The sequence below is a fragment of the Somniosus microcephalus genome, chromosome 22 (assembly GCF_052327205.1).
Source record: "Somniosus microcephalus isolate GS21.2 chromosome 22, FLI_Smic_1.0, whole genome shotgun sequence".
Lineage (NCBI taxonomy): Eukaryota > Metazoa > Chordata > Chondrichthyes > Squaliformes > Somniosidae > Somniosus > Somniosus microcephalus.
In genome coordinates this window covers 42617792-42761970 of record NC_141008.1, presented here as the reverse complement: position 1 = coordinate 42761970, position 144179 = coordinate 42617792, and the positions used below count along the sequence as shown (strand labels likewise).

The 144179-nt window shown below is 41.7% G+C and overlaps 2 protein-coding genes across 8 annotated transcripts; both read right to left on the bottom strand.

Annotated features, from left to right (window-relative positions):
- Nucleotides 1-7259: 7259 nt before the first annotated feature.
- tmem248 (transmembrane protein 248) lies at nucleotides 7260-45642 on the bottom strand. Of its 4 annotated transcripts, none has more exons than XM_085964526.1 (7): nucleotides 45519-45642; nucleotides 25921-26097; nucleotides 22085-22370; nucleotides 19261-19411; nucleotides 13788-13971; nucleotides 10575-10718; nucleotides 9511-10034 (listed from the first exon to the last, which is right to left on the bottom strand). In XM_085964526.1, exons 2-7 carry the CDS (start codon nucleotides 26077-26079, stop codon nucleotides 9909-9911), a joined length of 1050 nt encoding a protein of 349 aa, XP_085820652.1. In that variant the 5' UTR covers nucleotides 26080-26097; nucleotides 45519-45642; the 3' UTR covers nucleotides 9511-9908. The 4 variants fall into 4 exon arrangements, with proteins under 4 accessions (XP_085820649.1, XP_085820650.1, XP_085820652.1 ...); XM_085964525.1 differs by lacking the exon at nucleotides 45519-45642 and adding an exon at nucleotides 44221-44737 and having other exon boundaries at nucleotides 9512-10034; XM_085964523.1 differs by lacking the exons at nucleotides 9511-10034; nucleotides 45519-45642 and adding an exon at nucleotides 7260-9478 and having other exon boundaries at nucleotides 10477-10718.
- A 34550-nt stretch (nucleotides 45643-80192) lies between these two features.
- Nucleotides 80193-136282, bottom strand: rabgef1 (RAB guanine nucleotide exchange factor (GEF) 1). Of its 4 annotated transcripts, none has more exons than XM_085964519.1 (12): nucleotides 135965-136282; nucleotides 120676-120724; nucleotides 119498-119680; nucleotides 118498-118655; nucleotides 113355-113375; nucleotides 110710-110879; nucleotides 101201-101288; nucleotides 98792-98924; nucleotides 95716-95807; nucleotides 88105-88361; nucleotides 85345-87303; nucleotides 80193-80955 (listed from the first exon to the last, which is right to left on the bottom strand). In XM_085964519.1, the coding sequence occupies exons 3-11, from the start codon at nucleotides 119674-119676 to the stop codon at nucleotides 86896-86898; spliced, it is 1506 nt and encodes a 501-aa protein (XP_085820645.1). In that variant the 5' UTR covers nucleotides 119677-119680; nucleotides 120676-120724; nucleotides 135965-136282; the 3' UTR covers nucleotides 80193-80955; nucleotides 85345-86895. The 4 variants fall into 4 exon arrangements, with proteins under 4 accessions (XP_085820645.1, XP_085820647.1, XP_085820646.1 ...); XM_085964521.1 differs by lacking the exon at nucleotides 135965-136282 and adding an exon at nucleotides 121147-121164; XM_085964520.1 differs by lacking the exon at nucleotides 120676-120724.
- Nucleotides 136283-144179: the final 7897 nt, after the last annotated feature.

The following is a 144179-nucleotide window of genomic DNA, read 5'->3' as shown; positions in this document are numbered from 1 at the left end:
TCGGGGGGTTTTTTGTTGATGATCTCAAAATTATCTTCTCTAGTTACTGACTCAATGACCAGTGGAAATAGATTTTCCTTATTTACCTTATTAAAAATCTTCAAAAGTGTGAATAGCTCTATCAAATATCCTCTTAATCTTCATTGTTCTAATAAAAAGAACCTTAGTTTTGGTCTCTCCTCGTAAGTAAAGCCTCTCAACCAATAAATCATCTTCTGTATTTCTCCATGCTTTTGACATCCTACCTAAAATAACATGCCCCAAACAAAATATACTAACTGCAATCTAACCAATACTTTATATAGGTTTAGCATTACTTCTTTGCTTTTATACTCTATATGTGCCTATTTATAAAACCTAGGAACCCATGTTTTTTTTTTTCTTAACAGCTTTATCAACATGTCCTCTCTTTTAAAGATGTGTGTCTAAACCCTTAAGTCTTGCTGCTCCTCTACTCTTTAGTATATCTCCTTTCCTTATTCTACCTCCCAAAATGTATCACCTCTTATTTATCTACTTTAAATTTCACCCGAAATCTATCGACCCAATCCAGAAGCCGATGTCTTCTTGAAGTATTTTACATTTTTCTTCAGTTACCACTCCCTATTTTTGTCATCTGCAAATATTGATATGACTCATTCCCAAATACAGATGTTTTATATATTTACTGAGAAGAGCAATTATCCCAACAATGAACCCCAGTATACATTTATGTAAATAAACAAAAGATTATCTTACATTCCTTAGTTGGAAGAGAAACATTGCAAAAATAATAGAATAAGATCCTGTCCCTCCTCTTTGCAGTAGGGTTACAAATCAGTTCTTAAAAAGTGCAGCCTTCTTTGCAAAGTAAGAAGCTGGAAAATGTATGTTTTGTGTGATTCACATCACTGAGATGTCAAAGTCAGAAAATTCTCAGCATGCCAGAAGAGGCATGTACATACATATACACAATGCATTAAAAAAATGCATATTTATCTAAAAGAAACCAATTCTTCCAAGTTAGCAATTTTAAAATCATGTACTGACCATTCACCTATTTTATGTATTTTATAGCCTGTGATTTAACAAGTCTGCACACAGTAGTCTCCATTCTACTGGCGGCTGTTATCACTTTGAAGACCAAGGTCACAGTGACATCAATGAACAATGAATAATGAAAAGGCAATTTTCCAACACATCTCTTTAGTTTATAATTACTTAGCATTTTAATCTAACAATATAACTAAGTTTTATAGTTTGTGTGCACTAAATGAAGAGGAAGAAAACTGCAAAATAGGATCAGAATCACATCACATAGCTCAAGAATGCAGTTTGACAAGTTAATGGCATTTTATGCAACACAATGGTATTCCTCAGGATATTGGCAACAGTTTACGAGAGCCAAGATGTGATTCATTTTGACAAAAGCAGATAGGGAAAACTTTTATTTAAATTACCATGCTGGTCCAATAAATTGTTACTCCAGAAACTGTAGTTGTAACCTGGTGTTTTTATATTTTGTCCCATTAAAACAATTGGAAGTTTGCTGTTGTTACTCCTTAACTGACTAACATTAATGCTGTTCCATTTTGTTTTATAATCTTTCAAAGTCTGAGAATTTGAAAGCACTGATGCGCAAGTCTGCAAATATTTTTCTTATTTTTTTATATGCCAGTACTGGTTAGAAGCTGGACAGAAAAGCAACATATTGGCATAAGAGCAGTTGTCCAGTTACTGATGTCTTTACTGGAGATGTGCAGGGTCACATGATTCACACCGAGGTGACTTACACGACTAAAGCTCATGTATAGAGCATTTCCTGGCTCTAAGTTACAAGTTGACTCACTGTGAATTGCTTCAGTTGCCATGGGTGATGGGATAACAAAACTCCACCCTGCGATTCATTTTTAAGTTGACAACATAATTACAGATGAGAAAAGCCATTTGGCTCATTTTAGTTCATCCACCAGACTGGACCTCAAGTTCCCCCATTGCAGCATCCAATCTGAACTGATTCTAGGGTTTTTACCTCCACTACTTTTTCTGGAAAATAATCCCATGTTGATCACTCTTGGTGTGAATAAAAACATCCTGATATTAACATTATGCCTTTAAAGGTGTTGCACTTGTTTTTTAATATCAATTAGCCTCCCCCAATCAAATTGTTCCCTCATTTCTTTGAATTTAGCCTTTTTAAACGTAAATGCCCAGCTCCGGGTCTAGGATATCAGATCACTGATATTTTTAATATTTACATTCTTAGTTGTAAATATTAAAATAGATGAGGATAACTTCTTAAACAGAATAAAGAACTTCAAAACAAATCGGTTTTCTGGCTGAAACAACATCCACCCAAGGGTCCATAAAGAGATGGGATGTGTGCTTTATGACTCGTTTGCCCATATTTTAAACAGCTCATTAGAGTCAGGGATTGTGTTCTCAGATTAGAAAGATGATAATGTAGATCCAATTTGTAAAAAGGTTGACAAGGCAGATTTTACTAAGAGATAAGATGCCCAAAGGGATCACGCGATGCGATCTATGATCAGCTAGACAGAGGAGCTATCAGGGGCATTCAACACTGCTTCTGGGAATTAAATTTGATCAGATTTTTTGATGAAGTCACTGGGTTAGTGGGTGAGCGTAACCCAGTAGTATTAGCTACGTGGACTTTCAGGAAGCCTTTGCTAAGGTACCTCACAATAGCTTACTCCAAGAAAGAATCTTGTGGAGCAAGTGGGCAGCTACTACAATGAGTTAAGAGTCGAGATGCCTGTAGGCAGAAAGTGTTGTCAATGGTCGTGGATCTGCTTGGAGATAGGTTACCAGTGGTATCCCACCCCAGGGATCAGTGTTAGGGCCTTTAATGTTCACTATCTTTATTAATGACCTAGATGTAGGTGTTGGTGGAATGATGTGCAAGTTTTCAGACAATACCAAGATATGTACAAGTGTTAACACTGTGAATGAGACCAAACTACTGCAAGCAGATGTTGATATGTTAGGGCAATGGGCCAGTGTTTGACAAATGGTATTTAACTTAGACAAGTGCAGTGTTATGCACGTGGGCAGGAAAAACACAAAATATACATACACCCTACAGGGAACAGAACTGAAGTCAATGGTGGAAGATGATCTGGGTATCATAGTTCATATCTCTTTCAAGTTTCACAACCCATGCAGTGAAGTTAGTTTTAGAATGCAAAGATTGCACATAGCACCAATCCACAGAACTAGGATGAAACATAGAAACATAGAAGATAGGAGCAGGAGTAGGCCGTTCGGCCCCTCGAGCCTGCTCCACCATTCAATGTGATCATGGCTGATCATCAAAATTCAGTACCCGGTCCCTGCTTTCTCCCCATACCCCTTGATCCCTTTAGCCTTGAGAAATATATCCAACTCCTTCTTGAATATATTTAATGAATTGGCCTCTACCGCCTTCTGTGGTAGAGAATTCCACAGGTTCACCACTCTCTGGGTGAAGAAATTCCTCCACATTTCTGTCCTAAATGGCCTACTCCTTATCCTTAGACTGTGACCCCTGGTTCTAGACTCCCCGACCATCGGGAACATTCTTCCTGCATCTAGTCTGTCCAGTCCGGTCAGAATTTTATAAGTTTCAATGAGATCCCCTCTCATTCTTCTAAACTCTAGCAAGTACAAGCCCAATCGACCCAATCTCTCCTCATATGTCATTCCTGCCATCCCAGGTATCAGCCTGGTGAATCTTCGCTGCACTCCTTCCATGGCAAGAACATCCTTCCTCAGATAAGGTGACCAAAACTGCACACAATACTCCAGATGTGGTCTCACCAAGGCCCTGTAAAACTGCAGCAAGACATCCTTGTTCCTGTACTTGAACCCTCTTGCTACAAAGGCCAACATACCATTTGCCTTCTTAACCGCCTGCTGCACCTGCATGCTTACCTTCAGCGACTGGTGCACAAGGGCACCCAGGTCTCGTTGCACTTCCCCTTCCCCCTTCTCCCAATCTATTGCCATTCAGATAATAATCTGCCAAGGCCCTGTACAACTGCACCAGAATTAGAGGACCAAGTGGCACAAGCTGGAATTTAGGACTGGAGGTAGTGAATTTAGAGAAGAGAGGTGAAGTGGAACTGAAGATTGAAGTGGCCAAAGATGCGGCACGCCTCAGTGCAAAGGCACAGGGAAGAAAGAGACAATGGCCCCGATAATAAACTGCGAGGCAGGAAGGGAGCGGGGGTGAGATTTAGCGGCCAGAAGTGCAGGTTTCCCGGAGTTCCTGGCGAATTTAAATGCAGGATCAGGTTAAAATTTTCGAATCGGTTTCCTGACCACAGCCAACCAGATTGAGGGGCTGGCCGGCCGTGGGGCAGGTAGGCAGCCGGGAAGCAGAGCGGAGGCGAGTCAGACATGGGGTGGGGGGTGGCGCGTTTAGACATCATTCACCTGTGGGTGGGGGAGTTGGACATCAGAGGGAGGCAAGTCAGACATCCGGGGTCGAACATGGTGGGGGTGGGGTCCGATCAGAGCAATGGTAGCAGGTAAACGTACTGGGACATGGGGGGGGTGCGGTGGGGGGAGGAGGGCAGGTGTACCTCCTGCTGCTCTTGGCCCACAAGCAGTGCTGGAATGTCACTTACCTGGTTCCATCCAGCCATTCTCAACTCCCTTCAGCTGCCCCACTTCCTGAGGCCCGGGAATCCCAGCTGGCCAGCTTTAAATGTGGGAGATAAGATTTGAGGCACACTACCTCATTAAAATATTTAGCTAATGGGTCTGCCTCTGGAAAGCAGTCGAGTCACCAGACCCCCAACCCACCTGTTAAAACCAGAAGTGGGCATGGTGGAGGCAGATGTCATTTTGAAATTTTAACTACTTTTTGGATTTTCAATTGGAGAAAAGCAATGATGCTGGTCGAAAAACAAGCAGCCGTGTCTGTTGATTATTTTGTTATTCATTCATGGGATGTGGGCGTTTATTGCCCATCCCTAATTGCCCTCGAAGGTGGTGGTGAGCTGCCTTCTTGAACCACTGTAGTCTGTGCGGTGAAGGCACTCCCATAGTGTTGGTAGAGAGGAGGTGCCAGGATTTTGACCGAGCGATGATGAAGGAACGGTGATATATTTACAAGTCAGGATAGTGTGCGACTTGGGAGGGGAACTTGGAGGTGGTGGTGTTCCCATGTGCCTGCTGTCCTTTTCCTTCTAGGTGGCAGAGGTCACGGGTTTGGGAGGTGCGGTCAAAGAAGCCTTGGCAAGTTGCTGCAGTGCATCTTGTAGATGGTACACACTGCAGCCAAGGTGCGCCAGTGAAGGAAGGTGGTGCCATTCAAGCAGGCTGCTTTGTCCTGGATGGTGTGGAGCTCGAGTATTGATGGAGCTGCACTCATCCAGGCAAGTGGAGAGCATTCCATCACACGTCCGACTTGTGCCTCGTAGATGGTAGAAAGGCTTTCGGGAGTCAGGAGGTGAGTCACTTGCCGCAGAACACCCAGCCTCTGACCTGCTCTAACAGTATTTATGTGGCTGGTCCAGTTGAGTTTCTGGTCAATGGTGACCCCCTAGGATGTTGATGGTAGGGGATTTGGTGATGGTAATGCCAATGAATGTCATGGGGCAGTGGTTAGACTTTCTCTTGTTGGAGATAGTCATTGCCTGGTGCTTAAGTGGCAAGTAACACTTACACCACACATCAGCCCAAGCCTGAATGTCGGCAGGTCTTGCTGCATGCGGGCATGGAATGCTTCATTATCTGAGGAGTTGTGAATGGAACTGAACACTACGCAATCATCAGCGAACATCCCCACTTCTGACCTTACGATGGAGGGAACGTCATTGATGAAGCAGCTGAAGATGGTTGGGCCTAGGATATGGCCTTGAGGAACTCCCGCAGTGATGTCCTGGGGTTGAGATGATTGGCCTCCAACAACCACAACCATCTTCCTTTGTATAAACTTGCTGATGCACTGGGGAACAGTTGTGTAATTTAGCCATAAAAACCAAGGTGGTCCCAAGCTACCCCTTTCCTGATTGCTATCTAGCAAACCCTGTCGAAGAGCAGATGTATGAACATCAGAAGAGGACAGGAGTGAGCTCAGCTCTAATGCTCCTATGTCATATAGCTGACCAATTTCCAAGGTTCATGTATTGATAATGGGCACTTGGGTGAGGTAGTCTGACGAGCACCGTGAAATGGCAACCCACCAAAAATTTGACATCTTCAAGAAAGGAAGAAAATGTTAAAAATGAAGTACAAATCTGTATAACAAATAAATCTATTTTCCACAGATGCCAAATTTGCATAGAAGGCAACATTACTACAATGAATATTCTTCTGATTGCTGAAATTTCAAAACTGATCTAATTGTAAAGTTAGGTACTTGCACACAATTGCGCTGTACTAGTGGTGAATGTGGCAAGCATGGATGACTTTGTTTCCTTATTTCCACCTCCGTAAAAATCGCCCATCTCCACCCTTGCCTCAGCTCATCCGCTGCTGAAACCCTCATCCATGCCTTTGTTACCTCTAGACTTGACTATTCCAACACACTCCTGGCTGGCCTCCCACATTCTACCCCACGTAAACTTGAGATCATCCAAAACTCAGCTGCCCGTGTCCTAACTCGCACCAAGTCCTGTTCACCCATCACTCCTGTGCTCGCTGACCTACATTGGTTCCCGATTAAGCAATGCCTCAATTTCAAAATTCTCACCCTTGTTTTCAAATCCCTCCATAGCCTCACCCCTTCCCATCTCTGATCTCCTTCAACCCGACCCCCCCCCCCCCACCCCCGAAGAGATATCTGCACCCCTCTAATTCTGCCCTCGAGCATCCCTGATTATAAATCGCTCAACCATTGATGGCCATGCCTTCTGTTGCCTAGGCCCGAAGCTATGGAATTCCCTGCCTAAACCTCTCCGCCTTGCTATCTCTTTCCTCCTTTAAGGCACTCCTTAAAACCTACCTCTGTCACCTGCCCTAATTTGTCCTTATGTGGCTCGGTGTCAAATTTGTCTTTTAATACTCATGTGAAGCACCTTGGGACGTTTTACTACATTAAAGGTGCTATATAAATACAAGTTGTTGTTGCTGTTAAGCAATGCTCCTGAATTTTTTTAAACAATGTGTCATGTATTTATGAACATAGTCTTTCAAAAGGCACTTATTTTAATTGTCATTAATAGGTGCGAATATATTACATATTCTTATATCCCAAAGTAATGAAATGCAGACAGACGCAGAGGATGTTCAGCACAGATCAACAATTCTAATTAAGACAAATGCAATACTTTGTCATTGGATCCTTTTATTCAGCAAAAGCATATGCAAATCTTACCAAAAAGCACAGAAACTTCAGAAATGAGATCATCATAAAATAATGTACTATAATTACAATCATGCAACAAGACAAGCAACACAAGTCACAAAGTTGTTCCTTCCTAAACAAACTATGGGGCATCCTAACTAGTGCTCAGGCACTTTGCCAATGAACTGAGATTTGAGGCAACATGACTACTGTTAAAAATCACACTTACATAGGCAATCAATCTTGGTTTATGCAATAGCTCTGAATCAACACATCTCCACATTCAAATCAGGAGAAGGCAGTGGAGAATAAGCAACCTCCATAGATGTGCAACACATACGCCATGGAATACTTAACATACCAACCAGAAACTGCAACAAGTTGCAACTCCAATCAGGGCTGGCAGACTTAAATGTATTTTATTTTAAATTCAGCCTAATTTGCGCCTGCATATTTTGCATGCAGTGTGGAGATAGCTTCTAACTAAGGAAGAAATAAAAGCCACCAGGTAACGATTTGATCCCAGCATACTTGAGCACTAATACAACCAACCACATATGCTTGTCTGAAAGTTTGTTTGACAAAACCAACAAATGTTTTCCTTTTCCAAACTAAGCCAACCTCAGAAGTTCCAAGTTGTGTCATGTAGATATCAAAAGAAAGCTTCTTGGGGAAATAAAAGTGTTATGTCCAAAAGTACACAATATTAGAGATTTGTTAACATTCTTTACTGTTTTTCACTACTGACTAGATCCACACAGTTAACAACGTGTGCAGAAAAATTCCATGTGGTTCTGGTTCAGTGCGGTAAATAACTAAGGCTCATTTCAAAACTTACTGAATGAACTGGGAAGGGACGAAGGGTCTGTGAAGAACTCAGAAGAGCAAAATATAAAAATATCAGCAAATAGCTAGCGCTGTTCATCCTCATTTGGCATGTAACTTTACTCTGACAAAATTACAGCCCAAAAGTCAATGCAATGTCTTTGCACTGTAATAGACCAGTTATTCTGCAGAAACCCACAAAATTACATAGTATTAAACTTTTTTTTTAAATTGAGACCTTTGAGACCAATTTCACCAATTTTTTTTAAACTAATATTTAAAGTGTACCAAAGCAACATCCTGGTACTATTAAGATCACATGGGCCACTTTACTCTTTGGGATGGAAAGTGCTGAAACCCACACAGTTGTGAAGCTCTTTGTATAAAGAAAGAAACTCCAAACTGTCACAATCACTACCAACATTATAAGCAATGTGAATTCAACAAAATAAGCTGTGCATCAGAGGGGGATTCATTTCAATGAATTTGCAATGCTTTATATAAAAACAGGAAAATACAAAAAGGCCAATAGAAATATGAAGGTAATTAAGGCAATTTTGTGGACCATTTTGCAGACAATACTACACATGCAAATACACATCTTGACTGGTTGGGCAGGAGGAAATGAGAAAAAAAAAAGTGCACAGTATTCCAGCAAGCCATACACATAATGCAGCCGACGCTGGGCAGTTCGAAGCAAGCAATTATGCTGGGCAGCAGTATTGTAAATTACACATTGAATTCTGTATTCATTTCCTGTAAGCTGAAGCAGTACTGAAATGCACTAGAATATACATTTGTCTTCTTCAAAATTCCAAAAGGTTTGATGCCTTTTCTGTCGAGCATTAACAAGAGATAATAATTGTGCTGAACCACATATACACATCAACTCCAAATACTTAACAGACCATTGGTGTCAGAAATGCAGTATATACCACTACAGCACATTTCCAACACCTTATTTACATATTTGATATAACCTTACTGTTTTTAAAGTATTCTTGCAGCTCAACAAAGCTTCAAAAGGGTTCAAAAAGTTTCAACAGGAAAAAAAAATGCTTCTGAATGCATGGTTAATCTTCATGAACCTCATTTCTATACACCCAGGCTGGTATGGCAGCAAACTTTTTTGTTTTTCTTTTTAAAAAAAAAAGTTAGCATGTGGCACAAGTGCATTGATGGACTTGTTTTGGGTATATCCTTACAAATATGTACAAAGTAAATACAGGCACTTAAAATGTCTTTGGTTGGAATAAACCAACTTTGCAGGATACTGCATTCAAAGCGTCAACACCCATTACTTTGGGCTCAACGTGCAGATGCTACAACCTGTCCACTTCCAGTAATGAAGCTGATTTATGCTTCGGATAGTGCAACCTGAAAAAAGGAAAAAAAAGTATGCAACCATAAAAAGCAAAATCAATTAATCAGTAAACTAGATTAGCAGCAGTCCATAATTAGGCCAGTTTCTTTGTCTGGTTTACTCACTTTAAAGATTGCAGTTATTTTTACAGGGACCTATGAGACTAGCATTTAATTAGACCAACACAGTCAGCAGCCGCCCAGGGTTATGCTGCTGTACACAGATTCCTGGTTGGGAAAAGCAGAGCTCTGGATTCACATGGTAACCAAATTCCAGTAAAGCCAGTAGAACAGTTAAGTTGTGGCAGAGCCACCAAGGGACTCTTATATTAATGTACATAATTATCTGTAACAGAATGAATCTGTACCTGTATTCGTTATACTACATGCAAATAGCGCGGTCTCTAAAGGGTTAAGACCAAACGCGATGACGTCACCACGTGGGTCACGTGACGTCATGTTTCCCGCCGTTGGGAACGTCAGAGGGAGGAGCTCTCTCTCTGTCCTCGAGGAGCCAGCATTGAGCATAGACCCGTTTGTTAGTTCTCCTGCGTTTGATTTTAATACTGTTCTGCAGAAGTAACACTTCGTTTGGTTAACAGACTGACTCGATCTCAGTCTTTTGATTAGGAATCTGACAATTCCTACAAAGTAATACTTAAGGTAGCATTTTCAGTGGAAGCTTAACCAATATTAAAAAATGTGCATTTTAAAAATGAATATAAAATGCTAGGGCATCTAGGTGTTCAATAAGCATATTTAGCAGACATTATATATACACAGACACACTATAAGTACACAAGTAATATTTTGTTAAGAATTTTTTTTTTTTTATAAAGAGTTGAGGCAATTTAAATATAAGCACTAGCTAATACATTTGCACATTTATACTGAATGCAGCATCAATATTTAATTAATGTTGAAAACTAAATTCTAGACAGTAGCAATGATCCAGGTAAATGCTACGAAACCACCATTTTAGATTAGGAAGATGAGAATAAGTTAATACTCACAATTAGGTACTGTATTAGTGTCTGCATTTAACAGGCATCACGATCAGGGTATAATTTTTCTTTAAATCGGGCTGAGTCACAGAAAAAGAAGGAGTTACCTTTTCTGGACAGAATTCACTATTGTTTTGTCGTACTTTCCCAGGTCGTCCTTTGATAACCGCATAGCAGAATATTGTAATCACCATTACAAACAGGAAATAACTGGTATGCATCAAATGTAAGTTAATGAGTGAACGGTCATCCTGTAAATAAGAGATTTTTGGGATACAAATTTTACATCAAAATTAAACAAGCACAAACAGAAAAAAACTACACATCACACACAACCGTATTTGGCATTTTACATGTTTCACCATTTCTATTTTACCCTTAAATTTATACAATCCTCCTCCGTTGGGAGATCCAGTTCAAAAACTTAACTTTGGTTTACGCAATATAGAATCATAGAATGATGCACAGAAGGAAGCCATTCGGCCCATCATGCCTGTGCCGGCTCTTTGAAAGAGCTTTCAAATTAGTCCCACTCCCTTGCTCCTTCCCCAAAGTGGTGTAAAAAAATTTCCCCCTTCAAGTATTTATCAAATTCCCTTTTGAAAGTTACCATTGAATCTGCATCCCCCACCCTTTCAGACAGTGCATTCCAGATCATAACTCACTGCGTAAAAATGATTTTCATGTCGCCTCTGATTCTTTAGCCAATCACCTTAAATCTGTGTCCTCTGGTTACCGACCCTTCTGCCACTGGAAACAGTTTCTCCTTATTTACTCTATCAAAACACTTCATGATTTTGAACACCTATCAAATCTCCTTTTAACCTTCTCTGCTCTCTGGAGAACAATCCCAGCTTCTCTAGTCTCTCCACATAACTGAAGTCCCTCATCTCCAGTACCATCCTAGTAAATTTCATCTGCACCCTCTCCAAGGCCTTGACACCCTTCCTAAAGTGTGGTGCCCAGAATTGAACACAATACTCCAGCTGAGGCCGAAACAGCGTTTTATAAAAGGTATAGCATAACTTACTTGCTTTTTATTCTATGCCTCTATTAATAAAGCCAACGATCCCCTGTGCTTTAACAGCCTTCTCACTTGTCCTTCAAAGACTACCCTTTTACTATTTATAGATATGTTTATAAAAAGGCTTTTGGGTTCCCTTTTATGTTAGCCGCTAATCTATTTTCATATACTTTCGTTGCCCCGGATTCCCTTTTTTGATCTCCTCTGTACTTTCTATATATGGAGCTGCATGGTTGCGCAAACTGAGAGTTAATGCTCTTAAGCAAATTAAGGCATAAGGACAGAGAACCAGTATATTCTCGTGCCGGATGAGATAATCGCCTTGAATTTGCAGTCGGAGGCTTCCCACGGGGAAATGCCTCCGATCCGCAAATAAAATGCCTGCATACCTGGTGGACCGGGAGGCACAGAGACTCGTGGTCCTGGGCCTCACCGGGTACCCACGGACGGAGGCCCACGTATCCCAGGGACGCACACAGTTCGCAAGCGCCCCTGGGATCACGTGGGCCAGGCCAACCAATAAAAGGGAATCTCCATTCATGCTTATGGGGATTCCGAATGTACGGAAACCCCATAAGCATGAATGGGAATACCCCAAAAAATACATCTACACTTCAAATTTTTTTTAAAATTACATAAAATTAATAAAAATGGCATTTAATATTTAAACATATAATTTTTTGAAAAATACATTTACAAGTTTTAATGGTGCTAAAAATAAACTTACCTTATTGCACAGGGTTTTTTAATGTCTAAATGATTAACTCTTTTGCTGGTAAAAGCAGGCCTTACGCCTGCTTTTACCAGGTGCAAGAACTTTACGGGTATTCGCTGGGCAGAAGTTGGGCAAATTGCCCTTTCCCCGGGGATGCAGATGATCTGTCAAGAAAATTCTCAATAGATCGCAAGGTCTGGGTTTTCGCGCATGCCTAAACCTGGAACTTGCACGGCCCTTACACACCTCGTATAGGCCGCAAATTACGGCCCAATGAAACTGATGCACTCCAACCAGGAACCCACCAACTCTGACCAGAGGTTTTCAAGGATTATTGTAGCCACTGGAAGTGTGTGAGTTGCTGCAAAATTGCACAGCTAGGTCAAGAGGTAGCTGACATTCAGATGCTCAGAGATCCCATTCTGTGTACGGAGGAATCTGGTGTCATGCAGGCAGGACCATAAAAGATAAATTTGATTGGTACCCATGGGATTTTGAGCGCCTCAGATTAATATTGGGGTCCTGGAAGGAAGCTGGGATTATTTCCATTAACAGTCCATTCATGGCAATTTTTTGGACAGTGGGCCAGGTAAAAAAAATAGCACGATTTGGGTCATTTTATGCAGTGTAGCACCACTGAGAACAGACCCAACAGCAGCATTACCAACACAATATACACCACATTAAATACAAACAGCAATGTCTGCAGGGAAAAAGAATTAGGGTTGAGCGGACTTTACAAAACAATGAACTTTGATGGGGGAGAGTGAAGTATAAAAACATCCTACTGTAGGAATAGGTGTATTCCTAACAAATAACGGAGCTTGACTCGGAAGAACAATAAACAGGATTTTAATGTTGAAGTACAGCAAACAACGTAGAACGATGCACGAGAGTCGTGGAACAGGTCTTTCCCCAGTGGGAATGCCACGAGGACTGACTAGGCAGTCCGGAGGTTTGCGCGATGACGTCATCGCGTTGCTCGCGTTTCCCGCGCTTGGGGAGTCACGTGACTTGCGACGTGACGTCATCGCGTTTGCCCGCGCTTGGGGCGGTTAGGTGACTCGTGTGATGGCGTTATCACGTTTACCCGGCACCCAGCATTGGAGCTGGCCGTTGTGGCTGAAGTCGCGGGAGCCCGAGCTGGGCCGGCGATTGCCGCGGGAGACCGAGCTGAGCCGGCGATTGCCACGGGAGCAGGAGACCGAGCTGGCTCGGCTCGCGTTCTTAAAGGGGCAACAGCCCGAACAGGTATACATCGTTGAAGAGAATTATGTACAACAGGTAAGAGACATTCAGTAGTGCCACTACACTACCATAATTTGGAGCAACCAAATTTCCACCAGACTGAATGGGTCTTGGCCCATACTAGTCTGGTATGACCAGACAGTATTGTACCAAATAACCATAGCAACCACATGAAGATAGATGAATAAAACCCTTTGATTTGCACATTAATAATGAAAGATAAAGTTAAGAAAGCATATATAACATTATAGGCAATGTTAAGAGGAGAAAAATAATATGGAACAAAGTTAGGTTTGTATTTCACATGCATATAAGCAAGGATACGTTACTTACATCTGGCACAATGACCGTTAGTTTAGGATTGAGTGCATGATAGACTTTCCCAATTGCTCCTTTATAACACCAAAACGGGTTGTATTCCTGCGAGTATTTTGTATTTGCATCTCTAGCTGTGGTGAAGATTTTATACCAAATGGTGGCATTGCTGTAGGTTTCAGGGATGCAATGTGGTGGTTGGCTGGAAAACATAATTTTCTTTTTAATTTATTGTTTCAGATCTGCTTTGTAAGACATAACCCATTGCTCTCATACTGCCTCATTCCTTTTAAGACTATTAGGACTGCTGCCAAAAAATAAAGACAAGAGTTTCAATTATTTAGAAAGCACACACCTATTTAAATTTTGCTTTAAACCAGACAGTTTGCAAATTCGGCATCTTATCGGTCCTAGAGCTGAGCTTCTGACCCCATATCCTCCATCACAAAGATCGCCTACTTCTAGTTCCGTAATATCGCCCGTCTCTGCTCCTGCCTCAGCCCACATCCATGCTCATTACCTCCAGACTCAGCTATTCCAAAGCTAGTCGAGCCAGCGTCCTCCCATCGTCCACCCTCAATAAACACATCCAAACTCGATTGCCCGTATTCTATCCCGCACCAAGTCCCGCTCACCCCCCACCCATGTTCACTGAACTACACTAGCTCCGGGTTCACCAACATCTCAAATTTAAAAATCTAATTCTCGTGTTCACATCCATCCATGGCCTCGCCCCTCCCCCATCTCTAACCTCCACCAGCCCTGCCACCCTTCAAGAACTGCATTCCTCCAACTCTGGCCTCTTGTGCATCCCCCACTTCCTTTGCCTTACCAAGTGGCTGCCATGCCTTCAGCCATTGAGGCCCTAAGCTCTGGAATTCAATCCCTAAACCCCTCTGTCCCTTTCTCCTCCTTTAAGAGGCTCCTTAAACCCTACCTCTTTGACCAAGCTTTTAGTTTCTTTGGCTCAGTCAATTTTTGCCCGATTGCACTCTTGTGAAGCGCCTTGGGACGTTTTACTAAGTTAAAGGCGCTATATAAATGCAAGTTCTTATTAAAATATTTAACACTAAAATGGGCAGAAAATATTTTTCCAGTGTTAAGACAGAAACAAGATGCAATATTTTGACAATCAGAAAGTCGGGGGTATTGGGGGGGGGGGGGGGGGGGGGGGGGGAAGAGGTATAAATAAGAATGTTCCAGTGTAAGACAGACAGGCATCACTGCAAAATCCCTTAAAACATGTAGATCGAGAGTGCATAAAATAGAGGCACACAGATGTCCATAGTTATACCATACAACAAATTGTACAGAGTAGAGCATTTAATAGACTTTCGATAACTGCATTCAGAAAATAAACATTTTTCCAAGGGGTTTATTTACTGGACTAGCACAATGCGTCACACTGGGGGAAAAAGACAACCAAGTTACAGGTTAACATAGCCATTCTACAGGAAACTTTGGTTTATCCGGAGGTTGTATGTCCAGAAACCTCGATCTAACGGCAGAAATCAGCAGCTGTTTTGGTTAGGTTTTTTTCTTCTCCTAGCATTTTTTTTTTAATAAACTGTCAGGCTCTGGAAAGCATCTCTGTAGCTTAGCAACAGCTTCAGAGACACTTCCAAGGTACGGGCCGGGTGTTTACAAGCTGTTGCTAAGCAACAGTGTTTGTTGTCAGATACGGAGATGAAAACCTCCGTATCCTTCAACATTAGCGCTGGTCTATCCGGAAGTTTTGATAGATCGGCAGCAGCTCGGTCCCGTTGGTGCCGGATATCGCGAAGTTTCCTGTAGATAGATGAAACGTCCATGGAGGATGCAATAACTAATAACATTAAGTGAGAAATTCTTTTAAACTACAGAATACCTACATACAAATGTGTTATCCAACTGCAGAATCCATTTGGTGAAGCATCCAATGGTCTTTGCTTCAATGAACAAAGTAAGACCAGTGGAACAATATGGTTTAATTCAATTGGCTCAATTGATCGCATTTTCACCTCAAAGTCAGAAAGTTGTGGGTTCAGCTCCAAGGTTGTGATTTTGCCAGTGCTCAGAGGGCGGGTTCGGAGGCAGGTCCGCTGTCAAAAATTGAAGATTGACAGCAGGTTGGGAACCTGTTCCAAACCCGCCTCCGTGTAAGAACAGACCCGACACCAAGTGGCAGGGGAGGCATTTGAGAGAGAGTTAAATGCTTGTTAAACGCTTGTTAACTACTATTTTGCCAGCCTATTTCACCACTTTTTTTTAAACAAGGTTTATGTCAGGTATGTAGATTGGGTTCTCTGTCTCCCCATTGCTGTAAATAGGTGACAGCTGCAAAAGTGGTATGAAAGCTACCATTTCACAGCTGTTCACTTTCCAACGTCAGAAGCTTGAGCCTTCAGGACTTGGAAGACACTTTACAGCTGTATGCAGTTTGGAAGTGTTTGGAGTAAACTCTCTATCCACTGTCACCTCCTTGGAGCAAGCTCGCTCAACATTGACAGATCGCTTCTGTCATCTCAAATTCAGCTGCCATCTATTCCAGCAACATCGGTGCCCTTGAAAAAATCTCACCTTGGTCCTCTGAATCCCTCCACGATCAGCCCCAACATCACCGGACACACCATCCACTGCACAAACCTTCTCCGCAATCACCTGATGCGTCACAGGACATCAGCACCCGACAACATTGCTGCCCGGGAGGCCAGCGATGGCATCACCATGGCCAGATTTACTTCACTTGACGCTGTACACTCTGGCTGCCACATGATGCGCCAGGTTGACACCACCCCACACCAGAAAAGGATCCCTACAATGTCCAAGCCATTCCTTTCACACATCACAATTGGGGAGGGGGCGTGGGTGGTGAAGAAGTTATGTCTCAACATTCACTGGAACTCACTAAGGCACTTCCAGAAGGTGAGCACAGATCTGTCCAATAAAGGTAAAGTGTTGAAAATATAGATTTCAATGTTTGACAACACATGAACAGAAACTTCACATGAACATTGGCTAAACCACCCAAGTGCCTACCCTTGTGTGTTAGTTCGTATGCTTGCAGCAGGATGAGGGGGAGTGTGAGGGGTGGCTAGTGAGATGGGGAAGTGACGACGTAGACAGAGAGGGATGGGTGGAGGTGCAAGGTAAGTTGGTGTGAATAAAGATGTGTGAGCAGGAATAGGGTAGGGAAGGCAGAGTGATGGGGATGTGATGAGTGGCACAGCAGGATGAGTTGAGTGTGGCTTGGCAGTAACGTTTCGTGATCTGCTCAGATCATTGAAAGGTTTGCACCACTGCAGCCTGGTACTCCTGACGACATCCCTGCTTGTGCCCTCCTGTGCAATGTGCCAACAAGGCTGTGCTGATCTCCTGGGGGGATCTCTTCCGTCAATCAGAAGAGAAGAGAACCTCCCCACGTGCTATGACTCCCTCCGTAAGCATATGGAGGGAGTCATGGGAGAGCCTGGGTGCAGCCGTGCAGGTCAGTGTTTGCAGCACCTCAATGCTGTAGAACACAGACAGAACTGTCAAAATCAATTTGGACATGGTCCCTTTAAGGAAATCGGCTGACGACGCGTTAAATGACGCCATCAGACCTGCTTCCTATTAATTGGCCAGCAACCTCGCAGGGCAGGCTTAACGGGCCCCATTAACGAAAATCACTTGGCGTGTGGGCTGCCGTAGGCAGCGGGCTGGGATCACGACACCGACCCTGGCCACCCCAGTCGGCGAAATCGTGGGCCAAGACTTCAGAACAGTCCAGACTGACAATTCAGTGCAGTACTAAGGGAGTGCTGATTTGTTGGAGCTGTCATCTTTTGAATGATACATTAAATCATGGCTCCACCTGCCAGGTGCTGTTAGTGGGCCCTTAATTTTTTGTGCAAATTGACTGCACCTTTTCCCAACCAACCAAGGCAATGATAACACTTCAAAAGCAGTTCATTGGTTGTGAAGTGTTTGGAATGCCCCGACAATATAAGGTGCGACATAAATACAAGTTGGTTTTTCTTAAAGATAGAATGCCTAGGGAAAGGAATTTGCATTCAACAATGTCTTTTGACACAAGAAATCAGCACACAATTTTGTTTTAATTTATCATGTTCAACATGTGACAACATTTTTTAGCCACGGTCACAAACCCTGTAAGCTGTAGTTATATCAGAAAGGTAATTGAGGATAATCTGATTCATGAAGTTATACATCTCTATAGATGCAAAGACCCAATTCTGAAGAACTAGGTAGGGACACTTGCTTAGGTTAATTTGTTAGAAGTTTTAATTACGCCAACAGATACTTTAGAAATTTTTCTCAATAGATTCTGCTGTATTAATGCAAACAGAACATTTTCAATACAAATGCACTTATCATACAGAAACCAATTCCTCAACTCTTACTACCCACAGAAGAGTATAGAAAAGAACAAAACACTGAAAATGTTAGAAACGCTGAGATCAGTGTGATGATACAAGTCAAATCAAAGTACAGAGACAGGTCAGAAAGGACAAGTTCTCAAAACACCCATCTTATTCACTCTCACCATAAGAAACATGACCGTAAAATATTCTTGGTACTTTAACTGCAGTTCTCTAAACTCATTTTTGATCAGGTGCTTAATGTACATATGTTTTTTTTTTAAACTTCCCTTTCCTCAATTTTCTCTCCTCTCCTGAAGGCATCAGGACTTGTTGATAAATTCAGTTTCATGGATGGCAGACATCTTTAAGTACCTCACCCAAGTGACCATTACTTTTCTGCAAGTCTCAATTGAGTTATTCAACTGGGGGGGGGGGGGGGGGGGGGCGGAAATCACAGCCGAGCCCATTTCGGTTCTCACCATTAGTCCACATATATGCAGGGGTAACTGGATAGTGGTCAGGAATGGAAACCACAGCCAACTTTCCCTCTGTAACCCAGAGCTCACCTATCACAGCCCAGCTGCGATCAGCTAACTCCGCACCAACCAGGGATCTAACTAGGGATGTCTCCTTTTTTGTATGATTCAACTATTCATTGGAAGACCCAATCTCTGGTTATTCTACAATCCATGAGCTGAAAATCACTTAAAAAGTGCTTGATGGCTGCTGAAAGACCTGAAAACTGTACTAACAGGTAATTTAGAAGACTGTCCATTCCAGAAACCGTAGCTCAGCAAACAGTAAACTGAATCTGGACTTCCTCATACAAAAAGGAGAGTTATGAACACCACCATTATATGGGAGCGAGTTGGACAAGCAGACGTATCATAATCACTGGTATTAAATGCAGACAAATTCATTTGTACTGTTCAGAGTCTTATAACATCAAATAAGGGTAAACTCGGCTGTAACATCTAGATTAGCGGTCACTGCAAATTTTCTCAAATTCATACTAAACGATAAATTTATTCACTATTTTGACAGCATGCGGAGTTGATTCCTAGTTCAAAAACTACAGGTAGGTTAGAAAATAAGGTTTCTCTGCATTTCTGTTTGAAAAGCTCCACCAGTTCCAGAATAATACTCACACTGTGACGGGGAAAACATTAGTTGTGGCTGTAATGGTCATGCACGTTGTGTAAACCATCTGCTCACAGTGGCCATGGAGTACACACTCATCTGAATTCCAGGATGTTGGTAGTGTAAATGTAATATTCATTTCTTCATGCGCTTCGTGTCCTACAAAACAGCCACAGTACATTTTTTTTAAACCACCATCCATAAGCATATAAATAACACAAAGCCTCCCAAGTAGCAGTTATTTCCACGAGTGAGATTGTACCGAGTGCAAAAGTCAAAGACACAAACCAACTACGACCTCACAGTTAGAACTAAAAGCTATATATTCCCACAGGGCGATATTCAGTATTTATAAAACTTGATGTGTTTGTTAAAAATGGACATGTTCCTTGAAAGGACCAGGAAACCAGCGTAAAAACTGATCAATGAAGTTACATTAGTGGCAAATATTAGTTGTGTACTTCAGGAGCCGAAAATGTGATAAAGTATGCCACAAGAAATAAGTTTGGTTCAACAATCAAAAATTTGACTGAACAAACTAGTCAGATACATGTATTGCATTATATTCCAATTCACAATTAAATTAAGGAGACTCCCATTTATAGTGAAAGATTGCAGCAAGAATTAGTGACAAAAATTATGGAGTCACTTAAAACATCACCACAGGAGACATGTTAAAAATGCTATGGCACAAACACAATGGATAGCGAATAGAATACAACACAGCCAGCAGCAAGGTATTAAATATTTCCACCGCCAGGACTGGCCATCACTCACTCGCAGTCAGCCTTTTGATAAAATGCACTACAAATACATTTTTATGAGAGCAAACAGGTGAACAGATCAGCAATAGGAAAACTTCAAATATAAGATGCATAGTGTACAAAATAAATATATTCCTATAAAGCAAAAAACAGGTGCGCCAAAGCCTAAAGTTCTGTGGCTAGAGAGATTAATACTAAACTGAATGCTAAAATGGGAGTGTATGATAAAGTTAGGGATAACAATACAAAGATAATGAGAAATGTAAAAAGTGTAGTAGGGAGATAGAGAGATTAGAAGACAAGGAAATATGAAAAAGGACTAACAGTTAATATAAAAAGGACTAACAGTTAGTATAAAAAGAAATACTAAGGGTTTTTATAAGATAAAAATTAAAGAATAGCTAGAGGGTCGGAGCACTCAGGGATGAAGGAGGGAGTCTAATTGTGGAGGATAAGGGTATGGTGGATATTAAATAATGTTTTGCATTTTTTTTTTCAAATGATGGTGGGCGAATGAATAAAAGTGTACTTAATTGATAGAAATAACTGTAGAAATGGAATTGGTTCTGAAACCATTAGCAATAAGTCACTGGGTCCTAATGGCATTCATCTTAGGCTGTTTAAAGAAGTCAGAAGGGGGAACAACAGAGGCTTTGGCCACAACGTTTCCATTGTCAAAGATGTAAATTCTGCCATGGAACTGGACAGTAGCCTATGTAACAATCTTGTTCAAAAAGAGAGCGATTGACACAGCAGGTAATTATATACCAGTTAGTCCAATATCAATTGTAGGCAAACTCTCAGAATCCATAATTCAAGATAAAATTAGTTAGCATTAGAAATTCATGGGTTAATCGAGGACAGCCAGCATGGATTTGTTGAAGGCAAATTGTGCTGGACAAATGTGTTTTTTTTGTGTGACTGATTTTGTCGATAAAGGGAATGTGGTAGATGAAGTGTACGTGGAAAGGACTTTCGACATTATGTCTCACAAAAAGCTCGTTTGAAATAAATTTAAGAGGAAATGTAGCAAAATGGATAGAAAGTTGGTTGACAGTTAAGGTAAATGAGTGTTGTTCAGTCTGGAGAAGGGTTGTAAATGGTGTACCTCAGGGATCAGTGCGCAATTTTCAATGGCCTGAGCAAGCCAAGAAAAATTAGAGGAATCATTGGTGTGGCAGTGGGATTAGTTTTGGATTGTTCTAGCAAAGAGCCAGCAAGGATACAATGGCCAAATGGCCTCCTTGTATGCTATAAATATCTATGGTTCTATAGTTACTAGCCACACTTGTGCAGTTTGCAGAATTTGGCAGCATATATCAAGTTCGGGCTGATGTACATGACATCTTCCCTCATTCTGAGGAATGGAGTTTCTTCAGTTTTTCCAAAAGATTTTGAAATAAAGTGCAGACTGAATTCTTAAAGCTTTATTATATTTATAATAACTGCATCTTTTCTATTATGAACTGCTTAATGTTTTACCTCAGTTAGACATTACCCATGTCTAACAGCACCTGTAATCTCTTGTTGACTTTTAGAAAGCAAAACAAAGTAACTTAGAGAAAGTATTTATCTTCTCATTGGAAACTTTCAAAGAAGATCCCCAGTTTGTTTTTCCAAATGATCTAAACCTAGCAGGAGATGTCATGTCAATCACAAGTCCCTCCTCTGTCAAAATTGTCTCTTCAGAAAGACAGCAAATCATTTTTGGCATCTTAAAAGGTAATTTTTGTAAAAAATCTTGGAAGCAAATGATAAACTATTAGGTGTTTGAGTAATCTTTGTTTGCAGAAATTAATTTCATTGAGGACCAGACAAGTCAACAATTAGATTAATGAACTTGAAAGCAGGAATCACCTGACAACTGGGCAAATAGCAGGAGGGAGAAAGTATTCATGCAAAATTAAAAATGAACGGAATCACATTAAGTATTTTAAATTTAATCTAATTCTAAAATACTTAAATACTACAACACTGAAGTGCAGGAGATGTTTAGGAAAAAAGAGAAATATATGGCACCCAAGGTCATAAATACAGAAACTGATCCCACTTAATTCAGTATCTTTACCTGTCAGTCCGATCTGATGTCCAAAGATAGTTGCACTAAGGTGCGTAATATTGCGCGAGTATCCACCAAAGGGTTTCAGAGGATCCAGTGTGAGCGTTATAGAAACAGAAATATTTATTGGTCCAGGATCTTCTAGAACCGGTGGGGATTGTGTGGAAGATCGCATTTGTCCACTTGTCACTGTGCTCTCTGGGGTTGTGGTTTCATTAATGAGGTGTTTTAAGGTTTCATTCTCAGATATACACAAGTCCAGATCGTTAAACCTCAACAGAAAAGTGTTCCAGTCCTATCAGGAGACAAAAACCATGTTTAAGTTGCAATTATGGTGTTTCCATCTTTTAAAATACACTGCAATAGCAATCTCTACCTTAGCATCAACTAAAGTTTTTTGGCTCTATTTATTAGAGCAATCTTTAACCACTAGCAGAATTACACTTTGAATGTAAAAAGGAGATTTAGATCTGATGTAATTTTTTTTCAAGTCCATTTATTTTTTATCGCATACTGTTCATTTAATGTTAAATTACCTACCATAGTCATTACATGAGCGCGATCAAACACTGAACATAAATGAATAGCCCATCATCCAACAGCAGAAAGAATTTTGACATAGCTTTGCCCCATACACCTTAATTATTTACCTTGTCCTGAGCCACAGTTTAGTTCTAACAGAGATGGTAACACAGAAACAAAGAAACCATGGGAAAACACATGTACATACAGGAGGGCTGCCTGCTGGCTCAGAGCTTATCCAGTAAGAAGCTGAGCTGTATAGACTGGAAACATCCTCGAGTCCCAACTTGAGACACCTCAGCTGATCTAAGGTCTAGGGCAGCACGGTGGCATAGTGGTTAGCACTGTTGCCTCACAGCGCCAGGGACCCGGGTTCGAATCCGGCCTCGGGCGACTGTGTGTGGAGTTTGCACATTCTCCCCGTGTTTGCGTGGGTTTTCTCCGGGTGCTCCGGTTTCCTCCCACAGTCCAAAGATGTGCAGGTTAGGTTGATTGGCTATGATAAATTGGCTATGATAAATTGACCCTTAGTGTTAGGGGGATTAAATACATGGGGTTACGGGGATAGGGTGGGATATGTGTTGGTGTAGGGGTTACGGGGATTGGGTGGGATATGTGTCGGTGCAGGCTCGATGGGCCGAAATGGCCTCTATCTGCACTGTGGGGTTTCTGTGATTCTGTGATCTCAGTCAGAGGAGTGTGAAGGACACGAAATTGGGCAGGCTTCCAATTCCTGGTTACTATCCACGATGTGGACTTTGAGTAAGGTCAGAATTGGGTTCAGAAGGGTGAACCGTGCAACGACGACTTGCATTTACATCGCACCATTCATGTAGAAAAACGTCTCAAGTCGTTTCACAGAAGTGTAATCAGACAAAAATGGACACGAAGCAAGAGGAGGAGATATTAGGAGGAGGACTAAAAGCTTGGTCAAAGAGGTGGGTTTGAAGGAGGATAGGGAGGTGGAGAAGCAGAGGGGTTTAGGGAGGGAATACCAAAATGTACAGCCTTAAAACAACTGAAGACACAGCTGCCAATGGGAGTGGGGGATACACAAGAGAGCAGAGTTGGAGGAATGCAGAGTTCTCAGAGGGTTATAGGGCTGGAGAAGGTTAGAGAGGGGGGTGGGGGGGATCCCCAAACACATTTGAAGTTTTGGGAGACCGGAAGCCAAGTTGGGTCAGCGAGTACAGGGGTGATGAGTGAGCGGAACCTGGTGTGAGCTAAGGTACAGACCGGTGTAGTTTGAGAAGCTGAAGAAGTTTACGGAGGTTGAGGGGCAGGCCAGGGAAGTATTGGAATAGTCAAGTCTATACATAAAGTAATGGATGAGGGTTTCAGTAGATGGGCTGAAGTAGGGGCGCAGACAGGCAGTTACGAGGTCTTTGGGGAAGGAGCAACTTGATAAGATAAAAATAATGCACACAGAATATCGAAGTGCTTCAGAGTTCCAACAGATCATAAAAAGAACTGATAGAGAACTTTGTTGTGCAGGCTAAACATTCAAAGAATTAGGTAGAGATGACTTATGGCAGGTCTAATGCTCCCAGTTCAGCTTTCACATACAAATGAATAATGCCACATAACGCAAAATCTGGAGGTGGGAATTCACACCTAAAATATTACGGTCAGTAGTACAAGTGTGCCAAAGTGTCTGTCGCTTTGCCACATCAAGGCAAAAATGCTTAGTAAACAGCATGCAAGTCACATCAAGCAGCTACCTTGTGGATGTCAAGAGACCCGCTGCATACTGGCCATATGAGGTGGCCACACCACAGCCCTAGTGATCACTGGTCAGCTGAAGAACAATGAGGCGATACCTTATACAACTCAATTTACTAGTCTCTACAGAAATGGAATTAAAATTAAAGTGCCAAGCTATTCAATGGAACCTATTGAGATTAGCTGCACAACATCAAAGCCATGTTCTGCAAACCTTGAATGGTCAGATTGAGGACAGAGAAGCAGTTTTTCCTTTGGTCAGTATTGGTTTCCCCTATACAATCCTGCCTACAGGATATAACCAAAGGAAACTCCCCCCTTTTCAAGAGATTGATGAGCCATTGACAGCTACTGCCAAGTTGTCCACCTGCAACAGGATTTCATAAATTGTCATTCTTTTTCAAGAGATATATACTTCTGGGTAACTCCTGAATCACTGCGTAAGAGTCAATTCAAAAGTTAAACCATCGCCCTGCAAAAAGCAGGCATAGTGACAATACCAAAATACTGCAGATGCTGGAAATCTGAAACAACAAATGCTAGAAACACTGACCTGCCGAGTGTTTCTAGCATTTTCTGATGCAGAGTGACAATCTGCACTTTGCAACATCTTGGAGAGAGAAGACTGTGAGGCTGTTATGGTAGAAGTGAGCTACTGTTTGAGTTGTTTATGAACTGCATAATCACTTATACCAGAACTACTCTTTAAACAGAGGTCATCGACCTGAAATGTTAACTGTTTCCCTCTCCACAGATGCTGCCTGACCTGCTGAGTATTTCCAGCATTTTCTATTTTATCGAAACAGATGCTGTTTGTGGGACCTTGCTGTGCACACATTGGCTGCCACATTTCCTTACATTATAACAGGGGCTAGACTTCAAAAATTCTTCATTGGCTGTGAAGCACTTAGGGACATACTGAGGTGTGAAAGGCACTATATAAATGCAAGTTCATACTTTCTATTTTAAAATGTTTTTCTCCCATTTGTGACTATTCTATTCGTAAACTCAACAGCAGTCATCCAATTTAATGAACAATTGCATGAAGTGTTTAACAGAATCAATGGTTTACACTATGCCAGCACTTACCACAGCCAATCATATCATGCCAGTAGAACAAGACTTGAGTATCAAATTTAGTTTGTGTTTTCATTGACAAAATATAAACTCAAATGATAGTTTAAAATGGGCTGGGGGAGGTGCAAGACTGGTAGGGTTCTGGAATCCAGAATTTGCTATAAGCATAAAAAAGGTTCATATTTTAAAACCTTATATATAATTATTGCTAGAATACTGTAGGTTAACTCTGTAAAGGGAAGGCAGGTATATTTAGCAAACTACACATGCACAAGAGCAGTTTCTTTGTTGATTTGTAGTCACGGAAGTTCGTAAGTTTAGTTCTATTCTTTTCCCTCAGATGAATACATCCTACACATAGATTTTAGAATAAAATTGCCCGTGCACTCACTGTTGGGATCCAGTCGTTAAAAAACACTATGTAAAAGCTGCCAACAGTCTTGTAAAAATCTAGAACTTCATCAGGACAAACTTAGTTTAAAAATATTACTTCCGTGCAATAAAAGGGAGTCAAGAAACTATACCTGTGTCATTCCTGGAGACTTGATTTCCTTTATTTTAAAGAAGTAACCCAATGTCAGGAAAGCTATGGCCATAGCACTGACACTAATCATAAACACCACAAGGGGAGGGCGGCTGCTGACGTATACCTTCAAGTTCTCCAGTGGATGGATAGTAAGCATGGTTCCGGTCAGGTAAACCTATAAAAATAAATGTTTGGTTAAATTTGTCACAAGAACTGATTTCATTATCTACTGATTTGGGGTGGGGGCGTGAAGAGGATAGACAAGATTTCCTAAAATTCATTATTTTGTTCATCTGCATTAAAAAGACACTGACTGTACTGGTCAGAATATTTTGGCACACCAGTAAAATATGAAAGGAGGGAGACAGTGAGATCAAGACGAAAGAAAGATCGTGCTGAATGAAGACCTGGAGGGGGAAAAAACAAACATTAGGTATTAAACTTGAGACAAGAACAGAAATATGAAAATAAATTCAGGTAGCAAAAGAAAAAAATTGAAACTATTTCTGGCGTGCACTTTGGATGTTTGAGTGTTTATAAATATCCAGCTCTAACCACATGATTATAAAAGAACTTATAGTACATGAGGTTCCAATTAACTGCTGTTGTAAAGTTAGGGAGATCAGAACAGCAATAAAGACTACATCTAAAGCGTTCTTAAATTAATGAATACATGAGCATAAAATATCATGCACATTTCCCTCTCGGGCAAAAAATTACTAACCTGCCCCTTGCAGAGGGAGCAATTCTCCATATGCGTATTTTAAAAGGCAAGTCACCAATGAATATTGCCCCCACATTTTCTGATCTGGACGCAACTGCTTTACCCATCATTTAATATCGTGAACACAATGGTTTGTGTTAACCTAGGTTTTATGCAGGGGTAGATTTCTTATCGGAGGTTTTGCTGGTGTTGGCCACGCACTGGGGAAAACATCTCAATTTCCAGGAGGAATCAAGGGCAGCTCAGTGAATCAAAACTGAGTGGAGGAGAAAACTCAGGCTGAGAGCCACAAAAAGTAAACAGGGACTCCAAAACTCAAAAACCAATCAACCTCGAAGCTCCAAGACTTTAAAAAAAAACTGTTAGTTGCAGCTTACCAGAGTCAATTTTACTATCGCTGTGGCAAATGATTTATGATGCACAAAAATCCAGAACACAAACAAGTTCTTGTTCATAATATACAACGATTCAGCAAATCACAATTTTAGCACAAGACACCGGATTCCATATAGCACCACTCATATAGCTAAAATACGGGCAATTAACCTCAAACATTGAGAATATTTCCAGAAAAACATCTAATGTTTGTTTTTACTTGCCAATCGGTCTCATTTCCAGCCTGCCAAACTCTACCTCAGCACCAAGGTCCAACAGACTTAAACGTCACATGGGGAAATGCTTTGAAGTAGCAAACAGTAGCTACACTCCCCATTCAAATCTATTATAGCCAATTATTGCCAGTTCCAATGATGGACAGATGCCCAGTAGACATAACCGTTTTTTTCTTTTGTCAGATGCTGTTTCAACCACTGTATATTTCCAGCAATTTCTGCTTTTCAGATTTTCAGCATTTGTAACTTTTTCCTTTTAGTGACCATTTAAGTTGATTACAGAATGAAGGAGCTCAGAACCAATGTTTACTCACGCACGCAGCTTCAATCAGCTTTTGAACCACAAAACTGAAAAGATTTTTGCACACAAGATTGTTTCTTTAATTCACCCAAAGTAATTTATCCCAGCCATGGGGCAACAGGTGGCCTCCACTTAGTATCCTTCCCTAACTAGATACAAAATGAGGAACTCAAAACAAATGGGGATGCAAAGCCAAGTCATATGTGCCAGCAGTGATAACACGTGGATATTAAAATATATATGCAAAAATGCTACGCATATAGTGCACATTTCCTGTACATATTCACCTCACTTCCTTTTGTCCTCACTTTTCAGCCTGTATTTCCATCATGACTACATTTGTCCACAGTAGTGGTCACATCTGTTTCTCACACTATAAAATCACCTATTTCAAGGTCTGTTACAGCCTTTTTATAACACCATCTGCTCATCAGTATATTCTACCCGTGGCCAAATCCCTTTGTCCTCCAAGGTTCTGTCATGCAACTCCATCCAAATCTACTTTGCTGGCCAAGTGAAAACATCAACTATAAGTCGGCTATATTTGTCATTGTACATACAATATTATAATAGTTATTATATCTTTCAAAGCAATGCTCATGAATTTTTCCCCACTTGTGTAGTCCAGCACAAGTTTGCTCCAATAAAAACAGAACATGCTGGAAATACTCAGCAGTTCAGGTAGCATCTGTGGAGAGAGAAACCGAGTTAACGTTTCAGGTCGATGGCTTTTCGTCAGAACTGGAAGCCATCCTGAACAATCCGTTTCCTCCAGCTGCCCCCTTTCCCACTTGGAGGCCCACTTCTGCTCCCCTTCTTCCAAGTCTATAACTTAGCTTTCCCGCCGCAAAAGAATGACTTGTATTTATACAGCGCCTTTCATGACCACCAAAGCGCTTTACAGCCAATGAAGTACTTTTTTGAAGTGTAGTCACTGTTGTAAAGTGGGAAACGCGGTAGCCAATTTACGCTCAGCAAGCTCCCACAAACAGCAATGACCAGATAATGTTTTTGTTATGTTGATTGAGGGATAAATATTAGCCCCAAGGCACAACTGCTCGCCTTCTGCTGCCACCAGCTTTTATTCAAGTGACTCGACTCCCTGCCAGGTTTCTGGACCCCAATCCATAAATATTTTGAAGTTGATGTTTGGCAGATAGGAAGCCAGTGAAAGTTGGCAAATACAGGCCAAATAAGGAAATAAACATAGTACAGGAAACTTTCGTTTAACCGGAGGTTAAATGTCCGGAAAGCTCTATCTACCGGCAAAATTCAGGAGCCGTTTCCTATAAAGTTTTTTTTAAACTTCTCGTTGCTTTTTTTTCCCCCCAGTCAGGCTCTGCAAGGTCTAGCTAAAGCGGTTGCTTAGCTAGAGACGCTTTTAAGCTGCGGCCGACTGTTTTGAAGTTAAGCAACAGGGTTTGTTGATTCACACGGAGCTCAAAAGCTCAAAAGTTTTAACATTAGCGCTGGTTTCGACGGCAGTTTTGATGGTACGGCACCAGCTCGGTCCCGTCAGTGCCGGATACCAGAAAGTTTCCTGTATCTCATTGTTCATAGGCAGTAGAGTTTTTGACAAGCTGCAATTTGTGAAGTCAGCAAAGAGAAAGAACACTGGAGTAATCAAACTTGGAGCTAATGAAAACAGATAAATGTTTCAGCAACAGCGATAAGGTAGGAGGTGGTAATGTTGGGTAGGTAAAAATTGGTGCTAACTGTGTGGGACCTGAAAGTCAGCTCAGATATGAGTAGGGTCACGAAGGGGTGGAAAGTTTCCGGTAAATTTCCGGAAATTTTCCACGGGAAGTTTAGCTTGGGAATTTTGCCCAAAAAAGCACATGCTAGCATAATAGTTTTTTTTTGTATCTTTCATTTTTTTCCCCCCCCACAGGTCCTCTCAAAATTACTAACAGATGGAATCTTAATTATTAAGGTATTTCTTAATCAATATATGTTTATCTTCTTTCTTGCTTGTTTTAATAATTACAAGTTTTGTGTGTGACTGTGAACAAATGTGTCCTGATTGGTTGGATAAGTGGATAAGCGATTAGCTCCCTCTATTGGTGATGTAGCGTCGTGCGTGCACAGGTCATGCTTCCATCACATGGAGCGTCAGGAAAAATTTACTCACCCTGTTGCAATCGTGCTGATCGACCGCAGTTCGACACAGACGAATGCCCTTTATTTCTCTGCATAGAACAATGCCACGTTTACCGTCGGATGTGTGGAAGCATTTTACCCCAGGCATTAAAGATGGAAAGACTGTGTACACATGCAAACACTGTACAAAGCCATATGTAAAGAATGCCACAAAGATGCAGCAGCATTTATCCAAATGTAACAACTTCACTCAAAGCTCACAGTAGTCAGCCCAGAGTTCCTCTGCTTCCATTCAAGAAGATGATGGTTCACATTCAGCATCAGGCTCCTTATCATCAGCAACTCCTGGCCCACTTGGAAGGTTCTTTGATACAATGGATAACCATAGCCAGAAGAATGCAGATGAGTGCCTTGCTTGAGCTGTATATGCGACAGGCTCACCCCTCATGATCACAGCCAATGTGTACTGGAAGAGATTTTTCTATGTTATTCGCCCTGCATACTGTCCTCCCGCCAGACATGCTTTGTCTACTTATTTGCTGGAGGCTGAGTATAACAGAGTCCAAGGAAAACTCAAAGAAACAATATAGAGATGGCAGACTGTGTTGCAGTTATCTCAGATGGGTGGTCAAATGTACGAGGGGAGAGCATCATAAACTACATCATCTCCACTCCTCTCCCAGTGTTCTTCAAGAGCACAGACACGAAGGACAACAGACACACAGGCACATACATTGCTGATGAGCTGAAAGCGGTCATCAACGATCTTGGATCACAAAAAGGTCTTTGCAGTAGTTACTGACAATGCTGCGAATATGAAGGCTGCTTGGGCTCAAGTGGAGGAGGCCTACCCTCATATTACGTCTATTGGGTGCGCAGCTCATGGGCTCAACCTGCTCCTCAAGGACATCATGGGTTTGAGAACCATGGAAACACTGTACAAGAGAGCCAAGCAAGTTGTTAAGTATGTCAGGGGAAAACAGGTAGTTGCAGCAACCTACAACTCCAAGCAAACGACAGAACAAGAACACCACACTGAAGCTGCCCAGCAATACTAGATGGGGTGGCAGTGTCATAATGTACAACAGCCTTTTGGAGGGGTAAGGAGTCGCTGCAAGAAATGGCAATATCCCAGTCTGGGGATATGGAAACCACCATCAAGAAAATACTGCTGGCTGATGTGTTTTGGGAGAGAGTGGTTAGCAGCCTTAAGCTACTCTCACCAGTAGCATCTGCAATTGCTCAGATTGAAGGAGATGACGCTGTCTTGTCAGATGTTCAGGCTTTTTGCCGATTTAAAAGAACAAATCAGCACTGCCCTACCCACATCCCTGCTGCTCAAAGCAGAGGAGAAGGCAATTGTTCAATTCATATAGACGCGTCAAGAATTTTGTGTTAAGCCGATTCATGCTGCAGTTACTGATTGCCAGTCTGAGAATGAACCATTTATCCCAACTCTCTGCCTTCTGTTAGATAGCCAATCCTCTATCCATGCCAGAATATTACCCCCAATCCCATGATTTTTTTAATCTTAAGCAATAATCTTGTGTGGCACCTTGTCAAATGCCTTTTGGAAGTCTAAATACACTACGTCCACTGGTTCCCCTTTATCCACCCTATATGTTACTTCCTCAAGAACTCCAGCAAATTTGTCAAACATGACTTCCCCTTCATAAAACCATGCTGACTTTGTCCTATTAAATTATGATTATCCAAATGTCCTGTTACTGTCTCCTTAATAATGGACTCCAAAATTTTACCTACCACAGATGTTAGGCTAACCGGTCTATAGTTTCCAGCCTTCTGTCTACTGCCCTTTTTAAATAAGGGTGTTACATTAGCAGTTTTCCAGTCTGCCGGGACCTTTGCTGAGTCCAGGGAGTTTTGGAAAATTACCACCAATGCATCCACAATCCCTACCGCCACTTCCCTCAAGACCCTAGGATGTAAGCCATCAGGTCCAGGTGATTTATCCGCCTTGAGTCCATTATTTTACCGAGTACCACTTCCTTAGTGATTTTGATCGTGTTTAGCTCCTCCCCCCCTATAGCCCCCTGTTTGTCCAGTGTTGGGATATTCTTAGTGTCTTCTACTGTAAAGACTGATACAAAATATTCATTCAGTGTTTTTGCCATCTCCATATTTCCCACCATTAATTTCCCGGTCTCATCCTCTAAGGTACCAACATTTACTTTAGCCACCCTTTTTCTTTTTATATAACTATAAAAACTCTTACACTATGTTTTTATATTTTTTGCTAATTTACTTTCATAATCTATCTTCCCTTTCTTAATCAATCTTTTTGTTATTTTTTGCTGTCTTTTAAAGTTTTCCCAATCCTCTATCCTCCCACTAGATTTGGCTACCTTATATGCCCTTGTTTTTAGTCGAATACTATCCTTAATTTCTTTACTTAGCCACAGATGGCTGTCTTTTCTTCTCAGTGGAATATATATTTTTTGGAAGTTGTAAAATAACTCCTTAAATGTACACCACTGATCATGTATCGTCTTACCCTTTAATCTATTTTCCCAATCCACTCTACTCAATTCCGCTCTCATACCTTCATAGTCTCCTTTATTCAAGCTTAGCACGCTTGTTTGAGATCCAACCTTCTCACCCTCTAATTGAATATGGAATTCAACCATGTTATGGTCACTCATTCCAAGGGGATCCTTCACTAGGACATTTTTAATTAATCCTGTCTCGTTACACAGGACCAGATCGAAGGTTGCTTGCCCCCTGGTCGGTTCAGTTACATACTGCTCAAGAAACCCATCCCTAATACACTCAATGAACTCATCCTCAAGGCAGCCCTGCCCAATTTGATTTGTCCAATTAATATGATAGTTAAAATCCCCCATAATTATAGATGTTCCCTTATTTCAAGCCTCAACTATTTCCTGATTGATACTCCGTCCAACAGAGTTGCAACTGTTCGGAGGCCTATAGACTACGCCCAGTAGTGTTTTTTTCCCCTTATTATTCCTTACCTCCACCCAAACTGTTTCATTATCCTGATCTTTTGACCCAATATCATTTCTCTGTATTACAGTGATTCCTTCCTTTATTAACATAGCCATCCCACCTCCCCTTCCTTCCTGCCTGTCCTTCCTGATCGTTAAATAACCTGGTATGTTTAATTCCCAGGCATTGTCACCCTGCAGCCATGTTTCTGTAATGGCCACAAGATCATACCCATATGTAGTTATTTGTGCCATTAACTCGTCTATTTTGTTACGAATGCTACGTGCATTCAGATAGAGAACTTTCAAATATGTTTTGTGACACTTAGTTCCTGCTTTTGCCCTTTTTATTACTTTACCTTTTACTCCATACCTTCTGCCCCTGCCTGACACGCTCTGGTTTTTAATTTCCCCACTGCTACCTAAGTCTATGACCTTCTCTGTTGTCATTTTTATTATTTGCTCTCTAGGAACCTCCCCCCCCACTAGTTAGTTTACAGCCCTAGTTATATGATCCGCCAGGACTCTAGTCCCAGCACTGGCCAAGTGAAGCCCGTCCCAACGGAACAGCTCCCTCCTGCCCCAGTACTGGTGCCAGTGCCCCAGGAAGCAAAACCCATTTCTCCCACACTAGTCTTTGAGCCACGCATTTAGCGCTCTAATTTTATTTGTACTAGCCAAATTTGCTCGTGGCTCAGGTAATAATCCAGAGATTATTTCCCTTGTGGTTCTGTTTTTTAATTTGACCCCTAGCTGCTCATACTCCTTTAACAGAACCAGCTTCCTAGTCCTATCTACGTCGTTTGTACCAACGTGGACCATGACAACTGGGTCCACCCCCTCCCACTGCAAGTTTCTTTCCAGCCCAGAGGAGATGTCCTTAACCCTGGCACCGGGTAGGCAACACAGCCTTCGGGACTCTCGCTCTCGGCTGCAGAGAACTCTATCTATCCCCCTAATAATACTATCCCCTACCACTACAACATTTCTATTTACTCCCCCCTCTTGAATGGCCCCCTGTTCCACGGTGCTGTGGCCAGGTTGCTCATCCTCCCTGCAGTCCCTGCTCCCGTCCCCACAGTGAGTAAGAACCTCGAACCTGTTGCACAAGAGCAAGGGCTGCGGCTCCTCCAGCTCTACCTCCTGGATCCCCGTACCTGCCTCACTCGTAGTCACACTGTCCTGTCCGTGACCATGGGCTACATCTGAATTAATTAACTTCATAGGTGTGACCACCTCCTGATACACAGAGTCCAGGTACTTCTCCCCCTCCCTGATGTGTCACAGTGTCTGAAGCTCAGGCTCCAGCTCATCAACACGGAGCTGGAGTTCCTGTAGCAGCAGACACTTATCACAGACATAATCACCGTGAGCCTCAATGGGGTTCACCGGCTCCCACATCTCGCAACAGTAACACATCACCTGCTCCATTCTATGTAATTAATAAAAAATGTTAGTTAGTTATGGACACCCTCTGCCCGATTTTAGATGCTAGTATCCCTTTTAATTAATTGGATTTAAATTAAATCAATCCCTCTAGTTACACCAGTTTAATGGTTTACCAACAGTCACTCTGCACCAGAAAGGCCTTATTAACTACAACCCACAGAGTTAAAGTTTGAAAAGAGCACCTAACACCCCACTTACCCAAACTCACAGCACTCTTTGATGACTGACTCTCAGTGCTTGCTCGCACTAGGACTGGTCTTTTTATACTGTTTGTTTGTTTACAGCCAAATGAGTCACCCCTGCTGATTGGTTAGAAAACTGGTTTCCACTGCCTGCTGTGCCAATTTACTCCTACTGCAGTGTAACCTTGTTTTACTCTTCTTAAACCAACAGAATCCCAAATATTTAACTTTTCCCCTTTACTTAAACTGCTTAAGTAATCTTATCAAGAATTATTTAAAGAGAAATAACTGTTGCAAAGTACTGCGGATGCTGGAAATCTGAAATAAAACAGAAAATGCTGGAAATACTCAGGTCAGGCAGCATCTGCAGAGAGAGAAACAGTTAACGTTTCAGATCGATGATCTTTGATCAGAACTGCCAAGTATTTCCAGCATTTTCTGTTTTTATTGTAGGTTAACTGTTCTCCAGTTTATCCTTCTCTCTCCTTTTACCTAGATTTCTCTTGTGTTTAGCGCCAAAAACTACTCCAGTAAACAAGTCCTCCCTCTCTATGTGTGCCTCCATACAGCCAATATCCGATAACATAGCGAGGCAAGGTACTGAAAAGAAACCCGTAGCACTATTTAGCTTACGGGATAGGTCAGGAGCCTTCTCATGATCTCCGAGACTGATGTTTATTGTACTGACTTCAGACAGTAACTTAGGCTATAAATTATGCAACAGGCTTATTAACAGATAAACTGAAGCAAAGACAAATAGAACAGAACATATCTATTCCTCCCTGAATACAAAAAATAAACAGAAGCAACCTTTTGCTAATATTTATTAATACTGGGCCCGAGATGAGTCCCTCAACAATGAGGTTATTTATTTATTCCCCCATGGAATCTCCCACTTTTGGCTAGTTTCAGAATTGGTAAATTGAGGGCACACTACTGGAGATTTACCCTTGGTATATTTTTAAGTTCAACTAGGAACAAAGGAAACCATTTTTTATATATCAAATAAAGCTACCAATAAGAATTGCGCAACCACCAGCAAATTTAAAAGGGACCATGCAGAGAAAATTTTTTTTAGAGGAAACATTGCTCATGTCAGGAGAAATACAAAGGTATATTTTTATATCTCCATTATTTACAATTTACCACAAGACAGCTTCAGCTTGCTGGAGCAACAAAAATTGCCATACTGGATTTGTAATGTAGATTTAAAATGGCGTTTTAATAGATTTTATAACGCATTTTATTAATGTGACGACAAAGTTTTAATCAATGCCAACTTTTAACATTTAAAGGTATAATTCTGAAGTGATTAAGATGCAAGTTTTATCACTCCCTGGATACTTAAAATGAAAGCTTTTTAAAAAAAAAGTTCTCTTAAGCCTTTAGTAACTAATTTATTAACTGTGTTCCAAACTTGCTTTCAGTTTTGTTCAGCTACAGATTACCAAAATATAGCAGGAAACAGGATATTAAAAAAAGACAAGTTTTCTGCAATGTACTGTGGCACAGCTCTCTGCAGTTACACCTTCTGATATTAAAAGAGGGATTCGGCAGATATCCTCAAGTGTCTTCAGTACTTTTCTTTAATCAGTAGCCAAACTTTAAAACAGTTCGTTCTCAGTAACCCCTGAAAACTTGCAGAATGGGGTAACTGGGGTGTCATTTCTGAGAGTGGATATTGCACTGCGCCTGTCAAAACAAAACCAGTTTTGAGATCCAGTATTTCTGGTCTCCCAGTCTTTTGATCCATTTGGACGGTCAAAATCAATACATTATAAATTGGTAAAAAGGTCTTGGGAGTGGCAACAATGAGAATTTTCATTTTAATGGCCCGTAATTTCCGATAGAAGGCTTCCTGCATGCGGGTGCCTCCTATCGGGAAAAAATCAAATCCTTTACCGGAGGGCTCCCGAGGTCCAGCCATTTCCGCTCCTGGACCTCTCCTGGTGTGCGTGCATGCACAGAGGCCCAGGTATCCCAGGGCCACAGGCGGTTCACAAGCGTCCCTGGGATCACGTGGAGATCACTGAAAAAAGACATCAAAACATTCAATAATTTTTTAAGCCATACATTTTTAAAATGAGTTAAAATTACATTAAATTAAATGGGGCTAAAAATAAACTTACCTTTTTTGAATTATGCTGGTAAAAGCAGGCCTTACGCTTGCTTTTACCAGGCCTAAGATTTTTAAGTGTTTTCAGCGGACGGAGGTTCTGCAGGAAGCAGAACTGTCCCCCCCGCAGAGGCCCTTTTCCAGGGTAGGTGTCCGATCAGTCAAGAGGATTCTTGACAGATCGGAAGTGCCGGTTTTCAGCGCATGCGCTTCGCAGCTCATACACACCCGTAGGGATCGAAAATTACAGGCCAATGTTTCTAGAGGAAATGCATTTAATTAAAAATATTTTTCCCAAATGTCTATTCATATTTTTCCTGTTAGACAATTTCAGTTGGGTTCAGGCAGAAAACAAAAAGACCAAGGTTTACATTACATAACTCTTCAGAGAATGTCTTGTAATCATTCCACCCACTGTTTCTATAATCAGCACCACTGGCTTAGTGACTGAATGAGTCAAATTCAATTTTTATTTAATGGGATTTGAAGATTTTTAAAAACATATTGGGAAATCGCATTCCGTTTAATCACTAAATTACTTGAGATCTTAATATATACTAAATTCCTCTTCAGAAAAAGGAAACAAATAAAGATTAAAGAAAAATAATAGAATAAAAAGGAGTTTAAATATCAATTACTTTTTACTTCAGATCTTCATGATAAAGGCCAAGCGTCATAAATACTAAAATATTACATCAGTGAATCTTAACATAAGTACAGGAATGTTGAATAGCAGTGCTGCAATTGGGATTTCAGTTAAACATAACTGAAGGATAGTTAAACGTTCATACTATGCCCACTTGAACAGCATAAATGTTCTGCAGTACCATCATAAATGCCATTTCAAACTTGGGTTGCGTCTGCAGAAAGCAACTTGAACTATAGCATTGGTGGGCACATTTTGTAAATAATGGTGGGAGCAATTTGAGCTGATAAATTGAGCATCACATACAAAGGAACCATATTGTACAACATGGAAGTGTATTTTTGAGACATGATTTTTATTTCCCATAGCATGTTCCTATAGAGACTAAATAACCTTAATGACACTAATTGCAGATTGTTTTCAAACTGCTGCAACATATAACTTGAGACACAACTATCATTGGCATTAATTTTAACTAATTATTGGGAAGACTGAAGCCATTGTCTTTGGACCCCGCCACAAACTCCGTTCCCCGACTACCGTTTCCATCCTCTTCCTGGCAACTGTCTGAAGCTGAGCCGGACCGTTTGCAACCTTGGTGCTGTGCTTGACCCAGAGATGAGCTTCTGACAATATATCCGCTCCATCACCAAGACTGCATACTTCCACCTCCGTATCACCCGACGTCTCAGCTCATCTGTTGATGAAATTCTCATCCATGCCTTTGTTACCTCTAGACTCGACTATTCCAATCCTCTCCTGGCCGGCCTCCCATCTTCCACCCTCCATAAACTTGTGCTCACCCAAAACTCTGCTGCCCGTCTCCTAACTCACACCAAGTCCCACTCTCCCTGTCCTTGCTGACCTACACTGGCTACCTGTCCACCAACACCTCAACTTTAAAATTTTCATCCTTATTTTCAAATCCCTCCATAGCCTCACCCCTCCCCATCTCTAACCTCCTCCAGTCCTACAAGCCTTCGAGATCTCTGCGTTCCTCCAAATCTGGCCTCTTGAGCATCCCCGATTTTAATCACTCCACCAATGGCGCCATGCTTTCAGCTGCCTTGGCCCCAAGCTCTGGAATTCCCTCCCTAAACCTCTCCGCCTCTCTCCTCATTTAAGATTCTCCTTAAAATCTACCTCTTTGACCAAGCTTTTGGTCACCTGCTATCTCCTTCTGTGGCTCTAGCAATTTTTTTTTAATTTTTTATTGATAAGGCTCATGTTAAGCACCTTGGGACGTTTTGCCACATTAAAAGGAGCTATATAAATGCAAGTTGTTGTTGTTAATTAGCCATTCCAAATTGGTAGCTTAGGGTCAGAAACCTTTAGTTACTAGCAGGAAAAGCATGACCTGAAAATGTATGTGCTCAAGTTAAAAACAACTGCAAAAAATCATCCCACTAATATGAATGACAGCATTCTTCACCTTAATTTATATTTTTTGGGAAATGTTTATACTCATTAGCTCAGGAATGCCTATGCGGAGGAACATTTTTCATCTTGGTACTATCAGAGACATTCAGATGCACAGTAAAGCTCTTTCTACTCTTAACCACAGCTTTGACTGATTTAATGGATTTTTGTGAGAAAATCAAGGTGTATGAAGAAAATGCATTGGATATTGTTTGCATGCATGGAATATCAGAAGGCATTTAGTAAGTTAACACAAGGTGCCTGTTCCAAACATTAAGGCACATAGAACTGGAGACTTGCAGTGCATGCACATGAAGGATGGCTAGAGGACAAAAGCAAAAAGAAGTAGTGATGGGATGTTTCTTCAGATTGGTGGGATGTGAGGAATGGTGTGCCCAAGGGATCTGTGTTGTTTTCTATTTATATATAAACAGGCAAAAGGGGAAATGGTGTGAACTTTGCAGATACCAAATTAGTGGGCACAGCAAATCTTCAGAACGAATGCAGGAGATTGCAAACAGATACAATTCAATGCACAGAAAAGTGCTGTACATTTTGGGGAATAAAACAACAAAAGGAAACACAGTATATACTTAAATGGTAAGACTTTAGAGTGGTGAACACCGACATCCAGGGGTGAAAATATATAGATAAAGATGGGAGCGCAGGCAGAAAAGATTATAAAAAGGCAAATGGTATTTTATACATAGAGGTATTGCAGAGTTGAATTTGTGCCAGATATTGGTTAAGCCACAGTTGGAATTCTGTGGACTGTTCTGGGCACTATTATAGAGAGGATATTAGCACCATAGAAAGGATACAATGAAGAATCATTACAATGATATTGGGAATGAGAAGTTAGTTATGAAACGCTTAAAAGAGACTTTTCTCACTGGCATAGAGAAGGATAAAAGGGGGTCATAATAGGAGTTTTCAAAATTCTGAAAGAGGATGAACAGTGAAAGGTTATCTCTGCTGGTTCATGAATCGGTGCGGGGGGGGCGGAAGGCTAAGGATCATCACTAAAAGAACAGAGGAATGTTATAAGATTTTTTTTGCACAGAAAGGATCATTTAAAATTAAATTAGCTAGACATTTGAAAAGCATTACAAAAGGATACATGGAAAAGATAGGGAAACAACTTGCGTGAAATTAGACGGATTTGTACTTTAAACCAGCGCACAGTAATTGTTGGGTCAAAACTTGAACTTATTTCACGCAGTGTCCTTACAGGCAACATAAAGTATAAAACAACTTCAATCCAGCTCATCCACCCTGGCTGCATTTGAACTCACATCCTAGAGAGAACGGTTGGATTTTTTTTTTTAACCATGCACATAACATTATTGCATGAAATTAGAATTGCAAAGGCAAATTTATCAGACCAGACAGACATTTTAGTCTAGATTTAAAAGGAAATGCTCCACCATAAATTAAGCAGACAAGTGGAAATGCACAGAGATAGAGATTAAAAGTTATTAATGTAACCAAATATCAAATCTTTACAAAAAGAATGTTAAGGAAAGCATGAAAACACTAACTGAAGTCTCTTCCCACAAGGTACGATTCCAGCCAGCCTTTTTACACTGCCTGGCTGGAACTTCGAATCTCATGCCCAGAGGAGAGCTCTGCACATAGTGCTCATCTCCCAGTTATTAAAAATGAAAGGTTTAGAGTGTGCAGGTGGCAGCGGCCACACTGCCTAAACATTAAAATTAACTGCAGGCAAGTTTCAAAAGTCTTCAGGGCATCCACAGGATCCCATGGGCACTTTTAAAATCTTGTTTGAGGCCACACTGGAGTTATACTCCATGTGATGGTAAATCAAAAATGATATGAAACCACCCCCTCCTAGATGTCTCCCACTACATCCCTGTAGATTTAGAACAGGTCCTGACTCGTGGTTTATGCTAGAACGTCAGGATCAGTGTATAGCAGAAACAACTTTAACATAAACGTACCCTAAATTTGGTTGGTGGTTATTGAAGTTTGACAGTACCAGTAATGATGCACGAATACTGCACTGCTTTGAACAGCTTGCTGGGGCTCACAAACCATATTCTTGTTTGGGAGGAGCTCACATTAATGTAGCACATTTAAAAAAGCAGGACATCAGCTTAACATCAGCGGTAGGAAAAATAATGGAATCCCTACTAAAGAACATCTAAAATCCAAAAATATAACAATGAATAGTCAGCATGGATTTCAAAAGGGGGAGTCTTGCTTGACCAACCTCACTGAATTTTTTGAAGCGGTAACAGAGAGAGTAGAGTAGACAAGGGTCTTTGGAATCAAAAACACAATTTCTAAATTTGCAGATGACACCAAATTAGGATTGGGGGGGGGGGGGGGGGGGGGGGGAGAAAGAGTCAATACTGAGGAGGACTGCAACAAATTACAAGACGACATTAATAAACTTAAAGAATGGGCATATAATTGGCAAATTAAATTCAACACAGATAAATGTGGGGTATTACATTTTGTAAAGAAAAATAGGGAGGTCACATATTACTTGGAAAATATGAATCTAAGTGGGGTTGAAAGGATTGTTACTAGTCCTAGCCCTTTTCGGGCTACCCCGGATCAGGCGTATTCCCCAGACGTTCAATTTCAACTAAAGTTAGAGGTAGCCGAATCCTAAAGGCGCTTAATTGGGTCTAAAGGTCCAGACTATCTCTTCCTAAAGGAAAGGAACAGCCTGAAGATGTTATTGTCCTCCAGATAGCACTTGTAATAAGTTTAGCTAGACTGTAACCTTCCGGATATTATGAGGGTCCGGAAAACTCCCCCAGAATTCTGCAACTCCTCACCAAAAAGAGTGTACAGAGATTGAGTTTGCGAGTTTGATACAGAAGTACTGAGACAATTCTAAAAAAATATACATTTATTAAAGAACCGACATGTAATTTCAGTAAGTATTTCAATCACAACATTAACAGTTTCAAATATAAAAAGCTTTTACAATCTTATCAGAGATACTTAAATCTTAACTTCGTTACATTTCTTAAGTCTTATTCCAGGATATCCACCAAAATCAAATACAAGTACCTTGATCTCCGAGATACAAAGAGTTGAAGACTTGCAGAGCTTGCCTCTGAAGCCTGAGAATCGCTTTGCCCCTTCACAGCGAATCTATCTTCCCATTTGAAAGTCCAATTTTTTATACCCTTTCTGCAGCGGTATATCCTTTGAAGTTTTCTGCTGATGTAAGCTAATTATCTCTAGTCATTTTTCTGTTGACCCCTTCTATTCTTAGTCAGTTCAGCTGGTAGCAAGCAGACTTGTGTCTCTACCTTTAGATGTTCAAAACTTATGAAAAACAGTTGTAACAGGTGCATCTATTTGATGTCATTCTTATCAAAGTCTCCTGTTTGTATCTTTTGCATTTAGAACACCTCACTTAGGATGATCTATGCAATTCTTAATCACCACAGACTCGTGTCTCCTGTGTTCTAAGTTGAACATAAAAACGATTTGACAGCAGGCGTTTCTTTTTACTTGATGTAATTTTTACAATGGCATATGTTTCTTTAATGTTCTGCGTTTCTTTCCGAAGTGTTGGTTTAGAACACTTTAACTGGGTATGGCTATTGTGTTCTTTCCAAAGCTTCAGACTGTTAAGAACCTCCAACCTTCTTACTTCAATAAGGCTATTGTCTCAGTGTCAACAACTTATCTTATCTCAAAAGCCTGTATGCTGTTCACAGCTTTAGATTGTTGAGGCTTCCAGATTTTCAAACCCAGTATGTCATGTTTTAAAGCCAAAATATTTAATTGAATGGTGTATTTTTCTGAATATGGCATATTCCTTCACAGGGTAGAAGAGCAAAGGGATCTGGGAGTACAAATGCACAAATCAATGAAAGGAGCGACACAAGTTAACAAGGCCATAAAAAAACTAAGCACCAGGGTTTATTTCCAGAGGGATTGAACTGAAAAGTAGAGAAGTTATGCTAAACTTGTATCAAACCTTGATTAGACCACACTTGGGGAGTACTGTGTACAATTCTGGTTGCCATAGTATAAAAAAGGATATAGAGGCACTAGAGAGGGTGCAAAAAACATTTACAAGGATGATACCAGAAATGCGAGGGTACACCGATCAAGAAAGGATGAACAGGCTGGGTCTCTTTTCTCTTAAAAAGAGAAGACTGACCTAATAGAGGTCTTTAAAATTATGAGTAGATACAGAGAGTGCTTCCACTTGTGGGGAAGAGCAAAACTAGAGACCATCAATGTAAGATAGTCACCAAGAAATCAAATGGGGAATTCAGAAGAAACTTCTTTACCCAGAGCGTGGTGAGAATGTGGAACTCACTATCACAGGGAGTGGTTGAAGTGAATAGTAGAGATACTATTTAAGGGGAGGCTAGATAAGCATGAGGGAGAAGGGAATAGAGGGTTCTGCTGATAAGAGATAGATGAGGAAAGACAGGAGGAGGCTAGAGTGGAGCATAAACACCGATATGGATTGGTTGGGTCAAATGGCCTGTTTCTGTGCTGCATATCCTATGACACCAAATATACAAAACAGCATTTACAAATGCCTGCTTATGATAAAGACTACATGAAAATGGCAAGTATTCTGAAAACATCTTTGTATCACTTAAAAACTACCTAGAATGAAGCCACAGAGACAGTATAGCAACTAGGTACTAATGTGCTATTTGGCAGTAATAAAATCATTAACTCCAACAGTTGAAGTGCAGCAACTTGCATTGTTATCAGAACCCCTAAACCACATGCCAACCCATACACCTTTCTACCCACATCTTCCTATATTTTAATATATAATCTGTTAATCAGTTACAAGGCCTGCAGAGTCTATCATAATGGAAGTCAAAAGAACAAGCTTTTGTTTTTCCCTCTAATTGCACTATGATTTCGCAATCATATTGCAGAGGTCATAGATTTAAAATCATTGGCAAAAGATCTAGAGAGAATAGGAGAAAATTTTCCACTCAGTTGTTGGAACACTCAACTTGAAAAGGTGGTGGAAGCTGATTCCGTAAATAAATTTTAAAAGGGAGTTGGAAAGGTACTTGATGAGGAACTTGCAGACAAAAAACAGGGATATGGGACCAAGCATGGCTGCTCTTTCAAAGAGCCAGCACAGGCATGATGGGCCGAATGGCCTCCTTCTGTGCTGTAAGTTTCGATGATTCCATGATGAGGCTTTAACAGAAGTTGTGGTTGAAGGGCTCTATTACATCACATTGTGCAAGAGCATAATTTGAAAAATTGTACCCAGTATGAAACACTGATATTTGTACGACATGGACTGGCAGTTTAATTTACTATTACTGTAACATTATTATAAGTTTACAATATATATTTTAACTAGTAATTTATCAAGTCAATTTTGATAAATTTTGTAATACTTCACAGCAATACAGACAAAATACTAATTTAGAATCTAAAGCAGTGCATTATAATGCGTACCATTTTAAGTGTACATTTGGTTTGAAACAATTGTGAAAACTGCTTAATTCTACTTTTCTCAACATCAAAAAAATTGTGAAACTCCCACATCTATTTTAACCAGAAAACAAGGCAAATGGATACTTAAATGGACCACGGCGGAAGATTTAAAACGAGCTGCTCAAAAAATGAGGTTTGAAACTGAACTGGAGAGAAAAGGACATCACTCTCAAGTTGAACAGAGACAGCGGCCTAGACCCAACTTCACAACAGCGCAGCCTGCGCGTTTCCTAGGGCGTCCCAGACAACACAAATCAGGCGCCCTTCTCCACCCGCACCCAACCCCGGGGAGACTGCACTCACCATCCTGAGACCGCGGCCTCGCCACCGGCTGCTTCCTCTTCCTGCTGTTGGACACAGACTCACCAGGAACTGGGGCTGGGGCGGACTCAGCGCCGTGCGGCAGCCCCGCTGCTCTCAGCACCAGGACAACAAGCGAAGGGAATGAAGGCGGGCGGCGCTGCGAGCCAGCGAGAGAAGGAGGAGGTGGCGGCGGCACTGGGCTGCTCTCGGCATCTCTCTCTCTCCTCACACCGCCGCCATGGATCGCGGGGCGGCGTAGCTCAACATCTCGGCCTACGAGAGCCGCGGTTAAAATCCCGATGGTTTGTTTACGAGGCGAGACGAGTCGGGCGCGGCCTTAGCTAAACACTCTCACTTTCCCCACCCCCCCCGGGTCGAGTGGCTCTGACTGGCTGAGGGAGGGGAAGGGAGGGGAGACGAGACCGCCCGCCGAGCTGCCGCTTCCCCGCTCCGCTTCCACCCCCAGGCCGAGCTGATTCACCCGACAACGGCAGCCCGCCCAGGCCCTCACCGCACACCCGCAAAAAAAAACACAACGCTGCTGTCACAGCATTGCCAATTAATTCTCAAAGAGTGTCCGCCTGCAGACAATTTCGATTTTAAAAATGAAACCGGTGTTTGAACTAAAATCAACGCCTATTTTAAAATGTGTTTTGCAGAACGCTTCACTCTTGCTGGTTCTGAATTACCTGCCAACTCTCAGCTGGACTTGTTTTAGGTTTAATGTACATCATTCTTAAAAAGGAATAATCTGACATTCGTTTAAGTGGGTTTTTATAAACTGCCTCACTTTTAAAAAATCTTCAATTTAACTCCTGTTGAGAGCTTTTGGGTTGTTTTTTTCTGTCATCATTGTTAAGAGAGTCATTTATGATTTTGTTCGTTAAAAGTGAGATACACTGCCCTGCTGTGGGTGTGCATTTCTCAGAGTGAGACATACACTTTAATCTAAACCTCGCTCTAATTGAGTGAGATTTCACAAGATTACTGACAATTATGGATCAGGAAGGCAATTCAGCCCTTTGACTCATCCGTCCAAAGATCCTAAAGCCCTTTCTCCCACCTCACCATTGTAGCACCCAATTGTTTCTTAAATGATTCCAGCGTTTTTTGCCTCCACGACTCTATCTAAAAGTTTATTCTACTTGTTGATCATTGTTTGTGTGAAGCAGAATTTCCTGATATCCTAAAAGTACCCTTCTCTAGTTTGAATTTATGTCCATAGATCAGTTCCTGAAGTTTAATTTAAAGTAATATTCTTAGTTAACGTTTTCTATCCCTTTAAAACTCTTATATACCTCTTTAAGATCTCAGACGGCTCCTGAAAAGCCCAATTTTCTTCAGTCTTTTTTCTCATAACTCATACCCCTGACACTGAGGATTAACCTTGTGGCTCTTCTCTGCACTGCCTCCACTGCTTGAATTTTTCCTCTTGTTTCTTGGCAACCAGGACTGGAGACAGTATTTAAGGTGCAGTCTGACCAGAGCGCTATAAAATTTAATCATTACCTACCCTGATTTATACTCTACTGTTTCTGCGACATAGTTCAACATCCAATTAGTGTTGTTGATAGCTGCTCTGCATTGGTTGGATATGTTTAACATTGAGTCTGCTAAGACACTTAGGGTTTCTTTCAGCTTCATCCTCGGCTATTGAACACCATTTATGGAGTACAGGTGTCATCTATTTTTTCTTCCTATATGTAGCACTTTAAACTTGTCTGCATTAAATTTAATCTGCCATTGTTCTACCCACATCTATCTTGCCCAACTCATTGTGTAATTTATGAACTGACCCTGATGGTTTGGTATCATCTTTAAATTTGACCATTTAGCATATCAGAATGATACAGTACAGAAGATCATTTGGTCCTTTGTGCCTGTGTCGGCTGTTTGAAAGAGCTATCTAATAAGCCCCACTCCCCTGCTCTTTTTCCATACCCCAGCAAATGTTGCCTTTTCAAATATTTATCCAATTCCCTTTTGAAAGTTATTACTGAATCTGCTTCCACCATCCTTTCAGGCAGTGCATTCCAGTTCATAACAACGCACATTAAAAAAATCCTCATGTCGCCTCTAGTTCTTTTGCCAATCACCTTAAATCTGTGTCCTCTGGTCACTGACCCTTCTGCCACTGGTACCATTTCTCCTTATTTACGCTATCAAAACCCTTCAAGATTTTGAACAGCTCGGTCAAATCTCCCCTTAACCTTTTTTGTTCCAAGGAGAATAACCCCAATTTCTCTAGTCTCTCCACGTAACTGAAATCTTTCATTCCTGATACCATTTGAGAAAATTCCTCTGCACTCTCTTTAGGGCCTTGACATCCTTCCTAAAGTTTGGTGCCTAGAATTGAACACAATACTCCAGCTTGAGCCGAACCAGTGCTTTATGAAGGTTTGGCATAACTTCCTTGCTTTTGTACTCTACACCTCGATTTATAGAGCCATGGATGCCTGTTTTACAGCCTTCTCAACTTGTCCTGCTACTTTCAAAGACTTGTGTACGTACACCCTCATGTCTCTCTGTTCCTACACCCACTTTAAAATTGTACCATTTAGTTTATATTGCCTCCTCTCATTCCTCCTACTAAAATTAATCACTTCTCACTTCTTTGTGTTAAATTTCATCTGCCATGTGTCTGTCCATTTCGCCAGTCTGTCTATGTCCTCCTTAAATCTGTTACTATCCTCATCATTGTTTACTAGATTTTCAAGTTTTGTGTCATCTGCAAACTTTGAAATTCTGCCCTGTATACACAAGTCCAAGTCATTAATATATATCAAAAAGAGCAGTGGTCCCAATACCAACCCCAGGGGAACACCATTGTATACTTCCCTCCAGTCTGAAGAACAACCGTTCACCACTACTCTCTGTTTCCTGTGCATTAGCCAATTTCGTATCCATGCAGCCACTGCCCCTTTAATCCCATGGGCTTTAATTTTTCTAACAAGTCTATTATGTGGTACTTTACCAAATGCCTTTTGAAAGTCTATATACACAACATCAACCGCACAACCCTCATCCATCCTCTCCATTACTTCATCAAAGAACTCAATCAAGTTAGGCAAACAAAATCTGCCTTCAATAACTCTGTGCTGGCTTTTATTCCAAATGTCAATTAATTATGTTGAAGTCATTTATGTAAATTAGAAACAGTAGTGGTACTAGCACTGAGCCCCAGAGTAGCCCAAGCAGCCCTTCCAACCCCCAACCCCACTCAACATAAGTCCTCAGACAAACCTATGCTGTTTCCTACCCTTCAATCAGTTTCTTATCCATGCCCAGAATTTACCCTGAATCCTTAATTCATTGCCTTTCATTTGGAACTTTGTCAAAAGCCTTTTGGAAGTAAAGGTACACCACATCATAAAGATATCCACAGTATCCACAGTCCACATGGGTTGTTACTTCCTCAAAGTAGTCGAGGTTGGTCAGGCAGGATCTTTCCCTTCTGAATCCATTCCAACTGATGTTTACTAGATTGCTATTTTACAGATGGTCTTCAGGTTTACTCTTTTATGATCATTGTTGACAGATCATTGAAAATTGACGAGCAAAATAGATTGTATACCATTTAAAATGTGGAGTTCTGTTTATTTGCCGTCAAAAAGGAAGTTTAAATAAAACGTTGTGAATGTCAACGCCTAATGAGCAACATTTGGCAGACCTGTTTCATTGTTTTCCCAAGGGGAGAGGCTACTTGAGAACAGGATCTTTAAAACATACTTATAAGTCATCAGTGTTCTGTGAGGTTATTTTATAGGTCTAAAAAATAATAATTGAACTTGAACTTTTTGGTGAAGTTTCAGCACTAACATATATGAAAGTTTCTTTTTATAATGAAACATTATAAAATACATAAATTCAATTAGAAAATTAAATGCAAATGGAACAGATAAGTTTGAGTATGTGGTATGCTTGAATGAAGATGCGAAAAAGGTAATAATAGTAAACATCTATATTGTTAAAACTGAATGTCTTGATTATCATTTTTGAGCAAGTGTGTTGAAACGGATTTTTTGGTCCTCAATCTGGTTCAGTACAAACACTGAGTCGAATACTGGTTTAGTTCAACAGTTGTTTTATTCTGTCGTCCCGGGAGACTTACTCTGATACAGCACAGTTCTGACTCCAGCAGAGTCTCGACAGGTTCCACCAGAGCAAGCAATCTTTCATACTGTGGGTCACATTATTATACTTTACTTTTGAAAAGACATTAACACATCTTACAGTCTGCACCAATCCCGAGCTGGGCACGTACACATTTAAATTGATTTCCTGGCCTGGCAGTTTGAAATAAAGAAGTCACATTTCATTGAATGGTTTATAATATAGAAAATATGCAGGTAATGGTTTCACGATCACCTAATCATTATGGTAATGCATGGTAATGTGTTTTCGGATCGCCTTTTGTCAGTATACCCTTTGCACTCCACCCTACATTGTTCCACCAGCAAGGTGTGACATCGTGGGTGCCAGCCATATTAGCATTTTACTTCCTGCTGCCTTCAGTTTCTTGAATTAACATGATCATCTCTCACAATATGCAAGTGACTCAGCGATGTCGACATTGCACCACCATTTTAGGCTAACAGGGTCCTCCATTTTAGGTTGGCAGGGTCCTTGGCCATGCGGAGCGAGTTGTTACCTTATTTTTGCATTCTATATTCTCATTCCCCCCTTTTATCATTCCATGATAACCATCTAAGGTACCCTGTGATTCTGGGCTTCATCCTACTGGTTCATCTCTACTTTATTGAGTCTATTATACTCCTCCTCCATTAATTCTTTCTCGACTTGCTCCTTTAACATCTCACTCGCTTCACCCTCTATACTTGGTAGTTCAATTTCCTCTGATGCTGATTTCCTTTTTTAATAGTCCATTACAGAAGTCCCATTTAGTCACGTTCCAGGATCCGAAAGCTTTAAGATTCTTGTCTTTGTACTGGAGAATATCTCTTCGGCACAGCTGGACGGTTTTTCCAGGTGTGATTTTCTTGCATTTCTTCAGTTGATTGAACGCCCCGCCCGCGAGCAGGATAACGCTCAGAAGCAGTAATAAGGTCCTCATCTTGATCCTCCGTGATCAATCAATGCGACTTATTAGTTATTAATCTGGAAAACAAACTGCTTACACAAGATCCAAAGTTAAAAACTTAAAGCTAAAATTTAAAAAATTAAAAATTAGAAATCGTATAATAAGTATAATAAAAGTAGGATTTTGGCAGGCCAAAACAATCCAAACACAACACCAGACCTCGTAAAACTGCAGTCACCTTTATCAAGGCCGAGCGTGAGTTCTGTAGTCTCTTATCAATTAAAATAAAATTAATGATTGTTCGTAAAATCTACTCTATACTGTACTGAAATCTACTGATTATCTCCCCCCCCTTTTGATTGGTTTCTCCAATCAATTTACAATGGTGGAAGTGCACCCATGCGCTTCTTCCCTCGACCTTAGCTGCAGTCGGGGTTGTTAGTAAGACCTGATATGGACCTTCCCACCTTGGATCTAGACTTTTACGAGTCCAGTTCTTAACCATCACATACGAACCTGGTTCAATTTTTAGAGAACCAGATAAGTCAGGAAGTTCACCATATGCAGCACGGACTTGTGAATGCAGCCCACGTAAAACCTTAGTAAGAGCCAAGACATAGGTCGTCATTTCTTCAGTCATATGGTGAAAATGCACCGTTGTAGCAGCATTTTGGTTCCAGGGAGTCTTGAGTGGTTTACCATAGATAATCTCAGCAGGGGTAAGTCGTGCTTTACCCGCGGGTGTGGTGCGGATATGAAAGAGAGCCACAGGAAGCAATTTCAACCAGGTTAAGCCGGTTTCGGCTACCAGTTTAGCAAGTTTGTTCTTCAGAGTCTGATTGGTTCTTTCGACAAGTCCTGCAGCCTGTGGTCGATAAGCACAATGCAATTGCTGATGAATGTTCAACTGGCTACAAAGTTCCTTGTTCACTTTGGCAGTGAAGTGAGGACCGTTGTCAGAACTTAACCGAGTTGGAATACCATACCGAGGTATGATCTCTCTCAGCAATACCTTAACAACAGTAGAGGCTTTATTGTCTGTGGTTGGATATGCCTCGATCCATTTACTAAATACATCTACAATGACAAGTACGTATTTGTAACACTGACATCTTTCCAACTCAATGTAGTCCATTTGCAGGGTCTCAAAGGGACCCTCCGGTAAAGGGGTTTTTCCCCATTCGCAAGACACTCCCTTTCCAGGGTTGTGTTGTTGTGTTGTTGACAAGTCAGGCATCGATCGCTAATGTTCTGTGCTATTGCTTGAAGCCTTGGATGCCACCAAGTACTTAGAAGCACATCACTCACTGCCCTGGCACCACAATGAGTTGCAAAGTGTACACATTCAATAACCCAAAGAGCTAACTCATCAGACATGCAAGTCTGTTCCGCGGGAGTAGTCCAGAGTTTTGATAAAGGGTTATATACACATCCCGATTCTCTCCATAAATGCTTATCACTATCAGGAGCGTCCTCCTGCAACTTAATCACCTCTTGGATGGTTGGCATTAGTTTTTCCGAGGTAGACTGATTCTTGTTGGAATTTTTAGTCTGCCTCATAATTCGGGGCACAATCATTTGGTGACTCCTAGAAGCAATTTTGGCCGCCTCATCAGCGCGGCGGTTTCCTATATCTACCGGGTTTTGGCCAGTGGTATGGGCAGAGCATTTAATCACAGCTATCTGTTTGGGGAGTAAAAGGGCTTGCAGGAGGTCTGAAACTAACTGACGGTGTGAGATCGGACTGCCCGAGGAGGTTAGAAATCCTCTATTTTTCCACAATTGTCCAAAGTCGTGAACTACTCCAAAGGCATATCTAGAGTCTGTATATACATTGATTCGTAATCCTTCTCCCAAAGTACAAGCTCGTATGAGTGCAAACAGTTCGGCTTGCTGGGCAGAAAAAGGGGATTCAAAGGCTGCTGATTCTAAGGTGACACCTTCCTGATTTACAATTGCATAACCAGAAATTCGTTTTCCCATGTCATCAATTGAAGAACTGCCATCCGTATACATGGTAATACCGGGATCCGTAATAGGAGTGTCAAACAAATCAGGTCGGACTGAGGTATCATCCTTAATGAGGTGTAAGCAATCATGGCTTGGTTCATCACTCTCGGAAGGCGGGTTTGCAATGAAACTGGCAGGGTTGATAATGCTACAGTGTTTAAATGTAAGCCTAGGATTGTTCAGTAAGTATATTTCATACTTATTTTGCCTGGCGGTAGTCAGGTGTTGGGTCTGCAATTGCCCCAGTAACGCAGTGACTGAGTGACAGCTATACACAGTAATATCCTGCTGAAGTGTCATGTTAGCGGCTGACTGTAGACTGTTGTAGACGGCTGTAAGGATCTGGGTGCAATAGGGATGTCCTAAAGCTACCGGATCCATTTTTGATGAATAATAAGCTACCGGTCGATGCTTATCTCCATGCTTCTGGGTCAGGACTGCTGTTGAGCAATCGTTTATTACTGTGCAGTATAACTGGAATGGTCTATCGTACAGGGGTCGTCCCAGGGCTGGTGCTTGGACCAGATCCTGTTTTAATTCCTCAAATGCCTGCTGTGCCTCTAGTTCCAGCTCAAACTCTCCCTCTTTAGCCGTGTAGGGAGTCAGATGTTTGGTTAATACTGCAATATTAGGTATCCACTGTCGACAATAATTAACCATTCCCAGCCACTGTCTGACTTGTTTGGCCGTTTTAGGGGCTGGTGTCTCGCATATTGGCTGTATTCTACTGGTTTCCAGACTGCGGTTCTCTGCTGATAACATAACTCCAAGAAATTTAACTGTCTTCTTAGCCACTAGTACTTTAGCTGGAGATACCACATATCCCAATTCTGAGAGATAGTTCAACAACTGAATAGTGTCCTCTCTGTTACTTAGCTCATCAGGGCTGGCAATGAGAAGGTCATCCACATACTGGATCAGATTAGAGCCACGATTTAATGTCAGTGTCTGTAATTGCTGTTGAAGGCACCGCGAAAACAGGGTGGGTGAATTCACAAAGCCCTGGGGTAATCGAGTCCACGTATACTGCTGGCCATTGTACGTGAAGGCAAAAAGGTATTGGCTAGTAGCGGCCAGTGGCAGGGAGAAAAAGGCATGCTGGAGGTCGACTACCGCAAAAACTTTAGCATCAGCAGGTATCGAGGCCAAGATGTGTGCTGGATTAGGTACCAGTGCATGAAGTGGCTGAACAATTGCATTTATTGTTCGTAAATCCTGCACTAGGCGATACTGGTCAGGCTTACCAGTTTTCGGAACAGCTAGGATGGGTGTATTACAACTGGATTGGCATGTTACCAAAATTCCCTGCTCCAACAATCCCTTAATGAGTCTATCTATACTCGGAATAGCTTGCTGCTTCAAAGGGTATTGTCGTACCGTTGGCAAGGTCACATTTTCCTTCACTGGGATCTCAATGGGTTGTATGCCGGTTAGACCTACATGCGTTGGGTCTTCGGCCCATACCTGGGGATTCACATACTCCAGTATATCTTTCCCTACATGACGGTGCACCACTGTCAGGCTAGGCTCAGGGTTTTGGTAAAATTGGACCATCAGACCTCCGGGTAACTGTTGCGGCTGGTGGCATTCAGGGTTTGCCTGATCGATTGCTCGTTTTACCATGGGCCCCAAATCTTTGGCGTGGAAAGACTGGTTAACTTCCCGCGTGATATGAGGGGCCACCGTCGAAGGCTGCTTCCACAAGTGTAAGGGGACCTGCACAAACTCTGCTTTTCCCTCAGGTCCAGTTACTACAGCCTTGAGGTAGATTGTCCATTCCGTACCTTCCAGATTTTTAAAATACTCCTCAAGGGTCCTATCCTTTCCACTTCGATCATATGCCAGTGTCACATGATAGGAGGATGCATTGAGGTCGAGTGACCACCATTGAGGTGTAGTCGAAACATAACATTGCCTTTTATTTGCCCAATGTCCGATTGCTATTCCTTCATCACCACAATCAAGTTTGAGTTGGAATGCACATAGTAAGTCTCTGGCCATTAAATTGCAGTCCAAGCCGGTAGTGATTACAAATTGGTGGGTTGCAGATTGATTTTTGTAGGTCACCTGAACTGGTTCTGACATAGCATACTTGGTCCTTTGACCTTGGAAGCCTGATAATTCCTGGGTCTTGTTGGATCGGGGAAGTTTAAGGTCCGATTGGACAGAGGACATGGCGGCTCCAGTGTCTACTAAAAAGGGGTACCATTGATCCTGGATTTGCAACATTAATAAGGGTTCTCGGTCCGAATGTAAAGTGCTGACCACTAGATTAGCTAGTCAATTCTGTGGGAATGGATTGTTCTGGGAGAAATTGGTATATCCTCCCCTGCCTCTAGGTCCTCCTCCGTTTCTTCTCCATCCTCCCCTGCCTCTCCTAGGTGGGTCTCCAGAGGCTAAGGATGGGCAGTCTCTGACCCAATGTCCATCCTTTCCACAGTTATAACACTGCCCTTGTCTTTGACCTTGGTATCCCCGTCCTTGTCCTCTACCCCTTCCTCTACCTCCGTAATTCTGTTGTGGAGTGGCGTAGGGTTGGCCGTATGCAGTAGCATTGAAGCCGTTTGGATGAGGGTAATATCCATAATTCTGAGAGTCTACCCCTCCAGGGTTACAGTATTGAGGTTCCATCTGATACCCTGTCTTGTCTATCATGTGTGGTTGAATTGGGACTTCCTTCACGACATATTCTGTTTTGACTGTCTTCTGGGGTTGGTTCCCCGAACCTTTACTCTCTTTCCAATGATACTTTACGGCTCTAGCCATTTGAGTTGGAGTATTTTCTGCCCAGTTCATATTATTGGTTTTAACGGCTGTCGCCACAGCAGCCGGGAGACAGTTCATCAGAATGGCGCAGAATTGGGGTGAATTGGCTCCTGCTTGGTAATTGGTGTCCCCTGACTGTCCCTGATAAACCTCACAGAATCTTTCCAAAAATTCCTCAGGTCCCTCATCTTTCTTTGGCTTAGTATCTAGGACATTAGATATATTGATAGGTTTTTGGAGTGTAGCATTGAGTGCTGCAAACATGCGTCGCTCCCTATCAGCTGTGAGGGCGTGGGCGGCCTCTAAAGCGGCATGATTAGGGTGAGTCAGGCGTTCCAAAAATCTAGTGTGTTCGGAAGGAGTTAAAACTTGTTGAATCAAAGCCCATAGATCTCGGGAGTCTGCATTGTACACCTGTATCGTGGTTCGAAGAAAGTCCACAAACCTAGCCGGCGCCTTTTTCCTGTCTGGCATACCGGTTAGGATAGCCATTATCTCATTAGGTTTCCAAGGGAAAAATACATCTATGGTGGGGTTGGCTGCGGCAGCCGCTGCATTCGGGTTTGGCATTGTTCTTACCGGCAGATTTCTGGGCGTTCGTCTTGGTTTAGTAAGGCTAATTTCGGGTTCTGAGTCGGAACTGTTTAAGGGTGAAAGGTTGTCTTCAGAATCAGTAAGGTCACTACATGAGTCAGTGTCATCTGCTTTTGCTGGTTTATGTTGTACTAATTGTCTGGGTCTACGTTTCTTCTTCTGCCAATTCAGACTAGGGGTATTCCCCGGTTTCACGTCTTTCTTGGGATTTGTTGGATCTTTCGATCGGGTTCGACAAGCAACAGGGTCTATATAAACATCAGAAATCGGCGTGATTGGGGAGTGACTTGGGACAGTAAGGGAGGGTGTCGGTGGACTGGTAACGGACGTAATAGGGATCAAGCCAGTCTGATTTGTAAGAGGTTGGTCGGGATAAATGTTATTATATTGGGGTGGCTGAGGAGGTGGCGCGGTAGGAGTTCTAATTGTCCAATTGTTTAAGTCCTCATCTGTTCCGTCTCCCTCTTTCAACCTAAGGCCAACCATTGAACTACGTAGTTCATTTTTATCCTTTTTATCTGGTGCCATTTCAGATTTAGACCTTTTCTCATGTGCACATTCTTTCTTAAGTATTTCAATGGGTTTAGGATTCCCTCCTTCAGTTAGCTTTATTCCTAACTTAACAGCATTCTCTTGCCAGCTGGCTAATAGGGAACTGTCTTTAATTTCTTGGCAATACTGTCGCCAGAGTCCAATTAATTTCTTAGTCTTACTTCCCATATTCTTTTTCCAAATCACTTCTTGAGCTTGTTTAACCGTTTCTAAGCTTTTGGGACCCCCTAGTGGCCATTGTTCGCTGCCTAACTTTTTATTTAAACCCCCTGAGAGTTGTCTCAATTGTTGGGCTTTGTCCGGGTATTTGTCACATAAGGTTTGTAAGGCACTGCCCTCATCACTTGTGGTATCTAGGTAATTACCCATGGTTCTCTTACACTAAGGGTTCTTTTTCAGGATTCGAGTTACTTTTTGCACGTGTCTTATATATTTCACGGATACCGGCACACAAAATGAAACGCAACACTACAATACTTACAATACTTAGACTTAACAAAAACACAGTACAACACTTAGACTTAACAAAAACACAGTGAGTCGTCTATAGTCAAATAGTAATTTTAGCCTCTGTCACCGCCTGGTACAGGTATTCTTAGCCTAATTATTCAAATCGTAAATTTAGCCTCTGTCACCGCCTGGTACAGGTATTCTTAGCCTCTGTCACCACCTGGTACAGGTATTCTTAGCCTAATTATTCTACTTATACGACCCTTATCTTGCACTCCCCGAGTACAAGTTGCTATAGCTCTAGAGTCCCCGACTCTCTCTTTTTACTTTCTTTCAAGTATTCCTTTTCTCTTTCTTTAAAATCACTTATCTACTTTTTAGTCCAATCGGAGCCTGAGCGGGCCAAGTGAAATACGAGGCCGGCGCTTTACCCGACTTGGATACTTATTTCCTAAGTTTACACAGTATTCGCCAGATTGACCCAGATCTCGTCGGGACACCACACAAGAATTAGCGAGTGGCAAAACTTTTATCGGACTTACGGATCAGAGGAAAACCGAAGTGGTAAATTTAAACATACTCACTCCGGGGGCCCATTTCCTCCTCTCACGTCCAAAACTAGTTCGGCTCTTAATTTCGCGAATTCTCGGTGATCGTCCGTTGAGATCCCACTTCTGACACCAAATGTTGAAACGGATTTTTTGGTCCTCAATCTGGTTCAGTACAAACACTGAGTCGAATACTGGTTTAGTTCAACAGTTGTTTTATTCTGTCGTCCCGGGAGACTTACTCTGATACAGCACAGTTCTGACTCCAGCAGAGTCTCGACAGGTTCCACCAGAGCAAGCAATCTTTCATACTGTGGGTCACATTATTATACTTTACTTTTGAAAAGACATTAACACATCTTACAGTCTGCACCAATCCCGAGCTGGGCACGTACACATTTAAATTGATTTCCTGGCCTGGCAGTTTGAAATAAAGAAGTCACATTTCATTGAATGGTTTATAATATAGAAAATATGCAGGTAATGGTTTCACGATCACCTAATCATTATGGTAATGCATGGTAATGTGTTTTCGGATCGCCTTTTGTCAGTATACCCTTTGCACTCCACCCTACATTGTTCCACCAGCAAGGTGTGACATCGTGGGTGCCAGCCATATTAGCATTTTACTTCCTGCTGCCTTCAGTTTCTTGAATTAACATGATCATCTCTCACAATATGCAAGTGACTCAGCGATGTCGACATTGCACCACCATTTTAGGCTAACAGGGTCCTCCATTTTAGGTTGGCAGGGTCCTTGGCCATGCGGAGCGAGTTGTTACCTTATTTTTGCATTCTATATTCTCAAGTGGATTGGTGCATGGGCTATAAGATAATGATCAAGCCATGATTTCACTCATATTATTGAGAGGGAATATCACTAAATGTTACTTTGTAGAGCTATATATAATACTAATTAAACCACCAGAATATCATTACTTTATCAGATTTTCTCAGTCTGGAAAAATCCCTGTTTCCAATCAGTTTCTAGATCTCTATTATTGGGTCTATTTCCATGAAGTTATCCCTCTGACTATTCCATTATAACATCACAGCAGCATATCAGCTGTGTAGTATCCTGGAGACAATGACAAACTGAGAGGGAGAGAAGGGTTGCGAATAGTTGTGGTCACTTGAAAAGTTTAAATCAGGGAAAACATTATTTTGGATCTAGAAAAAGTAGTAAAAGAACAAAGCTCTACAAGAAAGACCATAAATGAAAAAATTGAGTGTCTTCTGTGTCACATCCAGAAATTCGGGTCGGGGGCTTCCCGCGGATGCAAGCCCCCAACCTGCACTTACCTTGCGCGCCGGCAGTTGAGCTGTAGGGCCCCGTGGAATTCCGATCCTGGGCCTGCTCCAACTGCCGGCATGCAGTGCTTGTGTGTCCCAGGGGCGCAGTTAGTTCGATGCGTCCCCTGGGATTACGTGGGCCATGGGCAGCCAATCGGAGCAGGAAGTGCTGTCAAGACTTATAAATACTACAGCCCCAAAATAGCACTAAATCTTCAAATAAATTTTAAAAACACATCACATTTTTTAAATAAACTATAAATTACATTAAATAACTTTTAAACAATAATTTAAATTTTTGAAAAAAATAATTTTATATTCTAACAGGGCTAAAAATAAACTTACCTTGCTTTAAAGTATTTAAAAATAATAAACCTGTGGAAAAAATGTTTTAATTTTAATTAATTGACCACTTACCTTGTAAAAAGCAGGCCTTACGCCTGCTTTTTACATTTCTAAATTCTAAAGACTTACCCTCACGGAAAAACCTGTAAAAAAAAACGTAAGTTCAATGCACACGCGCAGACTCCCCCGCGCACGCGTTCGACCTCTGAACCCCTGCTTTCAGAGGAACGGAAGTGCTGGTTTCCCGCGCATGCGCAGTGCATGCAGGAAACCGGCACTTCCATCGGGCCTACGGGTGAGTACCCAGCGCGTACTCACCCGTGGAGACCCGAATTTCTGGGCCCTTATTTGCACTCATTTTTGAATGAGCTGATCGGTCTATGGAAACCGCCATCTGTCATGTGATTAGCATGCACCAGTCAAATGGCTGATCAACCCATGCCAATTCAAAATTAAAATATATGGTTAGAGGCAGGATTGGGCCTGGGAAACAGATCAGAGGTGTGGCATCCAGAACAGTGTGAAGTCCTGACATTGAGGGCAGGAGAGAATAGGAAGGCTAGGGACTGACACCAAGGAGGGTCACAATAAAGAAGGCATAAACCGGGCAGTGAATAACCTAAATAATATTTTTGATAATTTGGCAACAAGGTCAAACTTGAAAGCTCGCAAGAACAAACCCAAAACAAAAAACTATGAAAAATGGTTTGACCCAGATTGCCATAACATGAGGAAAAAACTTAGAAAAATATCAAACCAAAAACACAGACCGCCAGAAAACGAGGAATTACGCCTTACTTATTGTCAGACACTAACACAATACAGAAACACACTCAGAACCAAAAAAGAGCAGTATATTAAGAATACACTCAGCTCCATTGAGGAATCCATTGATTCCAATTGTTTCTGGGACAACTGGAATACATTACACAAAAAACAACACGACGAATTGGCCATTCAAAATGGAGACACATGGGAAAACCACTTTGAAAAATTATACCAGAAAAACACACTAAGGCCAGAGCAACACCAAATATGCAAAAAACTGGAAAAGCTCGAATTGGCCATAAAAGATAACCAAAACCCGCTAGACTCCATAATAACAGAAAAAGAACTATTTCAAAACTCAAGGACCTGCGACCAGGAAAAGCTTGCGGTGCAGACGGCATACTAAGCGAGATGATTAAACACACAGACGATAAAATGAAACTGGCTATCCTAAAACTCTTCAACTTGGTTCTGAGTGTCGGTTACTTCCTTGATATCTGGAACAAAGGACTCATAACGCCCATATACAAAAGTGGGGACAAAGTCGACCCAAATAACTATCAAGGCATCTGTGTAAACAGTAACCCGGGGAAGGTATTCTGTAGTATCATAAACAAAAGACTTATAAACTTCCTTGAGGAGCACAATGTCTTGAGTAAAAGCCAAATTGGATTCCTGCCAAACTATAGATCAGATCATATCTTCACCCTACAGACCCTAATTGACAAACACATTCATCAAAACAAAAGCAAAATCTACGCATGCTTTATAGATTTCCAGAAGGCTTTCGATTCCATCTGGCACGACGGTCTATTCCTGAAACTTATCGAAAGCGGGGTAGGGGGAAAAACATATGATGTAATTAAATCAATGTATACAAACAACAAATGTGCAGTTAAAATTGGAGACAAACAAACAAAATACTTCCCACAGGGGCGGGGGGTGACGCAGGGCTCGCCCATCTCACCGACACTCTTTAATATTTACATAAATGAATTGGCAAAACTACTTGAACAATCTACAGCACCCGGCCTCACCCTATATGAATCCAAGGTTAAATTCCTCCTCTATGCAGATGACCTGGTTCTGCTGTCACCAACTAAGGAGGGTCTACAGCAGAACCTGGATCTGCTGGAGTCATTCTGCCAGACCTGGGCCCTGACGATAAATCCCCAAAAAACCAAAGTCGTTGTGTTCCAGCAAAGATCCAGACATCAGGGACCCAAAATACATTTCACACTAGGAACAACCAAAATTGAACAAACCACTAACTACACATACTTGGGCTTAAAAATCAGTTCTATGGGAAATTTTCATCTGGCTGTGAATGAACTGAAAGAGAAAGCAAGAAGGGCTTTCTATGCCATTAAAAAATCAATCCAAATAGAAATCCCAATTAGCATTTGGCTCAAAATTTTTAAATCAGTAATTGAACCAATTGCACTCTATGGCAGTGAGGTGTGGGGATCGCTAACACAACAAGAATTTGCAAAATGGGACAAACACCCAATTGAGATCCTACATGCAGAATTCTGTAAAAGTATCCTCCGGACTCAAAGGAAAACCATAAACAATGCATGCAGGGCAGAACTAGGCCAATATCCATTAATAATCACTATCCAAAAAAGAGCCACCAAATTTTGGAAACATCTAAAAATGAGCAACCCCCACTGCTATCATTACAAATCCCTGAAATGCCAAGAGAGGACCATAAAGAAGAATACCCTCAATCAACTAGTCCTGGGACTCAGTGAAGTAACCACTAACACTACTAACAATAACCAGCCCCAGGACAGTGACAGCGTAACACAAAGAATTCGACCCAACACAATCGTCACTAAGCAAAAGGAAAAATATCTGTCATATTGGGCAGAAACAACAAAAACCCAAAACAAACTCAATTGCTACTTGGCCCTAAACAGACAATACAGCATGGCTGATTACCTGACCATGGTAAAGGATAGCAAACTGAGAAAAACCTTGACAATGTACAGACTTAGTGAACATAGCCTGGCGATCGAAAAAGGTAGACACAGGCAGACCCGGCTACCAAGAGAGGACAGGATATGCTCTCACTGCAGTCAGGGAGTGGTGGAGACAGAGATGCACTTCCTCACAGCTTGTAGAAAATATCAGGGCATAAGGGAGAATTTCTACCCAAAATTCACAAAAATATGCCCGGAATTCAGAAATTTGAACGACGACCAAAAACTCCCATACCTACTAGGGGAAGAGAGAAATTGTGTAACCTTAGTGGCACACTATGTTACAGCTTGCCATAAACAGAGGGACAACCACTAAATACAAGAGAAGAGTATATACAAATTATATGAATATATATTTATACACTCAGGGATATATCTGTTTATACACTGTATGGATAGATCTGTATTTTTTGTGTTCAACCATGAATGTTTTTCGATGCTTTGGCAACATAAGATGTACCTTGTCATGCCAATAAAGCAATTTGAATTTGAATTTGAGTGGAAGCATTCAGGGTAGATGAGAAGCAGCAAGATGTTAGGGACATAAGGAATAGGAGGGGGCAATCAATTTGATCGTGGCTGATCTGCACTTCAACTCCATTTTCACACATTTGCTTCAGATCCCTTGTTACGTTTATCTATCTATCTCAAGTTTTGAAAGTTCCATCTCACACCTTCCCTTAACACTTCAGTTATTCTACAATTGTAATCAACTTTGCATACTCCAATGTATTCGAAAATATTTGCCAATAATTGTGCATTTGCCCAGAGGTTGCCATTCATAAATTACTATTACATCCAACTTACCAGTTGTTCAGTTCAGAAATTATAACATTGTTAGCAACTTGAGGTGCCTAAAAATGTATATGGCTACGCAAATAATATTGTGTTTAAATGATTGTATGTTTCTGCTCAAGACAAGTAAGGGGTTAATGTATAAGTTATGTTTTTCTGGGACTACATAAGTTTTGTTTTTCTGGAGGCTTGTATTAGACTTTGAGACAAAATGTCTTCAGTTAGTTGGACTAGAGGCATAGCATTCCACACAGGGGCCCATAGCATGGCCTTGCCCTGCCAGACTAGCTGTCTGTTGTTTGTAAGTTAGGGTTTTGACTTTGTTAATGTATCTTTAATTTGGCCAATGAAGGCCCAACCTATGTTTCTTCCATTATTACTAATAACCATATTATAATGCTGAGGTAGAATTTGGAGTTTGTTTAACAGAACTACTTGTGAAGATAATTAAAAGTTTATTAGTATAGAAAGACATAGAATAAAAGGAATTTAGAGGAATTAAGGTGTCAATCTCAGGATGGAGCAGTTTGCTAGATGAAAGTGAGATAACAATCGGCTGAAGTGGGACAGCTCTGGCTTGGGCCTCATGATTGAAAGGGTACAAGGCCTAGTACCAATTGTACCAGGGAGGATAGGGACCAGGGAAATAAGACACAAATTCCAAAGGAAGAACCTTCAGAAAGATTAAACAATAAGACAAATTGGCTGAGTTCATGAGACCTCTTTAGGGGAGGGCTTTCATCCAAAAATTGAGACAAAGAACTCGACGCCCCATTGGGTACTGAGTTTTTAGGAGAACCGCTATAGGTTAAATGGCCTTGTCAATAATTTGGCCTCAGGCCCACCCCTAAAAAGAGAATTAAAATAACACCCTGAGGGCTTGCCCACTCAGACGGTGGAGGGAAGAGTTTAACAAAAGTTGGGCTGGTCGAGCGCTCTTTCGAGAGTGATGCCATGCTCACCAACTCAGAGGTTCTAGACGATAGGAAGAGAGGCCGCAAGCCAGGGAACTGTTCACGCACGCCAGCCGTCTGTCCGATCGGGGCCAGTACCAGCTGCTTGTCACGGTCGTATGTTTTTGCTGTATAACTAGCATGTTATATTCCATCTTAAACTCTGATTAAACACATTGGCCTAGAAATTCAGTTTGGCCCGCCAGCTGGTTTGCGCCCAAAAGTTAGCGCTGGGCGGGGAGCCATTAGCGACCGTCAGATATTCGGCTTCTGCACCCCAAGTCGGAACTGGGCGCTATTCCAGGGTGTGGCCGCCCCCGCTTGGGGCGCTGAAACTGAATTTCAGCGCTGTAGGCGCCGCTGCGCCACCCGATGCCGTGCGGCAGGCTGCGGTACTGCAGGCCTCCTCCTCTTAAGGTGGAGGTGCCTGCAACGGGGAGATCGCCGCTGGATTGTGCCGGCAAATGAGCCCGGCACCACGGAGAAGTGCCGGGCTCGCGGAAAGCAGCCGGCAATGCCGCGGGGGGGGGTGGTGGAGGAGGCCAGGGAAGGAGGTGCGGGCAGGCGGCCGCCGAAAAAGCGGCCGGCCGCACCCCCACCTTTATGCACCCCACTAAGGCTGCAGTAAGGCCCTGGTCTCCGGATGTAAGTAGCGGCCGCCACGGAGGAGGCGGCGGCAACTGAATATGGGATTCGGGCCGGCATCGGGGCGGAACCGGGGCACTGCGCACACCGATGACGTCATCGGTGCCGGCGCAGCGCTACCTGCTACCGCCGCCATTACCGCAGCGCTGAATATCAGCACGAACACCTCTACTGGCGCAAAAGCCCTCTTTGGGCGAAAACTGGGCGCAAAGCCAACCGAATTTCTAGGCCAATATACCCACCATATTAGTTTGCACTCGATCCTGTTTACCAGAGATACTCGAATCTCTACAACATTCATTATATGTGTTGCATAGTTTTTAAATTATCAGCCTACATGAAATTGGGACTTAAAGTGTGGACCCTATTCATTGCATTGCCACCTGCTCACTAACAGCAAGATACATATTTAATTTGATGAATGGGCTGCTGTGGAACTTACACAATAGCTATACTGCAATCACAAGCAATGATTTATTATGTTTAGCAATCCAAAAACTTCAAAATCATATTTTAAGTCATCATGTTTGACATTGATTTTACATAATACAGTAGAGTAGTGGAATTAATCTCTGATAAATGTCACAAATTTATCAAAAAGTTTATTTTGCATAGCAACCACAGAAGATGAATGTATTGCACAGAGTGCCTCACCTGCTAACAGTGTTGTTTATATCCAAAACATGTCATTGAATAATTATAATGAAAACAGTACATGAATAACTAGCCCTTTGAGGCTGAATGACCTTCACAGATTTCAAAATTTAAAAAAAAGCAAAAAAAAAAGATTGCCTGTAGTTTTCTAACACTGCATGCTATAAAGTAACATTAGAAAGAGTACAACCAAAAAACACTGCTGCTCACTATATTTGAAATGAACCAAAAAGAAATGTGGAAGTGTCACTATAGTGCTCAAAGGGTTAGTTTTACTCAGAGAGTGTCTCTGTAAAAAATAGGGAAGTTGGATGAGGTATTTGTGAGCTAGGCCTGGAGTGCGTTTGTGAACTGGGATGGTACGGCATGGATGTGGAAGAGTTGCTGTTGAGGTATCTTTTGAGTAAGTGATGGTGTGGTTGGTCTGTTGAAACTCCAGATGTCACTGTGTTTTGGGTTTTTATTAGAGTAAATATCTATTAATTATGAAGTATAAGAGTGCTTAAAATGAACCAGAGTGCTTAATTTTTAATGGAAATGTTCAAAATCTTCCAGATCCCCCTAGAAATACACCGCCAATTTTGTGCCTTCAGAATTTGGACTTCCCCTTCAGGATTTTTTTTTACAATTTGCGGAGGGAAGGTTGAATGGTTTGAGACTGACACCAATATGGTTTATAGTGACTATTTTATTGTCAACAAGTAAAAGATGAATACATGCAAGTATTTAAGCGATAGTTAACAGAACAGAGCAAGAATTGATATTGCCCGCTCCTATTCTTGGGTAGAATCCAGTGTCTCGTTCACCAGTTGCCCCATCAAGTTGCGCCTTCCTCCCTTGCCTTGACGCTACACCTACAAGCGTGGCGGCTCCTTGTGTTGTTGATTCTACAACTTAAACTGCAAACCTGGTCTGCTTTTAAACCCAGAGAACAAGGAAGCTGTGCAGACTGTTGTTTTCCCTCCTGCAGAGTCAATCACTCCAGCAACACACCTGCCCCTCCTCCTGAACCATCAAAACTGTAGTTAGCACCTCTGTTCAACAGATAATGGTCATCCTGTTTGTTTGACTACTAATCAATTTAATACTTGCATGTATTTTTACTTGTTGGCAATAAAATAGCCACGACAAACCGTTTTAGTATCAGTTCTGACGAAAGGTCATCGACCTGAAACGTTAACTCTGTTTCTCTTGCCACAGATGCCCTGGCCTGCTGAGTATTTCCAGCATTTTCTGTTTTTATTTCAGATTTCCAGCATCTGCAGTATTTTGCTTTTGAATCAATTTAATTTGTTGTTTCCTGCCTGGCTTTTCAAAGGAACATGAGATGAAATTAAGCCCATCCCAGATGGTTAATGTCATCTCACTGCAAGTTTATGTACCAGTTTCTGCCTCTCCATTGTTCTGGCCAGTCTGATATTAACACCTCACATGGGATGCCTTTCACACAATGTGGGAAGGTGCCAACCCGTCTGCTTGTTCCTGCTTTCCCATTGTCTGGATTAATCTCCAATATTAGCATATCCTTATGACCTCACGATGTGATTAACTTCTGACTTATGTCAGCAGTCTGTAGGTTTAAACGTTCTCACATTGAATGATTCGCAATGCAGGAATAATGCATACACCTAACACTTCAGTTGTAAAGTCCATGCTGCTGCTCATTTTCACATTTCAGGGCTTTTCTTGGGTTTATTTAAAATTAGTTTTATGGGATGTGGGCATCGCTGGCAAGGCCAGCATTTATTGCCCATCCCTAGTTGCCCTTGAGAAGGTGGTGGCGAGTCGCCTTCTTGAACCACTGCAGTCTGTGTGGTGAAGATACTCCCACAGTGCTGTTAGTGAGGGAGTACCAGGATTTTGACCCAGCAACGATGAAGGAACGGCAATATACTTCCAAGTCAGGATGCTGTGTGACTTGGAGGGGAACTTGGAGGTGGTGGTGTTCCCAGGCGCCTGCTGCCCTTGTCCTTCTAGGTGGTAGAGGTCGTGGGTTTGGGAGGTGCTGCCGAAGAAGCCTTGGCGAGTTGCTGCAGTGCATCTTGTAGATGGTACACACTGCAGCCATGGTACACCGGTGCTGGAGGGAGTGAATGTTTAAGGTGGTGAATGGGGTGCCAATCAAGCGGGCTGCTTTGTCCTGGATGGTGTCGAGCTTCTTGAGTGTTGTTGGAGCTGCACTCATCCAGGCAAGTGGAGAGTGTTCCATCACACTCCTTACTTGTGCCTTGTAGATGGTGGAAAGGCTTTGGGGAGTCGGGAGGTGAGATACTCGCCGCAGAATACCCAGCCTCTGACCTGCTCTTGTAACCACAGTATTTATGTGGCTGGTCCAGTTAAGTTTCTGGTTAATGGTGACCCCCCAGGATGTTAATGGTGGGGGATTCTGTGATTGTAATGCCATTGAATGTCAAGGGGAGGTGGTTGGAGATAGTCATTGCCTGGTACTTGTGTGGTGCAAATGTTACCTGCCACTTATCAGCCCAAGCCTTAACATCATCCAGGTCTTGTTGCATGCGAGCATGGCATGCTTCATTATCTGAGGAGTTGTGAATGGCACTGAACCCTGTGCAGTCATCAGTGAACATCACCATTTCTGACTTTATGTTTGAGGGAACGTCATTGATGAAGCAGCTGAAGATGGTTGGGCCTAGGACACTGCCCTGAGGAACTCCTGCAGCGATGTCCTGGGGCTTTGATGATTGACCTCCAACCACCACAACTATCTTCTTTTGTGCTAGGTATGACTCCAGCCAGTGGAGCGTTTTCCCCCCAATTCCCAGTGACTTCAACTTTACTAGGGCTCCTTGATGCCACAGTCAAATGCTGCCTTGATGTCAAGGGCAGTCACTCTCACCTCACCTCTGGAATCGGTTCCTTTGTCCATGTTTGGACAAGGCTGTACTGAGGTCGGGAGCCAAGTGGTCATGTCTGAACCCAAACTGGGCATCAGTGAGTAGGTTGTTGGTGAGTAAGTGTCGCTTGATAGCACTGTCGATGACACTTTCCATCACTTTGCTGATGATTGAGAGTAGACTGATGGGGCGGTAATTGGCCAGATTGGATTTGTCCTGCTTTTTGTCGACAGGACATACCTGGGCAGTTTTCCACGTTGTCGGATAGATGCCTGTGTTGCAGTTGTACTGGAACAGCTTGGCTAGAGTCGGCTAGTTCTGGAGCACAAGTCTTCAGCACAATAGCCGGGATGTTGCCGGGGCCCATAGCTTTTGCTGTATCCAGTGCGCTCAGCTGTCACTTGATATCACGTGGAGTGAATCGAATTGGCTGAAGACTGGCTTCTGTGATAGTTGGGACCTCAGGAGGAGGCCGATATGGATCATCCACTCGGCCCTCCTGGTTGAAGATGGTTGCAAACGCTTCAGCCTTGTGTTTTGCACTCACGTGCTGGGCTCCACCATTATTGAGGATGGGGATATTCATGGAGCCTCCTCCTCCTGTTGGTTGTTTAATGGTCCAGCACCATTTACGACTGGATGTGGCAGGACTGCAGAGCTTTGATCTGATCTGTTGATTGTGGGATTGCTTAGCCCTGTCTATAGCATGCTGCTTCCGCTTTTTAGCATTCATGTAGTCCTGTGTTGCGCCTTCCCCAGGTTGGCACCTCATTTTTAGGTATGCCTTGTGCTGCTCCTGGCATGCTCTACCACACTCCTTATTGAACCAGGATTGGTCCCCCGGCTTGGTGGTAATGGTAGAGTGAGGGATATGCCGGGCCATGAAGTTACAGATTGTGGTGGAATACAATTCTGCTGCTGCTGATGGCTCACAGCGCCTCATGGATGCCCAGTTTTGAGCTGCTAGATCTGTTCTGAATCTATCCCATTTAGCACGGTGGTAGTGCTACACAACACGATGGAGGGTGTCCTCAGTGTGAAGACGGGACTTCGTCTCCACAATGACTCTGCGGTGGTCACTGCTACCAATACTGTCATGGACAGATGCATCTGCGACAGGTAGATTGGTGAGGACGAGGTCAAGTAGGTTTTTCCCTCGTGTTGGTTCTCTCGCCACCTGTCGCAGGCCCAGACTGGCAGCTATGTCCTTCAGGACTCAGCCAACTTGGTCAGTAGTGGTGCTACCAAACCACTCTTGGAGATTGACATTGAAGTCCCCCACCCAGAGTACATTCTGGTGTCAACATTTTGGGGATTGTGTCGCCTTTTGCTAGTTTTCTAGGTTGGCATGTAAGAGTCTGGTCACCTAATCATAGGAAGGGAATGATTGCCCTTGAGAGAATACAGAAGTAAGCAAGGGAGATGATTATGAGAATCATTTGTTATATGGGGATTGGGGAGGTTAAGGAAGTTGAGCTTGTTTTCTTTGGCAAAGAGGAGACTTCAAGATGACTTAATTTAAGTTTTCAAGATTAAAAAGGGAGTTGACAAAACAGATCTAGGCAAATTGATGACTGTGGCAAAGGGTTCAAAAAGCAGAGGCACAAGTTAAAGTAGTTGGGATTAAGAAAATGAGCAGACTTTTTCCTCACGTAAGAGGTAATTAAGTTGTAGAATAATTTAACAGGCAGTACCAATGGGTTCAAGAGACAAATGAATGCATTTCTAGAGAGAGAGAGATTGGGGGATACCCTGTATAGTGAGAAGGGGAGTAAACACCATTGATCTATGTATAATCACACAGCTTTCAAATTCTAGTTGTTGTAATCGTTTAAAAAAATGTAAACTGAAATTTGAGATTAATTGAATTAGGCAACCGGTAATACTTATGTAAACTGATTAATGCAAGAGCATCTCCTGTTAAATAGATACAAGGAAAAAGGTTAACTGTTAAAACAAACACAACATAGAAGAAATTACATGGACTTTAAGCAGGGAGATTATAACTTTATAACTTTAGATCTTGAGATAGACTAGTAACAGCTAAATAAAAAGTACTGGAACTTTTGAATGCCATAAACAATATTTAATTTTCAGTATAAATAACCACCTCCTGACTACGCTAGAGAAAGAATATGTGGCTAAATAGTTTTCATATAAATTTGAGCTTTAGGAGTCAATAATGCTTACATAAGGATGAAGCCACATTCTCATGAGACAAAGGCAGCTTTAATAAAATGAAATAAATTAGTTGAAGAAAAGAAAGAACTTGCATTTAGGTAGTGCCTTATCATGTCCTTAGGATGTTCTAAAGAGCTAGAACTCGATCAACAAACAACAAATTCGTTTTTTTTAATTCGTTTTTATGGGATGTGGGCATCGCTGGCAAGGCTAGCATTTATTGCCCATCCCTAATTGCCATTTAGAAGGTGGTGGTGAGCCGCTGCCTTGAACCGCTTCAGTCCGTGTGGTGATGGTACTCCCACACTGCGGTTAGGGAGGGAGTTCCAGGATTTTGACCCAGCGACAATGAAGGAACGGCGATATACTTCTAAGTCAGGATGGTGTGTAACTTGGAGGTTCCCATGCGTCTTGTCCTTCTAGGTGGAAGAGGTCGCGGGTTTGGGAGGTGTTGCCAAAGAAGCCTTGGCGAGTTGCTGCAGTACACCTTATAGATAGTACACACTGCAGCCACGGTACGCCGGTGTTGGAGGGAGTGAATGTTTAACGTGGTGGATGGGGTGCCAATCAAGCAGGCTGCTTTGTCTTGGATGGTGTCGAGCTTCTTGAGTGGTTGTTGGAGCTTCACTCATCCAGGCAAGTGGAGAGTATTCCATCACACTCCTTACTTGTGCCTTGTAGATGGTGGAAAGGCTTTGGGGAGTCAGGAGGTGAGACACTCGCTGCAGAATACCTAACCTCTGACCTGCTCTTGTTGCCACAGTATTTATGTGGCTGGTCCAGTTAAGTTTCTTGTCAATGGTGATCCCCAGGAGTTTGATGGGGGGGATTCGGCAAGGATAATGCCATTGAATGTCAAGGGGAGGTGGTTAGACTCTTGCTTGTTGGAGATAGCTAGAGTAAATAACTAGAAATCTGTTTTTTGTGATGTTGGTTAAGGGAAGAATGTTGACCAAGACAACCAAGGAACTTAATCAAATAGTGCATTGGAACTAGCTGGCAAACAACCTCGGTTTAACATCTCATCTGAAAGACAGTACCTCCAGCAATGAAATTCTCTCAATACCTACACTGAAGTGTCAGTCGAGATTATGGTGCTCAAGTCTGCAGTGGGACCTGAACCTACGACTTTCTGACTTAGAGGTGAGAGTGCTACCGCCTGAAGCAAGCTGACATTCAAATAACAATTGAATATCTGTAAAGCGGTGCCGATTTTATTTATTTATTCAAAATTCATAGACTTATTTAAAGTGAAGTGATCTTTCAGAAGTTTTCACTTAATCATAAACAAGTATTATATCTACTGGGAAAGATATTGTATTTAATATAGTGTTTATGCACAAAAATAAGTAGACTTGGGCACTAACACCATTAAAAAAGTGTAAATCATTAAGGGAACCGCATCTGGAAATATTACCAATTTTGCACATGGTATACTCAAGTACCAATGATAATGAAAACTTTGGCAGGCTTGGTTATACCAAAACAGGGAAGACAGAGTGGCTTTTGAAGAGAGAAGAAATAGTTGCAGCGAAAGTATGTTCTAATAAATTACTGCAATACTACTAATGTATGACAAATACAATATACTAAGTACCATGATATTGAGGAGAAAAATTATTTTGCAAATTTCCTTTTATTAGAGCAGTGGGAATTAACATTAGGTTTGATAATTGGCTAGCGAGTAGAACAAATGATTTTCTACTCACCCACCTGCAATATATAATGACCCTTACTTGAGTAGGTAGTTTATCCAACCAAACAAATCACAAGAACTCCTGCCACTCTACTAGGATTTAGGCAAAACCACATGACATCACTTCCTACACATTGGCCCATATTTTCCGATTGGAGGCTTCCTGCATGCAAAGGCCTCCGATATGGAAAAAATCTACGCCCTTGCCCGAGGGCTCCAGAGGTCCGGCCATTTCCACTCCTGGGCCTCGGCTCTACGAAATGTGCAGGGCCCAGGTATCCCAGGGGCGCATGCGGTTCGCAAACGCCCTGGGATCATGTGGGCCATGGGGAACCAATGAAAGAAGGGAATCTCCCTTCATACTTTTGACAGCTTAGACATGTCAAAAGTATGAATGGAGATCACTCCAAAAACACATCAAAACATTAAATAATATTTTTTTAATCACGTTTTTAAAATTAGTTAAATTACATTAAATTAAATATTTTAAACAAAAATTTAATTTTTTGAAAAAATATTTAAAGTTTTTTGTGGCTAAAAATAAACTTACTTTTTTTAAAAAGTATTTTTAAATTATAAATGAGTGAAAATTTTTTTTTTTTACTTTTTTAAACTTTTATGCTGGTAAAAGCAGGCCTTACGCTTGCTTTTACTAGGCATAAGATTTTTAAGGGAATTCAGCGGGCGGAGGTTGTGCAGAAAGTGGAACTCTTTTCCCCCCCGCAGAGGCCCTTCTCCAGGGCAGGCGGAGGATCTGTCAAGAGGAGTCTTGTCAGATCGGAAATGCCGGCTTTCAGCGCATGCGCTTCGCATGCCTGAAACCGGCACTTGCAAGGTCCGTACGGGTGTGTACACAGCTCGTACACACCCGTAGGGATCGGAAAATACGGGCCAATATAATTGTCTATCCCCTGGTGGCCACTTCAGTTCTTTTTGATTGCAAAAGGAATCAAGCTTGGACATCAAGCCTTTGTGTGACTGCTATCAAGAAAGCATCTGAGATATTAGGTTATTTAAAAAGAGGAACAGCATAAACATCGAAAGAAATTATCTTGCCCTTGTATAGAGTACTAGCTGGGGGAGCCCGGCTTTGCCAGGGCTGTTTTGGGCCGGGCGGTTTAAATCGAGTGCAAGGCTTTGGGGCCTCTCTGTGTCCCTTTGTGAATCTGCTGCCGGGCAACATTTTAAATCGAGTCCCAGGCTTTTGGGCCCTGTCTGTGTCCCTCTCTCAATCTGCTGCCGGGCAACATTTCTACCTTTTAATACCTTGAAAGATGAAAGTGAAAGTACTTATAAAACGTTTTTGGTAAATCTTATGTTATTTTTAAAAGAGATACTAACTTTTTCAAAGCTGGATGATCAAAGTAGTTTGAGCTGGAAGCAGTGAAACAATGGCTGCCACATCCCTGAGATGAAAACGATTGTCCCGCCCACACACACACACCGATTGGCCAACCATCAGGGGACTGTACTGTAGGATTGGTCAATCGTGACGGCACAGGATTGGTCGAACATTGACGTCAGTCAATCAATGCTAAGTAGCAGATAATAAGTTTAATTTTGAAGGTTTTTTGCATAAGGCGCGAACAATTTTCGTCCGACTGAAAAGTAAATACGCTTACGACCGTCCCGGAAGTGTAAGCTTTCTTCGGAGGTAACGCGCGCGTAGGTACGCTCTATAACTTTCGAGCGCATAGCCAGACAGACGCACACCCGAGGACAGACAAACAGATAGACAGACAGATCGACTTGTTTATTTATATATATAGATGGTATGTAGTTCTGGAACCCCCATTACAGTAAGGATATAGCCAAAATAAAAACAGAAAATGCTGAAAACACTCAGCAGGTCAGACAGCATCTACGGGGGGAGAAATAGAGTTAACGTTTCAGGTCGATGGCCTTTCGTCAGAACTGGAAAAAATCAGAAATGTAACAGTTTTTAAGCAAGTACAGAGACTGGGAAAGCAGGGAGGGAAGGAAAGAATAAAAGGGAAGGTCTGTGATAGGGTGGAAGACAGGAGTGATTAAATGAGAAAAGGAATGATGGTGTAAAGCAAAAGAAAGTGGTAATGGGACAAGTAAAGAAACAAAAGATGGGTCTAGAGGAGGTGTAAATGGGAATAACAATCATCAGCAACAACTGTTGTCCAAAAAAATGGGGGCAGAGGTTATGATCTGAAATTGTTGAACTCAATGTTGAGTCCGGAAGGCTATAAAGTGCCCAATTGAAAACTGAGGTGCTGTTCCTCGAGCTTACGTTGGGCTTCATTGGAACAGTGTAGGAGGCCGAGGACAGAGGGGTCAGAATGGGGCAGAGAATTAAAATGACAGGTGACAGGATGCTCGGAGTCACGCTTGATATAGTCAAGCTGGGAAAAGTGCAGCAAGCTACTAGGATGATTAGGGAACTAGAGAATAAAACATTTGAGATAGACTCAGAACTGGGACGCTTCTTGTTTAAGGGGGAAAATGATTGAGATATTCAAATTATTACAGTTTAAGGATTAGAGGATTAGGGGCAGTGGCACCTGAAGCCCAGCATCAGGATGACCCTGAGTCGGTGGGGGTTACCATCCTAGTTGCCAAAGAAATACATGGACAGATTATTAGTGATTTATTGTCATAGAAATAACAGTACTACCCTGACACCACATCAATCATGACATCTAGCCAACCTGCATGGTCGCCCCCATCCTTCCACATTAAAATATCCAAAATCAAAAATTTTCAACGAATTGTGCCAATTCATTCCTGCCAGAATGTACAAGTCAACATGTTTTAAGATTAGAGTTCATTTTCAATTCAAAGTCATACTTATAGTCATCTTTGTAGTAGAAGGTGTAGGAGTAATGTGTCTAGTGTATGGAGAAGGGTGTCTCTGTAAAATCAGAACATGCATCTCCATCAAAAAGATTACAGAAGTTAAAATTGCACATCGATACCAGGTAGTGATACCATAAGTGAGCCACTTAGATTTACAATTTTTCCTGAGACCAAAGGTGGTGAGATATAAGCCAGCTGATCCTGAAAAGCAAACGTCCAGCAGTTGAAATTGGGCGGGTCATTCTACAGAAACGGTGGCATTCCTGTCTCTCACCTTTGCAGCAAGCAAAATACTTTAAATGAACTTAATGATCACATGTAATATATATTTTTGATAAATATACACTGTTCTTTTAATAATAAAACATATTTGAGTCATGTAATGAGCAATGCTTGTTTTTTATAATTTATATAAAATACCAAGTGCAAGCAATTTGCTTGTCACTCAGATCATGTATGGAAGTTTAGAGACATATTCTGAGTTTAAAAATATATTTTTCTCCTACTTTAAATGTCATTAAGTAAACACAAATGTCACATTTATGGGATGGGAACCTAAAAAAACTAAAATACCAACTAAATATTATAAATAATATAACGGTAATAGCGGTAACCCCATGTTATGTCATTGGTGTTACTGCTTCACAAAACACACTATTGAAAAAATGCAATGACTTTTGGAAGTACTTCCTGGTTCAAGAGGTCATTGGAGGAAGTGCAATCAACAGAGGCACATGGTGAGTCTGCTGTCTCTCTTCATTTGTTATGAATTTGATGATTTATTTGATAATTTTATGCGAGGCTTTTAAGTATGTCATTGGTGTTAGTCATTTCATAGGAAGGGAAATGAGAAATTGATCATAGAAATGGATTAAATTAGATATTTAAATTATTTTAATATAATTGAAGACATGATTGGGTTACTATTCTGACATATTACACCAATATATTTGACAGACAACTACGACAAGGGAGGAGAGCGCGCAGGAGAGATGCACAAAGGAGCCAGAGGAAAATTCAGAAGTTGGAAGATAAGCTTGAGGAAAGCAAACGACAATGCAACATGTACAAGGAACGTTATTTCCGTTTGCGGCGTAGAGTTGCAAATTCCGAAAGCCCAGGAACAAAGACAAAAGAGATCCTCCAAGGTTACACAGTCCACTCTCCAGGCAAGAAAGCTCTGAAATTCCACTTTGCTCTTGTGGGAGATTTAAAGGAAAAGTACAATGCAGCCAAAGAAACAAAATCCAAACAGGTTTTTGCAAACATACTGACAGGAAAGTTGATCAGAAAATACAAATTCCAGCTGCTGTGCCAGAAGAGCATTGGCTTCTCATACAAAGCTTGGAGAAAACCAAAGATCAGCTCTCGAGAAACCACCACAAACAAGAGGAAGACTGTGAGACAGTTCTACCTAAGAGATGATGCCAGCAGACTGACCACAGGAAAGAAAAACACAATCACTCTCCAGAAGGTGAAGAAACAGAGGAGGTTACTCTGTGACTCCCTGCTCAACCTCCACAAGAGATTTGTTGCTGAGCATGGAGAACAGATTTCTTATGCCTTCTTCTGCAGGCAGAGACCCTTTTGGGTTGTGACACCAAATGAGCGGGACAGAGAAACATGTCAGTGCAAGACTCATGAAAATCTTCAGTTTATGGCAGATACACTGTACAAACTTGGGCTCTCAGAGTGAAAAAACCTGGATGAAATGGCTGACAGCACCGTCTGCAACAACTCAAAGTCACGTGCCTATGGTGAATGCCAAGAATGTGAACGCACCACATATCCCCTCACCGAATCAACATCAAATACACTGGTAACTTTAACCCAGTGGTGTCTGGAGAAGATTGGCCATTCCAAACCAGGTGAAGAGTCTGAGAAGAGAAGAACAATCACTGTCAAGAAAGATGTGCCAATAACAGAGGATGAGCTTGCTACCCATTTTCAAGATAGGCTCTTTAAGTTCCGCAGACACATCTTCAACATCCGTTGGCAGTACAATGCTTACAGAAATCTAAGAGAGAACCTGACCTCCAAGGACTGCCTTATACACATAGATTTTAGTGAAAACTACACTTGCAAGTATGCAAATGAAATCCAGTCTGTGCACTTTGGGGGGTCACATCAACAAATGACCCTCCACACTGGTGTTCTCTATGTGCAGGACCAGCCCCCCATACCCTTTAGTACGATCTCCCCAAGTAGAAGGCACGACCCAGTGGCTATATGGGCTCATCTTGACCCCATCCTGGAGATGGTGAAAAATCAGTGCCCTGAAGTCCAGAACCTTCATTTCTTCAGCGATGGCCCTGCCACCCAATACAAGCAGAAGGGCAATTTCTACATGATTTGCTCAGAACCTCACCAGAAGAGCTTCCCCAAAACCACTTGGAACTTCTTCGAGGCAAGCCATGGGAAGGGTGCTCTGGATGGGGTGGGGGGTGCATTAAAGAGGTCAGCCGACATCTTGGTCCATCAGTGTTGAGTCTGTGCTTTCAAATGTAGTTATGCTGAATAACTGGACACAGACAACAGAATACTTAAACAGGTCTTTAGTAACTGAGGGTCAGGGCTGAACTGAAATACACTTTGCTCCACAGGGTTTATATACCGGTGTGGTCACCACCGGTACTACAATATACAGGAGCCATCAGAAAGTAGTCCATCACCTTAAGGTAGTCTCTTAAGGTGGTACAGGTTACATACACTACAGTCAGGGAAGGGATATCCCAGATGCACTTTATTTCTTCCAGGAGTTAAACGACTCTGGAACGCAGGTGAAACTGTTCTATGTAAGCGAGGAAGATGTTGAGACTAAGGCACAGAAAATGCTGGAGGTGCCTCTTGTGGCAATAAAGGGGACCATGAAAATGCATCAAGTTTTGAGCATCACACCTGGCATCCTCAAATACAGAGACATCAGTTGTTTCTGTCACGCAGCAGAGGGCGTGTGGGATTGCCTATGTTACAGTCTCCAAGAAACCATTGTAGGAGCTGTGCCGCCTACAGAACGTGACCACTCTGCTCCACAACAACCACACCGACCTGATGTCATTGAGACTCACCATAACGGGCAGTGGTGTATTGTGAAGTATGATGACCAGCCATACCCTGGCATTATACTGGAGGTGGAAGAGCACAACATAAAAGTCAAGTGCATGCACAGGAATGGCGTGAACAGGTTTTTCTGGCCAAGCCCAAGAGATGACATAAAGTGGTATGGGGACAACCAGATAATGTGTTTCATGCCAGAGCCAGTTCCTGTGAACAAACGATCAGTTCAGGTTGACCAGAAGATCTGGCCATATTTGAAGGGGCAGCTGGATGTGTGACCACAAGTCAAAAACCAGTTGCTAGAAGCCTAAAGTTGATGTAAGGACAGATTACATTGTTTACTTGTGTTCTAATGAGTATGTTTTATATCTGGCTCAATCAGGATAGAACTAGGCTACATGTTTTATGAGTTTCTATGAAAATAGTGATGTTGACGACAATGTTCAGACACAATCATTCTTGGTCTTGATGTGCTCTTCTCTGGTCTTAAAGTGCTTTGGCTAAGTTTTTTATGTTATTACTCAAATTATATGAATCTCTCAGTGCTGTAAATGAGTTAACTGAAAAAAATGGCACATTAGTTAGATGAAATGTAATAAATTCATTGAGTTGTTTGAAATAGTCTGGGGTCAATTCATTGGTGTTGTATTGTGTCACTGGTGTTACTGCATGTTTTTTTTCAGTGATATGATATCAAATGTGTCATTTTTGCTTTATTCATGAATTAGCAGTTTAAGGATAGTATCATTCAATTTTGATGACTGTCCTTCAGTTATTGTTATTATAGCAAAAACATGGCGCAAATGAAAAAATGTCACACAATGTAACTTTACACATACCTGATTATAAAATAAATAAATCAAAACTTTTTCTTTAAATTATCAACCTACTCTGTCTTTCAGTATATGTGCAGATTGAATTGAGAAATAGCATTCTGATAAGCCTTTAATTTTGTTTAAGGTAGAAGTAACACCAATGACAAAAAGACAGCACAAGCATTCTTTGAGTGAATGTATAAAAATAATTAAAATACATTAAGCTTTCATTTTTGTGGATTGATAAAGTTAAGAGGTTAATTAATATTGTACAATAAGTTTTGATTATGTAAAATGAAATACATTTCAAGATATCTTGCAATTCCAAATGCCACCGTTTCTGTAGAACGACCTGGGACTGTAAATGGACAAACAGGCCACCTGCCTGAAACGGACACAATGCTGCTTAAATATGCATTATCAGGGTCGTGTGCCAATTGTAGGACCTCGACTGCAAAATTCAGGTACAAATGAGCGGTGCATGCATTGCGCAAGCTCCACCCGGTTATACGAGGCATTGAGCGGTCTAACTTGCGGTCCCCCTAAGCCACTCAAAAACGACCCAGGAAATTTTGAGTTTTTATTTTTGTGGGCAGAGAGCAGTAGAGCTCATCCTGGGCCCACAAAAACACTCCAGCCTATTGAAATCCTTACCTAATATAATTGCGAAATACTGCGGATGCTGGAAATCTGAAATAACAGAAAATGCTGGAAATACTCAGCAGGCCAGGCAGCATCCGTGGAGAGATAAACAAGAGTTAACGTTTCAGGTCTGGGACCCTTCATCAGAACTGGAAAAAGCTGGAGATGTAACAGATATTAAGCAGGTGCAGAGACAGGGCGGGGGGTTAGGAGGGGAGGAAGGAACTAAAAGTACAGGGTGTTCTTTTAATTCCTTCCTCCCCTCCTAACCCCCACCACCACCCCCCCCCGTCTCTGCACCTGCTTAATATGTTACATCTCCAGCTTTTTCCAGTTCTGATGAAGGGTCCCAGACCTGAAACGTTAACTCTGTTTCTCTCTCCACAGATGCTGCCTGGCCTGCTGAGTATTTCCAGCATTTTCTGTTATTTCTGAAATCCTTACCGGATGGCTTTCCAAGAAGCATTAAGTTGCTATAGACTTTTAAATCCTTCTGCAACAAGTTACTTATCTCCCTGCCACCCAGCCTCTCCACGGCATTGTGCTGCTGGCCAAAAGAATCATAGTATGGTTACAGCACAGGAGGCTGCCATTTGGCCTGTGGAGCCTATGCCAGCTCTCTGCAGGAGCACTTCAGCTAGTCCCACTCCGCCGCCCTCTCCCCATAGCCCTGCAACATTTTTTACTTCAGGAACTTATCCAATCCCCTTTTGAAAGCCACGATTGAATCTACCTCCACCATCCTTTCAGGCAGTGCATTCCAGATCCTAACCACTCACTGCATAAAAAAGTTTTTCCTCATGTCACCTTTGGTTCTTCTGCCAATCACTTTAAATCTGTGTCCTCTGGTGCTTGACCCTTCTGCCAATGGGAACAGTATCTCTCTATCTACTCTGTCTGGACCCCCTCATGATTTTGAACACCTCTATGAAATCTCCTCTCAACCTTCACTGCTCCAAGGAGAACAACCCCAGCTTCTCCAGTCTATCCACATAACTGAAGTCCCTCATCCCTGGAACCATTCTTGTAAATCTTTTCTGCAACCGAAGGCCTTCAAACCCTTCCTAAAGTGCGGTGCCCAGAATTGGACAATACTCCAGTTGAGGCTGAACCAGTGTTTTATAAATTAATTATAACTTCCTTGCTTTTGTACTCTATGCCTCGATTTATGAAGCCCAGGATCCCATATGCTTTTCTAACCACTTTCTCAACCTGCCCTGCCAGCTTCAATGATTTGTGCACATATACCCCCAGGTCTCTGTTCATGTACCCCCTTTAGAATTGTATCCTTTAGTTTATATTGCCTTTCCTTGTTCTTCCAACCAAAATGTATCACTTCACACTTTTCTGCATTAAATTTCATCTGCCACGTATCCACCTATGCCATCAGCCTATGTCCTCTTAAAGGCCTGCCATGCAATATGCAAATTAACTGACCCACAAATTCCTTTTGGGCTAGCTGCACACATCACAGATGAGTGGAAGCATCATCCCACCAGTGTTCCAACCTCCCCCCACAAGCCCCAAGGAAATTCAGGGCCCTTGTTAACGTAGTGTGTGCCTCAGGACATAGCTAGCCCGAACCAACCTGCACTCCGTGTGTGTGTGTGTGGAGGACGCTTAAGTGATGCTTTTCAAATTCTTAAAAAATCAAAATTGAACAGCAGGAACGGTTCAAAGCTACTTTTAGAAAATAACCAAGTATCTGACATGAGCAGGGTAATTCTGAAGTTTATTGTAACAGTGAGATGCTGGTGTTACTGAGCTGAAAAGTTAGTGTTGACAGATAGAGGGATGCAAAGCACCCATGACAGATTCTACCACTTGCTTCTTGAAGCATGTTTGGGGTGGAGAAGAGGGAGATTTAGTAAACAGTTTGAGGGGGAAAAAAATTGGAGAATGTATCATTGCAGTTCAATTAAGAAAGTCACTTTTTAAAAGAAAAAAGGAAAAACGGATAACTAATGAATCATTACCTTTCTATCCCAATAGGTTAAAAATAATTAGCTATGGCTTCAAAGATACAATGATGTGAAGGTAATGTGATCATTTGAATTTGTGGTGATGCACTGTTCTGTAGTAGCTTTTAAAAGGTGTATGCCAGTCACTCAAACAGAAACCCTGATCTAGAATTGTTAATTCAATATGAAGTACATACTTTACCAAAAAAAAAATTAATTTGCATTTCTCAAACCTTTAATTTTCTTGTTATGGCAATGCTGAGCCATATTCTTTCAAATAGGATTTCAAACATTACACAAAATTTCCCAACCATTTCCACATCATTACACTAAACCAAAGTTATTATACACTTTGAATGTTGAACTAGGTGAAATCTAAATGCTACAGAGACTGCAAGTCATCCTCTAAGCAACTGTCATTGCTTAATCATTTAAAAATCAATTACAGACACGCTCAAAATGTGTTCAGCATGTGGTCATAAAAAGAATATTGTAGCAACACTTGTACAAGATGTTAATTATTGGAATGAAACAGACATATTCAATATAGATAACATTTTTAATCACATCATTGATTTTAACTACTGAAAAATGTTCAGCAGAAAAGTAGTACAGGCTTCAATTGCACCAATTTACCAGATTTTTAGGATTCTCATGAGATAGTGCTGATTTGCTTTTGAATTTCCAAACTCAATAGATGGGTAGGAAACAAACAGCTGTAACATTTTCACATATGAATGTTAGATAACTCTGTGGTGCCCAGTGACTGGTGAGCCAAAATCAGACCAGAGAGATTTTATCCAGCCTGTTGTGACCTTATAGTAAGTGACCTGAAGAGCCAATACTGGTTCAATTTGTTCTACCCTTTCCTTCCCTGTTCAATATGGTGTTACGCAGTGTGCATAGCTCATTGTTTCTATAGTGAGAAAAGGCAAAGCAATGCAATCTCACCAACACATTCCCAGACCTGCCAGCAAGTTCAAATCATTCAAGCTATTGCTCGATCAGCTGGCACATGCACTAGTAAGTGCAAGTGGCAGAACAGATCAGAACACTCACTCATTGGCTCACACCAGCTGATAAAGCGGCAGTGTGAATTACAGGTACATCCAATCTTCGTATTCCAGCATTTGTGTGACTGTGGTAGTGGGGCTGGTGTTCACTGCATTGCTCTGCTTTTTCTTCCCATCACTTTTCCCACAAGTCTCTTTTGAGCTGCTTTTCTCCTCCAGACTCCAAATCTTGGGGCATTATGAGAGCTGATTGAGAAACTACTCTTCTGCAAGTGGAAGGGGGGAGTGCTCTGTAATAGAAAAAATCATGAAAAATTACTTATTATCTACTTGTTAAATTGTGAGATGTAGAGTAAGTGGTGTGATAGTCAGAATTAAAAATAGTCAATGCCAAAACTAATAATTCACTAAAGTTTGGCAATTTTTGGAAGGTTTAAAATTTTTTAAATACATGCACGTCATGCTAGAAATGTAATCATGTAGCTTTCTCCATCCTTGTATTACTTGTGAATTATGCACTTTGAAAATAAATGAAATTCACTGGACTGTCAAATAATTTGACAGTGTTAGAAAAGGTAAGGCAAGAACACTCCTTGTAATGATTTTGCATTCTAAAGTAGCAAGTTACAAGGAACCAGACATAGTAGGGGTTACTGAAACATGGCTACAGAAAAATCAGGACTGGGAATTAAACATTGCAGGGTATAACATATTTAGAAAAGATAGGGAGGGAAAAGGGGAGTTGGAGTAGCTATACTTATTAGGGATAACATAATGGCAGTAGAAAAAATTGACAGTTATCAGCAACACAAAAACATAATCCATTTGTATAGAGATAAAAGATAATAAAGGATCAATCACACTAATATGCGTAGTCTACAGACAACCCAATAGTGTAAGAGGTGGAGGAAAAAATATGCAGACAAATTAGAGAAATTAGTAAAAAAATAGAATAATCATCATGGGGGATTTCAATGACCCTGATATTAATTGGACAGAAGAGGTAGGTAAAGGGGATAAGGGAATGGAGTTCCTACAATGTGTACAGGACACCTTTCTAACCCAATATGTAAAAAGCCCAAGGGAGGATTCACTTTTGGTTCTAGTAATGGGGAACGACCCAGAGCAGATAAGAGAAGTAAAAGTAGGGGGAACATCTAGGCAATAGTGACCATAATATAATACGCTTTAAGATAATAATTGAGAAGGACATAAGTATGATGAAAACCAGGTTAATAGATTGGAGAAAAGCAGATTTTGAGGGGCTGAGAATAGAACTTGGGGGAAAAAAAGGCAACAATATTGGCAAACAACAATGGGAAACATTTAAAACGGTGTTCAACAGAGTGCAGGAAAAATATATTCCGCTGAAAGAACAAACTAAACAAGAATGAGACTCCATGGATGAATAAAGCCATAAGGGAACAATTGAGGGTAAGGAAAGAGACATACATTAAGTACATAGACAGCAGGGGAATGCATGATAAGGGAGAATACAAAAACATTAGGAGAGAAGTCAAAAAAACCAATTAGGGAGGCAAAGAGGAACTATGAAATTAAATTATCAAGAACATAAAACACGATAGTAAAATATTTTACAGGCACATCAATAAAAAAAGGTTGGGATGGGAATAGGGTCATTAAGGGATAGACAGGATGATACCACAGGTAACGATAGAGAGATGGCAGAAATATTAAATAATTATTTTGCTTCAGTATTTACCAGGGAGATAGACTAGGTGGACATGACATTGGAAATGAGGTAAGTGAATAAAAAAATAAAAAAAGGGGAAATATTAAATAAACTAATCAAAATCGGTAAAAACCCCTGCTCCGGATGGATTGCATCCATGCATTTTAAAAGAATCTAAGGAAGAGATAGCAGAGGCATTACTACGCATATTTAATAATTCATTAGAAAAAAGGTGTAGTGCCAGAGGACTGGCGGATAGCTAACGTAACACCAATAGTTAAGAATCGGGATAGAACATTTCCAGGGAATTATAGACCAGTCAGCTTAACATCAGTGGTAGGAAAAATGGAATCCCTACTAAAAAGGTGAAAATGGAAGAACATCTAGAAACAAAAAAAAAAGTCAGCATGGATTTCAAAAGGGAAAGTCTTGCTTGACCAACCTTATTGAATTTTTTGAAGAGGTGAGAGTAGACAATGGTAATGCAGATGTAATTTATCTGGATTTTCAAAAGGCCTTTGATAAGGTACCCCAGAATAGACTTATGAACAAGATCAGAGAATGTGGAGTCAGGGGACAAGTAGCAGAATGGATTGCTGGCTGACTTCAGGACAGAAAGTAGGAGTAAAGGGTAGCTATTCACAGTGGCAGAAGGTGGGTAGTGGTGTTCCACAAGGATCAGTGCCGAGACCACTGCTGTTCACAATTTACATTAACGATTTAGACTTTGGAATCAAAAACACAATTTCTAAATTTGCAGACATCAGCAAATTGGGGGGGGGGGGGGGGCAGGAGAGATAGTCAATACTGAGGAGAACTGCAACAAATTACAGGAGGACATTAATAAACTTGATGGGCATATAATTGACAAATGAAGTTCAACACAGATAAATGTGAAGTATTACATTTCGGTAGGAAGAATAGGGAGGTCACATCACTTGGAGGGTGCAAGTCTAGGTGGGGTAGAGGAACAAAGGGATCTAGGCATACAAATACACAAATCACAAAGTTGCGACACAGGTTAGCAATGCCATAAAAAAAAGCAAACCAAGCATTAGGGTTTATTTCTAGAGGTTATATTATAAAAAGGATATAGAGGCACTGGAGAGGGTGCAGAGAAGATTTACAAAGATGATACCAGAAATGCGAGGGTATACATATCAGGAAAGGATGAACAGGCTGGGTCTCTTTTCTCTTGAAAAAAGGCTGAGGGGGTGACCTAATAGAGGTCTTTAAAATTATGAAAGGTTTTGATAAGAGTGGATATAGAGAGAATGTTTCCACTTGTGGGGAAGAGCATAACTAGAGGCCATCAATACAAGATAGTCACCAAGCAATCCAATAGGGAATTCAGAAGAAACTTCTTTACCCAGAGAGTGGCGAGAATGTGGAACTCGCTACCACAGGGAGTGGTTGAAGCGAATAGTATAGATGTATTTAAGGCGAGGCTGGACAAGCAAATGAGGGAAAAGGGAATAGAGGGTTATGCTGATAGATTTAGAGGAATAAAGACGGGAGGAGGCTCATGTGGAGCATAAACGCTGGCATGGACTGGTTGGGCCAAATGGCCTGTTTTTGTGCCGTATATCCTATGTAATCCTATGTAAGTGATGTAGATTGAATATTTCTGACATGCATGCTGACTGCAGAGTCCATCTGGTCAGTTAGCATGAACTGCTCCTGTAAGTGAGAAAAATAAAAGTTTTGCTAGTGCAAGAAATGCTTCTCCAATAAATGTGAAACATTCTGTTCCAAACATGTTGATGGACTTGTAGTTTAATCCCAATTTTGTCTGTTTCAAAAGCAATTTTGATCGTTTTCTGCCCATTCAGTAGATGGGGCTTATTATGGAGCCCCTTGCTCCAAAAAGTTGGACATGCAGAAATAAAAGACCGACTTCCACAAATTAATAGCATTATCCTTTATCTGAATGGGCCCTAATCTCAAGAGCTCAAAATAAATTTAAAGTTTGAGCAATCACAGAAATACACAAGTCATCAAGCTGTGTATGAAGTGCAGTTATTCTATGTGGAGATCATAAAAACCTATGATTGGTTTATTCTTTAATACTTGTGTAGCAACTATGCCAAGACTATTGCACTTCAATGGTTAAATTACTGAATTATTAGCCATCACAAAATATTATGAATATGTTTAGCAGATCAAATTAAAACTTATTTCAAGTTGCAAAAGATAATAAAATTAGGGTTCTGTGTTAATCCTAAACTATGTTAAATTATACACAACCCACAAATGATAGTTTGGTTCAAACAAGTTCTTGTTCCTTGCAACATAAATGAACAAATGAGAATATTTTTACTGCCTCAATGGGAAGAGTGGATTAATTCAGGGAAGGTATTTTGTGCACCCACTGGCAGAACGTGATGCACTAATTAGCAAGATTTCGTACCACAGTGCTCACTGCCCTGTATTTACAATTACACACAAAAAGTATATATCAACCGCAAAAGAAAATGTATCTTCTTCTAAAAAAATCAAATTTGTACAGATAAGATTGCTTTTCCTGAAGAGAGAAAAAAATGGAGCGTTTTCCTTTGGTTGTTGACATAGTATTTTCTGCTTGCTTAACAGTGGATTGAAAAGCTCAGGAAGAAGTTTTAATAAAATTTATAAATACCTTGTATATGAAAGCTACATGGAGTGTTGGAAAAGGTATAAGCTTTAGCGGTCACTAACGCTAGTGTTCAACCCTCCAGTACCTCACCAAATTGGCCAATTTTTATGCAAGAATCAGCATACTATTTGATGGCAGGCGCATCACAGCAAAGGCTGATCCTACCCTCATCAGACACCCACACAGCACACATTCCAGCAGGACATACTGGACAACAATGAGGAGTGTGAATACCGGCTGATGTTTCCCCTCCTTAGGCCAGGATACTTAAGTCAATGGTCAAGCTCTGCGCTGCTTCAGATAAAAGCAGCTAACTCAGCTTAGACTAGAAAAGAAAATAGAAAGACTTGCATTTATATAGCGCCTTTCACGACCTCAGCATGTCCCAAAGCGCTTTACAGCCAATGAAGTAGAGACTGTTCATGGAACCCTCCTGGTTATATAATGTAAGTTTACCCACAGCTAGTGGAGAAGCAATCAAATGAATAGTTCTGAAGTAAAAAAAAGTTAATTGTAGAGTCATGGAGCTTTGATTAAATAGTGATGAAGCAGTGCAACAACTGCCTACTATATTTTACTATTTGAACATAAAACCTACACAATGCCAAAGTTTAAATAGATAAGTGCTATTTCCATTAATATAGTTAGAATATGTTTCCATGTATGTAAATTGGTCTGGGGTTGGGGACTAAAAAGTATAAACAGGCATTCAGAAGATTTAAGTCAGCAATCAAGGTGATAAATGGGATTATGCAATTTGGAAAATTTAGCAACTAAAACTTTTGAAAGATAGCCAAACCAGAGTGTATTCTGTACTACAGTAAAATAATAAATAAAGTTTCTTCTATCAAGGTAATGTCTGACCTCTGCTTGAATTTCAATGTCCATCAACCACATTTAGTACAACTATTGTAAACAGACCATGTAACAGACTAATGCAATAAGCACTTTAAAAGATTCACAAAGCCAGTTAGTTGGGCCATACCAGAACAACCTCCAACCAGGTCATCTTTATTACCGATTTGCTTTTAAAAATAAAGGGGAAATAAAGGAGTTGGCCAATACGACAAATTTAAATTGCATTTCTATTCCTTTTTGAATTATATAACGCTGGAGACAAAATGAAAAATGGTTTGTGCTTTTGTCCTTTACTCCAAGGAATCTCCCACCCCCCCTTACACTGTGGGCAAAATTTTCAATCTGTAGTACAATGAACAAAAGGATTATGTTTATAATGTGTTCAGGATAAGATTACCAAAGAAATATTAACAATGTTACTGATTTTTAGTTTTATCTGCAATTCTAAAAGACCAAATCATGGAGTAGGGTCCCTAAAACACTGGTGAAAATCCCAGAATTGCATGTATTAAACAACATTTCACTTATTCAGTTACTTTAAACTAGAATCCTTGAATATTAACTGTTCTCATGGATGGTATCAAGAAAAAAAATGTTGCAGAGAACTTCGCAGGTATAAAACATACCTTGAAATTTGCTAGCTAGATTTAAAAGATTAAAAAAAAAAATAATACTGTGGATGCTGGAAATCTGAAATAAAAATGGAAAATGTTGGAAACACTCAGCCGGTCAGACAGCGTCTGAAGACTCCGGAGATGCTGCCAGACAGGCAGAGTGTTTCCAGTATTTTCCGTTTTTATTTTACATTAAAAAGGTACTGATCATAACTTTACAAGGTCAGGCATTAGCTTACAAAGTAGCATTTATGCTATAAATCCCCAAATTTACACCTTACACCTGAACTACAAAGATTACTTCAAGCATTTCACAACATCATTAGCTTGAATACAGTTGCACTTCCATGATGTGTAAGCCACAACCATAGTTGCCAGTCAACAGATTGCACCTCAGAGCACAGAGTTTGCTCAGGTTTAACATTCAGTTTTAATTCTTTCCGCCAAAAAACATTTGTGGCTGGATTGGTGGTGGAAGCTTGTCATTTTCTACATTGTCAGAATCGATTGCCGCCACTGGCTGGCCTCTAGGTTTGATATCGAGTGGGAATTTCTCAATAATGTCTTCAACCTCTTTGGTTACACCTTCGCTCCAATCAATTAGGTCTTTTTCAAGCTGCTTAGCGTCTGACAGAATTTGTTGCTGTCTCTCGTTCAGCTGTGAAATAAGATTTAAGTTTTTGTACATTTGTTTCAGTCCTGGGCATGTGTCAGGCGACCACTCCTCAGAGTCCTGCTTCTTAGGTGATGCTTGACCAGACATGTAGCGATCAAAATCTTCCTCAGTCAGGTTCAAAGACTGAGCATCCAGTTTTTCAATGAAGGCAACTGCACAACACTGCAATCAAGATAGGTAGCATACATTTAAAATACAATTTAAACATTAACATTTCAGATTTTTTGAAAATCATGTTAAAATTTTTTGGCAGCTCTGTACAGTCACTCACTCACTTACTTTAAACCTCAGGCATGAACCTTTAAAGTAACACTTTGTTAAATATAGTGCCACTAAATACATATGCCAAAGTTTAGGGGTTTATTTCAAACCTATAATTTGTCACAAGACAAGTTCCCCATCTCAATTGCATGATCATCTATGGGGAAGTGCACAAGCATTGAACAGATGATTTTCCTTCTATGTACTGTACATTTTTTTTTAAATAAAAGGTTATTAACCCATACTGATCTTGCACCCTGTAGCAGACAATTATAGAACAGTGTTGGAAGGGGCTTGGGACAAGATCATCTATTTACTTCCATCACTCAAGGAACTAGTGCATGAAACTAGGGGAAATCCATCAGAGATCATGATCATTGCCACGAATGAGGTTTGGATCTGAGGAATTAATTTCCCTTCACACCAATTCTTTATCTTGAAAATTCACACATTATACTGGATACTTAATATTAGCCCAGAAGGTATCTAGTATTGCATTAGGATGCGAGGTCACTCATTTAGGATGTGGAGAATTGCTCATCTTCCACTGACAAAAAAGCTGGTCAATGCTGAAATATAACTCCCCTACTGCTTCGCAAGATTTGTGTATGAAGATGCACGTGAGTGTCCCACATTCCATTGCTAGATTGTTATTGACCATTCTAAGAGGATTCTAAATGCAATTTTTGTCAGAACACTTACTAAATTTGTGAAATAATATCCATCTTCACCAGTCATCAGCCTGCTTGGATTGCAGAATCGTGTAATATACTGGATGTTTGACTGTAAACGAGGTGGATTAGCCTTCAAAACAATGTAGATAAGTGTAGGTAAGAAGTCATCAGCAGAAGCAGGCTCATTCTTGGTGATCTTTATGGCATTGAATATTTGTTTGCTGCATTTTGTGATGCAGGTCAACTTTTCACGTGGAACACGTCTTGAATCCATTTCTATAACAGCTGTATGAAAATTCACAAAATTACTTGTACATTATTAAATTGGTTTTACCACAACTAGTCTCCCTTTTCAGCTTCATTTTTTTCCTTTAAAAAAAGCAATATGATGAATACGTTTTGAACATTTGGTGGCGCCAAATCTCAATTCATGAGAACATAGATATTCCTCTTTTAAACAATAAATGTGAGTAACTTTTTTCTATTTAACAGCAACATATTAAGATTCTTCTATAAATCACAATACATATTAAAGACTTGATATAAACTATTTTTGAGAGCTGGTTATTTGGTTGGTCTCATGAGTTGTCTCCATTAGTGTACTTATATTATGAAAGTGAGCAAGTGTTTATTATTTTATATCTATCAATTTCTCTTTGGAAATCTGTTTCCATGGAAGCAGAGCAGTGCCAGATGATAACGTCAGAAGTCAGTCTGTTACTGTGGAATATAGCCAACTTCAAGTACCCACAGATTCTGCTGTTCTGTGTTGGATACAAAAGTTACTAGGCCAACTTTCATAAGAACATAAGAATTAGGAGCAGCAGTAGGCCATACAGCCCTTCGAGCCCGATTCAATAAGATCATGGCTGATCTTCAACCTCAACTCCAATTTCCCGCCCGATCCCCATATCCCTTGATTTCCCCATGAGTCCAAAAATCTATCTCAGCCTTGAATATACTCAATGATTCAGCATCCACAGCCCTTTGGGGCAGAGAATTCCAAAGATTCGCAACCCTGAGTGAAGAAGTTCCTCCTCATCTCAGTCTTAAATGGCTGACTCCTTATCCTGAGACTATGGCCCCTAGTTCTAGACACGCCAGCCAGGGGAAACAACCTCTCAGCACATACCCTGTCAATCCCCCTCAGAATCTTATAGGTTTCAATGAGATCACCTCTCATTCTTCTAAACTCCAGAGTGTATAGGCCTAATCTACTCCTGCTCCTAATTCTTAAGTTCTTAGGTTATGAAAGATAATGGCCCAGAACTTCAGGTCTCCACGGGCGAGTACGCACGGGGTACTCACCCGTAGGCCCAATGGAAGTGCCGGTTTCGTGCATGCACTGCGCAGGAAACCAGCACTTACGTTCCCCTGAAAGAAGGGATTCAGAGTTCGAACGCGTGCGCAGGAGAGGCTGTGCGTGCGTATCGAACTTACGTGTTTTTTTTTTTTGCAGGTTTTCCCGGGAGGGTAAGTCTCCAGAAGTTACACACATAAGGCGCAAGGCCTGCTTTTTACAAGGTAAGTGGTGAATTAATTAAAATTAAAACATTTTTTCCACAGGTTTATTATTTTTAAATACTTTAAAGCAAGGTAAGTTTATTTTTAGCCCCGTTAGAAAATAAAATTATTTTTTTCAAAAATTTAAATTATTGTTCAAAATAGTTATTTCATGTAATTTATAGTTTATTTAAAAAATGTGGTTTGTTTTAAATTTATTTGAAGATTTAGTGATGTTTTGGGGCCCGTAGTATTTATAAGTTCCTGTCAAACTTATGAATGGGCATTTCCCTGCTCCGATTGGCTCTCCATGGCCCACATGATCCCAGGGGACGCGTCGAACTAACTGCACCCCTGGGATACGCAAGCACTGCGCGCTGGCAGTTGGAGCAGGCCCAGGATCGGAATTCCACGGGGGCCCACAGCACAACAGCCGGTGTGCTAGGTAAGTGCAGGTCGGGGGCTTACACCCGCGGGAAGCCCCCGACCCGAATTTCTGGGCCAATATCTGCAACTAGCTATGCATCGTAACAAAGCTATAATTCAATCAAGTGGTTTGGATGACAAGATCAAAGCCTAGTGTCAATTGTATAATTACAAATGAAATTAATTCCCATTTTCTTTTTACTGTACAGCATATGCAACAGCTTTTTAAAAAAATGCAGTGATTTTCTCCTCTATTCAAGGAGTGTACGTCTTGAAGGGGGGGCGGGTGCATTACTGTTGCACAGACATTGGTTGTCTACTAGTATGTCTTCCCAGCACCCATTATTCATTTATCAATCTTGACAGTTGGAAGTACACACAGACCCTTAATTTTTAATTTTGGTATATATTAAAATGCTTTGCCAGGCCAAAAGGTTTTTTCCAAAGTGAAATAAAGTTGTAACAGACTGTCTTTCACTGATAAGTGGACATGGAATGTGCTTTGCTAAAAGGCAACAAATATTGGAGCAAATGTGCTTTCAAAAGGAACTGTTGTATTTGCAAGCTGCTTTGTGATGGAGCTATTTCAAGAGCTGGGTGTCGGATAGTAGACACTGACAGAACAAATGGTTGTGACACCTTCTCCAACATGGAGAGGGAGATTATCCAATTCCAGGCCCAGGGGAACGTGTTGATCTGTGGTGACCTCAATTCAAGAACTGGCGAAGAACCAGACTTCACCAATAATCAGGGAAACAATTACATATTCGGGAATAACCACTTCGATATCCCTTCCCATCCATACAGGCATAACTGCGACAAGCAGACAAATACCAACGGAAAACAGCTCCTGCAGCTCTGTCGAAGCCTGGGTCTGTACATTGTCAATGGTAGGTTCATGGGAGACCTCCTAGGAAGATCGACCTATTGCTCACCTCTTGGCTGTAGCACCGTAGACTATATGATTACGGATTTGGACCCATCCTCTTTCAGAGCATTCACAGTCAAACCACAAACAACACTGTCAGACCACAGTCAAATTACTATGTATCTTAAAAAGACAGAAACAACCAACACAGAAACACAACCCAGTAAGCTGTACAACACCAAAAAATCGTACAGATGGGCCAAAAACAGCACGGAAAAATACCAGAAAGCAATTAGCAATGAATCAACTCAAGCTCTATTGGACACCTTTCTGGATAACATATACACTCACAATAAAGAAGGTGTAAATCGGGCAGTGAATAACCTAAACAATATTTTTGATAATTTGGCAACAAGGTCAAACTTGAAAGCTCGCAAGAACCCAAAACAAAAAACTATGAAAAATGGTTTGACCCAGATTGCCATAACATGAGGAAAAAACTTAGAAAAATATCAAACCAAAAACACAGAGCCAGAAAACGAGGAATTACGCCTTACTTATTGTCAGACACTAACACAATACAGAAACACACTCAGAACCAAAAAAGAGCAGTACATTAAGAATACACTCAGCTCCATTGAGGAATCCATTGATTCCAATTGTTTCTGGGACAACTGGAATACATTACACAAAAAACAACACGACGAATTGGCCATTCAAAATGGAGACACATGGGAAAACCACTTTGAAAAATTATACCAGAAAAACACACTAAGGCCAGAGCAACACCAAATATGCAAAAAACTGGAAAAGCTCGAAATGGCCATAAAAGATAACCAAAACCCGCTAGACTCCATAATAACAGAAAAAGAACTCGTTGAAAAACTCAAGGACCTGCGACCAGGAAAAGCTTGCGGTGCAGACGGCATCCTAAGCGAGATGATTAAACACAGACGATAAAATGAAATTGGCTATCCTAAAACTCTTCAACTTGGTTCTGAGTGTCGGTTACTTCCCTGATATCCGGAACAAAGGACTCATAACACCCATATACAAAAGTGGGGACAAAGTCGACCCAAATAACTATCGAGGCATCTGTGTAAACAGTAACCTGGGGAAGGTATTCTGTAGTATCATAAACAAAAGACTTATAAACTTCCTTGAGGAGCACAATGTCTTGAGTAAAAGCCAAATTGGATTCCTGCCAAACTATAGATCAGATCATATCTTCACCCTACAGACCCTAATTGACAAACACATTCATCAAAACAAAAGCAAAATCTACGCATGCTTTACAGATTTCCAGAAGGCTTTCGATTCCATCTGGCACGACGGTCTATTCCTGAAACTTATCGAAAGCGGGGTAGGGGGAAAAACATATGATGTAATTAAATCAATGTATACAAACAACAAATGTGCAGTTAAAATTGGAGACAAACAAACAAAATACTTCCCACAGGGGCGGGGGGGTGACGCAGGGCTCGCCCATCTCACCGACACTCTTTAATATTTACATAAATGAATTGGCAAAACTACTTGAACAATCTACAGCACCCGGCCTCACCCTATATGAATCCAAGGTTAAATTCCTCCTCTATGCAGATGACCTGGTTCTGCTGTCACCAACTAAGGAGGGTCTACAGCAGAACCTGGATCTGCTGGAGTCATTCTGCCAGACCTGGGCCCGGACGATAAATCCCCAAAAAACCAAAGTCGTTGTGTTCCAGCAAAGATCCAGACATCAGGGACCCAAAATAAATTTCACACTAGGAACAACCAAAATTGAACAAACCACTAACTACACATACTTGGGCTTAAAAATCAGTTCTACAGGAAATTTTCATCTGGCTGTGAATGAACTGAAAGAGAAAGCAAGAAGGGCTTTCTATGCCATTAAAAAATCAATCCAAATAGAAATCCCAATTAGCATTTGGCTCAAAATTTTTAAATCAGTAATTGAACCAATTGCACTCTATGGCAGTGAGGTGTGGGGACCGCTAACACAACAAGAATTTGCAAAATGGGACAAACACCCAATTGAGATCCTACATGCAGAATTCTGTAAAAGTATCCTCCGGACTCAAAGGAAAACCGTAAACAATGCATGCAGGGCAGAACTAGGCCAATAGCCATTAATAATCACTATCCAAAAAAGAGCCACCAAATTTTGGAAACACCTAGAAATGAGCAACCCCCAATGCTATCATTACGAAGCCCTGAAATGCCAAGAGAGGACCATAAAGAAGAATACCCTCAGTCAACTAGTCCTAGGACTCAGTGAAGTAACTACTAACACTACTAACAATAACCAGCCCCAGGACAGTGACAGCGTAACACAAAGAATTCGACCCAACACAATCGTCGCTAAGCAAAAGGAAAAATATCTGTCATATTGGGCAGAAACAACAAAAACCCAAAGCAAACTCAATTGCTACTTGGCCCTAAACAGACAATACAACATGGCTGATTACCTGACCATGGTAAAGGATAGCAAACTGAGAAAAACCATGACAATGTACAGACTTAGTGAACATAGCCTGGCGATCGAAAAAGGTAGACACAGGCAGACCCGGCTACCAAGAGAGGACAGGATATGCTCTCACTGCAGTCAGGGAGTGGTGGAGACAGAGATGCACTTCCTCACAGCTTGTAGAAAATATCAGGGCATAAGGGAGAATTTCTACCCAAAATTCACAAAAATATGCCCGGAATTCAGAAATTTGAATGACGACCAAAAACTCCCATACCTACTAGGGGAAGAGAGAAATTGTGTAACCTTAGCGGCACACTATGTTACAGCTTGCCATAAACAGAGGGACAACCACTAAATATAAGAAAAGAGTATATACAAATTATATGAATGTATATTTATACACTCAGGGATATATCTGTTTATACACTGTATGGATAGATCTGTATTTTTGTGTACAAACATGAATCTTTTTCGATGCTTTGGCAACATAAGATGTACCTTGTCATGCCAATAAAGCGATTTGAATTTGAATTTGACTGTAGGGGGTAATCATAGATAACAGAGATAAACAAACCACCTTAGATTTGCAGACTTCGTGTCTGCAACTAAACAGACCACAAGGTTGTAGAACGACTTTTGGTAGCTAAAGGAGAGGAGTCAAACCTTTGAGTTCTGAAATACAGGATGCGACGTAACATGTGAAATGTGACCAAGTGATTTCTTGCCACTTTTGTAAACTTTTGAGTGAATGAACAATTTTGGGCTTTGATAAAGGCAGCTAACAGATAGCCACAGGATGTGCGAGTGTGAAGGTTTGACAGCTCAAACAATTTAGGTCGAACATTAAAAAGGAACATCTCAATCTCTGAATGATTGATTTACTGAAAAAGACAAGGAAACAAGACAAGGAAAACTGTATAAAAACCCAGTGACTAAAAATATTGGCACTGCAGTCAGGAGGAGGAGCCTGGCTGATCGTCTCAATTCGAAGAAATGCAGTTGAAAGGACGTGGCCTACAATCAACACTGGACTGATCATCTGCGGGTGGTTGTATGTATGATTTCTTGTAACATTATTGGTGTACTACTCAAATAGTGGCTGAATCGGTCTTAGGAACAATAAAAGGTTAAAGGCAGAACCCGTGTGTCTGGTGTAATTTCTCAAGTCTGAACTCTATAACCTGTTGGATGGGGCGAGGGGTAATTCCACACGTCCTACACAGTGGTTACTGACAGTCTCTCAGACTGCAGTGAGCATACAGCTGATCCTAATCCTGCCCCGATTCAATATGCACACATACAACCTTCCAGTAGGGTTACATAGATAGTGAGAAGGAGCAGGAACTGCTGATTTTACTCTCCTTAACTCACAGGTGCTGAAGCCAATGATAGCATCCCCACAGTTGCCTCAGCCGAGATCAGCATAGGCATAGCTGAAACCATAGCCCGAATCACCCTGCACTGCACAAGGTGCGGTCAGTCAGGCTCCCCAGTCGGGCACTTTCACCAGGCTCAATCTCTCTCCCGATCTCCATGGACTATGGTTTGGATTCTGGTTGTGTGAAGGTGACAACTCTGAACTAGGAACCTCGGTCAGAGCTGATCTGTACTTGGACTTCACATGTCAAAACCGGGCAGCACAGACCGACCTGAACCAAACAGAAAGATTGCACATTGGGCAGTAGGCTCAGTGTTTGGGGGGGCAGTTCTCTCAGAGCATATCCTAAACTCAACACCAACATATCTAAACCACCCTGAGCTCGGACTAGATAAAAGGAAAGTTTGCATAGAATTATAGAAATTATTACAGCGCAGGAGGAGACCATTGAGCCCCCGGTGCTGGAACTCTCTCCTGTAACCCCATAGCTGATGTTGCGGGCTGCAGGAGGCTCAAGAGAGGTACCCACGATTCTGAGAAACTCCCAGTCATTCCAGGGAGGGTTGAGAACCCTACATACAAGAATGGACAAAATTGGACAAGAGATCTTCTGGCATCGTAACAGCAGTGGACTGCTGCTACATAAATCAAGCCATATATAGGTTCAGGGAATTTTTGCTTATCTGTATACACAGGTTTCGACAATATTTGTACATTCATTTCACAGCACATGAAATTGTAAAACTGAAAGATTACAAGCTGGAAACAATTTCAAATGACATATGCAGAATTTTGATACTTATAAAAAGATTTTGCTCTAAGTAATTGCAGTAAAAACTAACAACCAAAAGAGCAAAACAGGAAATGTATCTCTTTATTTTGTAATAAGTTCAACTGTTTAATTTTCTATAGCAAGTTCAAATTATTTTGAAAAGACTTCAGCAAAATGGATTTGTTCCATATTAATTCATAATAAAAATCTAACACAAACCTGTAATTGCTTTTACAACTAATTCATAAACTTCAGGGATTTCTTCATTCACTGGAACACACAGCATTTCAAGAGTCACCCAGTGCAATGCCCTGGAGGTCAGAAAATAATAATATGGGGAAAAAATATTTTGTTAGCTTAGGATTGCTGAACCCCACATTTGTTAGGGCAGAAATGGCTAAAGAACTTTTAAATTCTGAACTTAACAAAACACTTAGGATTTTATTCATCTGCTAAAGCTACTCAATCCTGTCTACTTGACTCCAACTGGGCCACCTCTAAGATTGTGGTACTTCCAAACTTGTCTGTTGCTGGCAAACATTTTAAAGTATTTAAAAGAAATGGTGCAATCGCATTCTTAAGTCACTGTAAAGACAGTTCTGTCAAACATGGAGCCAAGTAGTCTCAATTATTGGTGAATCTCCACCAAAAGAAAACCCTTTTCTACTAGAAAGATATTGGGAAGACATCTGCAATAGAGGACAGCAAGGTGTTCCGAGGTGCAAAAACAGCAATGGAAATAACGAACTTTTAAGTTGCAATTTCTTTATTGCAGAGGTTTTCTGAACGTTATGTATTCAAAGTGAGACTTTCTACTTTTAGCACCCAGTATTGGCATCAAGCACTTCCAAATCAGGTACAACAGAGGCCAGGTGCAGAGCCAAGTTGCATCTACTCTACCCCAACAACATGCCTCAATTCTAACACCAGAAGCAGTTCATACACCACCTATGTGAATCTGACCTGTTTTCCACACCAACTCTACTTATAAATTTGAAAGATGCTTAACTTTATTGCAATGTATGTTAATTAAGGGCAGCTCTATGCTTTGAATTTAGACCATGCTAGCTTTTGCTTTTAGGGCATTAAAACATTACAGGCATCAGGCAAGATACTTTTGTCCCTTCAGTCTGTATTAAAAGAATGGAGTGTGCCACCCAGTGTCTCCCAACAAAAGAACAAGCATATTTGTATCATATTAAAAAAAAAGGGGAATTGGAGGTGGAGAATTTTTTTTTTTTTTTTTAAGTTTTAGATTAGAACACAAGGCCTTCAAGTCCGATTCAGCCATCACCTCTGCGCTTGCTGACCTACTGGGGCTCCTGGTCCCCCAATGCTTCATATTTAAAGTTCTCAGTCATGTTTAAATCCCTTCATGATCTCACCCCTCCTGATCTCTAACCTCAAGTCCTTCAGCCTCCCGAGCTCTGGCCTCTTGTGAATCGCCCCCCCTCCTTCGCCCCACTATTAGTGGCCATATCAGCTAACTAGGTCCCATGGTCTGAAATTTCCACCTCCAGTCCTTCTACCTCTCTTCTACCCACTTCTTTGACCAAGCTTTTGATCACCCCACGCTCCGTCACCTCCAGGTAGATTGTTATCTCAAACCTCTTGATGCTAGGATTTCTAAAAACACAATTTATCTGGACACCCTTATACCAGTCTATAAAAATATTAAATACTCTACTTCCACAAGTTAGATGTAAATAATAAATTTATTTAAAAATTCAGTATCTACGCAATTTTTTACTCGCGAATACTCCATAGCATTGTTCACAGGTCGTCTGGGATTTGGCACACAGTTGTGATACTTCGCTGCTAAAATGGCACTGTAACTTGTCCCCTTCCCTTTAATACTACTGCTTGAGAAGTAGAATAGGCACATCGAGGTCAAAAAGAGGCTAATTGCAGAGGAGAGTTTCTGTAGATTAGCAGCTGCTGATCAATCGCTAGTTCCTGTCCTCAAGGAGAAATCAGCTCATCAATGTCAGAAAAACCACGATGAAATGATTGGCCATTTTAAGCACTCAAAATAACGTGAACCTCCAAAGCCAGCTGGGTGGATGGGGAGTACAGAGGTAGTGTCTTGGCCCATTGCTTTCGTAAAGCAATCAAATTGATTGTTTTACTAAATGAGTTAACTTGATTATCTGTACAGCAGCAATCCAGTAAACAGCTTTAGACAGGGAAGATCCTGCCCGACCAAGCTCCTTGATTTCTCTGAGGAAGTAACAACCCAAGACGACTGTGGTAAACATTATGTATTTAGGCTTCCAAAGACATCAAATAAAGTTCCAGATGAAAGGTTACTGGCTGTGGGGATGTAGGGTAAGACTCAGGAATGGAAAAAAATTGAAGGAGGATAGAAAACAAGAGGTATGTTAGAGGAGTGTTATCAGGGTGGGAAAATACTGAGTGGAGCTCTTGGGATTGATATTGGGGCCTCTACTTTTTCTATGTTAGATCAATGACTTGGATTCAGGAACTCAATGCAATCTGGTCAATTTGCAAACAAAACCAAACTAGGAGGGACAGTGGAATCGAAGGAGGCAGGCCAGAAGAAGATGGCTGCCGTCCTTGCGGGCTCCGTGCGTACCAGGCAGCTAAGTGTCCTTTGCTGCTTGGTGTGCTCGGCTCGTTAAGAAAAAAGCATTTCACTGACTGGATTTCACTTGTTGTATTTGGTTATGTGACAAATAAAATTGAAATTGAGAAATACAGAATGAGAGAAACAAGATGAGTGGGTGGGATGAACAATGGTTGGAGGCAGTGCAGAGAATAGTCATGAGGCCGATTCCTAGTATCAGGGTTCTGACTTATGAGGAGATACTGGAAATACGGACTTTTCAGCTTGGAAAGGAGGCAGCCGAGTGGTGATTTTATCGAGGTATATAACATAGTAAAAGTTCATCTGGAATTTAACTTTAAATTATACTGTGGGAGTAGGGCAAGGGAACACAGGTTCAAAATACTAAATGTAATTTTAGGACTGATATCAGGAAGTACCTCTTCAGAGAGTGAGATCAACATTTGAAATGGATTTCAGAGCGGCGTGGTGGCAGCAAAAGTCCTATATTCATTTATGAAATAATTAAATGCAGCAATGGAGGGAAAAGAGTGTCATTTTGGATGGATGAATGAGTATGGGCAAATGGCCTGCCTCATCCATAATTATTCATGATTTTATGAACAGGATTATAACTGATTTAACTTTCTTTAAAGACCTTGGAAAAACCTTTTACGTGATGTCTAGCCTCACTTGATACTCAAGACCAACAAAAGTAAATATCCTCACCTGATTCTTTTCTGAATTGCAAGGTCTTTCTTCTCATCATCAGTTGTCTCTGGACAAAACACATTTTTGTACAGTCGTGTCATGATGTAGTTTTCAATCTGGTCCATTACCTTCTCTATCCGTTCAGAGGAACCTGAAATAGCAATTATTAGATAAGAAAAACTTATCTACAGGGCAAAGATGATTTTAGCAGAAAATATAACAGCAGAACCTAAATAGAGACCACTGACAGTATTAGAAAGCCAGATTTTTTAAATGCAAATGTTTTGCAAATGAACAGTAAAGCAGTACTGAACAAACTGAAAACGATCACTTTGCTTCTGAAGCTCAACAACTTATGAGGGAAACAATATTAACATACAGTCCTGTGATTCAAACTCTCAATCCTTCTAATTGGAAATCAAGCAACGACTTAAGTTAGCAAGCAATCATTCACAAGCATTACTTCTTACTTTCAAATAATGGCAGACAGGGTTGAGAGATATAATTTGATCTGTCGAGAGGGAAGAATGGGAAGAGGAGGAGGGGTCTTAGGTAAAGCCATGAACAACATTTTGCTTACCTAGTGTTGATTTTGTTTATCAAGTATTAGCAGAAATATTTAAATTTTTCTTAATAAATTATAATTTTTCCTCTCATTTTCTCTCCAAGGCATATTCCTGGCTGGGGCACAGTTCCACAAACACCTGTCATCCTTTACAGTCTCAGCCAAGTAGCTATTATTCACAAGTGAGCCTTGACAATGAGCATTAGCAGGCAACTTGGGCTGTGGTGGATGGAGATCACAGCTGCACACAATCCTGTCCTTACCCAGTTTCGCACACATGCCTTTCCAGCTGGGGGTCACTGGATACTGATTAGGAATGGGAGCACTGGGTGTTTACCCTCTATAACACAGGGGCACACAGAGACCATGTAGTGCTCTTATTCTTACTTCAGCTGCAATTAGCTAACTTAAAAGACAAAGGATCAAAGTTGGAACATTCCTGGTCTGTATAACTCAACTACTCACTGGATAAACTCCGAGTCATTGAGGATTGTTATTTCTTTCCCTTTGAATGGAACCATAACATGTTAAACAAATTCCTTTTTAATTCCTTAAAAACAGCAAGGAGAAAATAAATTTAAAAGGGGGTGCAGGAAGAGAGAGACCTGGGGGTGTATCATCTTTGAAGGTGACAAGTTGAGAAGGCTGTTCAAAAGTGATCCTTGGCTTTATTAATAGAGGAAGAGAGTACAAAAGCAAGGAAGTTATGCTGAATCTATATATTTTTTTAAAAACTGGTTCGGCCTCAGCTGGAGTATCGGGTGAATTTTAACCCCCAGAAACGGGTGGGTTTGGGTCGGGTGAGATGTTAACACTTTAAAAATCTCAAACCTGACCCCAACCCGCCCACTTCCAGGTTTAACGGAGGCGGCATAAAGGGCACGCAGCCAATCCACTCCCAGGAGGCAGGTTGGCCATTTAAATATTATGAGGTTGGCAGCCTCAGATTTAACCTGGCCGGCCGGGTCTGTGAACATATGTGAACAATTGCAAATGAACTCAGTAAATTGAGTATACAACTAAGATACTTGAATTTAAGCACCGCCTTACATGAGGAAAAGTACCAAGTAGTTCTACAGGTAATCAAACTGTAAAAAAAAAGCACATCTGGTTGTATTGTATGCATCTGGAAATGGAATTAGTTACATTTTATTGCTGCATTGTAGTGAATTAAACGTAATCTGCTTTTCAAAGTAATCATAGGACAACTTGCATGTTCCAGCAGAACATAAAAAAGATGAGATTATGCATTTATTTTTAGTACTAATTTAACACACATGCTCAACCTGCTTTCACAATACTCTATTGTGAAGACATGTGCATTGAATTAGTATAAAACTTTGGGCAGTTAGGATAAACATACTCCAATACAAAAACATTCATATATATATATAAAAATAAACTGTATGCCAGTATGTCGCTTATTACAGCAATTATTGACACATACCAATTTGGATTTTCGAACATTGTACTTGTGAGGGCCAAGCAAAGTCAAGTTCCTGTGTGATAGCACATGTTGTTCCTATACGAGCAACTGCAGACCCCATTTCCATCTTCAGGACACAAGCTTACTGAAAAATGAAATCTGCCCAAAAACAACCCTTACAAACCAACGAGCAGCCGAATCCCTGAGAGTGTGTTGGTAAGGTAAACTCAGATTACAACCAACCACTCAGAGAAGAAGTGAAATGAAAAATAAATTAATTATTATGGCAATGAGTAGACACGATGAAGGACTGAAATACCATACATTTCTATAGCCGGACAGAACTTCAAGACTTGAAATAAGTTTTAAAAAAAATCTATGGGTCGATATCATGTCATGGACTTCATTAAAAAACAATTTGTCCAGAGCAAGGTACCTTTAAAACTGGAGTGAGTTTGCAGTCGGTCAACCATGTTCTGATAGAAATCCTGGACACACTCAGACTGCTCCTCAATGCTCAATTCCTAAGAATGAAGACGATGGAATATAACAATTTCAGTTAAGTATTCATAGCAAGTGAAGAATCTATTTTGGATATCATCGTTGCAAAAATACCACAAATATACCAGTTAAAAAGGGAACTTGCATTTCTATAATGCTTTAAACGTAATAAACCATCCTGAAATGCTTCACAGAGGCAATAATAGACATCAAAGTGTAGAGAGAGGAGTTGGGAAGGTGACCAAAGGCATGTTCAGGGCTAAGTTCTGCGGAGCATTACCAAGATGATGGGGGTAATGAGAGTGTTTTTCAGAAAGGGTGAAGTCAAGACAGCTGAAGGCTGAAGCCGAAGGTGGAGTGGTGAGAGGGATCAGAGTCAGAGAGTGAAGGGTCTTTGTAGGATGTAGGACTGAACGAGGTTACAGAGGTAGGAAGAAATAAGGCCATGGAGGGGCTTGTAGACAGTTGGCGGCGGGCAAGGATTCTGAATCTATTGCACTGGCCAATTGTACCAGGAGGATACCAGGGATGATAGGCTTTAGTCTTGAGTAGAGGTTTTGATTAAGTAAATTGGTCAGCAAAGTTGTAACTAGAGGGCATAAATTTAATATCACCAAAAAGCAAAGGGAAAGATTAGAAGACATTTATTTTATGCAGAGTTCTCCTAGGACATGGAAAGCCCTACCAGAGACAGTGGTGGAAAGGGAAGTGGATAAATATTTGAAAAAGAAATAAATAAAGGAGGATGTGGAGAAAGGGCAGGCATTTGGGACTGAATAGATAGCTCTTTCAGACATCTGGCAAACACATGATGAGCCAAATGGCCTCCTATTGTGCTGTAAAATGCTATGATTCTATAGCCATTGTTGATATTTGTCAGCAAAAACAGCTTACAATGCTTTAGTGTGAGCACAGACTTTTAATTGGTGCTCTCTTCATATTTATTTGGCAAGGTTTTCAAGTTTTCCTGCAGTATTTTACACAGTATATTCTAAGAACATAAGAAATAGGAGCAGGAGTAGGCCAATCGGCCCCTTGAGCCTGCTCCGCCATTCAATAAGATCATGGCTGATCTGATCCTAACCGCCAATCCACTATCACAGAACCATCTCCTGAATCTAACAGAATTAGACACACGAAATAGGAGCAGGATCAGGCTACACGGCCCCTGGGCCCGCTCCGCTACCCACAGGGCCATGACCGATCCGAACCTAGACTCATGTCCAAATTCCTGCCCGCTCCCCATACCCTTTACTTCTAGGAAACTGTCTATTTCTGTTTTAAATTTATGTAATGATGTAGCTTCTACAGCTTTTTGGGGCAGCATATTCCATGGACCTACCACCCTGAGTGAAGTAGTTCCTCCTCATCTCAGTTTTGAAAGAGCAGCCCCTTATTCTAAGACTATGCCCCCTAGTTCTAGTTTCACCCATCATCGGGAACATCTTCCCCGCATCCACCCGATCCAACCCCTTCACAATCTTATATGTTTCAATAAGATCGCCTCTCATTCTTCTGAACTCCAATGAGTAGAGTCCCAATCTACTCAACCTCTCCTCATATGTCCATCCCCTCATCCCCGGGATTAACCGAGTGAACCTTCTTTGTATTGACTCGAGAGCAAGTATGTCTTTTCTTAAGTATGGACACCAAAACTGTATGCAGTATTCCAGGTGCGGTCTCACCAATACCTTGTACAACTGAAGCAATACCTCCCTATTTTTATATTCTATCCCCCTAGCAATGAAAGCCAACATTCCATTGGCCTTCTTAATCACTTGCTGCACCTGCATACTAACCTTTTGAGTTTCGTGCACCAGGACCCCCAGATCCCTTTGTACTTCAGTACTTTCCAGTTTCTTGCCATTAAGATAATAACTTGCTCTACGATTTTTCCTGCCAAAGTGCATAACCTCACACTTTCCAGTATTGTATTCCATCTGCCAAATCTCTGCCCACTTACTTAGCCTGTCTATGTCCCCTTGCAGGTTTTTTATGTCCTCCTCACTCACTACTTTCCCTCCCATCTTAGTATCATCTGCAAACTTTGATATGTTACACTCGGTCCCCTCCTCCAAATCGCTAATATAGATTGTAAAGAGTTGGGGACCCAGCACTGACCCCTGTGGAACACCACTAGTTACTGATTGCCAGTCCGAGAATGAACCATTTATCCCAACTCTCTGCCTTCTGTTAGATAGCCAATCCTCTATCCATGCCAGAATATTACCCCCAATCCCGTGATTTTTTATCTTAAGCAATAATCTTGTGTGGCACCTTGTCAAATGCCTTTTGGAAGTCTAAATACACTACGTCCACTGGTTCCCCTTTATCCACCCTATATGTTACTTCCTCAAAGAACTCCAGCAAATTTGTCAAACATGACTTCCCCTTCATAAAACCATGCTGACTTTGTCCTATTAAATTATGATTATCCAAATGTCCTGTTACTGTCTCCTTAATAATGGACTCCAATATTTTACCTACCACAGATGTTAGGCTAACCGGTCTATAGTTTCCAGCCTTCTGTCTACTGCCCTTTTTAAATAAGGGCGTTACATTAGCAGTTTTCCAGTCTGCCGGGACCTTTGCCGAGTCCAGGGAGTTTTGGAAAATTATTACCAATGCATCCACAATCCCTACCGCCACGTCCCTCAAGACCCTAGGATGTAAGCCATCAGGTCCAGGTGATTTATCCGCCTCGAGTCCCATTATTTTACCGAGTGCCACTTCCTTAGTGATTTTGATAGTGTTTAGCTCCTCCCCCCCTATAGCCCCCTGTTTGTCCAGTGTTGGGATATTCTTAGTGTCTTCTACTGTAAAGACTGATGTAAAATATTCATTCAGTGTTTTTGCCATCTCCATATTTCCCACCATTAATTTCCCGGTCTCATCCTCTAAGGGACCAACATTTACTTTAGCCACCCTTTTTCTTTTTATATAACTATAAAAACTCTTACTATCTGTTTTTATATTTTTTGCTAATTTACTTTCATAATCTATCTTCCCTTTCTTAATCAATCTTTTTGTTATTTTTTGCTGTCTTTTAAAGTTTTCCCAATCCTCTATCCTCCCACTAGATTTGGCTACCTTATATGCCCTTGTTTTTAGTCGAATACTATCCTTAATTTCTTTACTTAGCCACGGATGGCTGTCTTTTCTTCTCAGTGGAATATATATTTTTTGGAAGTTGTAAAATAACTCCTTAAATGTACACCACTGATCATGTATCGTCTTACCCTTTAATCTATTTTCCCAATCCACTCTACTCAATTCCGCTCTCATACCTTCATAGTCTCCTTTATTCAAGCTTAGCACGCTTGTTTGAGATCCAACCTTCTCACCCTCTAATTGAATATGGAATTCAACCATGTTATGGTCACTCATTCCAAGGGGATCCTTTATTAGGACATTTTTAATTAATCCTGTCTCGTTACACAGGATTAATTGAACTCAGACTGATCGAATTAACAGGCAGCTTTCAGGATCAGTCTTTGCTCAGTAATTACACCCTCACCTCCGGGCAGAAGATTGTGGGTTCACGTCCCACTCCACAGGCTCAAACACAGAAAAAACTCTCCCAATCCACTTACAACTGCACTTTCAGAATCCCAACTGTCTACCCTCCATTCACAACATTTCTGCAGTTACCGATTTGCTCAATTACACCCTCACCTCCACCTTTGATACCCGAGGCCCCATTAAAACCATTACTCTCCCTCTCTCACCCTGGCCATTGCCCCGTTACGGCCCTCATCGCCGCTCCCTTAAGTCCAAGGGACGCAGATTTGAATGGCTAAACCAGCTAATCCATTCACTGCTAGATCTGGCTGGACCACATAAAGCACGATCGGGAACCTGCTCTCATCTGCCAAATCTGCTCTATTCCAGGATCATTCTGGAATGCAAAAAGATAACCCCTGGCTTCTTTTTCTACTGCAAACTATCTTCTTAAAACCCCTCCCCCGACTCCTCCACCTTCACCTACAATAAGTGAGAGAAGTTCATGGACGTCTGTCACTAAGAAGACGACCATCCGATCAGCTGCCTCTGCCACTTCCCTCCCTTCCCCTTCCCTCCCTTCCCCACGCCCACTGGGCCAAACTTCCTCTAATGTTCCCCCCCACCCCACCCTAGCCCTGAACTTGCATCTCTAGTTTCTCTCCTATCTTCCCTCATGTTCTCTCAGAGGTCGTCTTATCCACGAGACCCAACTGCTGCTCCCTCGACCCTATTTCCACTAAAAATTGCTGACCACCCAACTTCCCTTCCTGGCTCCCATGTTAGCTGATATTAACAGTTCTCTCTCCTCAGGTACTGTCCCCCTCTCCTTCAAATCTGCTGTCATCACCCCTTTCCTCAAAACAACCACCCCTGACCTCCCCATCCGTGCAAACTACTGTCCCATCTCCAATCTCCCTTTCCTCACCAAAGTCCTTGAACGTGTTGTCGCCTCCCAAATCCGTGCCCATCTTTCCCGGAATTCCATGTTTGAATCCCTCCAATTAGGTCTCCACCCCTGCCACCATACTGAAACAGCTCTCAAAGTTGAAATGGCATCCTATGTGACTTTGACAATGACAAAAGTAAACTTCATCCTTCTTGACTTGTCTGCAGCCTTTGACATGGTTGACCACACCATCCTCCTCTAATGCCTCTCCACAGTCATCCAGCTGGGTGGGACTGCACTCATCCGGTTCGATTCTTATCTAGTCAAAGAATCACCTACAATGGCTTCTCTTCCCGCTTCTGGTTGGTAAAATGTTAGAGTCCATTATTAAGGAGACAGTAACGGGACATTTGGATAAACATAATTTAATAGGGCAAACTCAGCATGGTTTCATGAAGGGGAAGTCATGTTTAACAAATTTGCTTGAGTTTTTTGAGGAAGTAACATACAGGGTGGATAAAGGGGAACCAGTGGACGTAGTGTATTTAGACTTCCAAAAGGCATTTGACAAGGTGCCACACAAAAGATTATTGCTCAAGATAAAAAATCACGGGATTGGGGGTAATATTCTGGCGTGGGTGGAGGATTGGCTCTCTAACAGAAAGCAGAGAGTTGGGATAAATGGTTCGTTCTCAGATTGGCAACCAGTAACTAGTGGTGTTCCGCAGGGGTCAGTGCTGGGTCCCCAACTCTTTACAATCTATATTAACGATTTGGAGGAGGGGACCGAGTGTAACATATCAAAGTTTGCAGATGATACAAAGATGGGAGGGAAAGTAGTGAGTGAGGAGGACATAAAAAACCTGCAAAGGGACATAGACAGGCTAAGTAAGTGGGCAGAGATTTGGCAGATGGAATACAATACTGGAAAGTGTGAGGTTATGCACTTTGGCAGGAAAAATCATAGAGCAAGTTATTATCTTAATGGCAAGAAACTGGAAAGTACTGTAGTACAAAGGGATCTGGGGGTCCTGGTGCACGAAACTCAAAAAGTTAGTATGCAGGTGCAGCAAGTGATTAAGAAGGCCAATGGAATGTTGGCTTTTATTGCTAGGGGGTTGGAATATAAAAACAGGGAGGTATTGCTGCAGTTGTACAAGGTATTGGTGAGGCCGCACCTGGAATACTGCATACAGTTTTGGTGTCCATACTTAAGAAAAGACATACTTGCTCTCGAGTCAGTACAAAGAAGGTTCACTCGGTTAATCCCGGGGATGAGGGGGTGGTCATATGAGGAGAGGTTGAGTAGATTGGGACTCTACTCATTGGAGTTCAGAAGAATGAGAGGCGATCTTATTGAAACATATAAGATTGTGAAGGGGCTTGATCGGGTGGATGCGGTGAGGATGTTCCCAATGATGGGTGAAACTAGAACTAGGGGGCATAATCTTAAAATAAGGGGCTGCTCATTCAAAACTGAGATGAGGAGAAACTTCTTCACTCAGAGGGTGGTAGGTTTGTGGAATTTGCTGCCCCAGAAAGCTGTGGAAGCTACATCATTAAATAAATTTAAAACAGAAATAGATAGTTTCCTAGAAGTAAAAGGGAATAAAGGGTTACGGGGAGCGGGCAGGAAATTGGACATGAGTCTGGGTTCGGAATGGTCATGGCCCTGTGGGTAGTGGAGCGGGCCCAGGGGCCGTGTAGCCTTGTTCTGCTCCTACTGTGTTCTAATTCTGTTAGATTTCAGGAGATGGTTTTATTCCTGTTCCTGACTGGGGTGGAGATCGCCTTTACAGAAGGTAAGTACTGTAGAAAATATAGGGACAGAGTGATCTCCTGGAAGAATTTCGATCGCCTAGATGGGTCGGAGAGGAATTTCCCAGATTTTTTTCTCCCAAATTGGCCATTGGGTCTTTATCTGGTTTTTCGCCTCTCCCGGGAGATCACATGGGTTCGGGTGGATGCAGAGTGATAGAAGATTTGAGGTTAGGATCAGATCAGCCATGATCTTATTGAATGGTGGAGCAGGCTCGAGGGGCCGATTGGCCTACTCCTGCTCCTATTTCTTATGTTCTTATGTTCCACATCATTACCTCTGGTGTCTCCCAAGGATCTATCCTTGGCTCTCTTGTATTTCTCATCTACATGCTGCCCCTGGGTGACATCATCCGAAAACACTCAGTTTCCACACGTATGCTGACGACACCCAGCTCTACCTCACCACCACCTCTCTCGACCCCTCTACTGTCTCTAAATTGTCACACTGCTTGTCCGAAATCAAGTACTGGATGAGCAGAAATTTCCTCCAACTAAATATTGGGAAAACCAAAGCCATTGGGCTCGATTTTCCAAGCCCCGAGGAGGCGGGTTTGGAGGCAGGAGTGGTGGGAAAATTGCAGAATCGGGGGGGGGGGGGGGGGGGCAGGAACCCATCCCGCCTCCGTGCCAATGTCCCAGGAGGCGGGTACCCAACCTGTGCTGGGAGCCGCCTCCCCGAGGCGGGAAGGGGATTAGTGCCAATTAACTGCCCGTTAACAGGTAGTTAACAGGCAGCTTTTTGCCTAATCCCTATTTTTAGCCCTGAAGTGTGGGCTGTCCGACGGCTCTGAACCACGCCAAGTTAGCGAGGCGGACCATCGTTCTGCAGAGGTTGGAGGGGTCGAGATGTCTGTTGTGCAGGTGAGTGATGGGTGCATGTGCGCAGAGGTAAGTGTAAAGTGTTTTAATAAGTTTTACTTACCTTTACTTCTTCCTGTGGGCTTCCTTCCTTCAGGTCTCGAGTCCCTCAGCTCACCGGCACAGAAAGCAGAATGGCCGCTGAACTGTCAAAAGCTGCAGCCTCTGCTTTCTGGTCTGGAGAGCTCTCTAACTGAGTAGAAGGACTCAAGTTAGAAGACAGATTGTCAGTGTTTGACAGCTTCACAGAGCACAGATGATTTTTCATCGGTCAAAAGCTCGACAGATGAAATGTCAATCGCTGACGTCACCAGTAACCAGGTGTCCCTTAATTGGCCTGGTCAATCAAGGGAAAGTAGCGTGGGTTGGCCACAAGTCGATGGAGGCGGGACTACAACCCAAAAAGTGGGAGTCCTGCCTCCAAAAGCTCCCCATTGACAAAAATCGAGCCCATTGTCTTCAGTCCTCACCACAAACTCGGTTTCCTAGCTCCAACTCCATCTCTCCTGGCAACTGTCTAAGGCTGTACCAGACTATTCGTAACCTTGGAGTCATATTTGACCCAAAGATGAACTTCTGACCGCATATGCGCGTCATCTACGAAGACTACCTATTTCTACCTCTGGAACATCAGCCAACTCCACCCCGCCTCAGCTCATCTGCTGCTGAAACCCTCATCCATGCCTTTGTTAACTCTAGAGTTGACTATTCCAACGCACTTCTGACCGGCCTTCCACTTTCTACCCTCCGTAAACTTTAGGTCATCCAAAACTTTGCTGCCTGTGTCCAAACTTGCACCAAGTCCCATTCACTCATCATCCCTGGGCTCGCTGACCTACATTGGCTCCCAGTTAAGGAATGCCTCTGTTTTAAAATTCTCATCCTAGGTTTCAAATCCCTCCATGGCCTCGCCCCTCCCTATCTCTATAATCTCCTCCAGCCCTACAACCCTCCGAGATATCTGCGCTCCTCTAATTCTGGTCTCTTGAGCATCCTGATTTTAATCGCTCAACCATTGGGGGCCATGGCTTCAGCTGCCTAGGCCCCAAGCTCTGAAATTCCCTCCCTAAACGTCTCCGCTGCTCTTTCCTCCTTTAAGACACCCCTTAAAACCTACCTCTTTTCTGCCCTAATATCTCATGTGGTTCGGTGTCAAATTTTGTTTGATAACGCTCCTGTGAAGCGCCTTGGGACGTTTTACTACGTTAAAGGTGCTATATAAATACAAGTTGTTGTGACTGCACTTCAAAAGTACTTCATTGATTGTAAAGCGCTTTGGCATGTCCTGAAAGGCACTATATAAATGCAAGTCCTTCCTTTTTCTTTCAATCCTATTCCTTTTTAATGTTTAGATTTCCAATGCTCTAGTCATGTGTAAAAATTGTAAACCTTCATTACAAATCACCAAATATAAAATATTAGAGAATATTAATCATGGAGCTTTTATAGATCCCAATTACAATCACTGAAGGCAGCAATTCTACTGAGACTAAACTGACCTCTATCTTCTTAAAACCATAGTAGTATGCATTGATTGTCAATTTTGAACACATTTATCTACAACCTTAATAAGACCTCATTTAGAGTACTCTATGCAGTACTGGGCTCCGCGTTATAGGAAGGATATTTAGGGTTTAGAGAGGGCACAATAAAGATTCACTAGGATGTTGTCTGGTATGAGGAAGTTTACTTAAGAAAAGCTAGGTCTTTTTTCATTAGAACACAGATTACAGAGCAATATGATAGAAGTGTTTAATTATGAAAGGATGGGACAGGGTAGATAAAAGCAGACTGTTTCCAGTAATGGAGGGGTCAAGAATAACTTCCTGGCAGTCTGCTATTTTTGAGATTAAATGCAAGGTTTAGAACAGAAAGTAGGACAATCTTCTTTACACAGTGTTACGAGGCTGTGGAATTCACTTGAAGGGTTAGTGATGGGGGCAGAAAGTATGTTAACATTCAAGATTAAATTGAATAGGTGGATGAAAGAAAAATGGTTGCAGGGATATGAGAACAGTGTGGGTAAATGTGGTTAGGACTATTTGCTTGTGTGGAAGGTATATGCCAACATGGACTGACTGAGTCAAATCGCCTGTTTCAGGGTTGTAACTTCTTTACATTTGTATAAATACAATTATATAGGTGAGAAAGCTTGCTTTGTAAAATCTTATTAAACTTAAACTTTATGGGTCCTATTACAGTTAAAAATCTATGAGCATTTTAAAAATGTCAATGATCATAATATTTCAGTTAGCTCTTGAGATCAGATTATGTGCAGTTCGAATATCAGTAGAGATTAGATAGATATTATTGATGTTCATTTTTATCTCCGACTACAAAGGTCTTAACTGAAACAAACTCCTTTCAAATCTTACCTTTTTATGCTGCATAGACTCAATAAATCCTCTGCATTGTTTTAGTATATCTTGACCAGGCCTGCGAAAGCTCTTGAGGAAATCAATAAAATCCTTCGAAGCTCGTTCTGTTTCTAGGCTGGCCTGCCTATTTATAGATGGACTTGAGGCTTTGACTTCCTGGCTGTCTGCTATTTTTGATAAAATTGTAGAAATGAGAAACCCAGTGTTCAAAGACCTTTGTGCCAACTGTTTGTTTCACTTAATATTTAGTTTGTCTGATGGCACAATGTAATCTTGTTACAGCATACTGCATTTGGAATATAAAATATACTGCAATAGCTGCAATGTTACCTCAGGGATCTAGTGCGGAGGAATCCACCCCATTTATACCATGGATGGATTTTATTTTATCTTTACACTTTGTAATTTTATTTCTGGCTACTTACTGTAACTTTCATAATGGCTATGAAAGGTATGTACAACAAGAACAAAACCAAACCACTGGCCTTCACAAATGACTGAGCAGCTCTGCCCATCACTGAGCAGAAAGCAGTCTCTGTCTCCAGCAATTATTGCCGGAGGCACTAAACACGAGCACTTCTTTATGTTAGTCTCAGACACTCCAGAAGTCGTACCACCTTCTTCCTTGCTTCTGTGCTGCCACAGAAATCACAACAAACACCTAAAGTAAATGTATCATAAGGAGCTCTACATGTAGCACAGTGCTTAAAGCAGGAGTCAATGTAGTTTCCAATACTTAAAATTTGGATTTTAAAAAAAATTGCAATATTTGTTAATACTGCTTGCCTATTGATGTTTTTAACAGACTAACATGTTAATAGGACATTCCCATCAGGTACTTTAACTGACATGGTTTAAAATAAACAGATTAATGCCAATATAAAATAGTAGACATAAGAATGTCGTATGAATGCATTGTGTTCTTCCACTAGTATCACCAACCACAATTTCTACCCTCATTTTTGCAGCTGAAAAATATAATGCAATACCAATAACCATTTCAAATTATGATTGTTTAAATCATGTTAATTATATTTCTTATATAAAAAAGTGTTCATAAAACATTCCATACTGAGTATTTAACATGTTTAATTCAAGAATTCGAAGTTGAGCTTTTAGCACAAAATATGAAGCATGAAACAAGGGGAATAAAGCACTACTAAATGGCCTTTAGACTACAGAAAAATTACTACAATAATGGAAATTACCACTAAAAACTAAAGACAGAGCTCAGAACTGTTACTAATTTAAATTTCAGAAGTTAAATAAAATAGCCATCAAGTTAGCTCCAAGAAACCCAAGAGACAACATTTTTTTTTAAAGCATAGATTTCAAATTGTATCAGCATTTGAAATTCTTATGAGGTATATAGTAACAGTAAAACAAAGTAATTTTTATTGAACACTATGAAATGTAGGAAAGATAAGGAACCAAAGTGTAATTTTAACCGCCCACTTTAGTAAAGCGTCCATTTTAAAACTAAACTTTTCAAATACTAATTGTACTGTATATCTCAACATTCAGAAAAAGCTTAGCTACAACAATTAAATTTAGTTTTACAGGAGCTGTGATTTTTTTTAAAACTGCATTTTCATTATTTTATAGATATTTTTAAAAACTTATTCGTGGTTCCTATTGAAAAAAAAAGACTGCCCTCTAGCATGAATTACAAGAGCCTTAAAATAAAATTTAACTTTCATTATTTTGAAGTTAAGCATTTTAGGCACAAATTAGTGTTTACAAACTTGAAAAACAAGCAGAAAGTAATGTAAAAAATTAAAGTTACAGGAAACTTTGTGATATCCGGCACTGACGGGACCGGTGTGTTGCCGATATATCAAAACTGCCAGACATACAAAGTTAATGTTGAAGCATACGGAGGTTTTCATCGCCGTATCTGACAACAAACACTGTTGCTTAGTAACAGCTTCTAAAGAGTCGGCTGCAGCTGCAAGCGTCTGTAGCTGAAGCTGTTGCTATAGCTACAGACCTTGCAGTGGCTGACTGGGGGGAAAAAAAGAACGAGATCTAAAAAAACTTACAGAAAACGGCTCCCGATTTTTGCCGTTAGATCGAGTATTCCGGACATACAATCTCCGGATAAACCAAAGTTTCTTGTATTTAGTATTACCAGAGAGTGACAGATACATTTGTTTTGTGATCAAAGGCCGATCACAAACTTGTGATGTGCCCAAGAGTTGGAAATATTTTAGTGAGCCATGTAGTTATACCACAACCTATTGCACGTTTGCATAGGTAAGCAATTTATGAAATGTTAGATATTCATTTTTTTGTTTTATGGGAAGAAAATATTGGCTGGATAATTAGATAATGCAGGCATCTCATGCCGATACCCTTTTCTCCCACTGAAAATTGCAGGAGGGTGTACATGTATAGAAGACATCTTACCCTAGTTAAGATGCAGTCCTTTCACATTTCGATTGTAAATCGAAATTTGTTCTGGGAGATATTACAATTGTGCTAGTTAATGAAGAACTCCTCATTTCATAGATTGTAGCTATATATTGAATCAAGAAAATTAGTGTTTACCTTTTTCTGAATGCAACACAAAAACTCAAACAGATTAGTTATGCAAGTTCTGTAACAATTTTGAGCCCAATGATAAATTGGTTAGTACCCACCTCGCAATTTGCCAGCAAACACTGTAGTGAAATGAGGGGCAAAAGATCACCAAATGAACACAAAGCACAATGAAAACAGGCACATCCCCCCCCCCCCCCCCCCCACCAAAAGTACATGCATATGTAAAACAAGTGAGAAAGTGATTTTATATATGATTTAAAAGTGTCACTTTTACTTTACACCAAGATGAAAGTAGTTTTGCACAAATGTAGTGTTTAAAATCATGGTTTTAGTTATAGTAACAATTAGCCAATATTATAATCTCTAATTTAAGTGGTATTTGTAGGCTTCAAAATGAAGTTTCATATATTTATCACTTATATATACACTATCTCCCCAAGTCAATAGGGCCTAAACACACTGCATGCATCACTGATATTTTCCACACCAAGCATCCTATGGTCTCCCTGATTGACACTAAGACAATTCAGAACTATGACCCATGCTCACTAGAAACTGGATTCACTCTGCCCAACCTCATTTTACACATAACCCTTATAGCCAGCAGTCAGAGGAGACTTGCACTGCATCAGTCTGGGCTGGATTCAGATCACGGAGGTAATTGCACCATTCAATTACCGGAGTTCATAAAAATTACATTTTAGCCTCAAAAATTATTGGCAAAAAGTATAATAGATATTTTGTTATATAACCTTTAGGTTATATTTACATAAGATTTTCTCCTGAAAGGTTGGTGGCTAACTTCTTCTACCTATAAGGTTTGTAGAATGGAAAGCAATGAACATTGGTAAGACCTCAACTCAAATCTGTAATTTCAATAATTCTCAACATGTTTTACTGAAAACTATTATCACGTTGAAAATAAGGCTCCCCCATTGGGCTAGGGGGTAAAAGCACGGTCCTGATGTATTAATAAACATAAGTAGTTGGTAGAAATGTGTCTGTGACCAACTTGGGGTGTTGGGTGCACCCTATAAATAACCTTTTGCCTTGTTGAATAGAAAGTTCTTAAGTTAAATATTTAGTAATAAGTCTCTATTCTGTCATCACACTTTGCAGAAAGTGATTGGATGTTTATATTTATCTATATTAAAATATTGTATCGAGTATTATACACCAGAGTGTTTGTAATACATTAGTAAGTATATAATATTGCTGGTTATGTCATGGTTAGCATGGACCAATATGCACAAGAACATAAGTGGACCATTTTTTGTTTTTTGGGGGTAGAGTGCAAAGAGCATCTAACTGTACTACATTTGACCTGGGAGTGCAAGATACTAATGCACTCCCAGCACTAGCATGCCTCACCTTGATATAGTTACTGATACTCCTTTCTGTATCTCTTTTCTACCTTCTTTCCTCTGTCTTTTAGTGATGCCATGAGAGATGAACTAAATCAAATTGTATAGTTTGCTGTAAAGAATAAACTCATCTTTCCCCCCCCCCCCCAGTACATATTGTCTATTAATACTCCATTGAACATAGATTTCCATAAACAAACAGAGCCCACTTCTACTATGTGCCAAATGGCCTCCTTCTGTGCCATAAATTTCTATGATTCTATGATTTCCAGAAGCTTTCTTGTGCTCATGAAGTTGAGCCTTCAATTCTTACCAGTCTGCATTGAACTTCTGAATGCAAGCTGTTAATCAGTTAGAAACAGTAAGAATTCTAAGTGATTCTTGCAGCACTCCACTCAGCACTTTATCCCTACCCTGAAACCCGAAACTTTTCTCCCAAATATTGCCAGTTAGTGAATTCTAATCAGTTTACCTCATCCCAGCCATACCAAAAAATGGTCAAAGCTCATTCACCTCTGCAGCACTTGCAAGCTATTTATTCCCCACCCCACCTACTCCACGTGAAATATCAGCAGCAACTCACTGTTGCTACTGACATTTCGGTTTATGTAATTGGTGTGGCAGTGGGGAGAGGGGGGGGGGGGGGGAAGATTAAAACCGGCTTGGATAAGTGAAAATTCAATTAGTTCCTACAAAAAAAGTGCCTCAATGAGCTGGACAAATATTTTGTAGATTTTAAATGCAATTAAGCTGCTGTTTATTTCAGCTGTGCTTTTTGCACAGTCTAAAATTGAATTTTAAATGTTGTCATTGTTGATGGTTGAAGAGAGTTGCAGGAATGCTTTTACCTTGATTACATTTTTTCCCATTTTAGGAGCAAATGTGTCAAATTCTCATGAGAATATTTACAGTACAAAAAGTGCTCACCATTGTTACAGGTTGGATTATATATTTTTTCTAAATTCAGAATATACTTTGAAGGATTTGATTAACTATATTATAAGGCAATCATTTTAGTCATCTCGGTATCATTATTCAGAAAGAACTCCTCTGAATAGGCTACTATGTATCCCATAAGCAATAGAGAGAAATTTAGGGTGGAGGAAGCGAATATATACATACATTTTATATAAAAATATATGTTTTAAAATAAAGAGCAGGGGTTAAATTTTTAGTAGCCATAGTTGTTAATGTAAAAAGCGCACAAAAAAACTCACCTGCAGTAATTAAGAGTAATTAGAAAGCAAAATAGTTTACTCTGAGCTTCTGCTTTGCTTGTAAAGTACTTTGCTCCATGGGCATGTGCATAGGTTTCAGGGGAGAAAAAAAAAATCTTGAAAAATTTCAATTTATTCCAATTCAAAAATTCAATGATACTTCACATTTCTGATTCACTACCCTGTAACAGGCTTACCAAACAAAGATCTGGCAATTTCATTAACATCTTCAGCAGGTGAAGATTTTGTGCCAATCTATCAGTGGGCAGATCTGGCATTATTAAGGGCATAGCACATTTGTGCACTAAAGGTCTGCCACCAAGTGGCAGAATTTCAAAACACAAGTTCCTGATTATGGAGGGAAGGCACTTCTCCAAAGGGAGGAGGGACAACCCATCGTGTTGTCTCAATACACTGGTTACAGATTCAGCAAACGGTGCTTGCTGCAGAACAGAAACTTTTGTGTGGGGGGGGGGGGGGAAAAGGGAGAAATGGGTGGGAACAGACACTGCATTGCTTAATACTGACAGCAATTATAATAACACTGTGTAGACATCAAATTTGGTCCCAAGTAACTTTAAAAGTTATACTTTAATGTTTGGATACAGGAATTTATAGAAACCACCGTATAATTGTTATAATGCAGACAGCATTTTAACTCATAATAGTTGAAGAAATAAAAATGAAACTGGACTTTTGAAACATTGAAATTATTTTTCACATACCAGAATTTGAATTAATTAGATCTTTCCTTACAAAAATGGGAAGTTAATTATAAAATAAAAATGTTTTGATTTCAATAAAAATGCCAAATTGATTGCTCAACAACTATGGGCAGTAAAAGTAACCCCAGTTACCCAAGTGTAGGTAACTCACGATACCAGTCAGTACAGGCAGACAGCTTAGTGGCTGTGCTGCATTACCTTCAGTAGGAGAAGCCAGTTCCCATGGTGGAGTAAAAATCTCCTTCAAATCCCTAAGAATGTTACCCGCATTGCACTCCCTCCCACCTATTCCATGCTTATGAGCTTTGTCTTGATTCACTAAATGCAGAAGCAAAAAAAAATGGAAGCAAGAAACAAGTAGGAGAACAGCATGAATGGAAAAAAGAAAAATCACAACAGAAGGCATGTCATTATTCAGACCATGATCATACAATACAAGATACTGAATGAAAATTAGATACCATCAGCCACCCTCATGCTGAGTCAAGTGACAAGAAACACTAAAGAGTATGAAATGAAGTAATGGATTTCTTTTCCTCTTTGTTTATGCTGTATTTTATTATACCTTTAGAAACAGCTTCCATCACACGTCTATGCATGGGTTAGGGAAAAGTGTAACATTGCAAGTTGGTGGTCGGAGATGCATGTAACTTCAATATAAATATCAGACTCCTAAATTACAATGGCCGGGAAATTCCTCGGAGCTGCTCCCACTCCACCAGAGTTACTTTGCCGGAGGTGCGATAAAAAGCCTAGTTACATACGTAAACTGAGTTTCTGCCGCACTTCCAGCAAAGTAGCGCCAGGGGAGTGGGAGCAGCTTCCAGGAATATGCCAGCCAATTGTTTTACATTTTAAATTCATTTTCACCAGTTTTTAAAAATTGAATTAAGATACAAGAAAATAGGAAATCCACTGAAAGAAAAGGCAACGTGCATTTTAAGAAATAAAATTGTTCACATTTTTGGACTACCAATGTGAATCGCGTACTTCTAAATCTAAATGCAAATTGTGGTTTGATCCAAATAGTTCAACAGCTGCTTTATGTAGCAATCTTGTTGGTGGGGACCATAGACAAAGCAAAATAATTGCAGGTGCTGGAAATCTGAAACGAAAACAAAATGCTGGACACACTCACCAGATAAAAGATAAGGAAATGTTTGGTATTACTGTCAGAATGGTTTTCAAAGCAGGCATGTGTGTAGAATTAAAGTGTGTTCAAATAAAAACCTCAAAATAGAATCAATGTTAAGGTAAAATATTTATTGTAAATGGATGATGTAAAGAAAGAACCAGTTTTTAATTACATAGAATCCAGATCAAGATGGATTAATCTTAAAATTAATCTAAGCCATTTTTGGGGGGGGGGGGGGGGGGGGGAGAAATCAAGACCACTTTTTCACACAAAGGGTAGTGGAAATCTGGAACTTGCTCCTCCAAGAGGATGCTGGCTCAATTAAAATTTAAGACCGAGATGGATGGAGTTTTGTTAGGCAAGGGTACCAAGGGATATGGAACAAATGTTGGTAAATGGAGTTGAGGTACAGATCAGCCATTATCGAATTGAATGACTCGAGGGGCTGAATGGACTACTCTTCCTATGACATTAAACATCGATGAGCTGGGGAGTAAACATTGTTTTCCTACAAATCAATGGTCAATTCTCATTCTCACTGAATCGGAGTAGTTTCTCTTACTGTTCTCATCCATATGACGACCTCATATTTTCTTCACACAGAATCCTGCCTATCACACCAACACAATAATTACTTTTTTGTTTTAAAATCTGCACTGCACAGGAGCTTTATAGCAGTACTTGAGATCAGGAATAATTGCAAACTCAAGGCTAAAATGTTGAACACATCTGTTCTCTGAAAAGTAGAAAATCGAAAATCATTCCGTTCGGTTCAGCTAAAACATTTCCACGGTATTTACCTTTCTTTGGTGCAGCCCGGGATGATGGGCTGAAGAACTTTTTGACAGTCTGGACTTTTCTTTTTGTCTCATTTGTTTTTTTCTCCTCAAATTTAGAAAAAGTGAGTGACGGAGCCCCTTGACTGCTAGCATAAGCAGCTTCTTCTTCACGCTGTAAACTGTGGATGAAAAATATAGTTTCACATTAGTACACAAAACAGAAACAAATATTCAGTGCATACTGCAGAGGGCCTGTTATCTTATGTGGTAAACTAACCTGCTTAGGTAGATGTTACCGGCATTAATTCTTTTCTAGCTTTTCAACATATTGCTGAACTGGTGAAATAATTAATCAGAAAGTTCCACTTCAATTCAATAAAAAGGATGCTTAGATTAGTCACGTTAGAAAAAAATGTTATGTTCAGGAATTGCATGAGAAGGGTGCCGGCAATTGAGAAGGAGAGACACAGATTAAAATAAATGCTAAAATGACAGACAGGTGAAAGCAATATCAAAGAAACAGCTGCATGGATTGAATGGGAACATTGGTACAGGTGCAAAACGTACTGAATAAATTAAACCTCGCCAATATAATGCTCAAGAATTTTTGTTCTGGTGCCCAAAATTTTATCATCATGTTGCGCTTCACACAATGTGAAATGCATTTCATCCACTTAACTCCTTTTTGTTCTGCATTTGTATTATCATCCATAAAACCCAGGACAAACCAGGTTGTGGACCCAGGACTCACTTGTTCTGTATGGCCCAATACATTACATTTTGTATATAGTGACAAAGACATTTTTTTTTTTTTTTGGAGCGGAGGGGCACTGAGGAGTTGTGCAGCTTAAGGGGTGATTTTCTTTTTAAAAATGAAAATTATGGATGAGAAAAAAATCATCTTTGTCGGGCAGAATAGGATGCCTTGCTTGACTAAAAAGGATTTTTATATATTGATAGTCTTAAAATATGTAAAGGATATTCCCAATGAAGCATGAAATAATTAAATCATGAGCATTACCGTTCTGCAAGCTCCCAGTCTTCCTGAATCTGTCGCTGTCTGGCTTTGCTGTACTCTTCTCTCCAGCACTTGGAACAAAACCCTTGCCAAGCAGGATTTCCATAGTAACCACAGCCCTTCTTACACAGCAGTTCTGACTGGTCCACATGGATTCCTCTACGCTCCGATTTCAAGCTCATCTTTCTATTGGGAGACAAAAGGTTACAGTAAAGTTAAAACTGTGCCCCAAAGCCTGAAAGGTGATCCAGTCGTGCATAAAACAGCTACATAAATCTGATAGAAGCCATTAAATAATTTATTCAAATGCCTTTAATGTTAAATTAATAATCTGTAATGTTGACACTTTAAAAAATAATTTAATATGGTTTATTAGACAGGATATGGTCATTCTTCCTAGAAAATTAGTTTAATTTGTTCAGATAAAACTAGAGCTCATCATTGACTTAACTTTTTCTCCTCTTAGCTTTATTAGGAACAAAATTATATTACATTCAGGGTACAGCTATCAAAATGAACATCTTAGTGCTTTAATGAAAACTTTTTAAAAAATTAACATTTTAATATTCTTATGCTAGCTGCCTCACATCTACGACTTTCAGACATTATAAAAGATCAAAATTGAAACCTTCACAATGCTATTAAGATTTTATTATGCTGCTCAAGCAGTGCAAGCTGGCAACATCAAATTAACTTTAATAACAGGATCTTCCCCAACATTGATAACATAAAGTTAATCCAACAGGCCATCTGGATTAGTTTAAATTCCCAAAAATACTTTAAAATGGTCACTCTGTATCAGATGCAGTTATACTGGTGGGGCAGTATAAAAGTTCATGGAGGTAGATAAATCCAATTTGCTCAGGGATGAGACATGATCAGAAACTTTTAAGTTAACTACCACCCAGGGGATGTTGAGAGCCAGAGGCAACGTATCCTAATCTATTCCCTTCTGAATCAGAAGAATTCACTGAATCAGGAAGATTCTCAGGACCTGTAAATATGCCAACCAAAATCTACTGAAGCAGAATGCTTGCAGTACTGATGATAACCGTTCCATTTGAGCATTAGTTATCTTGGTTCAAATGATCCTTTCACAACTGAAGCTGAAGCCAGATTTCGACAGTTAGACACACACACACACACACACAAAAGACCATCAGGCCCATTGATGCACTCACCCTCTCCAACCTGTACACCGCCCTCCCTAATTGCAAGTAATGCCAACACCTAGAGGCAACAAAACAAAACAAAAAACTAGTCAATTTCAGGAAAGCTCTGGGAAATGTCTTCCCAATTAAATAAGGTAATCAAGCAGGAGATGGTGTTTACCCATGACACAAAACTAAGCAAACTTTAGGAACCCATACACCAAGTACATACCAATGTCTTCTTCCTTCAGGAACTGATCAAGTCCCTGGTTAAAGGGCTGTAGCATCCATACTTGCCACATCCATCAACAACATGCGCCAGAGAGCAACAACTTTATCAGAAAATAAATATTTTCCACCATCTAAGCTGACTTTGTCTACATATTTATTAGGCATGCCTTCTAATTCTACCATCACTTTCCATTTCAAATTCTTATCCAATTCGATCATAAAAATCTCAATCATATCCCAAGCATGCATTTCTGCAAAAAGAATAGTTACCTCTCCAAATCGATCTTCATAATTAAGAGATTCAAAAGTATCCTCTTTGTTTTTCTCCTCTGCACTGGTCTAGAGGTTCAATACACATCATTAGATGTGGGGACTAAAAGTGGGCATGATACTTCCAAAAAAAAAGGATGAATTAAAATCTTACATAACCTATTCCTTGATGAAGGATTTGATGGAGAAGGGAAGAAAGAGAAATTTTTCCCACTCAAAATATCTGAAGTAATTCCAGCTTTGCACAATCTGGTTCTACAACCACGAGATAGATTGGAGGCAGAGATTTTAGATAACAGCAACAATCTCCAGCGGTACATCTGGTCCACCTGTATCAGATGCTCGACTGACGAGTTCTGGGATTTTTGACCATTTTTCCACAGAAAGAATCTAGATATTAAAAACGTTAACTTAAATCCAGCTCGCAGCGGTTTTAAAATTACTACATGAGCTAGAAGATTGGGGGGGGGGGGGGGGGAAGAGAACATAAGTAATAGGAGCAGGAGTAGGCCATTCGGCCCCTTGAGCCTGCTCCGCCATTCAATAAGATCACGGCTGATCTTCCAGATCAACTCCACTTTCCTGCAATATCCCCATATCCCAATTCCCTTAATATCTTATTAAGTGAAGGTGATCTTATTGAAACATAAGATACTGAGGGGGCTCAACAAGGTAGATGCAGAGAGGATGTTTCCCCTTGTGGGGAAATCTAGAACTTGGGGGCATAATTTCAGAATAAAGGGTCGCCCTTAGAACTGAGATGAGGAGGAATTTCTTCTCTCAGAGGGTTGCAAATCTGTGGAATTCTCTGCCCCAGAGAGCTGTGGAGGCTCGGTCATTAAATACATTTAAGGTGGATACACAGATCTTTGCAAGATAAGGGAGTGAAGGGTTATGGGGAGCGGGCAGGGACGTGGCTTTGAGCTCAAGATCAGCCATGATCTTATTGAATGGCGGAGCAGGCTCGACGGGCCAAGACCCTATTCCTGCTCCTATTTATTATGTTCTTATATCCAAAAATTTATCGATCTCTGTCTTGAATATACTCAACGACTGAGCCGCCACAGCCATCTGGGGTAGAAAATTCCAAAGATTCACCACCCTCTGAGTGAAGAAACTTCTCATCTCAGTCCTAAATGACTGACCACTTATTCTGAGACTGTGACCCCTGGTTCTAGACTCTCCAGCCAGGGGAAACATCCTCCCTGCATCTACCCTGTCAAACCCTGTAAGAATTTTGTATGTTTCAATGAGATCACCTCTCATTCTTCTAAACTCCAGAGAATATAGGCCTAGTCTACTCAATCTCTCCTCATAGGACAATCCCCCCATCCCAGGAATCAGTCTGGTGAACCTTCGTTGCACTCCCTCTATGGCAAGTATATCCTTCCTTAGGTAAGGAGACCAAAACTGTACACAATACCCCAGGTGTGGTCTCACCAGGGCCCTATATAATTGCAGTAAGATGTCTTTACTCTTATACTCAAATTCTCTTGTAATAAAGGCCAACATAACATTTGCTTTCCTAATTGCTTGCTGTACCTGCATGTTAACTTTAATTGATTCATGTACAAGGACATCCAGGTCCCTCTGAACACCAACATTTCCCAATCTCTCACCATTTAAAAAATACTCTGCTTTTCTATTTTTCCAACCGAAGTGGACAACTTCACATTTCTCCACATTATACTCCATTTGCCATGTTCTGGCCCACTCACTTAGCTTGTCTATATCCCCTTGAAGCCTCTTTGCATCCTCCTCACAACTTATATTCCCACCTAGCTTTTTATCATTAGCAAGCTTGGATATATTACATTTGGTCCCCTCATCCAAATCATTGATATAGATTGTGAATAGCTGAGGCCCAAGCACTGATCCTTGTGGTATCCCACTAGTTACAGCCGGTCAACCTGAAAATGACCCGTTTATTCCTACTCTTTGTTTTCTGTCCGTTAACCAATCTTCAATCCACGCTAGTATATTATCCCCAATCCCATGAGCCCTAATTTTGTTCAATAACCTCTTGTGTGGCACCTTATCGAATGCCTTCTGAAAATCCAAATACACCACATCCACTGGTCCCCCCATATCTATTCTGCTAGTTGCAACCTCAAAAAACTCCATTCGTCAAACACAATTTCCCTTTCATAAATCTGTGTTGACTCTGCCCAATTCTATTATTATTTTCTATAAGTGCCCTGTTACCACGTCCTTAATAATAGATTCTAGCATTTTCCCCACTACTGATGTCAGGCTAACTGGTCTGTAGTTCCCCGTTTTCTCTCTCCCTCCTTTCTTAAATAGTGGGGCTACATTTACTTACCTTCCAATCCGAAGGAACTATTCTAGAATCTATGGAATTTTGGAAAATGACAACCAATGCATCCACTATCTCTATAGCCACCGCTTTCAAAACCCTCGGATGTAGGCCATCAGGTCCAGGGGATTTATCGGCTTTCAGTCCCATTAATTTCTCCAGTACTATTTTTTTTTACTAATACTAATTTCTTTCAGTTCCTCATTCTTGCTAGACCCTTGGTTCTCCACTATTTCCAGGAAGTTTTTTTGCATCTTCTTCCATAAAGGCAGACACAAAGTATTTGTTTAATTTCTCTGCCATTTCCTTATTCCCTATTATAATTTCTCCTGTTTCAGCCTGTAAGGGACCCACATTTACTTTCGCTAATCTTTTCCTTTTTACATACCTATAGAAGCTTTTACACAGTCTGTTTTTATGTCTCGTACTAGTTTACTCTCATTCTAATTTCCCTTTCTTTATCAATTTCTTGGTCCTCCTTTGCTGAATTCTAAAATCCTCCCAATCCTCAGGCTTATTACTTGGCAACTTTATAAGTCTCTTCCTTTGATCTAACACTATCTTTAACTTCTCGTTAGCCATGGTTGGACCACTTTTCCGGTGGGGTTTTTGTGCCTTAAAGGAATGTATATTTGTTGTAAATTATGTATTAATTCTTTAAATGCTAGCCATTGCTTCTCTACCATCATACCTTTTAATATAGTTTCCCAATCTACCTTAGCCAACTCGGCCCTCATACCTACGTAGTTTGCTTTGTTTAGATTTAAGACCCTAGTTTCGGATTTAACTAAATCACTTTCAAACTCAGTATAAAATTCTATCATATTATGGTCACTCTTCCCTAAAGGCCCCTTTACTACAAGGTTATTCATTAACCCTTTCTCGTTGCACAATACTAGATCTAAAATAGCCTGTTCCCTAGTTGGTTCCTCAACATGCTGATCTAGAAAACTATCTTGCGTACATTCCATGAATTTGTCTTCCACACTATTACTGCAAATTTGGTTTTCCCAGCTTAAATGTAGATTAAAGTCCCCCATGATTACCGTATTACCCTTGTTACATGTGCCTCTAATTTCCTGATTAATACGCTGCCCCACATTGCAACTACTGTTTGGGGGCCTATAAGCAACTCCCGCCAATGTTTTCTGCCCCTTGTTGTTTCTTAGCTCCACCCAAATGGATTCTATTTCTTGATTTTCGGAGCCAAGATCCTTTCTCTCTACTGTCTTTATCCCATCCTTTATTATCAGGGCGACCCCTCCTCCTTTTCCATTTTGCCTATCTCTTCTAAAAGTTAAGTATCCTGGAATATTTAGTTCCCAACTTTGGCCACATTGCAACTACATCTCCGTAATGGCTATTAGATCAAACCTATTAATTTCTATCTGCCCTATTAATTCATCTATTTTGTTGCAAATGCTTCACGCATTCAGATATAGTGTCTTTAGCTTTGACATTTCTCTTTTTCCCTGATGTCACCTTAGTCACTGATGCCTTATTACCTTTGTTACTCTCTCTGTCCCTTCCTGACCCACTCTGCTTATTTTTACCCAAAACTCCACTCTGCTCTAGAGCCTTGACATTTCTCTCGCTGCTTTTAAATTTACTCTTTCCTGAATCCTTCCACCCCCCTTCATTAGTTTAAAGCCCTACCTACTGCCCTAGTTATTCGGTTCACCAAGACACTGGTCCCAGCCCGGTTTAAGTGGAGCCCATCCCAACGGAACAGCTCCCTCTTTCTCCAGTACTGGTGCCAGTGCCCCATGAACCAAAACCCCTCCCTCCCACACCATTCTAATCTGTTTGTCCCTATGCCAATTTGCATGTGGCTCAGGTAACAATCCAGGAGGTTATTACCTTTGAGGTTCTGCTTTTTAATTTGGATCCTAGCTCCTCAAACTCCCTCAGCAGAACCCCATTCCTAGTTCTACCTATATCGTTGGTTCCTACGTGGACCACGACAGCTGGATCCTCCCCCTCCAAGTTCTCCTCCAGCTGCGAGGAGATGTCTTTAACCCTGGTGCCATGGTCAGCTTGCTCATCCATCCTGCAGGCTTTTCCCTCATCCACACAGGCAGCATGAACCTCATACCTGTTGGACAAGGGCAAAGGCTGAGGTTCCTCCAGCACTGGACCTTACCTGCCTGAATTGCAGACACACCCTTCTGTCCCTGACCACTACCTAACCTAAGGGGTGTGGCTGCCTCCTGGATCAAGTGTCCAGGTAACTCTTCCCCATTCCTGATGCCCCGCAATGTCTGCATCTCAAACTCCAGCTCAAAAACTCTGAGCTGAAGTTCCTCAAGATGCAGGCACTTACTAAATTTGTAATTAGGTAACTTAGTTTACAGTGTAGTTTCTTGACTACTTACTGGATCTAGATTAAATTATGGGTACTGAAATTAAATATCTCCCTGTAACACAAAGCACTACAAGTAGTGAAGGCAAAAAGCAGCAACTCCTTCCCCCTCTTCTCCGAAGTCCCACTCTTCAAATTCCCAAATAAAACACTCTGTTTAAGTACACTCCGTTTTAATCCCGCTCTGTGCAGGCAGTTAGGCTAAAATTACCCCCATATCAAAATGGTCCCAGTCATGAATATCAGAAGATAGTTCCGAGGGACCCACATTGGAGGGGCGGGGAGCAAGGGTAACTGAATTGGTAGTCATACTGGAAAATCTGTGAACAGGGAAAAAATCCTGTCCATCAGAAAGTGGACAACAGTCACATGGGTCAGTCAGTCAAAATGATCTGTTGAAAGTCAAAATGATCTCGGCAGTTTATTGTAAAACTAGTAAAACTAGACCCGAGGGTGTGCACAAAAGACCACGACAACTGGATCCTCCCCCTCAGATCACATGGGGGGTGCTATTTTTATGTCCCCGGGTTACATCATACGATTAGATAGTGGGCCCACTCCTGAACACAAGGCATAGGGACCGCTGATGGGAGCAACTAGTACCACTGAACCAGACTGAATATCCAAGAAAAAAAATCTGAATTTTTTTTAACACTGGTTATAAAAAAAAAACACAAGTAAATCGATGGACAGCCACAGCCCCGGAGTTAAATGTTCCTATTCTAGTTGGCAATCGCTTAATCAAGATGCTGGTTGGAACTACGAAAGCAGCAGGAGACATTTATGCCCTTGCCCTCAGGACATTGATACTTCAGTACCACATGGTACCAGAGGCACCTCAGCACCTGCCAACACTAAAGCACTAGAGGACAAGCAACATGTTCATTGTATAATAAAAGCAGGGCGTTGCTAATTTTCTGGATAAGGCTGCAGTCAAAGATTATAAACAAGAATTCAGTAACCCTGAAATACGATATGTATGCAGATAGCAGATTAAAGTTAAATTCTGAGATAAAAATAGCCTGCTAATGCTCCACATGATCCAATATACCTTTTACATCCGACATGAACACTGGCAATTCCCGTGGTTCCAATATCATAACGTCGACTCTTAATTTCTCTCTACGGATGTTGCCTGGCCTGCTGAGTTTTTCCAGCATTTTCTGTTGTTATTTCGGATTTCCAGCATCTGCAGTATTTTGCTATCATCATAACGCCGAGATTACCCAGTGCCAAATGTACATCCTAATAAGCTAATGTGACATACAAGACAGGCAGTTGATCTCGGCCAGGGCAGCAGTTTAGGGCCAACAATTAGGTACCCCTTGTTTTCATTCTTCATCACTATCCAGTTATCACGTTCTTGCAACAAAAAAAAATTCAATGATCTCACCCCCCCTTCTGGAAAGGACAAGATTAGGCTCAACTGTCATTCCCCCATACCAATGCACATTATTGCAGCCAACACGAGGAATGGCCACTTGGACAAAGTGCTGCGTATTTCTGAATTCCAGCATCTACAATTTTTCACATCATTTTCATCTCCTTTTGTTCTTTTAATGGCTGTATTTTGCTGTCAGTGGTGATTTACACTTGCCCACAGACTTTCTATACATTTTTGCACTGGAACTTGCTGTGATTAGAAATCTATTGCGGTGCTGGCCCTCTACAGGGGATCTGGGACCTGTGTGAACAGAGCAAGCAACTGTTTATCTCTTCAAACAGATTGAATAACGGTTAATGAGGTCCACAAAGTCTAAACCAGGAAGTGCAAGTTAGAATAGTTAATTCAATGCCAAATCATGTACAGAAAGCAAAATAGAGAGGGAAAGACAGACAGGGTTGAGAGAGAGAGATGAGAGAGAGAAAATGTTTTTTTAAAAAGTAAATTTAATTTTTTTAAATCTCCAACAATAATTAAAATCTGAAGGAATGAGATGCCACACTTCTAAAAGTTAATTTTCAGTGCCAGAGAGATTGTTTGGCAGTAATTAAGACTTATCACGCCATTAAAAATGTACTTACACTGGAATGGACAAGCCCTAACTTTTTCTGGCACGTTTAGTCCCAACATATATCGCTGGGTCAAAATCCTGGAACTCCCTCCCCAACAGCACTGTGGGAGCACCTTCACCACATGGACTGCAGAGGTTCACGGCTCACTGCCACCTTCTCAAGGGCAATTAGGGCATGCAATAAACGCTGGCCTTGCCAACAACGCCCACATCCCGTGAACAAATATAAAAAAACTGCAAGTAAATGCAATGCGAATCATATATAGTTATACAACTCTGTATATTAAGGTGAGGGGCACTTGTTGGCAGGGCTGGGGATGAGGTGCTGCAATAAGTTACAACAGCAAGGAATCCTTGTAGCATCTGTTTCCTCAGCTGGTACCCTAGGGCTGATCTGGTTGTGGAAGCTTGGCTCACAGGAAGGGGCCTCATATCTTGTAGCATTTCCCTCGTTCCATGTAAAACCCCAAACATTACTTATTGACTGGCAGATTCAAAATTTTGATGTACATGAGATTGAAGATAACCTGAAAGGCTTAAAACAAATAAATCCCAGGGTTAGGTGGTATTAATTCCAGAGTGTAAAGACAGACACCAGTGAGGAGATATGCACTGATGATCATTGTGATGGAGTCAGTGGACACAAGGGAAGTATCAGCAGATTGAAAACAGACTAATGCGGTGCCCATATTCAAAATGGGTGAAGAAACATATACCCTTTAGTCTTACTTCACTTTGTAAGAATCCTGAGGAAATCTCCATTTCAGATTCCCACTAGCTAACATGGACAAAATGATATAAGCATATTAGTTGTAGGTTTAAGTTTGTATTATGTAACTTAGTCAATGCACGCCAATTATTGAATAATCATGCTTTTAAACTAGTGTAATATACCTTGGGTAGACCCAGTTAGATTTTAAAATGGAAGAGGCCTGCTTGACCAAATATTAAAAATGCAGACCAACAAGCCTTGTTGGCAAAGCGACAGTCAGTCTGTGAGAAAAGCTGAGAGAATTAATGGAATTCCAGAGACTGAGATAAGAGGCAGGGACCGTAAGATTGTTATGAATTACATGTTAGTTGTTTTTTTTGAATACTTGTTTTCAATCTTTAGTGATATAATCATCAGTAATAGATTTAGAATTGTGCAAGAATTAAATACAAGTCTGTAATCAACTGTATGCAATGATAACCTGAATTATATATGACTTATATATGATGTAACCCTTTAGAATCATAGAATGGTTACAGCACAGAAGCAGGCCATTCGGCTCTCTGTAAAAGTACTTCAGCTAGTCCCACTCCCCTGCCCTTTCTCCATAGCCCTGCAAATTTCTTTCCTTCTGATACTTATCCAACTCCCTTTTGAAAGCAGTGATTGAATCTGCCTCCACCATCCTTTCTGGCACTGCATTCCAGATCTTAACCAGTCGCTGCGTAAAAAAGTTTTTTCTTACGTCACCTTTGGTTCTTTTGCCAATCACCTTAAATCTGTGTCCTCTGGTTCTCGGCCGTTCTGCCAATGGGAACAGTTTCCCTCTATCTGCTCTGTCCAGACCCATGATTTTGAACACCTCTATCAAATCTTCTCTCAATCTTCTCTGCCCAAGGAGAACAACCCCAGCTTCTCCAGTTTATCCTCATAACTGAAGTTCCTCATCCCTGGAATCATTCTCATAAATCTTTTCTGCACCATGAGGCCTTCACATCCTTCCTAAAGTGTGGTGCCAAAATTGGACACAGTACTCCAGTTGGAGCCAAACCAGTGTTTTATACAGGTTCATCATAATTTCCACACTTTTGTACTCTATACCTCTATTCATGAAGCCCAGGATTCCATAAGCCTTTTTAACTGCTTTCTCAACCTACCCTGCCACCTTCAACAATTTGTGCACACATACCCCCAGGTCTCTCTGTTCGTGCACTCCCTTTGGGATTGTACCATTTAGTTTATATGTCCTCTCCTCATTCTTTCTACCAAAATGTATCACTTCGCACTTTTCTGCATTAAATTTCATCCGCTACGTGTCCGCCCATTTCACCAGCCTGTCTATGTCTTCCTGAAGTCTATCACTCTCCATTATACTTCCAAGTTTTGCGTCATCTGCAAATTTTGAAATTGTGTCCTGTACATCCACGTCCAAGTCATTAATATATATCAAGAAAAGCAGTGGTCCTAGAACCGACCCCTGGAGAACACCACTGTATACCTTCCTCCAGTCCGAGAAACAACTGTTCACCACTACTCTGTTTCCTATCACTTAGCCAATTTCATATCCATGCTGCCACTGTCCCTTTTATTCCATGGGCTGCAACTTCTGCTGGCAAGCCTATTGTGCGGCACTTTGTCGAACACCTTTTGGAAATCCCTCATCAACCCCTCTGTTAGCTCATCAGAGAACTCAATCAAGTTAGTTAAACACGATTTGCCTTTAACAAATCTGTACTGGCTTTCCTTAACTAATCCACACTTGCACAAGTGACTGTTAATTTTATCCCTGATTACTGTTTCTAAAAGCTTCCCCACTACTGAGGTCAAACTGACTGGCCTGTAGTTGCTGGGTTTATCTTTACACCCTTTTTGAACAATGGTGTAACATTTGCAATTCTCCAGTTCTCTGGCACCACCCCCAATTCTAAGGAGAATTGGAATATTATGGCCAGTACCTCTGCAATTTCTGCCCTCAATTCCTTTGGCATCCTAGGATGTATCCCATCCACTCCTGGTGACTTATCTACTTTAAGTACAGCCAGTCTTTCTAATACCTCCTCTTTATCAATTTTTATCCTATCAAGTATCTCCACTACCTCCTCCATTACTATGTATATGGCAGCATCCTCTTCCTTGGTGAAGACAGATACAAAGTACTCATTTAGTACCTCAGCCATACCCTCTGCCTCCGTGCATAGTCTCCTTTTTGGTCCCTAATCAGCCCCACTCCTTCTCTTACTGCCCTTTTATTGTTTATCTGCCTGTAGAAGACTTTTGAATTACCTTTTATGTTGGCTGCCATTTTATTCTCATACCCTCTTTGTCCCTCTTATTTTCTTTTTCACTTCTCCTCTGACCTTTCTATATACTGTATAGCCCAATTCTCAGATGTATTTGCAACCTGACATCTGTCATACACGCTCTTTTTCTGCTTCATCTTACTCTATCTCTTTCGTCATCCAGGGAGCTCTGACTTTAGTTGCCCTGCCTTTCCCCCTAGTGGGAATGTACCTCAACCGTACCTGAACTATTTCTTCTTTAAAGGCAGCCCATTGTTCCATTACAGTTTTGCCTGTCAATCTTTGATTCCAGTTTACCCGGGCCAGATCCATTCTCATCCCACTGAAATTGTCCTTCCCCCAGTTAAACATTTTTACTCGAGATTGCTCCCTGTCCTTTTCCATAGCTAATCTAAACCTTATGATACTATGATCACTGTTCCCTAAATGTTCACCTACTGACACTTGCCCTACCTCATTCCCCATAACCAGATCCAGCAATGCCTCCTCCCTCGTCAGGCTGGAAACATACGGATCAAGAAAGTTCTCCTGAACACATCTTCAGAAATTCTTCCCCTTCTCTGCCCTTAACACTATTACAAACCCAGTCTATATTAGGATAGTTGAAGTCCCCCATTATTACTACTCTATAGTTCTTGCACACCTCTGTAATTTCTATGCAAATGTGCTCCTCCATATCTTTCCCACTATTTGGTAGACTACAGAATACACTGAGTAGTGTAATGGCACCTCTATAGGTTTTGAATGAGTGTAAGGGGGTCTTAACAGCCACAAATTGTAGAAGATTTCAGGAGAAGATGATTACAGGACGAATCAGGGAGACGGAGAGAAAGAGAGAGACAAGAGACACAGGGTGCAGCCTACTCATGGTTGCGGCTTCTATCCAGAATATAAGTGGTAATATAAGTCTTAATTATACTCTGTAATCTGCTGCTCGAATACTGTAATGTATTAAGTCTTGCTTGTGCTGAATGAAGTTAAATCACTGTCCCCAATACAGGTCAACCTCGAATCATTTGGAACCAGTGTCCTTCGGGGAGCTCATAACTTCCATGGAAAATAATGCAATCAGTTATCGTCTAAATGTGCAGATTACCTAATGAACAGCAGTCAAAATGGTTTTAGACAGGGAAGATCTTGCATGACCAATCCTTGATTTCTTTGAGGAAGTGACAACCCAAGTCAACTATGGCAAGCCCTACGACATTGTGTACTTAGATATCCAAACTGCATCTAATAAAGCTCACTAATTAAACTCAAAGCTGTGGGGTTTAGGGCAAAATGTGGGTATGGATAGGAAACGGGTTGAAAAGGTAGAAAACAACAGATACTGGTTAGAGGGGGAATGTTTGACTGGGGGTGTGGGGATGTACTGCGTGGGGTGTCTCAGCGTTGGGACAACTACTGTCAATTTTTTTGTCTTATAATACTCCTGTGAAGTGCCTTGGGATGTTTTACTACATTAAAGGCGCTATATAAATACGAGTTGTTGTTGTAATTTGCATCAGTAACTTGGATTCGGAAACTCAATGAAAATTGGTTAAATTTGCACATGAAACCAAATTAGGAAGGTTAGTAGAATCAACTGAACTTCACCCTTCAATCTTTTATCTTAAGTTTATGCTCTCTGGTTACTGACTCACCAATTTACCCAATCGAAAATCCTCAATTTTGAGTACCTCAATCAGATCTCCTTCTAACCTTTGTTCTAGTCAAAAGGGCCCCAGTTTCTCTACACTATCATAACTAAAGCCTCTCATCCATGGCATCATTTTAGTGAATCTCTTAATTATATTTCAGAGACTTGGTACCATCTTTGCTGCCCTACTTTGACCCATCTCAAAAGGCATCAACATCCTTCCTATGGTAAGATGATCAACACTGTACATAGTAATCCAGCTGGAGTCTAGCCAATACCTTCTCTTCTGGCTTGTGTATTATATGGAGTCAGTGCTGGAATATATTTATGTTTTATTAATTAGAAATGGAAATACCAGTGGCCAGATGATCTGGCACTTGAAGCAAGTGAAACATTTTAAGTGCAACTAGCTTCAAATATAATCTATATTCTATTGTATTCACGTGTATGCATGTACAATTTACTTTTGTCTGGAATATTTCTCATAACATTTAGTTTCTTTTACATATAATGTTGCAAACAGGTTTGCAAGTAAAACTATATTAAATGAACATCCATGAGCATCACCCTTAACATTCAGCCCCAAAGTTCTCCCAGTTCAGATATTAACCTCACATGCAGCAGTTCACAAACAGCTTCCTTTCTTGGTTGTTTCTTACACACCCATGTGTGCTTTAAAGATTATTTTTGTTCTTTCAATATGAATAAGTAGCAGTTCTCATTCAGTGCATTTGCTGAATCATTTTTTGGGAGTTTTTTTTTAAGATACCGGGACAAAAACAACCAACCAGATAAAGATCTTCAGTACCATTAATATATGCATGTACAAGCCTAGATATGCGCATTACCAGATGATTTTTTTTTTAAATTAAACATATGCCAAACTCTCTGGGTTGTTAAATAAGAGCAGTACTTAAAACAAGTCCTAAAATGTTGCCCCTTTCATAGCTATTTAGAGAACTAAGGAAATGAACAACCAGCCAGCTTTTTCCCTTCTTATTCCCCCCCCTCTTCTGAAAATCAAGGCCATGGCCCTGCTGTGGATATCCTGACTGGTTCATTGACATAGGCTAGCCTCGCCTCGTAAGCAGGATACATTCTAGTGTTATTTATGTGTACCGTTTCAATCTTTTTCAAAGACAAACCAAGAAAACACTTGGTAAGACAAGGCCATATATGAATTATTAAACTGCTTTATTATACACACTGCAAGCAAACATACAGAGCAATGGTTATGCTCAGACTCACTTAATTCATCAATTAGTATAACTTGTCTTCACATAATACAGAAAAATGCACATGTTTCACTTCCCACATCCTTTGATCATCTTCCTTGACTTCAACAAAATAACTTCTTACTACCCTCCTGCATGCTAAACCCAAGCCTACCCCTGACACTTTCTATTTATTAACCTGACTAACTGACCTGACTGTGCCTGCCCCTTTATTAACCTGACTAACTGACCTGACTGTGCCTGCCCCTTTATTAACCTGACTAACTGACCTGACTGTGTCTGTCCCTTTATTAACCTGACTAACTGACCTGACTGAGTGTCTGTCCCCTTTTTAAAAAAAATTCCCAGAGGATGGTCTATGCCAATCACCATCCAGGGACTTCCCAACACAATGGGTGCAAGGTGTTTATCGATTACTGATTCAGGATAATGCATTGCTTATTACTCCCATATCTACTCCATCACAAAGACTGCCTTCTTCCACCTCGTTATCATCTACATCTACTTTTTCCTCAGTCCTCTGCTGAAATGCTCATATTTGCTTTGTCACCTGCAAACTTAATTATTCGCCTTACTGGCCTCCCATCCTCTATAAACTCCAGATTATCAAAAGCTCTGCTGCTCGCTCCATTTGCCCATCACTCATATCCTTGCTGAACCACAGTGGCTTGGCAGATCCGGTGAAGCCTCAAATTTAAAATTCTTGTTCTTTAAATCCCTCAACAGCCTCATCCCTCCCTAGCTCCATAACCTCTTCCAGCCTTCTGGCCTCTTGTGAATTATCCTATCCCAATCACTCCCCATTGGCAGCCCAACTTTAGCCACCTAGGCCCCGCTCTGAAATTCCCTCACTAAATCCCTCCACTTCTCCCTCCTTAAAACCCACCTCTATCATACACGTATAATTTCTTCCAAGTAAAAAAAAGTGGAATTGCTGAATAAAAAAAAGTGTACATCCACACACTTTCCCTCTCCTTTAAGAAGGCAACTAATGTAATACGCACACAGACGTAGAACCCAGTAACTAAGTGTTGTGTTTAATCAGCAAGGCATTCTTCCTGTCAGCTGACACCCTAATCATGTGTCATAACCTAAAAAAATACATCTAACAGTAGAAATTAAGTTGGCAGCAACAGAACAAATTCCAAACAGAAAAATTGAAAGCATGGGCCAGATACTTTACTATATTTCTTAATTGGGAATGTCCCTTATTCTTATTGAATGGCGCAACAGGCTCGAGGAGCTAAATGGCCTATTGCTGTTCCCATGTTCCCAATGGAAGGGGGAAGCAAGAGACACTGATTGTTCAGCACATTACAACACTTTACAGAAACATCTCAAAGTACTCCACAATGTTTCAGCCAAACTTTTTTGGTTTGCTGGGGAGGAATTAGAGCCATGAATTCTGTACATTATTTTCATCTCAAGTGGAAGAAAAAAAGTGCATGCATTTATAAAGCGCCTTTCGTGACTGCAGGACATTCCAGAGTGACTCAGCCTACTTTTTGAAGTGCAGTCACTGTTGTTGTAATGTAGGGAAATGCAGCGGCCAATGTGAGTATGACAATGAGATCATGTTTTAGTGATGTTGGTTAAATGTTGGCCAGGACACCAGAAGAACGCCTCTGTCCTTCATCAAAATAGTACCATGGGATGTTTGTGTCCACCGGAGAAGGTGGGACAGGGCTTCAGTTCAATGTCTCATCCCCCCAGTCCTGCACTGGATTCAGTCTGTGTTGGAGTGAGACTTGAACCTCTGACCCTCTAAGAGACGGAGTGCGACCGACTGAGCCACGGGTTGACACTTGGCGCAAGGGGAAACAATGGTACACTTAAAACACGAATTACAAAACTGGGCCACTGCATTTCTCAAACCTTTTTTCCCCCCCATTCGTTTGCAAACATGTTCTGGGAAGATAAGAGGCGTGAGCTGCAACCGCCCAGCTCACGGTATACACCCGCCCAAGGCTAGAGACGGGATTGTATCTTGCGCCGCGCCCTCCCTCCCTCTTTCCCCAGAGACGCCGACAGGAAAAACAAACATTGATGGCTGCCAGGCCCTGAGCGCTCCCGATGCAGGCAGCAGTGCAGACAATGTTAAAGAGGCCGGTGTCGGTGCCCGACTCCCAACCGCCTCACACGGCTTAGCTCGGTCTAACAATGAGCCCAACACCGCCGCCTTTTTAAAAACCAATACACAGGCCCTCCCCGGGAAGCGGGTGGGTGTCCAGTCCTCACCTGGATCGGCCGCCGAGCCTCTCTCTCTATCCCTGAAACGACCCGCCCTCTGCTCTGCTCTGCTCCTCTCCTCTCCTCTCCTCAGCCGCGGGCCTACTCCACTTCGCCAAACACCAACCGCTCACCCGCGCGCCGCGTATGGGAGGCGTGACGTCAGCACGCACAGAGCCATACGGTGACGTGTTGATGGATGACGTTTTCGGATTACGTCACGCCGCGCTGGTCACTTTTCACATCATTGACAACTTGAGAAAAGGAACTTGCATTTCCACAGCGCCTTTCACAACCACCGGACGTCCCAAGAGCGCTTTAAAGCCAATGAAGTACTTTTTTTTTTGAAGTGTTTTAATGTGGGAAACGCAGCAGCCAATCTGCACACTGCACACAGCGAGCTCCCCACAAACAACAATGTGATATTGACCAGACAAGGTGATGTTGATTGAGGGATAAATATTGGCCAGGACACCTGGGATGAGTCCGTCTGCTCTTCTTCGAAATAGTGCCATTAGGTCTTTTACGTCCACCCAAGCGAGCAGACGGGGCCTCGGTTTCGCGTCTCATCCAAAAGACGGCACCTCCGACAGTGCAGCACTCCCTCAGTACTGCACTGGAGTGTTGATGCGCCATCAATTACTCAAAAGACTGAGGTTGAGCGAGTAACAACCAGGCTTTTATTAACTAAAGAATGAAGGTCTTGTCTCGAGTGGTCGACCCGTCCAGAATACTAAGGGACTGGGAGGTAGTCACTTATATACCTGGAATAGTGGGAGGAGTCAGCCGAGGCATGTCCAGACCTGTACCTAGTGGAATACACATACAGACACAGACAGGTATGACAGTGGTTTACCACATTCACCCCTTGTTTAAAAATGAGTCCGGCGGGGTGAAGTGTATTTAAAAGTTCGTGTATTGGAGTCTCTCCGGAGGTCTTGTCTGCCGCTGTGATCGACGTGGCGACGGCAGGGGTGGTGGAGCTTCCGGCGTCGCGTCCCGTGTAGGCTGGGGCCCTGGAGTGTAGTCCTCGTGGGTGACGGGCTCAGGCGTGCCGGCTGCTGGGGTTGGATATCGGGTCGTGGGGGGGGGTGGTAATGGGTAGTGGGTTACAGCGGTCCCCGAGGGTGCGAGGTCTCGTATGGAGACTGTGTCCTCCCGCCCGTCCGGGTACGCAATGTAAGCGTACTGGGGGTTGGCGTGGAGGAGGTCGACCCTCTCGACCAGGGGGTCCATTTTATTGGCCCTCACGTGTCTTCTCAGTAGTACCGGCCCTGGGGACGTCAGCCATGGCGGTAGCGATGTCCCCGATGTGGACTTCCTTGGGAAGACAAACATTTTCTCGTGAGGGGTGGCATTGGTGGCAGTGCAGAGAAGTGACCGAATCGAGTGGAGCGCATCGGGGAGCACCTCCTGCCAGCGGGAGGTCGGAAGGCCCCTAGACTTTAAGGCTAGTAGGGCGGCCTTCCAAACAGTTGCATTCTCTCTTTCCACCTGTCCGTTCCCCCGGGGGTTGTAACTGGTGGTCCTGCTTGTGGCTATACCCCTAGCGAGCAGGTACTGGCGGAGTTCGTCGCTCATAAACGATGAGCCCCGGTCGCTATGGATATAGCTGGGGAAACCGAACAGGGTGAAGAGGCTGTTCAGAGATTTAATGACCGTGGCACTGGTCATGTCCGGGCAGGGGATAGCGAATGGGAACCGGGAGTACTCGTCAATGATGTTGAGGAAGTACACATTGCGGTCGGAGGAGGGGAGAGGCCCTTTGAAATCGACGCTCAGGCGTTCGAAAGGGCGAGTGGCTTTTATCAGGTGGGCTCTGTCTGGTCTATAAAAGTGCGGTTTGCACTCAGCGCAGACTTGGCAGTTCTTGGTCATGGTCCTGACCTCCTCGATGGAGTAAGGCAGGTTGCGGGCCTTGATGAAGTGGAAGAACCTGGTGACCCCCGGGTGGCAGAGGTCATTGTGGAGGGCCCTCAGCCTATCGATCTGCGCGCTGGCGCAGGTGCCACGCGATAGGGCATCTGGGGGTTCATTGAGCTTCCCAGGCCGGTACAAGATCTCGTAATTGTAGGTGGAAAGTTCGATTCTCCACCTCAAGATCTTGTCATTTTTGATTTTGCCCCTCTGCTTGTTGTTGAACATAAAAGCAACTGAACGCTGGTCAGTGAGCAGGGTAAATCGTTTTCCGGCCAGGTAGTGCCTCCAATGACGCACAGCCTCCACGATAGCCTGGGCCTCCTTCTCGACCGCGGAGTGTCTGGTCTCTGGGCCCTGGAGGGTTCGTGAGAAGAATGCCACAGGTCTCCCCGCCTGATTAAGGGTGGCGGCCAGAGCGAAGTCGGACGCATCGCTTTCCACCTGGAAGGGGATGGATTCGTCCACTGCGTGCATGGTGGCTTTGGCAATGTCTTCCTTGATACGGTGGAAGGCTAAGCGGGCCTCTGCCGTCACGGGAAAAGAGGTGGACTTGATCAGCGGACGGGCTTTGTCTGCATAGTAGGGGACCCACTGAGCGTAGTAGGAAAAAAACCCTAGGCACCTCTTCAGAGCTTTTAGGCAGTGGGGCAGTGGGAGTTCCATAAGGGGACGCATCCGGTCCGGGTCGGGACCGATGACCCCGTGTTCTACAACACAGCCAAGGATGGCGAGGCGGTCTGTGCGGAATATGCACTTCTCCTTGTTATATGTCAGGTTCAGGAGTTGGGCGGTGCGGAGGAATTTCTCGAGGTTTGCGTCATGGTCCTGCAAGTCATGGCCGCAGATGGTCACATTATCTAGGTAAGGGAAAGTGGCCTGCAGCTCGTTTTGATCGACCATCCGGTCCATCTCCCTTTGGAAGACGGAGACCCCGTTGGTAACGCCGAAGGGAACCCTAAGGAAGTGATAGAGGCGGCCGTTTGCCTCAAAAGCAGTATACTGGCGGTCTTCAGGGCTGATGGGGAGCTGGTGGTACGCTGATTTCAGGTCAATGGTCGAAAAGACGCGGTACTGCGCGATCTGGTTGACCATGTCAGCTATGCGGGGGAGTGGGTAGGCGTCCAGCAGGGTGTAGCGGTTTATTGTTTGGCTGTAGTCGATGACCAGGCGTTGTTTCTCGCCGGTCTTAACGACCACAACCTGGGCTCGCCAGGGGCTGGAGCTGCCCTCAATAATCCCCTCCTTCAGGAGCCGTTCCACTTCGGTTTTGATGAAAACCCTGTCCCCGGCACTGTATCGCCTGCTCTTTGTGGCGATGGGCTTACAGTCGGGGGTGAGGTTAGCAAACAGTGGGGGGGGTGGGACTCTGAGTGTGGAGAGGTTGCATCTGGTGCGCGGCGGGCAATTTGGAGGCTGCTGGCTGCGGACTGTGAGTGGGGGGAGGGGGCCACCGTACGCCATCGTAACGCTTTTGAGGTGGCACTGGAAATCCAACCCCAGTAGAACGGCAGCGCAGAGGTCGGGCAGGACCAGGAGTTTAAAATTATTGAACACAGTCCCGTCTACTACTAGTGTCACCACGCAGTAGCCGCCAATGTCCGCTGATTGGGACTCGGAGGCCATAGAAATCCGCTGGTGCGCAGGCAGGACTGGGAGAGAGCAACGCCGCACCGTGTCGGGGTGGATGAAGCTCTCTGTGCTCCCGGAGTCAAAAAGGCAGTTTATTGCATGGCCGTTTACCTTAACGTCCATTTTGGACCGAGCTAGCTGGTGCGGTCTCGTTTGGTCCAGCGTCACAGAGGCCAGCGTAGGGGTCGGTGTGTTGCTGCGAGTATCAGATGGGGGGGGGTTGGCGGTCTGCTGCGTCCCGGCTGGTGTCCAAGATGGCGGTGTCCATGATTCCCATGTGGCTGGAGTCGTCCAAGATGGCTGCTGCTGCGGTGGTTCGCACATGGCTGGGGTTGCCCAAGATGGCGGCTCGCACGGCCCACACGCGGCGCTGCTGGCGTTCGGGGTGGCTTTGGCCTTGCAGACGCTGGCGTAGTGTCCCTTTTTCCCGCAGCCCGAGCAGGTCGCATTCTTCGCCGGGCAGCGCGCTCTGGGGTGTTTGGCCTGGCCACAGAAGTAGCATTTCTGGCCTTGGGATACTGCTGTCTGGCTTTGGGACACTGCTGCGGTAGTTGGGCCGTTGTTGGGCTGTGGCTGGGGTGGCACGGTGCTATGGGGCTGTCCTACCGTGTCCCAGGTTGTCGTTCCCCGCGGCGTCCACGGTGCAGAGGAGTAGGCATCCATGCCCCGGAAGGCTGCGTCCAGCGTTAGTGCGATGTCGGAGGCTTTGTCGAGGGTGAGGTCACTCTGCTCCAGCAGTCGCTGTCGGGTGTAGTTGGACCTGTGGCCTGCTACGAAGGCATCCCGGATCAGTTCCTCCGTGTACTTAGTGGGCGTTACCGCCTTACACCCACAGGCCCGGCCAAGCACGGACAGTGCTTGGAGGTATTCCTCAGTCGATTCCCCAGGTTGTTGCTTGCGACTCCCCAGAAGGTGCCTAGCATATACTTCGTTCACAGGGCGCGTGTACTGGGTCTTGAGGAGCTGGAGGGCGGCTGTGTACGAGGTCGCGTCCCGGATGACTGAGTACACTCGGTGGTTCACCTTGGAGAACAGGACAGACAGTTTGTCCGCATCCGTTTCGACCGCAGTGGAGGCAGTCAGGAATGTCTCGAAGCACGTGAGCCAGTGAGCAAACTTGGTGGAAGCGTCCGCTTCCCGACTGTCCAGGTCCAGGCATGCTGGTGTGAGGATCTTCTCCATTATAAAAAATTTAGTTAATAAAATTGATGCGCCATCAATTACTCAAAAGACTGAGGTTGAGCGAGTAACAACCAGGCTTTTATTAACTAAAGAATGAAGGTCTTGTCTCGAGTGGTCGACCCGTCCAGAATACTAAGGGACTGGGAGGTAGTCACTTATATACCTGGAATAGTGGGAGGAGTCAGCCGAGGCATGTCCAGACCTGTACCTAGTGGAATACACATACAGACACAGACAGGTATGACAGTGGTTTACCACAAGTGTCAGCCTAGATTTTTGTGCTCAAGTTTCTGGAGTGGGACTCTGAACCCACAACCTTGTGACTCAGAGACGAGAGTGCTACCACCTGAGCCACAGCTGACACACTGCTTGCTTCGCATTGTGCAACTCTTTTTGGTTAAAACTTCGTTGAAGGTAATTAGGAGGAAGCATATGCCCCCCTTCTTAAAGGGACACAACTAATAAAAATGTAACTTACCCCAAAATTAACGGAAATTAAAATCAAAATTCTATTTTCCGGGATGATGAAGCACTCCAGTCCCTCCAGTGCCCACCGGTCGCGGAAAGCTTCAAGCGTGCTGGTGGACACCGCGGGCTCCATCTCCAGGGACACCTGGGCACGAACGTTGCTGCGGAAGCGAGGCAGGCAGTCAGGCCGAACTGCTCGCATGGTGCAACTCCAACCAAGGCACTTCTCGTTTGGTCGACCTGAAGATGCAGAGCTTTAAGGATTTTCCGTCCATTCATTTCGATGAATAGTCTGCAGGCCTGCGAGTTCCTGACATGCGCTCCCTACGAGTGCCACTCCTGATCAGGGAATTTAGCCCTTGCATATTAGAGAGCACTACTCAATATCCCGCGCAGTTGGCCACTGAATTGGAGGATATCTCAACCTGTTGACTCCACTGTTTCCCGTCCGTCGTTCTCCAATCTGTGGTGCGTGTTGAGGGCACAAAACATATTTGTTGTAGGTCGCTGGGGGAATGGGACACTCAGTGAAGTGATTATTTGACCCTGTATTTGGTGCATTTTCCAGTATTTTGGACCCTGTGATGTACATGGGAATTGTACTTTTTAATCTGAACAAGAAGAGAACATTAATACAAAAGCAAAATACTGCGAATGCTGGAAATCTGAACTAAAATTAGAAAATGCTGGAAATACTCAGCAGGTCAAGCAGCATTTGTGGAGAGAGAAACAAAGTTAACGCTTCAGGTCGATGACCCTTCATCAGAAGAGAACATTTGCTCCCTTGTTGAAAATACTCTCTGTTTATCATTTGCAAAGTAACTATATATTTTTAACTTTTGTCCCTTATAGCAAGTGCCAACTTAGCTCTGTTGGTAGCACTTTCCCCTTGAAGGCAGATGATTGTGTGTTCAAGTCCCACTGTAATCCCCCAGATCCAAAGGTTCAGAGACATCACCCCTTGCAACCCCACACCAGGTTCAGATATTATAATGCCTATAACAATCCTGGGATTGGACACTTTACACCCCTCTATCCGTAACAGCTTTAAACACTTAACCCCCACAAACCTTACGCTTAACCACACACCAAATTCATCCTACAATACCCTTCGGTTCACAGGCACTTTAACATAGGAACAGGCCATTTAGCCCCTTGAGTCTGTTCTGCCATTCAATTAGATCATGGCTGATCTGTATCTTAACTCCATCTACCCGCCCTGGTTCCGACACTTAATGCCCTTGTCTTAAATCTATCAATCTTAGTTTTGAAATTTTCAATTGACCTGGTCTCAACAGCTTTTTGGGGGAGAGTTTTCCAGATTTCCACTACCCTTTGCATGAAGACGTGCTTTCTGACATCACCATGAACGGCCTAGCTCTAACTTTAAGGTTATGCCCGCTTGTTCTGGACTCTCCCATAGGAAATAGTTTCTCTCTATCTACCCGATCAACTCCTTAAATCATCTTAAACACCTCAATTAGATCAGTGCATAATCTTCTATAGTCAAGGGAATACAAGCCTTGTCTATGCAACCTGTCCTTATATTACCCTTTTAGCCCAGGTATCATTCTGTTGAATCTGCGCTGCACCCCTTCCAAGGCCAATATATCCTTCCTGGAGTGCGATGCCCAGAACTGAATGCAGTACTCCAGATGGGGATCCCACCAGAGCTCTGTACAATTTCCATCCCTTTGTATTCCAGTCCCCTATTGAGATAAAGGCTAACATTCCATTAGCCTTTTTAATTATTTTTTGTACCTGTTCACTTGCTTTCAGTGATTTCTGTACTTAACCCCTAAATCTCTCTGCTCATCCACAGTTCTTATCTTATCACCATTTAGAAAATACTCTGATCTATCTTTCTTAGGTTAAAAGTGGATGACTTCACTTTCCCACGTTGAACGCCATCTGTCACATCTGCCACCGTTTTGCCCACTCACTTAATCTATCAATGTCCCGTTGCAACTTTTTGATCCCATCTACACTGTTTGCTGTGCCACCTAACTTAGTGTTGCCAGTAAACTTAGATATACAGTTCTCTATTCCTTCATCTAAGTCATTTATCAGCCATGATCTCATTGAATGGCGGAGCAGGCGCGAGGGGCCGAATGGCCTACTCCTGCTCCTATCTTCTATGTTTCTATAAATATCGTGAAATGCTGCAGCCCCAGTACAGATCCCTACTAGTCACATTCTGCCAATTTGAGTACATACCCATTATCCTTACTCTCGGTCTTCTGCCTCCTAAACAATGCTCTCTCCAAGCCAATAGGTTGTCTCCAATTCCACGCACTCTTATTTTTGGTAAAAGTCTCCTATGTGGAACCTTGTAAAATGCCTTCTGGAAGTCCATATAAACAGCATCCATTGACACTCCTTTATCTACCATGTTAGTCACCTTCTCAAACAATTCAACGAGGTTCACTAGACATGACTAACCCTTTACAAATCCATGCTGGCTCTCTTTGATCAGCTTATATTTGTCCAAATGCTCAGTCCCTCTGTCCCTAATAACAGATTCTAGTAACTTCCCCACAACAGACGTTAGATTAATAGGCCTATAATTTCCTAGTTTTTCTCTCTTAAATTTCTTAAATAGTGGAGTGACACTGGCAATTTTCCAATCCAAGGGGACAATTCCTGAATCGAGAGTGTTTTGGAAGATCTTGACTAACGCATCAACAAATTTCTCACTTGCTTCTTGCTTTAACCCTTCAACCCCACACCACATGGTTTACAACACTTTATCCCCATCAACCCCACCTCAGATTCACAGCCACTTTACCCAAACTTCCCCATTCAGAAATCTTACCCTCTTCAAGATATGAAAAAGGTAAATCTGGAATATTATTTCAAATTAAATTGTGAGAGTAGGACTAGGCTCAAACTAGTAAAAGGTAATGTCAGGAGGTTCGTCTTCATGCAGAGAGTGATATACACTTGGAATGCACTTCACGATAGAATGGTGGAGGCAAAACCCCTGGAGAGGGTGAAGAAACAATTGAATGCTGCAATCAAGTGA

Bases quoted from the DNA above. Each gene is read 5' to 3' on its own strand.
- rabgef1 (XM_085964519.1), bottom strand. From the start codon at position 119,676: ATGAGCTTGAAATCGGAGCGTAGAGGAATCCATGTGGACCAGTCAGAA. The intron at 113,376-118,497 runs GTAAATACCGTG...ATTTCACTACAG, and splicing joins CCGGGCTGCACCAAAGAAAG to TGTTTGCTGGCAAATTGCGA. The intron at 110,880-113,354 runs GTGGGTACTAAC...TATCAAAAATAG, and splicing joins GTTTGCTGGCAAATTGCGAG to CAGACAGCCAGGAAGTCAAA.
- tmem248 (XM_085964525.1), bottom strand. The intron at 19,412-22,084 runs GTAAAGATACTG...GCTGTTTTGTAG, and splicing joins ACATCAGATCGGACTGACAG to GACACGAAGCGCATGAAGAA. The intron at 13,972-19,260 runs GTGAGTATTATT...TATGTTTTCCAG, and splicing joins AATGTTTTCCCCGTCACAGT to CCAACCACCACATTGCATCC.